Source organism: Rana temporaria, chromosome 1 (assembly GCF_905171775.1).
Source record: "Rana temporaria chromosome 1, aRanTem1.1, whole genome shotgun sequence".
NCBI classification, from domain to species: Eukaryota; Metazoa; Chordata; class Amphibia; order Anura; family Ranidae; genus Rana; species Rana temporaria.
In genome coordinates this window covers 668,738,691-668,882,869 of record NC_053489.1, presented here as the reverse complement: position 1 = coordinate 668,882,869, position 144,179 = coordinate 668,738,691, and positions in this window count along the sequence as shown.

Here is a 144,179-nt window from a genome sequence, read left to right as displayed (position 1 = left end):
GCACAGATCGCATCGCGAACGGCCACTCTGATTGGCCGTTCGCGGCGATCTGTAATTGGCTGTGTCCGAGGGACACGGCCAACACAGATTTTCCCCGCAGCGCGCTCTGGAGCGCGCGCGGGGACCGCCCTAAGGGGCGGACGTCAATTGACGGCAGTTTGGAGATTGGGATCCGCACTGTAGCCGTCAATTGACGGCAGGCGGATCCCAAGTGGTTAAAAGCACTGGAAAAACGCATAAGGGTAAATGTATAAGCATCAAAATCGCATCTCCATCCCTATTGGTAAACATGGAACTGGGTTTGGGACTTTGAATGAGGCATGTGAATAACACATGCCTCCATCCCTAAAAGTTGAAAGAAAGAAAGGGTTGGGACTTTAAATGAGATGCGTGTTGATGCAAACAGTATGTATAAGTAAATAAGTAAAATTGTATAGCGTAATAACCAGGCTCAAACTTACCAACCAAATTGCAAGCCGAATTCAGCTGTCTAACTTCGTATGTTAAAAGGAGAGGATTGGTTGCACACATTTGCAAATATATGGATCCATATATTTGCAAATGTGTGCAACCAATCCTCTGCTTTTAACATACGAAGTTAGACAGCCCTTTCTTTCTTTCAACTTTTAGGGATGGAGGCATGTGTTATTCACATGCCTCATTCAAAGTCCCAAACCCAGTTCCATGTTCTCTGAGGGTGGACCCCGAAGGGCTGTGGCGACGCGTAGGATTGAAAAAGCTCTGCATGTCCTCCATCAACAACACGTCTGTAAAGCGTCCTGTCCTTGCCGGCGTGGTCATGGTAGGAGGAGGAATACTTTCACCTCTTTCACTGTTAGATTCCCGTTGTGCTGTGACATCACCCTTGTATGCTGTGTAAAGCATACTTTTTAATTTATTTTGGAACTGCTGCATCCTTTCCGACTTCCGGTAATTTGGTAACATTTCAGACACTTTCTGCTTATACCGGGGGTCTAGTAGAGTGGCCACCCAGTACAGGTCGTTCTCCTTCAGCCATTTTATACGAGGGTCCCTCAACAGGCACGACAGCATGAAAGACCCCATTTGCACAAGGTTGGATGCCGAGCTACTCATGTCCCGTTCCTCGTCCTCACTGATCTCACTGAAGGTCTGTTCTTCCTCCCAGCCACTTCCTACTCCACGGGTACCAGATGGGTGACAACGAGCACCCTGGGATGCCTGCTGTGGTTGGTCTTCCTCCTCTTCAAAGCCACATTCCTCCTCTGACTCCTCTTCCTCACACAACTCTTCCAGTGTTTCTCCAGCAAGGTCCAGCAAGTGATGCTGATAAGGCTGTTTCTGGTAGTGATTGCGACCACAACTCTTCCTCTTCACGCTCATCTACAGCCTGATCCAGCACTCTTCGCAGGGCACGTTCCAGGAAGAAAACAAATGGAATGATGTCGCTGATGCTGCCTTCAGTGCGACTGACTAGGTTTGTCACCTCCTCAAAAGGACGCACGAGCCTACAGGCATTGCGCATGAGCGTCCAGTAACATGGCAGAAAAATTCCCAGCTGCGCAGAGGCTGTCCTAGCACCCCGGTCATACAAATACTCGTTGACGACTTTTTCTTGTTTGAGCAGGAGGTCGAACATTAGGAGTGTTGAATTCCAATGTGTCGGGCTGTCGCAAATCAAGCGCCTCACTGGCATGTTGTTTTGCCGCTGGATATCTGAAAAGTGCGCCATGGCCATGTAGGAACGCCTGAAATGGCCACACACCTTCCTGGCCTGCTTGAGGACGTCCTGTAAGTCTGGGTACTTATGCACAACGTGTTGTACAATCAGATTCATCACATGTGCCATGCATGTGTCAACTTGCCCAAATTCAATGCCGCCAACAAATTGCTTCCGTTGTCACACACCACTTTGCCGATCTCCAGTTGGTGCGGAGTCAGCCACTGATCCACCTGTGTGTTCAGGGTGGACAGGAGTGCTGGTCCGGTGTGACTCTCTGCTTTTAGGCAAGTCAACCCCAAGACGGCGTGACACTGTCGTATTCGGGATGTGGAATAGCCCCTGGGGAGCTGGGGGGGTGCAGCTGATGTGGAGCAAGACGCAGCAGCAGAAGAGGACTCAGCCAAGGAGGTTATCGAAGAGGATGGAGTAGGAGGAGTAGAGGAGGTAGCAGCAGATCTGCCTGCAAGTCGTGGCGGTGTCACCAACTCCTCTGCAGAGCCACGCATTACATGCTTGGCAGCCGTCAGCAGGTTTACCCAATGCGCAGTGTAGGTGATATACCTGCCCTGATCGTGCTTTGCAGACCAGGTATAAGTGGTCAGATGGACCCTTGCCCCAACACTGTGTGCCAGGGATGCCATGACTTCCTTTTGCACAATAGAGTACAGGTTGGGGATTGCCTTTTGTGAAAAGAAATTTCGGCCGGGTACCTTCCACTGCGGTGTCCCAATAGCTACAAATTTTTTGAAGACCTCAGACTCCACCAGCTTGTATGGTAAAAGCTGGCGGGCTAAGAGTTCAGACAAGCCAGCTGTCAGACACCGGGCAAGGGGGTGACTCTGTGACATTGGCTTCTTATGCTCAAACATGTCCTTGACAGATACTTGACTGTGGGCAGATGAGCAGGAACTACTCAAGGTGAGAGACGGAGTGGCGGATGGTTGAGAGGGGGCAAGGAGGACAGCAGTGGTTGACGTGACTGAAGATGCTGCACCAGGAGGAGGATGGTGGCTTTGAGCTTGTGTGCTGCTTGTACTCGTCATCATGTGTTGATCCCATAGGCGTTTGTGATGTGCAATCATGTGCCTTTGCAAAGCAGTTGTACCTAGGTGGGTGTTGGATTTCCCACGACTCAGTTTCTTTTGGCACAGGTTGCAAATGGCATCACTGTTATCAGAGGCAGACACACAAAAAAATGCCACACTGCTGAGATTTGCAATGCCGGCATTCTGGTGGTGGCAACAGCATGCGTTGATTGGCGTGCTGTCTGGCTGACCCCGGGTGCCGATACATGCTTTCTTACTGTGCCACTAGCTCCTTGCGACGACCTCCCCCTGCTTCCAACTCGTCTCCTCATCCTCTCTGTCTCCCCATCTGAACTTTCCCCTTCTTCTTCTCTTTGAGCGGGCACTCACGTGACATCCCCGCACACATCGTCATCATCAACCGCTTCACTTGTATCTGACAACTCAGCAAAGGAAGCAGCAGCGGGTACATCATCATCACACCATACGTCTATGTGTGTAATGCTGCCTGACTGAGTCATATCCCTTTTATCTACAACCTCTGGCAATAATGGTTGCGCATCACTCATTTCTTCCAACTGATGTGTAAATAACTCCTCTGACAGATCAAGTGAAGCAGCTGTGATGCTAGTGTTGGTGGTGGCGGCATGCGGGCGAGTGGTAACTTGAGAGGTGCCCGAAGCTGAGCTGGAGGAGGATGGTGTGTCAAGGTTATGAGCGGTAGCTTTAGAAGATTGGGTGTCCTATGTTAGCCTATGTCCTCAGAACTTTTGGAGTTCGGGGTACGTGGCGTCTGAACACTGGGCATTATTCTAGGGCCAAAGGGAATCACAGCACCACGACCAGACAGCCCCTGCGGGGTGGCCTGCCTCTGCCAGTCATTTTTTTTTGTTTCAAGTGGGCACAGTTTACACTATGAGTCTGACACACACTGGCAACTGACTACTATTCTATTTTAGTAAATTTTTGGGGGGTTTTAAATGTTATGTACTGTGCCACCAAGATAGATGAGTGGTGGGTGGCACTGGGCACAGTGTATGCTGTACCCCTGACACACGCTGGCAGCCAGGCAACTGACTACAATTATATTGCAGTAATATTTTTTTTTTTTTTTAAATGTTATGTACTGTGCCACCAAGATAGAAGAGTGGTGGGTAGCACTGGGCACAGTGTACGCTGTACCCTGACACACGCTGGCAGCCAGGCAACTGACTACAATTATATTGCAGTAATAATTTTTTTTTTTTAAATGTTATCTACTGTGCCACCAAGATAGATGAGTGGTGGGTGGCACTGGGCACAGTGTACGCTGTGATCCTGACACACATACGCTGCCTTCCTAGCAGGCAACTGCAATTAGATTACAGAGAAGAAAAAAAGCTGACTGATATACTAGCCCTAAAAAGGGCTTTTTGGGGTTACTAGCCCTAAAAAGGGCTTTTTGGGGTGCTGTCCTTACAGCAGAAATCAGATGAGTCTTTCAGGACTGGAGTGGACACTGAAAACAGTAGTCTAGCTATAGCTTTCCCTATCAATTCAGCAGCAGCAACACTATCCCTCCTCTCACTAAGAATGCAGGTTCCGGATGAATCTAAAATGGATGCTGCCCAAGAGGTGGGAGGGTCAGTGAGGGAGGGTATGCTGCTGATTGGCTGGAATGTGTCTGCTGACTGTGAGATAGAGGGTCAAAGTTTGCTCAATGATAATTAATAGTAGGCGGATCGAACAGTGCATATGTTCGCGCACATCGGCGAACGCGCAAACATCGCTGCAAATTATTCGCCGGCGAACAGTTCTGTACATCTGTACATCTCTGTACATCTCTATTTATCAGTCCACGGTAAGACAAATTGTCTATTAATGGAGAAAGTTCAGCACTGCTGCTACTCTCCCTAGGAGTGGCCGTCCTGTAAAGATGTAAAGAGTACTTTGCACCTAAACCCACCTCGTGTATAGTGCAAGTGTGCTTATTACTCTGCACCTAAACCCACTTGGTTTATAGTGCAAGTGTGCTAATTACTTTGCACCTAAACCCACCTCGTGTATAGTGCACGTGTGCTAATTACTTTGCACCTAAACCCACTTGGTGTGTACTGCACGTGTCCTCTACAGTTTGCACCTAAAGCTACAAGGTGTGTGTACTGACTTTGTCCTCTGCAGGCCATTATAATGTCAGAAAAAAATAAAGAAAAAGTTGCGCTAATTATGTAAAAAATAAGTATAAATTGTAGCAGCCAGCACCAACAATGGAACAATGTTGTATGCAAAAAGAAAAAGAAAAAGATGCAGCGCTAAAGGATATCTGATGTGAAACCATATATATACAGCATTTATACTATAGCAAGATACTCCCAATCAGGTGAAGACGAATGGGTCTGCTAAAGCAAACTAGTGTAAATAGCCAAAGGTATGTGACAAAAGTAATACAATGGCCCAGATTCAAAGAGATCCGCGCAATATTTGCGGAGGCGCAGGGCAACGATTTTGCCCTGCGCCCCCGCAAATATTTTGCGCTGCCCTCGATTCACGGAGCAGTAGCTCCGTAAATTGCGAGGGCGCGCCGGCAAAATTGCCCGGCGTAAGTGCGCGCAATGTAAATGATCCCGCCGGGGGCGGGAATCATTTAAATTAGGCGCGCTCCCGCGCCGAGCGTACAGCGCATGCTCCGTCGGGAAACTTTCCCAACGTGCATTGCGGCAAATGACGTCGCAAGGACGTCATTTGCTTCAAAGTGAACGTGAATGGCGTCCAGCGCCATTCACGAATCACTTACGCAAACGACGTGAAATTCAAATTTCACGTCGCGGGAAGGGCGGCTATACTTTAGCATTGGCTGCGCCTGCTATTAGCAGGAGCAGCCTTACGCTAAAGTTGCCGTACGGAAACTCCGTACCTTGCTTGCGCAGGGCCCGCGCAAGTTTGTGAATCGGTGGTAGTATGCAATTTGCATACTATACGCTGATCACAATGGGAGCGCCCCCTAGCGGCCCACGCAAGAATGCAGCCTAAAATCTGCGTGGCATAAGAGCCTTATGCCGCGCAGATTTTAGGCTGCAGTCGGTGTAACGAGGTTCCTGAATCAGGAGCATTCGTTACACCGGCGCAAGTAAGCAATTGCGCCGTGTAACCTATGGTTACACGAGCGCAATTGCTTCTTGAATCTGGCCCAATGTGTGTAATACCAAAAAATACCGCCAGGGTGCTCACAATCAAGTGAGAATGGATAAACCCACAAGTGAGTGAATCCCAATGCCTGGAAGGTATGTGACAAAATTATTAATAAAAACAGTGTCAATGAATGTTCATAAAGGAAATACAAATAAAAAAAGTCCAGAGATAATGCAAAAAGAAACGAATCTCGTTGCAAAAAAATCCCAATACAGAACAAAAGGACCAGCATTGAGGTAGACTAAGTTGCAAAAACGTGTGAGGAGAGTTGTGAAGCATATGCTTCAGTGTAATTCTCCCTGCTTGTTTAATGCTGTGTGTGTGTGTGTTAGAGGTAACAGGTGATTTCAGGTGGGACTCACTCCTCTGCTAACAGGCTGATTGAAATGTTAATGACCCTTCCTCAGCCAGTCCTATTTCAAAGGATAATTGATCTATTGTGTGTGTGAAGGAGACCTGCGTTTACTGTTTACTGTGATTAGAAGTGGCTCATGTTAATTATTCTGATTGCTTCATTGTGGTAATTACCTCTTCTATGCGGGGCCAGGCTGTCTAGATAACGTATTCTGTACAACTAGTAATTACCTCCACTGATGTCATTATCTAAAGAAATGTGTCTGTCAGGGTCGACTCCGAAGTGTCTGCCTATAATCTGTATGGAAGCCCCAGTGTGAGGGGGGGGCGGGGATTGTCATTGTAACAGTTTTGTAAATTAGATATAAGCTGTGTGTTGTACCATTAAAGTCTGTCTTGTTCCAGCAGTAAGCGCTGACTCATGTGTGGCTTATTGGGCGACCCCAGGAATATTCCTCCTCATGGAATATTGGGTGATTTTCTTTATGGGAAGAAGGGAATCTTTGACGGGGATATCATTCTAATACCGTCACAGGAGTCTTCTCAAGGCAGGAATCAACTGTATAATCCGTAGTGTACTCCAAAATTCAGGTAGATGATAAAAACCACATCTAGAGATCAATCTCACTGACTCAGCCAAAACATCCAAATGGCAAATGTAGAAGGTGGATACTCTTACCGGATAAGGTGGACACACTCGTCAGCGACAGTGTGTCGATCAGGCATGTACTAGCTCCTTGAAACGATAATGGCAGTGGAACAGCCGTTGGAACAGCAGGCAATCAACCGTCAGAAGCCGAATGTATCCAGTATGGGATAAATCACTCCCCGGCTCCGCCGCTCTCCTCTTCTTCCCTGTCAGGCGGGAGCTTCCTATAATGTCAGGAAGGACAACAAAGAGAGGCAGAGAGTCATGAGGGCAAGCAGGCTCTGCATCTAGAGGCAACAGTGCTGGTGGTGGACACGGTGCATCCTCTTCAGCACGTGGCCGTTGGACACGCTCGTCCTTCTTTTCGGGAGCTGGCCATGTTGAGCCTCAACATGCAGACAAATTGGTAGAGTGGATGACCAAGCCGTCCTCATCCTCCTCTTCCTCTCTCACCCAGGCTGAGCTTACTTTGTCTGGCAAAGCAGCTGCCAAGGCGTCCTCTTCCCTCTGCACAATGGCATCACTCACTCCTTCCCTAGTCCCACCATGTCCTCCTGAGGAGTCGCCCGAACTGTTTCAACACAGTGTTGGGTCCATGCTGCATGAAGAAGCGCAGCGTTTTGAAAGCTCCGATGATTTAACACAGATAGAGGAAGGCAGCAATGTGAGCCCAGAGAGAGGGGGTGCACGAGAGGGACAGCAATCTGACAGCAATCTGGCAGTCATGTTCCCCCAGCTTCAGCATACTGCCAGGTTTTTGACAGTGATGAGGAGGGAGGGGATGATGAGGTCACTGACTCTACGTGGGTGCCTGATAGGAGAGAGGAGGAGGCACAGGTACATCTTCAAAGAGGCAGGATGCCCTCCAGGGGACAGCTTAAGGACAGCACACCAACTGCATTACATTGCAGAGCTACACCTGTGCAGGGCGCTGCTGTGTCTCAGCGTTACTGCAAAAGTTCTTTGGTGTGGGCCTTTTTTGAGACATGTGCATCAGATCGCACCGTTGCTATTTGCAACATATGTCTCAAGCGTATCTCGCATGGCCAAAACATCACACGCTTGGGCACCACATGCTTGACCAGACATATGTCGACCTGCCATGCAGTTCGTTTGCAAGCATACCTGAAAGACCCACACCAAAGAACAAATCGGACCTCCCCTTGCCCCTCATCAGCTGGGATCTCCAACCCAACTATACCCTCAGTCCTCTCTGAAGCCTGCACTGATAGGACTGAAGGTGTAGAATTTGGTGTGTCACAACCTAGTAGTACATGCGGGAAATCTACTATCGGTACACCGATGGCAGATTGTACCACACAAATTTCCCTGCCCTAGCTGCTGCAGTGCCGAAAGAAGTACTCTCCCAGCCATCCACATGCCCAGCGGTTGAATGCTAGCTTTGCGAAATTGCTAGCACTTCAACTGCTACCTTTTCAGTTGGTAGATTCTGCCCCCTTCCGTGAGTTTGTGGAATGTGCGATTCTGGCTCTCTACCGCCATGTGGAAGGCAATGTCCATGCCTCGCTGGACAGGGCGGTCAGTGGTAAGGTGCATATTACCGCTGACTCATGGTCCAGCAGGCATGGACAGGGACGTTACCTCTCTTTCACGGTGCATTGGGTGACTCTGCTGACAGCTGGGAAGGACGCAGGGCAAGGTACAGTAGTGTTGGAGGTTGTTCCGCCACCATGCCTCCAAAACACTACTACTGGTTGTGACACACCTCTCTCCTCCACCCCCTCCTCTTCTTCTTCCTCTGTGGCCTCTTCCTGTGCTGATGTGTCCTCGAAACCAGCTGTGCGCCATAGGCATACGAGGGGCTACGCAGGAATGCAGGCAAAGAGATGCCATGCGGTGCTAGAGCTGGTGTGCTTGGGAGACAGGAGCCACACTGGGGCAGAAGTTCTGTCAACTCTGCAGGGGCAGGCTCAGAGGTGGTTGATGCCACACCAGCTTAAGCCAGGAATGGTGGTTAGCGACAATGGCACCAACCTCCTCTCTGCCCTGCGACAGGGACAACTGACCCATGTGCCCTGTTTTGCTCATGTTCTGAATTTGGTCGTGCAGCGGTTCTTGGGCAGGTACCCGGGCTTACAGGATGTCCTGAAGCAGGCCAGGAAAGTCTGTGTGCATTTCCAAAGGTCATATAATGCCACTGCTCGGCTGACAGACCTCCAAAGGGAATACAACCTGCCCAAGAACCGCCTAATCTGTGACATGCCCACCAGATGGAACTCTACATTGGCCATGCTGCAGCGGCTGCACACGCAGCAGAGGGCCATCAATGAGTACCTGTGCCAATATGGCAGCAGAACTGGGTCAGGGAAGCTTAGTTTTTTTTCCCCACGCCAGTGGGCCTTGATTAGGGATGCATGCACTGTCCTGTCACCATTTGAGGAGGCCACGAGGATGGTGAGCAGTGACAGTGCATGCATCAGTGAGACTGGCCCAATTTTTCTGGCCCTGTTTAACAGGGGCTTGTAATAAAAAAATTTGATACAATACTTTGCAGCAGGGCTTATTATTGCACTCCAACTGGAGTATCTGTAAGGGGTTGCAGTGTTGTGGCACCGCCACCAGTGCCTAAGGCACAATTTTTCTTCCCCTGTTCTAGTATTTTTCTTTGTTTGATTATTTTCTAATTTGGGTTTATTGTAGCTTTCTCCTAGGTTATCATAGTGTCATGTTTATTTTCTTTTTTTATTATCAAGAAATATATTTTTGGCTAGAAATATATTTGTCAACATCAATTTTTTCTTTTTTCTTTTTTTATTATCAAGAAATATATTTTTGGATAGAAATATATTTGTCAACATCAATTTTTTTTTTTTTTATAATTTTTTTGTTGTTATTTTTTTTAGAGATATCTTTTTATTTTCTTAGATATCTTTTTTTGTGTGTATTTTCTCTGAGTCGATCGACTGACCTTCATAAAAATGAATCAGGCTTGGATCAACACCAGCTACCAACCACCTGATGCTGATGTAACTGAATAATTTTTTTTAAATGTCAGATCCCTTGGAGACTGCCTATGCTGATGCTGAGTGACTGTCCTGTTATGCTGCTGACTGAATATCCTTTTCCTCCTCAATGATCTTGCTGATAGCTAGTAAGAAAATTGTTGGTTCTGGGCACTGCCACCAGTGCCTAAGGCCCAATTTAAACAGGGGCGTATAATAACAATTTTTGATGCAATACTTTGCATGTGGCTCTTTGCTGCGCTCCAATTACAGTATCTGTGAGGGGTTGCAGTGTTGTGGCACCGCCACCAGTGCCTAAGGCCCAATTTTCTGCCCTGTTTAACAGGGGCGTGTAATAACAATTTTTGGTGCAATAGTTTGCATGTGGCTCTTTGTTGCGCTCCAATTACATTATCTGTGAGGGGTTGCAGTGTTGTGCCTAAGGCCCAATTTTTCTGGCCCTGTTTAACAGGGGCTTGTAATAAAAAATTTTGATACAATACTTTGCAGCAGGGCTTATTATTGCACTCCAACTGGAGTATCTGTAAGGGGTTGCAGTGTTGTGGCACCGCCACCAGTGCCTAAGGCACAATTTTTCTTCCCCTGTTCTAGTATTTTTCTTTGTTTGATTATTTTCTAATTTGGGTTTATTGTAGCTTTCTCCTAGGTTATCATAGTGTCATGTTTATTTTCTTTTTTTATTATCAAGAAATATATTTTTGGCTAGAAATATATTTGTCAACATCAATTTTTTCTTTTTTCTTTTTTTATTATCAAGAAATATATTTTTGGATAGAAATATATTTGTCAACATCAATTTTTTTTTTTTTTATAATTTTTTTGTTGTTATTTTTTTTAGAGATATCTTTTTATTTTCTTAGATATCTTTTTTTGTGTGTATTTTCTCTGAGAATAACAAAATTAAAAAATATCTGGTTAAAACGCATGAACAATGACCAACTTTTTAGCAGTTGACATTGTTCATGCGTTTTAGCCAGAAAAGAGATTCCACTTTAAAAAAATAAAACAAAACATACATAGAAAAACAAGAAAAACTTTAAAACTTTTTTTTTTTAAACCCTCCCCAGAACATCCATTAAATTCTTTCGTTTTCGCTCCACCGTTTGTGTCTTCTTTCTCATCTGCCCTAAGCAGATGTGGATGTCCTCAATTTCAGCCCTGCAGGACAACACCTCTCCAATTAAGACCTGGGCGCTGTAGGTGTCCAATCCACCCTCAACAGCACGAATACCTCCTGAAATTTGGAAACAAACCATGTATTACAATTACGCAGGCCTACATCTATTACCTGAAGCTGTGCTGTATGACACTGACCTGATGTGGTGGCATTTTCCACTTCCTGCACATCCCGCAGGGGCGGGGCTTGTGTGGGGTTTGTCTGCTCCAGTCTTGAAGCTTGGGTTGCGCCCTATGAGATTGTAAAAAAGGGATACATGATTCAAAAAGATTAGAGGCCTGAAAGAGGAATATCAATCATTCTTTTTATAAAGTGTGGTACAATTGTCTGTTTTTACAATCCTTCTAAGCTTAACACAGGATTGTATCCATTACCAAAGCTGCTACATTTCTCTATCTTTGGCCAAGTTTCCTACATGGAAACACACCAAGTATCCACTGGATCACCTCTGTGTGACACCCTAACTAGGTTGTTCTTGTGGCCAACAATCAGTGCCAATCCTGACCTCCCTGGGGCCCTAAGCAAAATGACATGGCACATTAAAATGAGAAGCGGGGGGGGCTGACAACAGTGACATGTCACATTAAAGAAAGTTGAGAAGCGGGGGTAGGGGGTGTTCTGCTGTCGGAAATGACATCTTACATTAAATTGAGAAGCAGGGGGTGCTGACTTCTTACCTCTTCTCCCATGCAGCCAGCGAGTTGAGAAGCGGGGTGAGGGGGCGAAAATGACTTCTCACCAGGCGGGGCCTCTAGTAATTTGGGGGACCACACATGAAAATGACTTTCTTCTGATGACTTTTTTAATCCTCTCCATCTGCTCCGGCTCTCTTAATTTAAGGTCAGTCCACCGTTTACGCAACTGTTCCCTTGACCTGTGCACCCCGAATTTATGACGGATACTCCTCTGCACATTGTCCATGATCTGGGCCTTTAGTTTGTTTGGGTTCTTGTAAGGGCCATGTTTTGCATCATAGTCCTCCCTCCTTAGGATTGCCACCATTTCTACCATCTCCTCAAACGCCATATTTGTGGCCTTGTACCTCCTATGTCTGGTGTGTGCTACCGCCTGGCCTCGCTCCTGGCTTGAGGTTGCAGCTTTCTGTGTGTCCTCCATGGTGTCTTCACTGTTTTGCATTGACCGACCGAAAAGGGGCGTGGAAAGTACTAGAATGATCGTCAGGGGCGGGGAAACGTGCGGAGCTTCTCGCATGCGCATTGTATAAAGGGATATTGCGTGAGTGAAAACGTCGTTCACAGTCTGTAGAAAAAGGCGGAAGAAACGATTGTGTAGTACGACGGTACGTAACTTGATTTTGGACTTTATGATCAGTGGATGAGTTTGTGGGTTAGATATGGGGAGAAAGCTTAGTAGTAAAAGGCTTGACTGACATTAGCTTTTTTTGCTTAATTTTGACTTGCAAAAATAATGGAGGCCTTCAGAGAACAGGAGTTCTTCACAGAATTTGTTCAAAGGGGGCCCCGGATGGCAACCCCCCTTTTTTCTAGAATTTTTCTTTCCCAAAAAAATAATTTATTCAGCCAAGATCTGGCATTGGAATGCCCCCCACCCCTAGAATAATCGACATATTGTTGCCGCACAGCACGTGCGCTTTGGGGGGCCAAGCCTGTATGGCCAGGCTCATGGGCCGCCACTGGAACATCAATGGCCTCATCAGGCACAAGTGTCATGTAGTTTGTTGAGGGTCTCTTTAGGAAATTGTGCAATATGCAGCAGCAAAGTATGACATGGTTCAGATTCTACTTAAAGCGTGAGTTCACCCATTTATTTATTTTTTGACTTTTTCCCCTTAGATTCCTGCTCGTTTTGTCTAGGGGAATCGGCTAGTTGTTTTAAAATATGATCCGTACTTACCGTTTACGAGATGCATCTTCTCCGTCGCTTCCGGGTATGGGTCTTCGGGAGCAGGGGGTTCCTTCTTGATTGACAGTCTTCCGAGAGGCTTCCGACGGTCGCATCCATCGCGTCACTATTAGCCGAAAGAAGCCGAACGTCGGTGCGGCTCTATACTGCGCCTGCGCACCGACGTTCGGCTTCTTTCGGAAAATCGTGACGCGATGGATGCGACCGTCGGAAGCCTCTCGGAAGACTGTCAATCAACATAGGAACGCCCAGTCGCGCAGCCCATACCCGGAAGCGACGGAGAAGATGCATCTCGTAAACGGTAAGTACGGATCATATTTTAAAACAACTAGCCGATTCCCCTAGACAAAACGAGCAGGGATCTAAGGGGAAAAAGTCATATATACGGGTGAACCTCCGCTTTAACAACAAACCTACTGTACAGTCCTTGTCTTGTTTGCACCGCCTGTATACTGCTGTTCAAAGTATATAGGGCCAAAGGATCTTGTAATGACTTGGGGGGAGTGGGGGCGGGGAAACCCATGCAATTTTTTTTAGTGATTTTTATCCATATTGCAGGGACCAAACATTACATTAAAGCCGCAAGCAGTATTAACCTCTTTACCACCAAGGACGTCCCTGGGACGTCCTCCACTTTGAGCGGTGATATCTCAATGATGCCTGCAGCTACAGGCATCATTCAGATATCCCTGTCTTCAGCCGCCGATTCTCTGCACCATAAGAATGATCAAAGCGGCGCTTGATCGTTCTTACAGGCGGCGGGAGGGGACGCCCCCCCCGCCGCCATCCGGTGCTTCGGCGTCCGCTGCAGAACCATAGAGATGACTGGTGACTAGATGGTCACAGTCATCTCTATTACCGTCGGAGGACCGGGCGCGACGTTATGACGTCACGCCCGGTACCCGGAAGTAAACAAAGCCGCAATCGCGGCTGTCGGCATGTGATCAGTGATTCTTTTTTCACCAATTTCATGCTTGTAAGCCTGGAGGAGAGATGTGGCGTCTTATTGACCCCAAATCTCTCCATAAAGAGGACCTGTCACACTGATTCCTATTACAAGGGATGTTTACATTCCTTGTAATAGGAATAAAAGTGATACATTTTTTTTTTTTTAAGTGTAAAAATAAAAATAATTAAGTAAAATAAAAATATTTTTTTTTTTCAAAACGCCCCTGTCCTCAATATCTTGCGCGCAGAAGCGAACACGCATGCAGGTCCCGCCCACATATGTAAACACTGTTCAAACCCCACATGTGAGGTATCGTTGCGTGCGTTAGAGCGTGTGCAACAATTCTAGCACTAGACCTACTCTGAAACTCGAAAATAGTAACCTGTAAAAAATGTTAAAGTGTCACCTATGGAGATTTTTAAGTACCGAAGTTTGGCGCCATTCCATGAATGTGCGCAATTTTAAAGCGTGACATGTTAGGTATCTATTTACTCGGCCTAACATAATCTTTCACATTATACAAAAAAATTGGGCTAACTTTACTGTTTTGTTATTTTTTAATTCATGAAACAGTTTTTTTCCCAAAAAAAGGCATTTGAAAAATTATTGCGCAAATACCGTGCGAGAAAAAAAGTTGCAATGACCGCCATTTTATTCCCTAGGGTGTCTGCTTAAAAAAATATATAATGTTTGGGGGTTCTGATTAATTTTCTAGCAAAAAAATTGTGATGTTTACATGAAGGAGAGAAGTGCCAAAATTAACCCGGTGGGCAAGTGCTTAAATTACTTTTTTCTTATAATAATCTCATTTTGTGCAGGGACAGTTCTAAACACGTGCCACCCCACAGGCATACTATAGACACCCATGGCATTTTTTTTTTCACTTTAAGCATCATTAAAATAGCTGCTCCAGAAAAAACGACCATTTTTAAAACTTTTTTTCCATTGATACATGTTCCCTGGTGCAAGACCCGGGTTCTCAAAGACGTTTTCCGATAATAACTTGCATATTGGGCTTTAAAATGAGCACTTTTGAATTCGAACGTTCGAGTCCCATAGACGTTCGGTCCGTTCGAAGGTTCTGGTGCGAACCGAACGCGGGGGTGTTCGGCTCATCCCTACTTGTGAATTATTTTTGTTACAAACTTGTCAATTCTGAGGAAAATGAGGGTGGCATGGTGCTCAGTATTACTCCGCCATTTTTCCAAACTTTGGGGCTCATCAGACCTCATTATTGTCACAGATGACTTCAGCTTTAACTTTCTTGAGGTTTTCTTTTTTTTGTCCTTCAGTTGTATAAATGTATGAAACAAATAAAAAATCCATTTAAGACAACGGATAGAGAGAACTTTTTTGATGAAATGGGTGAATTTCCCTTCTACTACAAAATCAAAAATTTGCTGAAGACCAGTCTTTTTAAAATAAGTGTTACTGATGTTGGTTTGTACACACCATGGGCTAAAGAGGAAGAGCAACTTCATATTAACTCTACAAAAATAAAATGGGATGAAGACAATAATACGGTGAGGAGAACCACATGTGGCATCCACTTTTGATGACATTGACTATCCTTTTATCAATTTTCAGAACAGATGTATAAAAGTCATAGCCAATCAATGACATTTTATAATGTTACCTATAAGGCTGCTTTCACACTATGCCGCCCGAGTGTCTGGCGGTAAAACGTCACTATTTTATCGTCCGATTTGCGGCGCATTTCGGCCGCTAGCGGAGTGCTTTTAACCCCCGCTAGAGGCAGAGAAATGGTTAATACCACCCACAGTGGCGCTACAGTGGCGTATTGCAGGTGGTACGGCGGCGCTGCCCATTGATTTCAATGGGCAGGAGCGCATTAGAAGCGGTGAGTTTACTGCTCCTAATGCGCTCCAAAGAAGCTGCTGGTAGGACCTTATCTGACGCCCGGCCAGCGCACCGCTCCAGTGTGAAAGCCCGACTTTCACACTGCAGTGAATAGAGCAGCTGTTTAAGGGCGGATTGCAGACGCTATTTTTAATACTATAGCGCCTGCAAAACACAATCAGTGTGAAAGGGGTCTAAAGTGCACTATACTACCAAAAGTATTGGGACGCCTGCCTTTACACAAACATGAACTTTAAGGCTACTTTTACACTGGGGTGGCTGTGGGGAGTCAGCGGTAAAGTGCTGCTAGTTTTAGCGGCGCTTTACCTCTGTTATAGCGGCGCTATTCGGCCGCTAGCGGGGAGCTTTTAACCCCACTAGCGGCCGAATAGCACCCAAAAAGCGTCGCTTCGGCAGCGGTGCCCATTCATTTTAATGGGCAGGGGCGGTGGAGGTGTGGTGTATACACCGCTCCCCCACCATCACAAAGATATTGCTTGCAGGACTTTTTTTCCCGGTCCTGCAAGCGCACTGCCCCAGTGTGGAAGCATTCAGGCCTTCACCAGTGGCGGTGCATCCATTAAGGGCGAACGGGTGCCATCCCCTCTCTCCAGCCACCCCCCTCTATGACTAATGGGTAGATTCATGTATTGCATAAATCTATCCATGACCGCCGTCGCCACCCCTTATTCAGGCTTCCAAACCCTTATTGGACACCTATGAGGAGGGGAGGAGACGCATGGAGGACACAGGAGCCGCTGTCTGACCCACTGCAAGGTCCCACCGCTCGCCGCCGTCACCTGCGTTCCTGACCCGCCACTAAGACAGGGTAAGTGCCAGGCATGAATCTATCTATCACACTATTTACCTAGACGATGTCTCCGCTCAGCCGACAAAGCCCTAATCATGGGCAACACCGACAGGCTAATTTCTATAGGAGGTAAACGGATTGGCTCCGCGGGGGGCTACTCTCTGGAACCAAACCCCTCTTAACATTTGTATCTCCCCAAGCCTTTTTATGTTTAGGAAGAAGCTGAAGACTTGGTTATTCTGCCAAGCATTTCAATCATAGGCTTATTTTTCTACGCTCATCCACTCACTGATCTCTGTCTCTTTCTCACTCCTCTTTTTTTCTTTTTGCCTCCTCTCTTTTCTCCTTTATCTCACCTCCTGCTCCGCCACAGTTTCTTTTATTTGTACTACCCTCGCCAGAACATCCAGGCTATCTGTCACAAAGCGCTTTGGCACCACCGAATGGTGGTATATGTGCGCTTCACAAACAAATAGTAATAAATAAATAAATATGGTGATAGACAGGTGGCAGGAGAGAGAAGGAGGCTTTTATGCACGCACCGCCACTGTCAGATTGGTTAGGAAGACCAATCTTTTTGAGTGACTTCCAAATCAATTGTGCTCTCAAGCAGTGGATGGGGAAATGCAGTAAGACCCCTTTCACATTGAGGTGATTTTCAGGCGCTATAACGCTAAAAATAGTGCCCTGAAAGAGCCGCTGCCGTCTCTCCATTGTGAAAGCCCCGAGGGCTTTCACACTGGAGCGGTGCGCTAGCAGAACGGTAAAAAATCCTGCTAGCAGCATCTTTGGAGCGGTGAAGGAGTGGTGTGTATACCGCTCCTCCACCGCTCGTGCCCACTGAAATGAATGCAAATCACGGGTTTTAACCCTTTCTCGGGCGCTAGCAACGGGTAGCCCACTAGCGGCCGAATAGCACCATGAAATTTACGGTAAAGCGCTGCTAAAAATAGTGGCACTTTACCGCCGACGCACTCACCGCCCCAGTGTGAAAGGGGCCTAACAACTTACAACACACTCCTACTGTATTTCTAATATTATTTTACACAAGTACAATTTGTTTTTAAAATTCATTTTTTTGCTTTACTTCCTTTTAGAAGGTCGAATCTCGGTGCTCGGATGTTTGTTTGCCCGGAAACAGAAAGAAGTCAGGATCTTCAATTCACTCTTGCTGCTATGAGTGCATCCCATGTTCAGAAGGGGAGATATCCAATCAGACTGGTATACCTCATTCTTTTATACATAGTTGCATTCAATGAAAGTTTTAATTTTTGCACTGATGTAGCATAAGGTGACCAGATTGTGATGTCCCCTCAAAATAACTCAACACACAGCCATTAATGTCTAAACCACTGGCACCAAAAGTGAGTACACCCCTATGTACACCCAATAGAATATCATTACTGCTCACTGACTGGCTGCTAGAGGTTACAGCACACATTATGGCTCACTGATTATTAGCTAGAGATTATAGCACAGAACTTTGGCTTGTTTATTAATTGCTAGAGATTACTGTACATCAATACTGCTCACTGATTGGTTGCTAGAGGTTACTACACATCCATACCACTCACTAATTGGTTGCTAGAGGTTACTGCACATTATTACTGCTTACTGATTGGTTGCTTGATGTTGCTGCATATCCCTACTGCTCACTGATTGGTCGCAAGAGGCTAGTGCACATCATTACTGCTCACTGATTGGTTGCTAAAGGTTACAGCACATCATCTCCTCACTGCCTGCACACCATGGACTGGAGACTCGAGGGGACCCATCAATAGACAGAAAACTCCAAGGGATTCTTGGACTTCTAATATCAGTGGCAATGCTGGGGGAGGGGGCGTGTGATCAGTGGCAACTCTGGGGGGTTGTTGGGATCAGTGTCAGTGGTGGGGGGTGGAATTAGTTAGGATGCAGTAAACTGTTGCAGATTATGAATCATGTAGAGCAAAGCTGGAAATCTTTGGCGAGTATATAGTGGGGGATTATACACTGACCACCAATGTAATGGGGAATTTACACTGACCACCAATGTAATGGGGAAGTTACACTGACCACCAATGGGAGGGGGGGATTTACACTGACCACCAATGTAATAGGGGATTTACAATGACCACCAATGTGAGGGGGGTTTACACCAACCACCAATGTGAGGGGGAATTTGCACTGACCACCATGTAATGGGAATTTTACACTACCCACCAATATAAAGACAGAACCCTCATTACTGCCGCCTCTGGGTGTTCAGCATTTGGTAGTCTTTTTTTGTAATTGTTTTTTATTTGATTTTTGATTAACTTACAGTAGCAAACAATCGACTGAACAGGTGACCTAGTTGCAACGTACAGACAAGAAAAGAAACAGCAAAACATTCAATCAATTCTAAATGTATTCCTAGTTTGCATACCCTCAGATACCTACTGTCTGCTAGGTCTCCTAACCAATAGTCTTGCCTCTCCTTCCCCCCCCCATCCCCCCTCCCAACCCCTGCCTTGAGAAGCATACTACCCTATTTGTTGATCAACTAATCGAGAAGAGAGGAGGCCATTTAGCTTTTCATTTATCTCTTTGTATTGATGTCGAGGGCCAAAGTTCCCGGGGAGTGTTGTCCCCTTAAAGGAGCTCCCGGCAATCTCACCCCCACCGCGACGGATAGCAACCGTTTTAAGCGGGGGGTGTGTTACCCCGGAGGATCTGTCATTGGGTTCCCCTATAAGGTGTTCCCAGCAGCCCTCTGCCACGGCCCCCATATTCTAGCAAATTTCCCGTAGTTCCCCTGTCTAGTGAAGTACACTCTTTCGCTTGAAATTGTTAATTTCATAGTCGCTATCTAGTTTTCTGCGGACGGAGGAGTCTGTGCCTGCCATTTTTGAGCTATCAACTTCCGTGCCTGAAAGAGGCATCTCAATACTGCTTCCAGGTTGCCTTGGGCTACTCTTGTGTCATCCATGCACCCCAAGAGGCAAGTCCTAGCCACTGGGTCGAGGGAAGTTCCAAATATCTCATTTATCCTCTCTATTATTTCAACCCAGAAACCATAGAGCTTGGGGCACTTCCAAACCATGTGTATGAGATCCCCTTTATCTTTACATCTTGGGCATTCATTATTTTGTCTCCACCCAAATTTAAACATTTTATGCGGGGTATGGTATACCCTGTGTAGTAAAAACAGGTGGGACAATCTTTGAGCAGGAGCGATTGAGACCAAGGCACCTTGTTGAAGGATCCTATCCCACTGTTCAGAAGATATTGTTCCCACGTCTCTTTCCCACGCTGCTTTACTCTTGGACGGACCCACTCTACTTATCGCACTGACACCCAAACTATCATACATTGCTGATATTAGGCCTTTAGCTGTCCTTGCCTTAATTAGTTTGAGAAGGACGGGGATCTGGGCCCATGTAACTGTTTGGGAGCTGAATTGTGCTTGGATGGCGTGACGAACCTGTAGGTACTTAAAAAATGTTTTGTTTGGAATATTAAATTCCCTTGCTAATTCTAGGAATGTTTTCAAGGTATTACCCTCAAACAGGTGCTTTAGGCAGTCTATACCTTGTCTCCTCCACTCTCCCGATTCTTCTATACTTATTACTTCCTGTAGGTTATTATTTTTCCATAAGGGGGAAAATTCTGTTGGGCCAACATACCCCAGTAATGCCTTTGTTATATGCCATACTTTAAGAGCTAGTTTTGTGGTCAGATATTTATGGGGGAAGAAATCTGCTTCTAGAGCTTCCACCAACAGTTTATGGGGATTTCCTGTTAACATCAGCTGGCTGATGGAACCATCTCCCTCAGCGGTTCCTCACCCAGCCAGGTGTTGCAGTTGTGACGCTATAAAATATAGCCTTGGGTGTGAAACTGCCATACCCCCTTCTTTTGGGGGTATGGCGGTATGGTAGTCTGATCCAGCCTTCTGTGAGTATAGGGCCATCCTTTTTGGACTCTCTTGACTAATTGTCACAATATCATCTCTCTGTTGATACTTATTTGGTTCATTATAACTGAAATAAACCGCTTGACATGGTGTATATTTAAATAGCACAGCTTCTGCTATTAAATGGCTATAATTAGCGATAATGAATCGTGAGACAGATTCGTGAATAAAAAAACGTGTGTTTTAATATACACACTTGAAATGATCACAAGTACAGTTACAATGTATTCATAGCTTCAAATAAAAGAACAGTCCTTAGAGCACATGTCCTTTAACCCCCTTGGCGGTATCCCCCGAGCGTGACTCGGGGTTGGTTTTCCATGTTAGGAACGGTATCCCCGAGTCACGCTCGGGGTGGACAGGCAGAGTGTGCAGCGGCGCGGCTTACCTTCTTGCTGGATCCACAGGCAAGTTACTTACCTTGTCCCTGGATCCAGCGATGCCACCCCACTGTGTGAGCGAGCGGGTCCTCCTCGCTCGATTCACAGTCTCCCCGTGTGCCGCCGATCTCCGTTCCCTGCGACGTTACGACGCACGGGAGCGGAGAACGGCGCCAAATTCAAAAAAGTAAACAAAGACATTACATACAGTATACTGTAATCCTTTAGATTACAGTACTGTATGTAAAAAATACACACCCCCCTTGTCCCTAGTGGTCTGCCCAGTGCCCTGCATGTACTTTTATATAATAAAAAGTGTTCTTTCTCCCTGCAAACTGTAGATTGTCCAAAAGTGTCCCTTTATGTCAAAAATGGTTTTAGATCAGCTAGAAAACAGCGATAATAAATTATAATCACTTGCAGAAATGTGCGATAGCGATTTGTGGGGAAATTCGTCATAAAAAAAAAATGACAGCGACAATTCTGCAACTGAGAAAATTTCAGTGATTTTGAGTTGATTACATTATTGAATAATTTTTATTATAATTATATTATTATTTGTTATAATTATTTATAATTATTTATTATATTATAATTTATAATTTTGTTTTAAAAAAAAAATCATACCCGGGATGCCTACAAGACTCTGGTTTGGTCAGATTTAAGTTATTTCAAAAAATTACAGGCCTACAGTATAAAACGCCAAATTTCCTTGCAAAATAATTGTACGGCTTTTGGTACGTAATTCCAGACAGAATCATACCGCCAGGGAGGTTAACATGGCTCCTCTGTATGCTTGAGAATAATGTCTGTAAGTGTTGCTTGAAGATGTCTGAAGGAGAAAGACATCGGAGAGCCTTTCCTCTCCTCCCAAAACTTAAATCTCCTTCAAACCTTTGTCTCTTTTGGCGCGAAGAATAGACCCTCCACAAGGAGTGGTTATTTATGAAACATGAATACAACATCTGGTTTCAATATATATACCAACTTTTACATAGGAAGTGAGTCCTGAACAGTAAACTAATCAATCACTGACATTCTCCAGTCTCTCTAGAGGAAGTGTGTGATGGACTGTTTAAGTTACACACAGGAAAAGGGGGATGGTATGCAGAGGAGGAACCCATCAAAAGAAAACCTCACAAAGTACAAAACCCTCACCAAAAATTACCACAAAGCAATCTTTAAAGCCAAAAAAGACCATTTCGCAAACACCATCTCCAAAGCCATAAACCATCCACGGGAACTTTTTAAACTAGTCTCTAAGGCTATGAACCCCTCCTGTTTGGAGCCCCCTGCAAGTGAGACACAAGAATTCTGCAACGAACTATCTGACTTTTTTATCGACAAAATTGAAAAGATTCGGGCAACAGTTCAACAGAAAAAAAACACAAACCCCACTCAGATACAGCAAGAAGAAGAAATCAACAAAACTTCGATGAATTTCGAGCTGATCCCAATTACTATCGACACCACAAAAAACATCATCGGAAGCCTCCGAGACAACACATCCCCAAACGACATCATCCCGACAAAACTCTTGAAAGAATGCACGGACATCTTGGCACCCACCATAACGCACATCATAAACCAATCATTCAGGGAAGGGATGGTTCCGAACAACCTCAAACAAGGCATAATAAAACCTCTCTTAAAGAAGCCCAACCTCGATCCGAAAGACCCTAACCAGCACAGACCGGTAAAAAGCCTGAACACGATCTCCAAGATCATGGAGAAAGCAGTAGTGCAACAGCTCCAGCCCCACCTGGACGACCACAAACTCCTAGATCCTCTACAATCAGGTTTTCGCCCAGGCCACGGCACAGAAACGGCTCTTCTCAAGATATGGGATGACGCCCTTGAAGCAGCAGATGACGGAGAATCCTGTCTCCTAGTGCTGCTGGACCTTAGTGCAGCCTTCGACACAGTAGATCACAACATATTGCTCACGCGACTCAAAGAAGTAGCAGGAGTCTCTGACGCAGCCCTACCGTGGTTCGCATCTTTCCTGGAAAATCGCACTCAGACCGTGAAACTTGGAGATTTCACATCAGAAACACGGACCATCACATGCGGAGTCCCGCAAGGATCACCCCTCTCACCTCTACTCTTCAACATCTACATCCGCCCGCTCCTCAAAATCATCAGCAAACAGGACCTGCGCTACCACTCCTATGCGGACGACACGCAGCTTTACCTTCGAATCACCAACAAAAAAGACCAATTTCATGAACTTGGAAAGTGCCTCACACTGATCGACAATTGGATGACCGAAAGCTCCCTCAAACTTAACGGATCGAAAACAGAACTACTCATCCTTCACGCAAATAAGAAATCCATTGCTAGGACCACATGGACATCACCCACCATCCTCGGACAAACCATCGCACCAAGCAAAAAAATTAAAAGTCTCGGAGTCATCTTCGACTCAGACATGACGATGGATGCACAAATAGGATCAGTCGTCAGCAGCTCTCATCATCTGCTCCGCATGCTACGTAGACTCATCCCCTTTATCCCGAAAGAAGACACGGCAGTAGTGGTTGGAACAATCATCAACTCACGACTCGACTACGCAAACTCCCTCTACTTAGGACTACCAAAATACCAGATGGCACGTCTACAAGTCGTCCAGAACACGGCAGCCAGACTGGTAACAGGAAAAAAGCCGTGGGAATCAGTCTCCCCAGTCTTGAGGTCCCTCCACTGGCTGTCTGTACAGGACCGGGTGACATTCAAGACGCTCTGCCTCACCCACAAATGTACACAGGGAAAAGCTCCTCAATACTTAAGCGAGAAAATAAAACCGTACGTCACCAAGCGCATGCTCCGGTCAACCAACCAAAACCTTCTCCAAATTCCTAAATCCCGCTACAAATCGAAAGGAGAATGAAGATTCTCGGTCCAAGGACCACGGCTCTGGAATGCTCTACCCACGACCATCCGCTTGGAAGAAAACCATCGGGCATTCAGGAAAAAGCTAAAGACCCACCTCTTCTGAAAGATCTGTACTACTCTGGATGCCAAGCGCCTTGAGGCGATTAAGTTCGCATTTGCTGCGCTATACAAGTTACTCACTCACTCAAAGCACAATCCTCTTCTTACATAAAAAGCTTCAAATGAACATATTTTTCATATTTACAAGATTCGTCAAACCTGTCAACTTCTGGAGTTTCTAAGCTCGAGTTCAAGGGGTCAAATTAGGAGATCATTAGCTCAAAAAATCTTACATTCATATCATATTAATCAGGTATATATATTCTTAAAAATTCATCCGGATTGGATTTTAGATTTTAGAATATAACATTCCCCTCTGAAATATCAATAATGATCATATTTCCTAATCATTTATACTCCATACATGTCACACGCACTCTGACTTTGATCCAATAACTCCAAATGTATTGTCACTTGTAATTGAGTTTGCAACTCCAAAACCCATTCTTCTTTTACGCTTATTTTGCAACATATCATCACCTTTCTTGATTTCATTTCTGATTTGCTTATACAGTTTTTTCATTCTAAACATTAAAAATAATTGATATATAATGCATAACATAATAATAATAAAAATAATAACTATAGGATGCGATAAAATATTTCCTGCTGCGGAAGTAATTGAAGTTTTTTCCCCAAATAGATATACTATTTTTGAATTGACGCCACCAGCTAGAACCTGCTAAAGTAGACCATTGATGGACAATTTCTTGCAGATTTCCTTGCTCATGCTTAAACAATATCTCTGCATTCTTATGTTCTTTAGCTAAAGCCATTAATAAACCTTGATCCTTTTGAATTACATTAACCCATTCCCTCCAAGGAAAATCATCTATCTGAGATAAATTATATAGTGCCGGACTAACACTTACATTTCTCAATGACAGATGAGATAAATTAGATCTCATACCATTAACATTTATGGCCAATAAATCTCCTTCTACACAATACAAACCCCGATTTAGGTTCTCTGTGTTTGTGCAAGAGGAAAAGAAAGTCTGAACCCTTTCTGTATCTGTCATGATCTGAAAACAAACCTTCCTTTTATCTACAAGAGTAGTTAATTCAGAAGAAGTTTCAACTTTTTCTATTCTTGCTGAACATAATGTATGATTATGATAACAAGAATGAAATATACTTTTATCTTGATTAGGTAAACAAATAACTTTAGATTGAAATTGTAAACATGATGACAGATTTAATTGTTCTAATTCAAAATTATCCTTGTTAAGCGCAAAATCTGTATACTGCAATTTATAATATAATAATTGAGTATCGCTAATTGGTAATCCCAAAACAGTAATTGGAACCAAAGTTTGTTCTCTCCCTGCTATTGGAATCATAGAAGAACTATAACATACATTCTGATTACATCCTATCCATTTATTTACCCATAAATCAGTATGATTTCTTGCATATGCATATTCTCTGGGTAAATTCTGCAAAATGCCAAGAGGAGTTATTCCACCCTGAAAGGCTTGCGCAATTATTTTAAAATTAATTGTGGGAATTAGTAGTGGAATATTCTGTTTGAATTTCTATACATAATCTGGCAATATGAGAATGTTCTTCACTTGTCATTAAATTGAGAGTAATATTCTGAAGATTTAATATGGATGGACCCATTACATTAGCTGTTTTAATAACCATATCTTCTAATATCTGATTTAAATTTCTTTGGATCTTAAAACCTTTACTTCCTACTAAACCTGCTGACTCAAGATCAGACTTTAACGTGTTAATATCCATACTATTTCTGTTATGATTCCTACTATTAATTCCAAACCATCTTTCAATACCCAATTCCATATTAACCAAATGTCTTTGACATTGTGGAAACCTTGTAGAAATTTTCCATTCTGAAGTATTAAAACTCCACAATATAATGACAAATGTTCCTTCTCTCAATAGAGCTCTGGATTGTAAATGGTTAATCTGGAAGGGATTGGCAAGAACACTGTTTTTACCAACACATGGAGTTTTCCTTGGAGACATGACAATAATACTTGCATTAGCACATTTCAACGGATAGCCTTCTATTAATATGCAGCACTCATATATACCAGTATCATTTAAAGATACACCTGATTAATGATAAATAAATTTATCATTGATCCAATTCATATTACCAAAAATTCCTTTATGAATTATATTAGTGGTACTGTGGAGAAAACTACCCAAAAATTCACCATTCCTTTTCCAAGTTAACAATGAATTTTGAGGTAAATATATTTGAGTACTACACATCAAATTCAATCCATCTTCATCTTCAATGACTTTTAAAGACTGTGGAGACACTTTTATCTCTGGAACAATAATATCTACCACAGTAATGCTAATTTTGACTCGTAATTGAGTAGATTTTCTTATTACTCTAAAATCCCATTTTCTTACGATGTCTCCTTTTTCATCTCCAATTATATTTAGATGTTCTGGGTCTAATATTTTTACAAAACATTGAAAAATGTAATAATACTGGTCTACTGGATAAAATATTTTCCAGACCTTGACATATCATTATTAACGTCTCCTGACCAAATTGTTGAATCATTACCTTTTATAAATACTGACCAAAAAGCTCTTTCCAGTATATTACATTCAAAAGTCTTGGTTATATTATTAGACCTATAAGATCCTTGCATTTTAACAAAACTAGTTTTCGACTCTATTTTAACTTTGATTTCCACCTCATTACTATGAATGAAATATAATTCCATACAATGGGCCAGATCCACAAAAGGGATACGACGGCGTATCTGCTTATACGCCGTCGTATCCCTGTTTCTATCTATGCGACTGATCCACAGAAACAGTTACGCATAGATAGGCAGAAGATCCGACAGGTGTAATAGTTTTACACTGTCGGATCTTAGGATGCATTACCTCGGCCGCCGCTGGGGGCATTTCTCGTCGAAATTCCGCGTCGGGTATGCAAATTAGCACTTACGGAGATCCACAAAGCTTTTCCCCTTCGTTTTTTTTCCGTAAGTGTTAGTTTGCCGTCGCAAAATTAGGGCTGCTTTTACAAAGTGTAAACTTGGTACACCATGTAAAAGTAGACCCTTCTTTCCCGCGTCGCTGTCAATTTTTTATTTTTATTTTTTTCCCGCCGCAACTCTTTTTTTTTCTTTTACACCCGTCGCGATTCTCAAAACTCGGCGCAACGTAAATCCGCGCAAAGCACGTCGGGAAAAAAGCGTTGGGAGCATGCGCAGTACGTCCGGCGCGGGAGCGCGCCTAATTTAAATGGGACTCGCCCCATTAGATTGGGCACGCCTTGCGCTGGCCGGATTTAAGTTACACCGCAGAAAATTTATAGGTAAGTGCTTTGTGGATCGGGCACTTAGGTAGAAATTTTCTGGCGGTGTAACTTAAATCCGAATATTTAAGTTACACCCGCTGGCTGTGGATCTGGCCCCATGTTCATATCCCTGTCCCACAGCTATATACCCAAACAAATCTTCAGCTGTATTGACATTGATATATCTGAACTTATCCAATTTGTTATCTACATTAATATCATTGTCCACATTTCTTTTGTTTCTTAAAACTGTAATGTCTTTGTTGAGAAAATTGTCAATCCTGTTAACCTCTGCATGGCTGGAACAGTTTGTGATATATTTTACCACTGTCAAAAATGTCACTAGGGAAAAAATGCATCCTGTGATGATGATAATCAACTTTCTTTCTTTAAGATTTTTCATCTCTTTTGTAGTCATCTTTCCTTCTTTGATCAATTTTTTTAAAAATCATTCCTAGAAAAAAGAAAAGCAGTATCATTTATCTCAAAACATACATTTTGTATCTCATAAAACAACATTATCATCTCATAATATACCATTTCCACTTATCAATGTGTACCCATATTTTTGTTGTCTACATGCATTTTCCACTGAATTGAGAGGTCTTTGAACTTTCACCATTAATCATTATGTTTTCTCTATTGCCCCTCTGTGCATCGTAGACAAAAAAAATTCATTGGAGCACACCAACGACATATTCCTACCTGTAATTAAATTCACAGTGTTGCAGAAGATGCTGAACTTCTGACACTTATCAAAACAGACAAGATTAAATTGTCTGCTGTCTATTCCATTTTGTCCCAATAGAACTTTTCTTTAAAACTATCAAACAGTTTTTCTTTACCGATGTGACCTAAACTCTCATGATTGAATTTAGTGAATTCCACCTGAAAGCGTTGAGGTATAACATGACACAAAAACCCATTGAAAGTCATGAAGTAATATCTACGTTTTCATAAACCATAGAAGATATCGCATCAACCTGTAGAAGAACAAAAACATGATTTACCCCTTCTCTGTTCTTCAGCAAATGAGGGTATCTGTGTGTTTGCTTCCCTGACAACAAGTAATTGATACCAATTCAGGTTGAATCACCATTTCACCATGTAAAACTGCTTCCTTTGCTAAAGTCTCTTAAATAGAAACTTCAAAATACTAATAAAGATAGTATAAATATATATTTTTGTGCGTATGTGTATGTGTGTTAAACTGAATCAACTTCCTTCCGTGTGTGTGTGTGTGTGATTCATATCCTATCAGCATGTCAGCAAGTCTGCATGTCTCCCTTTTCCAAAGAAACAAGCTCCTCTAACTTGCCCCCACCTTTTCTTACAAAGGAAAGCTTTAAAAGCAAAACCCTGTGAAATTTAAATCACAAGGATGGATGTCACTTACTCCAAAATTACTAAGGATGGACTGTGAATAGCTGGCATAAGAAGAATATATCTTGTACTCAATGTTTGAAACAAATAACACTACATACATACATATATATATACATTTCTTCCTTATTAAGTAGTTTCTTTTATCATTAAAATCAATTCCCTTCATGTCTTAAAAAAACTTCAATATGATCTGTTACATTTACTGCATAATGCACATCCACTATTTTGAATGCTTCTGATACAGGTAAAGAAACAATAAAGTCTGTCTCTTTGCTAGACCAATTAATATTCCTTAAAATTTCACTTCATTTTTCATGAGCTAAACATTACGTATATTCCACTTAAAATCTCTTCTTTCAGAATAGTCTGCAATTCTGCCAGAAAAATAAAATATTCAACTTTCTGATTCCCAACATGAAATCTGTCGAACTTACGTCAAAACCTTATTCAATAAACCTTATTCAATACCAAAAATCATAGCCAAAAAGTCATAACCAAAAATCATAAATTCCATGCCGCTCACTAAGAAATATATCTATTGTTTCCTCCCAGCGTGACATTAGAAGGAACAAATGACTTATTGTACTTTAAATAATATTGTTCTTCTTGTCTTAAAGAGGAGTTCCACCCAAATTTGGAACTTCCTCTTAACCCACTCCTCTCCCCCTTACATGCCACATTTGGCATGTAATTTTTTTTGGGGGGGAGTGGGGGCTTCAGAAGGAGTGGGACTTCCTGTCCCACTTCCTCCTTCCGGGTAGACGATTAAGCCTAATCGCCTAGGCGATTAAGCTTAATCACCTACAGGAAGGGGCTGCTGTAGGCGATCGCCCAGGACACGTGACAGGTCCTCGGCGATCGCCTGTCCAATCAGACGGCGCCACGCCGCTCGCGCATGCGCAGTGCCGCCCGCGCATGCGCAGTGGGTGCCCGGCCGTGAAGCCGAAAGCTGTCACGGCCGGGTGCCCACACTGAGCATGAAGACGCCGGACGGCGAGGGGGGGCGAGGAGCGGAGCCCCGTCCGGCGCGTCGCTGGAGCCGTGGAGCAGGTAAGTGTCGGTTTATTAAAAGCCAGCAGCTACACTTTTTGTAGCTGCTGACTTTTAATAAACTTACAAAATGGGTGGAAAACCCCTTTAATTGAATACTATACCTTCTATGCCTTGACATATTACTCCATCTTACAGAGTAAACTTCATAACACCTTGGGGACGTTTTGAAATTATGTGACTTTCTGTCACTCACTGCCCAACAAAATTTTGCCATATGACCCTTCCTGTGACATAATGAACATTTGAAAACTTGCTTTCTATGAGCATATGACGATGGATAAACACAATGGGGCTGATTTACTATTGTCAGTGCGCTGCGCTGGTTCATGCCTTAATTAGTGCGCTGGGTGAAGCCTTAATTAGGCGCATGAACCAGCGTAGCAGCCGGCGCGTTGCAAGTAATATGTAAAGCCGCGCCGAACTCCCTATAGAAGTCTATGGGAGAAATCAAAAGTGTTCATTTTAAAGGCTAATCTGCAAGTTTTGTCCTAAAAAGTGTTTGGGGACCTCAGTCCTGCCCCAGGGGACATGTATCAATGCTTTTTTTATTTTTTAAAACGGCCGTTTTTTCGGGAGCAGTGAAATTAATAATGCTTAAAGTGAAACAAAAAAAGTGAAATATTCCTTTAAATTTCGTACCTAGGGGGGGGGTGTAATGTCAGCATGTGAAATAGCGCATTTTTCCCGCACTTAGAACTGCTCCTGCACAAAATGACATTTTGAAGGAAAAAAGTAATTTAAAATTCACACGCGGCTATAATGAATTGTCGGCTCTGACAATTCTGACAGGATTCATTCATAAAACAAAAACAAAAAATGTGTAGGGGTTCCCCCAAATTAAATTACCAGGCCCTTCAGGTCTGGAATGGATATTAAGGGGAACCCTGCCGTAAAAAAAAAAAAAAAAATGGCGTGGGTTCCCCGCAAATATCCATACCAGGCCCTTCAGGTCTGGTGTGGATTTTAAGGGGAACTCCACCCCAAATTTAAAAAAGAATGGCGTGGAGTCCCCCTAAAAATCCACCCCAGACCCTTATCCAAGCATGTTGACCTGGCCGGCCGCAGAAAAGAGGGGGGGACAGAGTGCGGCCCCCCCTCTCCTGAACCGCACCAGGCCACATGCCCTCAACATGGGGAGGATGTCCCCATGTTGATGGGGACAAGGGCCTCATCCCCACAACCCTTGCCCGGTGGTTGTGGGGGTCTGCGGGCGGGGGGCTTATCAGAATCTGGAAGACCCCTTTAACAAAGGGGACCCCCAGATCCTGGCCCCCCCTATGTGAAATGGTAATGGGGTACATTGTACCTCTACCATTTCACCCCCAAAAAAATGTCAAAGTGTTAAAAATGAAAGTAGCCGGTTTTTGACAAATCTTTTAATAAAATCTTCTTTTCTTCTTTCATTCGGGTTTCTTCCTCTGCTTCTTTCTTGGGTCTTCTCGTCCACATCTTGCCCGGTGTCTTCTCCTGTCTTCTCCGTCCGTCCTTCAGCCTTCTCGTCCGCATCTTGCCCAGTGTCTTCTCCTGTCTTCTTCTCGGTCCGCCAGCCTTCTCGTCCACCTCTTTTTCTTCCCCCGGACGCAGCGCTTGAAATTGAATTAGCCGCTCCTGGGAAACTCCTTAGAAGGTCATGTGCGTCAGAGGGGGGCGGGGTCACAGAGCGTCACACGGCGGGGGAATTCAATTTCAAGCGCGCCGTCCGGAGAAGAAGAAGCCGCCGCACTATGCGGACGAGCTTCCAATTGAAGTTCCCGCCGTGTGACACTCTGTGACCCCGCCCCCCTCTGACGCACATATGCCACACGCGGACTTTCATATGAGTTAACCTGTGGTGTCAGAGGGGGGCAGGTCCCAGGAGCGGGCTCTTCAATTTCAAGCTCAGCGCCCAGAAGATCAAGAAGATGCGGGACGAGAAGGTCGACGGACAGAGAAGAAGATGGGAGACGTCGGGCAAGATGTGGACGAGAAGACCCAAGAAAGAAGCAGAGGAAGAAACCCGAATGAAAGAAGAAGAAAAAACGCGGAAAGAAGATTTTATTAAAAGATTTGTCAAAAACCGGCTACTGTCATTTTTAACACTTTTGTCACTTTTTTTGGGGTGAAATGGTAGAGGTACAATGTACCCCATTACCATTTCACAGAGGGGGGGGCGGGATCTGGGGGTCCCCTTTGTTAAAGGGGTCTTCCAGATTCTGATAAGCCCCCCGCCCGCAGACCCCCACAACCACCGGGCAAGGGTTAACGTGCTCGGATAAGGGTCTGGTGTGGATTTTTAAGGGGACTCCACGCCATTTTTTTTTTAATTTGGGGTGGAGTTCCCCTTAAAATCCACATCAGACCTGAAGGGCCTGGTATGGATATTTGGGGGGACCCCACGCCATTTTGTTTTTGTTTTTACGGCGGGGTTCCCCTTAATATCCATTCCAGACCTGAAGGGCCTGGTAATTTAATTTGGGGGGGACCCCCATACATTTTTTTTTTTTTTTTAGTTTTAATGAGCAATGAATGTATTCTTTATAGCCATGAGTACTTTAAAATTACTTTTTTTTCCACTTCAGAAATGACATCTTGTACAGGGACAGTTCTAAGGATGGGAAACATGCGTGTAAACCCCCCCTCCCCCCCTGTATGAAATTTAAAGGAATATTTCACTTTTATTATTTCACTTTAACCACTTCCATACCGCGCCTATTCTGGCACTTCTCTCCTTCATGTAAAAATTATATTTTGTTCCTGGGAAATTACTCAGGACCCCCAAACATTATCTATAATTTTTTAGCAGACACCCTAGGGAATAAAGTGGCGGTCATTTTTTATTTGATTTCCAACGGTATTTGCGCAATAATTTTTCTAACGCCTTTTTTTTTGGCCCAAAAAAAAAACACGGTTCTCATGAAATTAAAAAATAACAAAACAGTAAAGTTAGCCCAATTTTTATGGATAATGTGAAAGATGATGTTACACCGAGTAAATAGATACCTAACTTGTCACGCTTTAATATTGTACACACTCAGGGAATGGCGCCAAACTTCGGGACATAAAAATATCCATAGGCGATGCTTGATTTTTTACAGAGGAGGTCTAGGGCTAGAATTATTGCTCTCGCTCTAACGCACGCTCCAATACCTCACATGTGTGGTTTGAATGGTGTTTACATATGTGGGCAGGACTTACATGCATATTCGCTTCTGAGTGCGAGCTTCTAGGGACAGGGGCGTTTTATTTATTTTTTTATTATTTTTTACCTCATATTTTTCTTCTTGCACTTTTTTGTCACTTTTTTTTATTTTGGATCACTTTTCTTCCTATTACAAGGAATGTAAACATCCCTTGTAATAGGACTAGTGTGTGACAGGTCCTCTTTATGGAGAGAGGCGGGGTCAATAAGGCTGGAAAGCTTGGTATTGAAAAAAAAAAAAAAGATCTCATGCTTTCAGCTGCAATCATGTTCGTTCAGCACAGTGGTGTAGTGTATAGCACTTTGACCTAGCAGCAAAAGGGTCGCTGGTTCGAATCCCGCCCGTGACTTCATCTGCCTGGAGTTTGCATGTTCTCCCTGTGCCTGCGTGGGTTTCCTCCCACAATATAAAAACACGCTGTAAATCGGATCCGGTCTAAATAAGCCCTAATATGCAGTAGTATATTTAGGTTTTGTGCTGCCCTAGGCCTCACTACATTTCTGCACCTCCTAATAGAAAAATGACCCACCCCTTCCTGTCAAGGCCACACCCTGTTTTTGTATGACCCGCCCAGGAATTTTCAGGGGACTCACATACTAGTTCTGGGGGGGAGGGGGGTTACTGGATTCCCTTAATTTGCATAGGTTTTTCTCTCACTTCCTGTTTGGCTATGGGGCAGGAAGTGAAGGCAAATCTCCCCAATTGGACACAGATAATACAAAATAAACTGACAGGGCCTATAACCCTCCCTCACTCTATCCAAATGTAAAGAAAATAAAAAGTGTTGATTATAGTTCTAGTTTAAGCACAAATTTCAGAGAGTTTTATTGAGAGGCCTAAGAAAATATAACCATGCCAATAGGCCAGGATACAGCGTTGCTAATATGTATGAATGTGTGTGTTAGGGCCCCCCACAAACACCACCCAATGTTAATACTTATTTGCAAATTAATATTTTTGTATTTATCTGCACCCCTGATAGTGACAACATTTGCGAGGTGTCTTCACCCTTTCTAATTCAAATTCATTCACTTCCTGTCACATAGCCAAACAGGAAGTGAGGGTAAAACCTTAATAATATCTAAATAGTTGCCCATTATGTAAATTGCACTCTAGCATTTTGCTGTGTACACCCCAAATTATTAGGGATCTTGGACTTTGGGGTCCATTTACTAAAGGCAAATCCACTTTGCACTACAAGTGGACAAGCAAGGAAGAAAACAAAACAACTTTGCTTCTACAGGATTGGATGTTAAAACCATCAGTGCTTCCTCTCTGATTTTCAGCCACTATGCTTGTACTGCTTTGCCTTTACTAAACCCCAAACGAAATAATCATTTGGGGCAGGGATCCTCAAACTACGGCCCTCCAGCTGTTGTAGAACTACACATCCCATGAGGCCTTGTAATGCACTGACATTCACAGACATGACTAGGCATGATGGGAATTGTAGTTCCTGAACAACTGGAGGGCCGTAGTTTGAAGACCCATGATTTGGGGTGTACACAGCAGTGCTGGAGTGTAATTTGCTTAATGGGGACACTAGTTAGATTGACCTGTGTCCCCAAGAAAAGACACTGGTAGGGTTTTAACCTCACTTCCTGTTCAGCTGTGTGACAGGAAGTGAAGCCAATTTTAAGAAAAGGGACACAAAGCTCAACCCAAAAAAAAACACAAGCAGGGGTTCTAACACTCACTTGGCTTCCCTCAAACACCCACAATTAGAATAGGATTGCCTTGCGCTAGATTTAAGCACAGTGCTGTAAATCAGCACTTCAAGCCTGTCCACCAATAGCCCCCCCCCCCCCCCCACAGGCCATGTTTGCAGGTTTTCCTTCATCTTGCACATGTGCTTTAAAAGACAGTCTGGACAGCAATTCTTGATAAGAGAAATCCACAAAACATGTCCTGTCGGGGGTACTTGAGGGCTGAAGACCACTGCATTAAAAAGAAAATACTTACCACTTTGTCTTTAAATTCATGGAGAATAAACATGGCAAACATTTCATGGGACTTGCGTAAGTCCCGCCCACATATGTAAACATCGTTCAGACCACACATGTGAGGTATTGACGCGTGCGTTAGAGCGAGAGCAATACTTTTAGCACTAGACCTTCTTTGTAGCTATAAACTGGTAACCTAAAAAAAAAAAAAGTCGCCTATGGGGATTTTTAAGTACTGAAGTTTGGCGCCATTCCATGAGTGTTTGCAATATTAAAGCGTGACATGTTAGGTATCTATTTACTCGGTGTAACATCATATTTCACATTATCACCAAAAATTGGGCTAACTTTAGTGTTTTGTTAATTTTTAACCACTTGAGCCCCAGACCATATTACTGGTCAATGACCGGGCCAGTTTTTGTGATTCGGCACTGCGTCGTTTTAACTGACAATTGCGTGGTCGTGCAACGTGGTTCCCAATCAAAATTGTCGTCCTTTTTTTCCCCACAAATAGATAATTTTTTTTGGTGGTATTTGATCACCTCTGCCTTTTTAAAAAATTGTTTGCTATAAACCAAAATAGAGCGACATTTTTTTTAACCAAAAAAAATCATTTTTACTGTTTGCTATAATAAATATCCCCAAAATTATCTAAAAATAAACGTTTTTTTCCCTCAGTTTAGGCCGATACGTATTCTTCGACATATTTTTGGTTCCAAAAAATCACAATAAGCGTTTGATTGGTTTGCGCAAAAGTTATAGCGTCTACAAAATAGTGTTTAGTTTTATGGCTTTTTTATTATATATTTTTTTACTAGTAATGGCGGCGATCAGCGATTTTTATCGGTACTGCGACATTATGGCGGACACATTTTTGGGACCATTGGCATTTTTCTAGCGACCAATGTTCTAAAAATGCATTTCTTACTATGAAAATGTCACTGGCAAGGAAAGGGGTTAACACTAGGGGCGAGGGAGGGGTTAATTATGTTCCCTGGGTGTGTTCTAACTGTAAGGGGGGGTGGGACTGACTAGGGGAAATGACTGATCGCTGTTCATACATTGTATGAACAGACGATCAGGCATTTCCCCCCCTGACAGGACCGGGATAAAGGGGAACTTCGCGCCAAATTTCAAACAAGAAACCGGCGTGGGTCCCCCTCCAGGGGTACATTAGGCTCTTCGGCTTGGTCCGGAACGTGAGGGGTTAAACCCACGCCGAAAACCAGCGTGAGGTCCCCCCCAGATCCAGACCAAGCCCTTAACCCAGGCAAGCAGTCTGGCCCAGACAGGAATGGGGGTGGGGACGAGCGAGCGCCCCCCTCCTGAGCCGTACCAGACCGCATGGCCTCAACATGGGGGAGTGTGTGCTGTGGGGGAGGGGGGCACTGCCCCCCCACCCCACAGCACTCTTGTCCCCATGTCGATAGGGACAAGAGCCTCTTCCCGACAACCCTGGCCGTTGGTTGTCGGGGTATGCGGGCGGGGGGCTTATCAGAATCTGAGAGCCCCCTTTAAAAAGGGGGCCCCCAGATTCCGGTCCCCCACCCTATGTGAATGAGTATGGGGTACATTGTACCCCTACCCATTCACCTGGGGAAAAAAATTTAAAAAAATAATACACCACACACATTTTAAAATGTATTTATTAGTCAGCTGGGGGTCTTCTGCCGGGGCCCCCCACCACCACCCCATTAGGCCCCGGGCTTCGCCGTCTTCCGCCGGGACCCCCTTCACCATGAAGCTCCTTGCTTATGGGGGAGGGTCCCGGGCTTCGTCGCTTTCTGCGGGGGGGTGCACCTACCCCCGTTTTCCGCCGGGACCCCTTCACCATGAAGCTCCTTGCTTATGGGGGAGGGTCCCGGGCTTCGTCGGTTTCTGCGGGGGGGTGCACCTACCCCCCCGTCTTCGATGCCGTTTTCTGCCGGGGGGGTGCTGCTGTAGCCCCCCCGGGCTGTTTTCTGCCCCCTTCGCCATGAGGCTCCTTGCCCAACTAGCATTTCCCGATGTGTTCTCTGAATGTGTTTCTGTTACATCAGAAATCATTGAATTAAAATCTGTAACTAGTTTCATTACATTAATTAATTTCCTCTTAGTTTTAGCTAACGAGAATCTCTCTGTATCGATAGCCAGATTAGATTCTAAACATTGCAAATATAACGACTTCCATAAAACAGAATAACAGATCTGTTTCGATAAACCTTTACATTCATTAGCTGAACAATTAATACATTCCATGATTTTACTCACCGAATAAGAAGTCCTCCTTTTATGCGATTTCGTACGAATCTTCGGGTCATTCACGATACATCGATACTTCTAGGTTCTTTCACACTCTTTCCGAAGTTTCTCTCAGTACTAACATGTCCCCTCTTTCGATATAAGAACAGTTGTAAAAAAACTGTGACAATGTGCGACTGGCTGAGCTGAGCCAATGAAATAAACCGCTTGACTTGGTTTATATTTAAATAGCACAGCTTCTGCTATTAAATGGCTATAATTAGCGATAATGAATCGTGAGACAGATTTGTGAATAAAAAAAAGTTTGTTTTAATATACACACTTGAAATGAGCACAAGTACAGTTACAATGTATTCATAGCTTCAAATAAAAGAACAGTCCTTAGAGCACATGTCCTTTAACATGGCTCCTCTGTATGCTTGAGAATAATGTCTGTAAGTGTTGCTTGAAGATGTCTGAAGGAGAGAAGCATCGGAGAGCCTTTCCTCTCCTCCCCAAACTTAAATCTCCTTCAAACCTTTGTCTCTTTTGGCGCGAAGAATAGACCCTCCCACAAGGAGTGGTTATTTATGAAACATGAATACAACATCTGGTTTCAATATATATATATACCAACTTTTACATAGGAAGTGAGTCCTGAACAGTAAACTAATCAATCACTGACATTCTCCAGTCTCTCTAGAGGAAGTGTGTGATGGGCTGTTTAAGTTACACACAGGAAAAGGGGGATGGTATGCAGACACATTTCAAAGCATAATCCTCTTCTTACATAAAAAGCTTCAAATGAACATATATTTCATATTTACAAGATTCGTCAAACCTGTCAACTTCTGGAGTTTCAAAGCTCGAGTTCAAGGGGTCACATCAGGAGATCATTAGCTCAAAAAATCTTACATTCATATCATATTAATCAGGTATATATATTCTTAAAAATTCATCCGGATTGAATTTTAGATTTTAGAATATAACAATAACCCCTACAGATGTACTACACACGCATCTACCCCGATGAAGCTAGCATGGTCTTGCGAAACGCACTGGGATACTTTTCATGCCTGTGTACTTTGTAATTTACATTTTATACCGTAATACGTGTAATTAAATTTTTTACTGTATGTATCATTTCTGTGGCCTAGCTATGATTCATGTTTATGTTTGCATGACAATTTTTATAAATTTTGAGACTACATTTACTCTGTCAATTGTTGTCTAACCGCATTCACCTCAGTTAAAGTCCCGGGGCGATTTCCTGTTTTTTTGTAGTATGAGAGAGTGAGAGCGATAACACCAAATTTAACACACCTGAGAACTTGTAACACTAACGAGTCACATGACTACAGGGAGGGAAAATAGCTAAATGGGCCCAATATGAAGTTATGAGTTATTTTGAGGGGACAGAAAATTTACACTGTTATACAAGCTGTACACTCACTACTTTGCATTGTAGCAAAGTGTCATTTCTTCAGTATTGTCACATGAAAAGATAGAATAAAATATTTACAAGAATCTGAGGGGTGTACTCACTTTTGTGAGATACTGATCAATGACATTTTTTCACATAAGTCTATTCCAGCTTTCTACATTCATGTGGAAGGTAATGTTTTGGCCTCATGGGACAGGGTGGTCAGCAGCAAGGTTCATGTTACTGCTGACTCATGGTCAAGCAGGCATGGGCAGGGATGTTACCTGTCCTTCATGGTGCACTGGGTAACTCTGCTGGCAGCTGGGAAGGATGCAGGACAGGGTTCAGTGTTGGAGCTTGTTCTGCCACCACGCCTCCAAATCTGGTGGTGATTCTGCCACAACATCTGTATGCTCCCTTCCCTCCTCCTCTTCTTCTTCTTTTGGCTCTTCTTCTGCAGAATTGTTCTCTGAACCAGCAGTGCTCCCTAAGTGCTCAAGGGGCTACGCAAGCAGTCAGGCTAAAAGATGCCATGCGGTGCTTCAGTTGGTCTGCCTAGAGGACAGGAGCCACACTGGGACAGAGATTCTGTCAGCTCTGCAGGGGCAGGCTCAGAAGTGGTTGATGCCACGGCAGCTTGAGCCAGGAATGGTTGTATGCGACAATGGTACCAACCTTCTCTCCACCCTCCAACAGAGACACTTGACCCATGTTCCATTTGCTATGGATCTGGGATCCCTTGAAGACTGCCTATGCTGCCTATCCTATGCCTGAATCTTGATGATGCTAGCTTCCAACAATATTTTTGGTTTATGGCACCACCAACACCCAAGGCCCAGCAGTGCCAGTTCCTGCACCCAGCAAGAGTAACTGTGAGAGAATAACAGTGTTCTGGCACCAGAAACACCTAAGGCCAAAGTATCTGCACCTGTTTGACTGGGGCATATAATTAAAAATGTTGAAATCATATTTAACAGCAGGGCCTTTTCCTGCGCCCAACAAGAGTAACTGTGAGGGGTTACAGTGTTCTTTGACCACCAACACCTAAGGCCCAATTTTTCTGCAGATTATATAGTGCAGACCGTATAGTATATATACTGCAGTTCAGAGTATATAGTGCAGTCAGTGTAGTATATATAATACAGAGCACGGTATATAGTGCAGTGTACAGTATATAATAAATTGTATTGAAGTGATTAACCACTTCAGACCCGCGCTATAGGCAAAAGACGTCAACAACGCGGTTCTGAGGTGCCAACAGGACATCTTTGGACGTCATTTCTTTGGCGGCTCCCTGCACGTCCCCGCGAGCGCGCATCGGCGAAAAACTGTGTTGGCCGTGTCCCTCGGACACAGACAATCACAGATCGTGCTGAATGGCCAATCGCAGAGGCCATTCAGCACTCGATCTCGCCGTCCAATGAGAGATGATCTCAAATGTAAACAAATGAGATCATCTCTCATCGCCGGCTTTCTCTCCTCACACACAGACAGCGTGTGAGGAGAGATAAGTGTTACGGTTACAGTGAGTGTTAAAAAATGAAAACACAGTGCCCACAGTCCCTGCCAGTCCAACCTTGCCAGTGCAATCACCCAGTGCCACCTGCCAGTGTATTCACATCAGTGCCCCTGCCATCAGTGCCACCTGCCCCTGCCATCAGTGCCATCTGCCCCTGCCATAAGTGCCACCTGCCCCTGCCATCACTGCCACCTGCCCCTGCCATCAGTGCCACCTGCCATCTGCCCGTGCCACCTGCCCCTGCCATCTGCCATCAGTGCAATCTGCCACCAGTGCTACCTGCCAGTGCAATCTGCCATCAGTGCCATCTGCCAGTGCCATCTGCCATCAGTGCCATCAGTGCCATCTTCCATCAGTGCCATCTGCTATCAGTGCCATCTGCCCGTGCCATCTACCTGTGCCATCTGCCATCAGTGCTACCTGCCATTAGCTACCTGCCATTAGTGCTACCTGCCATCAGTGCCATCTGCCCGTGCCATCTGCCCGTGCCATCTGACCGTGCCATCTGCCAGTCCCATTTGCCATCTGTCAGTGTCATCAGTGCCAACAATGGCTAAAAGATCATTTTCAGCCGAGGAGGCGTATGAAATTCTTGCGGCCGACGGGAGCAACGGGGAGCTCTGCAATTCGGATTCCCCTGCAAATTCAGACAACGAATCTGACGTTAACTACAAGCCGGTAGTTAGCAGTGGAGCAGAGACATCCCCGGAGGAGGAGGAGGAGGAAGAGGAAGAAGAGGAAGAAGAAGAGGAGGAGAAGGAGGGTCCCCCGCCAGACGAAGGCGTATTGCTAAGGAGGCAGTGCCATCCACCAGCACCGCTGTGCCATCCACCAGAACCGCAATACCTCGGCAAGCAAGGTTACGTACCAGTGGGGTGTCACCTCAGTCCCAAAGGGTTAGGTCCCATGCCAGCCTTCCCTATTCCCTTCAGTACCCCTTGTGGCTTCCTCCTAATTCAGGAGAAGCCAACATTCCCCCTTTCACTGCCCAGCCAGGAGTCCAGGTGGACACGGAATATTTTGCCCCGATTGATTTTTTCAATTTAGTTTTTACTGAGGACATGCTTGCCTCAATTGTTTCCCAGTCCAATCTTTATGCGGATCAATTCATATCAAGTAACTCCACGTCCTATTATGCCCGTCCCTTCCAGTGGAGACCCGTAACAGTGGAGGAGTTCAAAACATTTTTGGGCCTTGTATTTTGTATGGGACTAAACCATAAAAGCCAAGTACGTTCGTATTGGTCAAACCGCCCCATCTACCACATGCCCATCTTTTCCTCAAAAATGCCCAGGTCCAGATATCAAAGTATCATGAGATTCCTACACTACAATGACAATACCCAGTGCCCTCCCCGAGATGACCCAAATTTTGACAAACTTTATAAAATTCGGCCACTACTTGATTATTTTTCCCAAATTTTCCCCCAGTTGTTTACCCCGGACCAAAACATATGCGTTGACGAGTCACTTGTAAAATTTTCTGGCAGGCTCGGCATAAAACAATTTATTCCCTCCAAAAGGGCCCGCTATGGGGTGAAGCTGTATAAATTGTGCGACCGAGCCACAGGATATACGTATGCCTTCAATGTATATGAAGGAAAGGACAGCCAGCTACACCCTCCTAATTGTCCAGACTACATTGGGACCAGCGGGAAAATTGTTTGGGAACTCCTAAACCCACTCATGGAGAAAGGATACCACTTGTATGTGGACAATTTCTATACAAGTTTGCCCCTGTTCCGAAACCTTTATAGAAAAAAGACACCACTAAAAAATATTGTTCATAGGATGACGTGGTGCACGTGAGGCACGCACGCCAAGGGAGGAGTCGCCCACGCCACGAACCTAGCTCGATCGCGAGGGATGGACGGAGGAGGAGGTTTCGCTGATGCTCCGGCGGCAGCAGGCTACGACGCAGAATTGGAGTTTGCTGAGCCGCTAGTCCGACCGAGCGTCTGACACGCTCTCTTCCACCGTCCCGAGGGAACCCCCCACGATTCACCCCCCGCCATCCACCCGAAGGATGCAGCAGACGCAGTCACGGCGGGAGAAAGGTACCGGAGCAGCAATCTTAGGAGCTGCGTGGTGAGTGCTCCTAGCTCAAGCCCTCCTGTGGATCCTGACGCCTCTCCCGGCCACCCCGGTCCCTGAAAACGGCTCTCAGGTAACACCCAGGTTTTTCTTTTTTCTTCTGAAGCAGTTTGTAAAAACGACCTAGCAATCGTTGTGATCTTGGATGCGACCTGGGACCCAGAGGGCTAGGTAAGAGCCTATGCACATCAGTGTTCAAATTAGCCTCACTACCTCCCATGCCTGTAATGTCAAAGGGGGGAATATGAAGACTGAATAACTTTCCAATAACACATACAATCAGTTGATAAGTTGGCAGGCAGAGGCTCAACTGGTTATCTGTATGCCGTTTCTTTTCCTGCTTCTGCCCTGTGCCTGCTCTTTTGATGGCGCTTATTGCTCACGGTCGATAAGTTATTTTGTGATAACGGCTGTTGGTATCGGTCAGACGGCAAGGTGGCTTCGCTAGGGGATATACATTCTCAGATTTGAGACCTTGCACCCCTCAGTATATGCAAGCGCTGATATATACATATGAAGCATTTGTACCACTATAGAGATGATTTCTGCCTCCGCGAAATCATAACATGACAGGTTTGATTACTGGCGGGAGCACCTGACTTTATCAGAGACCATCTATTCACCCTGATCCACTACATTTGCATTTGTTTGGCTCGGATTACACGAATAGGGTATAGTACACGATTGGAATGCCTATGGTGCTCAGAGGTCTGTGCAGCTGAATGCAGCAAGGGAGGAGAGTGCATGACGCGGAGGTGGTATCTACTTGAGCATAACCTTTAGAGACTAGGCATGTACATGCTTTCACTAAAAAACTACTAAAAGTATTTGATACGCTATAATCACCATAGGAGGTAGTTCAAAGCATCCTCCAGTGTTTCCAATATGGCTGGACATTAAAGGTCAAAAGAAAACTGACTCCCCCCAGGGCTGAGGTCGGCGTCTAACAAGAATAAGCCAGCTAGGTTGCCCGCAGCAAAGAGTCCCACTCTGTGGGGACAAAAACTCAACGAGAGCGAGGATTGCACTAAGTCTGGAGGGAGCTTGGCATTCTACCTTGAGTGCATCCCAGAGGCCGGGGGCAACTCTCGTTACCCCAGTGGTTATATTCAGAAAGTTCCCAATAGAGCAGATAGCCTCCAACGGATAATAAATCGTTTAAAAAAAAAAAAAGGGGGGGGGATCTCCCGTATTTTCAAACTGGGGAAACGTATCAGAGGGACTAAAAAACATAATATGAACAGGTCAACAAGGGGCTCCGCCCCAAAAATCTCCAAGGATAACCCCCCTACAAGCACTATAAGACACTATATGACCCCAGACGGGAGCACTAAAAGTCCAGGTTTAACAAAAAAAAACGAAAAGGTTGGGGCATCTAAAAAGGTAGCCGGGGGGGTGGTCACCCCAACAGCCGACACGTCAACTGAAGGCGAACACGAAGTCAGCCAAATTGACGAATCAAGAATAGACACACATCTACCCACAAAGGTAGAATTGGAGGGGATGTTAAATAGGCTGGAAAAGGCGATAAGAGAAGAAATTGGTACGTTAAGATCAGACATAACCCATATTTTGGAACGGGTAGAGAAAGCAGAGACAATAATGGTACAACAGGAACTGGAATTAAATCAACTAAAGGACCAATTCCACACAATGAAACAAAATCAGAGACTATTACAATACCGGTTAGAAGACCAAGAGAATCGTAATAGAAGGCAAAATTTAAGAATACGATCCATCAAGGAGGAGAAAGGCGAAGATTTGAGAAAAATTCTTAATAATCTGTTTCTCCCCCTCCTGGACAATGGCTCAGAGGAACCCCTTAAAATAGAACGGGTTCACCGCATAGGAAGAACTAGGGAGGGTGAGGGCAAATGGCCTAGGGACATAATAGTAAGGTTCAGATATTTTGAAGACAAAGCTGAGATCTGGTCAAAATTGAGAAGGAAATCTCCCCTGTGTTACGATGGGGTGGAGATTCAGATCTTCACTGACCTAGCATGGGAAACCCTGGCCAGAAGAAGGCACCTCAAACCTCTACTAGAACAGATGCGCCTACTTAATATCAAATACCAATGGGGGTTCCCCGGCGTGCTTGATCGGACATAAAGATGGGGTATCAGGAAAATTGGTATTCCCAGAGGATGTACCTGGCTTTTGTCGTAAATTGGATATGCACATCTTGGAACTGCCCGGATGGGTGGAGTAGTCTTTTTGGGTGGTATAGAGAGGTGGGATCGGTAGTGGATGAGGGGGGCTGGGGGGGGGAGGTGGGGTGATCAGGGGGGGGGCTGTGAGGGCGGGTCCGCAACCTCACTCATATAAGATCAACCCCCAAGGTCCTTTCCTTGGTGGGATATGAGAGGGGGGGCATTGGGAAGCTTCACCTCATTACATGAGAACCGACGGGAAGTGGGGCGTGAGGATCCCAGCGGTTCAGAGGCGATGTTTAGGCCTTGTCAGGGGAAGGGGTTGGGGGTAGGGAGGGTGTGGGAGGGGAGGTTCAGAGAGAGAGAGGGAACTCTCCTCTTCCAAAAAGGGGCTGGGATAGAGAACATGGCTCCCAGTGGATCTTTTAGAAAGTTCAGGGTAATGACGTAATGATTTGAAATGGCAGAAGTAAAATATTTATCTTATAACGTAAAGGGCTTGAACTCGATAACCAAAAGACTGAAGGTTTTGGAAGAGATTGAACAATACAGAGCTGATGTAGTCTTCATACAGGAATCCCATTTGACTCTAGATTAGCTGAGCTGTACTCACCCATGTATCCTACCTGGTTCTACGGGGACTCCATTTCCAAACGCGCTAGGGGTGTAGCTATCGGTTTCGCGAGAGGGATCGGGTTCATTCTTGAGGCAAGGCTGACAGATCCGGAAGGCAGATTTTTATTTTTAAAAGGAAAACTGGGAAACACTGTCTATACCCTTGCAAACATTTACGCCCCGAATGTACATCCAACCCAATATTTAAGCAGAATCCTGGGCAAATTGAAAAATTTTGCCGAGGGGTATATAATTCTGATGGGGGATCTCAATTCCGTCATGAATCCGAGAGAAGACAGCACGTCCCGGGTGAAGGAGACAACGAACGTGCAATTACAAAAAATAAAACACAAGATCCACGACAGTCAATTAGTGGACGCTTGGAGGGTACTCCACCCAAACACACATGATTACACGTTTTTCTCTCCTCCACACGGAACGTATACCAGAATAGATCATATACTGGTAGATCATAGGTTATTGGACTCGATCACTGAGACGGACATCGGAATTATGACTATCTCAGATCATGCTCCAATTACTATGAAGATTAAATCATCTTTACAAAAGAGTGAATTTTATTATAAATGATACAGAGGGGATATCAAGCGCAACTCTTTGGGAGACACATAAAGCGTACATTAGAGGGATATTAATTGCTGAGAGTGCCAGGGAAAAAAAAGAGAGAAAAAGGAAGGCTGAGACCCTGACCAAAGATATAGCAATCTTAGAACGTAAACATAAAGAACAGGGACTAAAAGAGACTTATCACAATTTAATCTTAAAAAGAGATGCGCTCAAGGAGATTATGGATCTAGAAGCGAGGAAAAAACTTAACTGCATAGCCAGAGAGAGGTATCTATGGGGTAATAAACCCAGTAAGCATTTGGCCAAAATGGCCCAAAAAAAGAAAACCAGAAATTATATCGGAAAAATTAAAAGGAAAGATGGGAACCTGGTCTATACGACTAGAGAAATCGCAGATACCTTTAAAAATTATTATGAGGAATTATACACAATAAAGCAGTCAGGGTGGCAAACAGGGGAACAGGGGGCTAAAATACGCGATTTCCTTGCACAAGCAGGACTTCCCAGATTAGAGGAGTTAGATAGAGTTAATATGGACCGTCCTATAACTGAAGAAGAAATTAAAAATGTTTTGAAAAATACTACAGTTGGAAAAAGCCCCGGCCTTGACGGGTTTTCTGTCTTGTATTATAAGAGATTCAGTAACATCTTAATACCGAGGATATGTAAATATTTCAACGGCCTAGGATTAGAATATGAAACCAGCAGGGAAGCGTTAGCGGCATCGGTTGCATTAATCTTGAAAGAAGGGAAAGATTGCTCACTCTGTTCGGGATACAGACCAATATCTTTGCTAAATACAGACATCAAGCTCTTTGCTAAAGTTTTGGCGGAGCGTCTGAAAGGGGTTATGCACTATTTGGTGCACCCTGACCAGGTCGGATTTGTCCCCAATAGAGAGGGCAAAGACAATAGTATAAGAGCAATTCTCCTGCTTCAGAACATAAGGCTGAACGCACCCCCAGGTCTATTCCTGTCGGTGGATGCCGAAAAAGCTTTTGACAGGGTAGACTGGGGGCTTATGATGGAGACACTTACAGCCATGGGTATAGGGAACAGGTTATCCCGATGGATTAACACACTCTACCATCACCCCACTGCAAAAATCAAAATTAACAGAAAGAAGACACCAGCATGTGGCACCGTACGGTCGAACCGGAAGGGCTTTCCTCAAAGCCTTGTCACCAAAAGAGATGGCGAGTTTACGCAATGAGGAAGTTCTGGCCGTGAAATGGAGGGACAAAAGGGATGTGTACGTGCTTTCTACCATCCACAACAACACATTCGTTGAGACCAGAACGAGGAGGAATGGGCGAATCCAGAAACCAAAATGTATCCACGAATACAATAAGTTCATGGGGGGGGGTCGATTTGAACGACCAAATGCTGGAACCCTACCTTTCCACAAGAAAATCATACCAGTGGTACAAGAAAGTTTCCATTTACTTGTTCAATTTGGCCATGTACAATACCTATGTATTATATCGGAAATCCACTCCAAGACCCAAATCCTACCTTTACTTCCAGGAGGAAATCACCACTGCCATTTTATTCCCCAGCAACCCACCAACAAACATTCGATCCGATGTGGTTAGCCGACTTTACGAGCGCCACTTTCCAGATAAAATCCCTCCCAGACCAACAGGCCAAAAATCCCAAAAAATATGCCGGGTGTGCTCCAAAGAAGGAGTGAGAAGAGACACCAATTTTTATTGTCCCCAATGCCCTTCCAAACCAGGCCTCTGCGTAGTTGGCTGTTTCAGCCGTTACCATACCCGTCTAAATTATTAGTCCCTTCCTGCCATTTACCTTCACACCCCTTATACCTCTGCTTATGACCCTGGCTTGTTATTTGACCACGATTCTGCCTACCGATTTTGTTTATACCTCTGCCTGATCTGGAACTGACCCTGGACTGTTATTTGACCATGCTTATGCCTACCGATTCTGTTTATACCTCTGTCTGATAAGGAACTGACCCTGGACTGTTATTTGACCACGCTTATGCCTACCGATTCTGTTTATACCTCTGCCTGATCTGGAACTGACCTTGGACTGTTTGACCATTCTTTTTGCCTGCCTCTTGAACTGATCTTTTACCCTGCCAGTGGACTAGTGGGATTCATAGCACAGGGGTCTCACATATGTGAGGGGCTCCAGAATTGTTTTTCTGGATGAAGAAAACTATTGTTTGTTTTCTCATTCTAGATTAGGGTCTGGTTGCCCGGAGGCTTCAAAGAGATTTGGGTGGGAGAAGCCTCTACCCCTGTCCCCATTATGTCCTGAACGAGGCCCTACTTCTGCCTGCTGCCTGTAGGACCTATGCCATCATGCCTGTACTGACTATGGACAATATCCCTGCCTGTTGCCTGGACAATTGCATTTGCTTTTGCTGACCAAGTCCCTGCCTGCTGCCTGGACCAGTGCTATCATCCTGTGGACAACTGCACTACTAAAACCACAGGTACATTTTTTTGTTTACCCTTTGCTTAGCATAATGTATTTTGGGGTGTAATTCTTGCCATGTGCATGCTATGTGTCCCTAGAACACCTGTTGTGCATTTCCATTGTCCAGGTGCTCCAGGGCCTTCAAAAGTGTAATAGGTAATCAACAAGTTAGATGTGTAATGTATGCTCCTAGAACACCTGATGGTGCTCCCTGCATATTGGGCATCTGTATGTGGCCAGGTTGTGAAAAAGTCCCACATATGTGGTATCACCATACTCAGGAGGAGTAGCAGAATGTATTTTGGGGTGTCATTTTTGCTATGTACAGGCTATGTGTTGGCAATATCTTATAAATGGACAACTTTGCGTAAAAAAATTGTGTTTTCATTTTTTTTCCACATTTTCCAAAAACGTTTGGAAAAAAATGAATCGTTCAAAAGACTCATTATGCCTCATAGATTATACGTTGGGGTGTTAGCTTTCCAAAATGGGGTCACTTTGTGGGTATTTCTATTGTCCTGGTGCTCCAGGGCCTTCAAAAGTGTAATAGGTAGTCAACAAGTTAGATGTGTAATTTATACTAGAACACCGAGTAGCAGAATGTATTTTCGGGTGTCATTTGTGGTATACACATGCCATGTGAGAGAAATAACCTATTACCATGACAATTTAGTGAGGGGGAAAAAAAATATATATTAATTTTGCAAAGAATTGTGGGAAAAAATTACAACATCAAAAACCTCATCATGCATCTTACTAAATACCTTGGAATGTCTACTTTCTAAAAAGGGGTCATTTGGGGGGTATTTGTACTTTCCTGGTGTGTTCAGGGCCCCAAGAAATGAGATAGGCACGGGTACAACAGGTGTGATAATTTTTTTTATGATTTGCACCATAGCTTGTAGACTCTCTAACTTTCACAAAGAGCAAATAATATCCACTAATTTGGGTTATTTTTACCAAAGATATGTAGCAGTATAAATTGTGGCCAAAATTTATGAAGAAAAATTAATATTTTGCTAAATTTTATCGCATAAACTAAGAAAAATTCATTTTTTTTAAAAAAATTCCGTCTTTTTTCATTTATAGCGCAAAAAATAAAAAGTCCAGAGGTGATCAAATACCACCAAAAGAAAGCTCTGTTTGTATGAAAAAAAGGACCAAAAATTAATTTGGATACAATGTTGTATGACTGAGTAATTAACATTCAAAGTGTAAGGCCCCATACACACGATAGAATTTATCCGCGAATACGGTTCAGCGGACCGTATCCGCGGATAAATCCTCTCTAAGATTTCAGAGGATTTCTATGCGATGGCGTGTACACACTATCGCATTGAAATCCGCGCTGAAATCCTCTGCCGATGACGTGTCGCGCCGTCGCCGCTATTATGACGCGGCGACGGGCGCGACGCTGTCATATAAGGAATTCCACGCATGCGTCTATTCATTACGGCGCGTGCGGGGAATCCCTTTGGACGGATGGATCCGGTAAGTCTGTACAGACGAGCGGATCCATCCGTTGGAATGGATTCCAGCAGATAGATATTCTGTGCATGTCGACAAATATTTATCTGCTGGAAATCCATTCCAGGGGAGATTTATCTGCGGATAAATATCCGTTGGCGTGTACACACCATAGGATCTATCCGCAGAAACCCATTTGATGGGATTTATCTGCGGATAGATTCTATGGTGTGTATGGGGCCTGAGAGCGCTGAAAGCTGAAAATTGGTCCGGGAACGAAGGGGGTTTAAGTGCCCAGTAAGCAAGTGGTTAAGGGGAACCCTATGACAGAATTAACAACAAAAAACCCTTTGGGTCTGGTATAGATTTTAACCACTTCCTTACTGGGCACTTAAACCCCTTCCTGACCAGAGGACTTTTTGCGATTCGGCACTGCGTCGCTTTAACTGACAATTGCGCGGTCGTGCGACGTGGCTCCCAAACAAAATTAACGTCCTTTTTTCCCCACAAATAGAGCTTTCTTTTGGTGGTATTTGATCACCTCTGCGGTTTTTATTTTTTTGCGCTATAAACAAAAATAGAGCGACAATTTTGAAAAAAAAAAAAAATTTTTTACTTGTTGCTATAATAAATAGCTCAATTTTTTTTTTACGTTTTTTTTTTATCCTCAGTCTAGGCCGATACGTATTCTACATATTTTTAGTAAAAAAAAAAAAAAATCGCAATAAGCGACTGGTTTGCGCAAAAGTTATAGCGCCTACAAAATAAGGGACAGAATTATTATTATTTTTTTTTTTTTTACTAGTAATGGCGGCGATCTGCAATTTTTATTGGGACTGCGACGTTATGGCGGACACATCGGACACTTTTGACACATTTTTGGCGCCATTCACATTTATACTGCAATCAGTGCTATAAAATGCACTAATTACTGTATAAATGTGACTGGCAGGGAAGGGGTTAACACTAGGGGGTGAGGAAGGGGTTAAATGTGTACCCTAATTAGTGTTATAACTGTGGGGGAAGGGGGGTGACTGGGGGAGGTGACCGATCTGTGTCTCTATGTACAAGAGACACAGATCCGTCTCCTCTCTCCCCTGACAGCACCGCTGTCTGCGAGAGCCGGGAATGAGAGATGATCTCATATGTAAACATATCAGATCATCTCTCATTGGCCGCACAGATCGCCTAGGAAACGGCCGCTCCGATTGGCCGTTCACGGCGATCTGTGACTGGCTGTGTCCAAGGGACACGGCCAGCACAGCAGTTCCCCGCTGCGCGCTCGGGAGCGCGCGCGGGGAACGTGCAAAGGGGCGGCCGTAAAAAGACGGCCTGTTAGAGATTGGGAGCCGCGCTGAGGCCGTACAAAGTCGTACGGCCGTCAGCAAGTGGTTAAGGGGAACTCCACGCCAACATTTTAAAAAAATTGGCATGGGGTCCCCTCCCCAAAATCCATACCAGACCCTTATCTGAGCAAGCAACCTGGCGGCCACGAGCGAGCCCCCCCCTCCTTAACCATACCAGGCCGCTTGCACTCAACATGGGGAAGGTGCTTTGTGGTCCCCTCAAAGCACCTTGTCCCCATGGTGATGGGGTAAAGGGCCTCATCTCCACAACCCTAGCCCAGTGGTTGTGGGAGTCTGTAGGCGGGAGGCTTTTAACAAGGGGGCCCCCAGATCCCGCCCCCCCATTCACCCCAAAAAATATATTTTTTTTTTTTCAAATTTAAAACCGCAATACACCATTTTTGACAAATCTTTTATTAAAAAAAAAAAAATATGTCCATCCATCCTCAATCACGGCAGCGTCGGATCCGAAAAACCCCAAAATACTCCAGCGTCCCACCGACTGCTGTCTTTTCGCTGTGACAGCTGTTATATAGGCAAGGGCGGGGCCTCCTGGTGATGTCATGTGCCGTCAGAGGGGGGGCGGAGTCATCTGGTTATGTCAGTGGGTGGCCCTGCCCTTGCCTATATAACAGCTGTCACAGTGAAAAGTCAGCAGTCGGCGGGATGCCTCCCATAGAGGCTGAGTATTTTCGTTTTTTTGGGGTTCGTTGGCGCCGTGATTGAAGATGGATGGACATCGCTGGACACTTTTTGCTTGCTCAGATAAGGATCTGGTATGAATTTTGGGGGGACCCCACGGCATTTTAAAAAAAAATCGCTTTTTTTTTTTTTGGTGTGGAGTTTAAAGGTGTTTGCACAAATTTTTTGTCTATTCGCATGTTCTGGTGCGAACCGAACCAGGGGTGTTCGGCTCATCTCTACTCACCACTAGAGATGTGCTTCATATTCAAGTCAAACTCATGTTCAACTCGAACATCGTATGTTCGATCGTTCGTAGAAATACGAACAAAACGGGTCGTTCGCGCCAAATTCGAGTTACGTTTCACAGACCATAATTCACTGCTGCATCGCTGGCTGATGATTGGCCAAGCATGCACTATGACCCGCATGCTTGGCCAATCACAGCTTGCAGAGCCATAATTGGCCAAAGCCAGGGTGGCTTTGGCCAATTATGGCTCAGGGGGTTTAGTACACGCCCCACACTATAAAAGGCCACCTGCAGGTTGGCCTTGTGTGTGTGTTGCGGTGGTTAAGAGAGGACAGAGAGTGTCATTTTTTGCAGGTAGATAGAGCAGGCAGGCAGGCTAGTCAGTTAATGTTACAGTGTGTAGAGGATATATATACATCCCAGGTGTTGTACATATATTTATACACTGTATAGTTTAGCCAGATCAGTTCTTCCTAATTTACTGGCAGGCAGGTGATTGTGCTAGCTGCAATATTCTTATGTGGTTTATTGCCTGTGTCCTCTGTAGTTTGCACCTAAAGCTACTTGGTGTGTGCTGCCCGTGTGCTCTGTAGTTTGCACCTAAAGCTACTTGGTGTGTACTGGCCGTGTGCTCTGTAGTTTGCACCTAAAGATTCAGGAGCAGTGATTTTAATGATGCTTAAATAAAAAAAAATAATGAAAAATTCCTTTAAATATTGTACCTGCTGGGTGTCTATAGTATGCCTGTGAAAACGTCTTTGAGAACCCGGGTCTTGCCTGAGGGAACATGTATCAATGGAAAAAAAGTTTTAAAATTTTTTTTTTTTTCAGGAGTCCTGAAAAAAATGACCGTTTTTAAAACTGTCGCTCTATTGTTGCTCTAAAATTGTCGCTCTATTTTTGTTTATAGAGCAAAAAATAAAAAACGCAGAGGTGATCAAATACCACCAAAAGAAAGCTCTATTTGTGGGAAAAAAAGGACGCCATATTTGTTTGGGAGTCACATTGCACGACCGCGCAATTGTCAGTTAAATTGACTCAGTGTCGAATCGCAAAAAGGGGCATGGTCCTTAACCTGCATAATGGTCCGGGTCTTAAGTGGTTAAGGGGAACTCCACCCCAAATTTAAAAAAATGGCGTGGAGTTCCCCCAAAAATCCACACCAGACCCCTTATCCGAGCACGCAACCTGGCCGGCCGCAGGAAAAGGGTTTGGACAAGAGAGCGCCCCCCCTGAACTGTACCAGGCCACATGTCCTTAACATTGAAAATATGCTTTGGGGGTCTGTGACCCCTCAAAGCACCATGTCCCCATGTTGATGGGAACAAGGGCCTCATCCCCACAACCCTTGCCCGGTGATTGTGGGGGTCTGCGTGCGGGGGGCTTATTGGAATCTGGAAGACCCCTTTAACAAAGGGGACCCCCAGATCCCGGCCCCCCCTATGTGAATTGGTTATGGGGTACATTGTACCTCTACCATTTCACTAAGAATGTGTAAAGAATTGTAAAAATAAAACACACACCGTGGAAAAAGTCCTTTTTAAAAAAATTAATTAAAAATCCAGCGGTGGTAATCCACTCTCGGTCCCCGCTCCAAAGTTGTCGGTATCCTGGGATGGGTGATCTCCTCTCCGCCGGGGTCCAGCGATGAGAAGATCTCTTCATCCAGGTCTGGGATCCAGAGTGCACGCATCGCCGACCGCCTGTCTCCACCGGACTGCTCAATATGTATTGTCTTTAAGTTCAGTTCTTCTGTCAGCTCATCAAGTGTTGATACCGCAATGTTTCTTTTATGTGTTGTTTCTAATTTATGGATCTGGTCTACTAGGGATTTAATTTTCAATTGGTGTTCTCATTTGATTCTGGCTAGCTTCTTAATGAATTCACCCCTGATAACACATTTGTGTGCCTCCCATTGAGTTAATGATGACGTTTCATCTTTTTCGTTTCATGAGAAGTAATCTATCAGTTTGTCCTTTAGCTCAAGTACATCTATGAGGTCTTTAAGTACCGCGGAATTGAGTCTCCACATTTTGGTCACAGTTTTTTTATCAGGGAAAGTCAACGTCACGGTTATAGGGTGATGATCTGATATCGTCATGGGTTCGATTGTTGCGTCTTTCAAAACGGTTAAGTCAGGTTGTGATATAAACAAGTAGTCAATTATTATAGTATTTTTGATGGATGGTAGAGAAGTAAGTGAAATCTTTGGTTTGAGGAAACAGAGTTCTCCAGGTTTCATGTAGCGTTAAATCCTTTAACTGAATCTTAATTTGTCTCAGTGCTCTGTAAGGAAGGCTCGACGCTCCATTTGTGGTGTCAATGACAGGGTTTAAGGGATATTGAAATCTCCCTCCAAGATTAGAACCCCCGTGGCAAAGGTCGTCAGTAGTTCTTTAATCTTGCGGAAAAAAAGCTACTTGTCCTGAATTTGGGGCATAAACGTTGGCAATTGTTATTGGGTGGTTTTCCTTTAATGAAAATATATCTACCGCTGGGGTCTAGCATGGTGTCATGTATCTGGATTGGAGTCTGGTTAGAGTTTAGTATAGAGACCCCTTTTGTTTTTCCTTCTGAGTTTGAGGCGTGCAAGGCTATTGGATACCTCCTGTCCTGGAATTTTGGGATTTTATCGGATTTGAAGTGGGTCTCTTGTATACATATGATGTTTGCTTTATGTTTGTGGAACTCATTAAGGAATTTGGTCCTTTTTTCAGGTATATTGAGACCTTTGGCATTTACAGAATGTAGTTTAATAGATAATGGTACGGTCTGTTGGGTGTTGGAAGACATTTTTCTAGAATAAGTATTCTTTTATCCTGTTTTTTTTATCCTGTTTTCTTGTCTGTAGTATAATGATAGCAGGCTCACAAAAATGAAGAAATATGATTTCTTACTGTTTTGTCAATGAGCTGTGATGTGAGGATATCAATGGTTAAGTGGAGGGAGAGTGCAAGATAAAAAAAAAGAGCAAAGGAGGGAGAGGGAGGGGAGTGTGAGGGGGAGAGTTCCGGGAGTAGGCTTAGAACTGCTGGCCTACCCTAATTTATAAAATACCGGATGGTTCAAAGGGCAAATGGGGTTTTGCCCCCTGTTTGGGTTTGTGGCTATAATCGGTCCCGATATGTGTATGTAATTCTAATTTAAAATATTTGCTATTTAGTCAGAAGAGAGGAATGTGTTCTATGTGTAAACCTGTTTTTCTTTTTCTCTTTTTTTAATCAAAAAGGTTTTTATTGCTCACACAACAAATTGACATTATAAGAATGACATTTTACACACAGTGTAAAATTACAAGTCAAACAACAGATGCACTTCATCCCACCAATGTATACAGACATTGTACCCTCTCAAGCAAACAGGCCCCCAGCCCTGGACTCCTATCTCCTCCCGCGATCCCATCCCTACTCCCTCCTTACGGTCTCCAAAGGTACTAGGCTGTGAACCCTGCGTGTTTTTCCCTATCCCTCTAGCCCCCCAAGTAACCTTGCTTGGACTAACTCCAAGGGGCTTAAGCCGGGTGTTGCGAGCCATGGATCCCATAGTTTAAAAAATTTCCCTGCGTTCCCTCTGTGCTGGTAAATATACTTTTCCATCAACTGTTCTACCCACATGCTGTACCCAGGTCCTAACCGAAGAAGGCTCCCTCGACTTCCAGTGTATGAGAATGAGTTTCCTCGCCTGGAACAATGCCCTGGCGAACGCCGCCCTGGTGGCTTCCTCCTCTATCACCCCCTCCAGAACACCCAGCAGGCAGCAAAGCGGGTCCAGTGAGACATTGGTCTGAAACACCGAGTTTAGGGTCGCCAGGACCTCCGCCCAGTATCTATGCAGCTTGGGACAACGCCAAAGCAGGTGGATCAGATCACCCTGGGCCGCCCTGCATCGTCCACACAGCGGGTCCGGGGCCCGGCCCATTCTGAAGAGTCTAGCCAGAGTGTAGTGCACCCTAAGTAAGATGTAGAGTTGGGATACCCTTTGTGACACATTCAGCGAGCACATATTCACCGCCTAAAAGGCCTCCTCCCACATTTCCCCCTCAACAGGCCCCAGGTCTGCCTCCCACTGTTCATCCACCCTCATAGGATGCCCTTCCAGGAATGTTGACAGGAACATGTTGTAGCAATGTGAGATCATACCCTTGGTGTCTTGCACTTGACATAGCGCCCGGAAAACCGGTGTGGGGGACTGAACCCACTCAACCGCCAGCCCCTGAGCCCTCACTGCGTGTTGTAACTGTATATAATAAAACTGCATGTTGTGCGGTAGGTTGAATCTGGTTTGTAATTCACTGAAAGGGAGCAGGGTCCCCCCCTAAAGACATGTTTAAGATGCGTGACCCCAAAAGGACTCCACCTGTGACCCTGCTCAATTTTGGCCAGCTCCTCATAGGAATCGTTCCCCCATATAGGGCTAAACTCGGTAAACCCCACAACATCCTGCAGCTGTTTAGCCTTATTCCACACCTTCTGAACAAGAGCATAAGTGGGCATACGCTTATTGGGTTTTTGGAACTTGCGGGCCTCCAGCCCCTCAGGTATCGTGGCTGCCCCGATCCCTGCAACATTAGTCTAGCCGCCGAGGCCCTGGGTTGCGGCCCTGTGGCCCCTATCAAGTGTTGGAGTTGAGCCGCCAGGTAGTATATCCAGGGATTGGGTAATGCCAGTCCTCCCCCCTCCTTTGGGCGCTGCAGCTGTTCAAATTTAATCCTGGGGGTTTTGGTATGCCACAACAACTGTCTGAAAAGAGAATTGACCACTCGGAATATTTTAAGGGTAATTACCATGGGTGTATTATGCAGGAAATAGCAATTGAGGCATCAGTATCATCTTGATAAGGTTAGTTTTACCTGCCAGAGACATTCTCAGTTTATTCCAGATTTGTATTTTATCTCTGAATTTGGACAGCAGGGGTGCACATTCAATTTACAGTAGTCAGTTATCACGGGGGATATCCAAACCCTCAGATATTTAAAAGATGGCATTACAGGCACAGGACACGCAAGGCCCCTCCCAATCTCGGGCTCCCCGTCCAGAAACATCAGGGCCGATTTAGACCAATTAATTGTGAGCCCCGAAAAGCGGCCAAAGTCTGTAATAATGGCCATGATCTGCCTTAGGGAACCCTCCGCATCCTCCAGGAAGAGAAGCATGTCGTCAGCGTACAACATGATTTTCTCGTGAACTTCGCCATATCTGAACCCCCGAATCGCCTCGCACCCCCTCATCAGGACCGCGAGGGGCTCTATAGCCAGGGCAAAGAGCAGGGGGGACAGGGGACATCCCTGCCTGGTCCCCCCGCCCAGAGCAAAAGCATGGGACATCCTATCCGCCATACGTATGGCCGCCTTTGGTGTAGCATACAGGAGCCGGACCCACCCCAGGAACCTAGGGCCGAAGCCGAATTTAGTCAGCACCGCCCATAGGTACTGCCAGCCGACACTGTCGAAGGCCTTGTTGGCATCAAGCGACAACAGTGCCCTATTGCCAGCGGAGTCCGATGGGGTCTGCATATTCAAGTATAGCCGCCGGAGGTTCGTCGCTGTGGATTTACACGGCATAAATCCCGCCTGGTCGGAATGTATAATAGACAGAATCATTTTGTTCACGCGCAGGGCCAGTACCTTTGCCAGTATTTTAACGTCGCTCTGCAAGAGAGAAATAGGTCTATACGACCCAGGATCCAGAGGATCCTTGCCCGCTTTTAGCAGCAAGATGATGTTTGCCCTTGTCATAGACGGGGGCAAGGCCCCCGATTCCAGCGAGGCATTGAACACCTCGAGTAACTTGGGCAACATCACCCCCCCATATTGAGTGTAAACCTCCATGGGCAATCCGTTGTCTCCCGGGGCCTTACATGTGGGGAAAGAGGCAACCGCCTCTCCCAACTCCTCCAGGGTCAGCGGCTTCTCCATCTCACTCCTCGCCCTATCGTTCAAGGTCGGGAGAGCCACCGCATCCACATAACGCTGCAGCTCCCCGTCCGTGAAATCATCCCTAGATTTGTACAGCTCGGAGTAGAAAGCAGACAGTTCCTTCAAAATCAGCTCAGGTTCATTCACCAGCCACCCCTGCACATCCCGGATAGCTCCTATGGCTGGGGACGCCTGTTGCGACCGGGCAATTCTGGCTAGCAAGCGACCCGTCTTCTCCCCCTCCTCGTAATATGCCTGCTGGGAAAAGAATCGATTTTTCTCCGCGGCGGAGGCTCTCAGCCGGTCCAGGGAATCCTGGCCCGACATCCATGCCTCCCTCGCGGACTCCGAGGGGGTCAACAACATAGGTCAGTTCCAACTGCTTCACCTGATCCTCCACCCGCTCTAAAAGAACTGACGAGTTGTGTTTGATGGACGCAATCTCCTCGATAAATGTTCCCCTTAAACAGGCCTTGAAGGCATCCCAACCCCGGGTCTGCTCCTTCCCCTTCCAATTTTCTGCAAAGTACTGTTCTATACGGCGTGCAACCTGGTCATGGGAAGTGAACAATTTCAGCCAGAAGGCGTTTAATTTCCAAGGGGCTCTGGGCAAAGAGGACACCGGGCGGGTGGCCAGGTGTGCCACCAGCGGAGAGTGATCAGAGACCCCCCTCGGAAAGTATTCTATTCTGGGAACCATATGGAGAACCTGAGGGGACCCAATACACAGATCTATACGGGACAATGAGCTGTGCGTCTTAGAGAAGCACGAAAACTGTTTGGTCGTAGGGAATCTAGCCCTCCAGACATCAAGCCACCCCACCTCCTTCAGCAATCTGCTCAGAGCCGTCCCCCTACTCCCCTGGGGTATCATAGCTGGTGGATGTCTATCCTCTCTCGGATCAAGGCAGGCGTTAAAGTCCCCCATAATCATTACAGGGACATCCAGCTTATTCCCCAGATAGGTCAAAAGTAGCTGCAGCACCTCCCTCGAGAAAGGGGGGGGAATATATACAAAAGCTAAAACCATAGACACCGTATATAATTTGCAATATAAAAAAACGTATCTACCAAGCGTGTCAACCGCTGCATCAATTTCCTGGTAGGCCAAGGAGCTATGTACCAATACACTCACCCCCCTTGAGTATGAGGTGTGAGTGGAATGATAGGCCTTGCCCACCCAGGAAAATCCGAGGCATCCAACCGTGTCTCTAGTAAGGTGAGTTTCTTGTAAACCCACAATGGCAGGGAGAAATTTTTTCAAACCAGACCGTATCATAGTTCGCTTCAGCGGGTCATGGACACCTCGTACATTCCAAGTTACTATTGGGGTGGTGGCCATGGTTGAATCAAACAATAATTACCGTCCGAGGCTCGAGGCCTCAGGGTCACTACCAGGAAGCTGGGCCCCAGCCGGGGCCGATTCAGTTCCAGCAAGCAGCCGTGCATCAAGTGGTGTAGTCCTGTGAGCAGTGCAACAAAAACTGTTAACAAAAAATAACTGAACATACGTGTCCTTCCCCTGGCCCCGTCCGGGGCAGAGGTCGGTCTCCTCCACGATCTCCCGCTGCGTGGGCTCAGCAATCCTCGTGTGCCAACAGAGCACCAAAAAACAAGAATGGACTCCCCCAGCCGGGGGTCATCCTTGGCATCAAATAGCACATATGTGCAGGCCCCTCTCCGTAGCATAGAATCCAGAGGGGGTGTAATTCAGCTTCTGAAGCTCTTGGGTAACGCTAACAAAGCATAAACATAAATGGTTCCGGCTTGCAGGTAACACTTCAACTGGCCCGCGGCGAACATGATAACTAAGTAGGAGCACATTCAGTACCTCAATCACCCCGGTCTTCCTCTCGGCGCCTCCTCAAGTCCTGTTCATTGTGATCCAGCCACTGTGCGGCCTCCGCCACCGATTCGAAAAATGTAGCCTGGCCCCTCACCGTGACTCGCAGCTTGGCTGGAAATAGCATGGCATAGTTGACTTGGATCCTCTGTAGGCGCTTTTTAACTTCCATAAACTTGGCTCTCTTACGCTGCACCTCTGCCGAAAAATCCGGATAGAACGACACTCTGGCTCCATTGTAGTGTATCGTTCCCCTTTCCCTGGCCAGCCTCAGGATGGTTTCCCTGTCCCGATAATTCAGGAGTCTGGCAAGCATGGATCTAGGGGGGCTGCCAGGGGGAAGGGGTCTGGGAGGCGTGCGGTGCGCCCGCTCTACTGCAAATAGCGTGGAAAATGCGTCTTTGCCAAACACATCTTGGAGCCAGGTCTCAATAAATGTGGTGGGGTCCCTACCTTCCACCTTCTCCGGGAGGCCCACCACGCGGACATTATTCCGTCTCAGGCGGTTCTCAATATCGTCCGTTTTTGCGTTGGCCTACGCGGACTGCTGCAGTGCGGACCTGGCGTCTCTGGTAAGGGGTGGAAGCGCGTCTTCTATCTCACTGATGCGGCCCTCCACGGCCGTGGTCCTCTCCCGGATCTTCTGGAGGTCATGGCGCATGAGGGACACCGTCTCAGTGAGCTCCCCAAACTGCACCTTCAGGCCATCCACCGAGGCAGTGACCGAGGTCGTGCACTTCTGCACCGCCCGGAGGATCTCACTAAGTGTGGGCTGTGGGGCATCCTCCTGCAGCTCCCCAAACATGTCCTGCATAGTGTCCGAGGAGCTCTCGAGCGGCAGCGTGTCATCCATGGTTGGATCGCCATTTTGGCCCTGCACTCTCTGTGCCCATGTCAGCTGCGTAGGAGCCGGGGAGCTAGTAGGGCCCTGCAGCTTTTGAGTATAATATAACATGTCCTTGGGGGGATCTTTCCCCTGTTGTTTAGCCGCCTTAGTCTTACCGCCAGCCTCCGGGTTCTTTTCCGATCCGCGCGCTGCTTTCTGCTGCTGAGAGACCCCAGCGCCATCTTGGACCCCATAGCCGAGGAGGCCGCAGCTCCCTTCTCTGGTTTACGGGTCATTCGGACCCTCGCCGATCGTCTAGTTACCCCCCGCTAAGGTCTGCGGAGCGTGCTGACTCAGGTGAACCGGTCGCCTACGTCGGTATTATCCGGGAACAGGATCACTGTAGGATCGTTAGCAGGAGCTCCGTGAACTGCGACTGTTCACATGCCCGTCCAGGCCACGCCCCCGTTTTTCTTTTTCTCACTCTCTCTATTACCTTCTCTTTCCTATCTGTCTATGAGTCTAGCACTTCGGGGCAGTTGGCCAAGAAAATAAAAACCGAATTTCACAGGGGTGCTTATGAATTGGTGAGCATAGGGAATTGTTTATTAACTCGGACGTGAGCGGGAATAAAATAGAAGCCTTGGGTCCTACATTTTAAATTTATGGATGTCAGAATTATGAGTATTATTATATGCTTAGAAACATAGGGGAGATACTAGTAACTTAAAGGGGTTGTAAAGGTAAATGTTTTTTCACCTTAATGCATCCTATGCCGTACAGGTTTAGGAGATATTCTTTATACCTACAGGTAAGCCTTATTATAGGCTTACCTGTAGGTAAAAATGATAAATTGGGGTATACAACCACTTTAAGTCCTGCAGGGTAGCATAAATGAGAAGTGAGAGAATTCACTGGAGCAATTTTAACTTTTAACCACTAGAGTGGAGTGTTGCCTTATTATTCTATAGGGAGATTGTCATATAGTGATATTTAGAGCATTTTCTATGTAAATTATTAAATTAGTATAACACACTGATGTGTGTAATATGTGTAACGCTACCCCCGCAGGAGCCGCTGATTTGTTATTGGGATCGGCATATTGAGTTACTTTAATGTGGCATATGGGTGCAGTTGGAGAACAAAGCAGTGAGAGAAGGTCCAGACAGTGAATAAAGGTTTTCCAATTCTTTATTTCCAGGCCAAACATGGCCAACATCAAATGGGAAGAGCAGGTTGATGAAGAAAAGGGAGAACCTTGCAGTGTCAGGCCCAGGTATTAATTGAGCAGTCTTTGCTCAATGAAGTACCAAATTATTACTCTAGTTGGAGTGGATAAAGTGCCCCCGGACAGACCCCTCTCACAAGCCTGGCAGCCGAAGCGTCACTTAGGATTTGCTGGGAGGAACAGATCTCTCTCACAGACCCAGCTCTAGGGCCTCTGCCACAGGCCAATTATTTTAGGTGAGCTAGATGGATAAATGGAGCGAATCCTCCCAGTAAGTTTTAGCATAGGTCACCAGATGACAGCAAAACGTACCTGTCAACATTCCGGTCACTAGATCCCCGATTGGTTCGTTCAAGCCCTATTGGACAACCTGCCTCCGGGTTCCCCTCAAGCCGACCCCCCAATCGAACGGCACCCAGCCTGGGATCCTCTCAATAGAACTGGGGACCCAGTATGTCACTGGAGTCCCCTTTTACCTCCGGATGAGGGTTTGTGTAGCCTGCAATTCTGGCCTGGTGGGCCGCGCTGGCGGGGTCCATGGATGCGCGCACCCTGAAGGTGGATGCCGCACCTGGAACCGAAACTTGCCTAGCACATGACACCTGTGCCAGATATACCCTCCCCCAGCATGCCCCGCGAGGGAGAAGCTCCTCTAATTGGCTGCTGGGGAAAGTTGCTCTGCCTGAACCCCTCTGGTGCCAACTACTGGCCAGGGATGGTATTGCATCCCTGGAGCACAGACTGACCCAGTGGACGTTTCTGGAGTGACAAATAGCAAATTGTGAATGGGAGCAAAATAACTCTCCCATTCCCCACTAACTTTAGCGTAGTGCCCATACTGAAAGTAAGGGGGCGCTACATATGAATGATAAACAAAAAAAACATTTAACTTGTTAAACTTGTTAGAATATAACATTTTTTCCCCCCTTCTGAAAACTCTACTAGATCTTTTAGCATGTGTATAAGGCATCACAGTGATCGAGGGGGTGTACAATTTATTCAATGAGTGCTCAATGCACTTTAAGTGGGGGAGAAAGTTTCAGCCATTAGGCTTGCATTTTTCTCACCAGAGTTGACTGAGTATGTGAAAGTAGGGGTCACACATTTGTCCTAAATGGAAATTGATTACCGCCATGTCCCATCTAATCATGTAGCAAGATCATTTCTGAACAGACACATATAAAATACACAAGAAAAAAAAACAATGTATAATGTATAACTTTTTCATTTAACGACACAGCCGAGTATTCAATCAGGAATCCATGTATGTCTGGGTTCTGATTAAAAGGTCCAATTAACTATAAAAACTAATATTACATAGTACAATAATATTTTTTGTAACACGTTTCTCTCCTTATGTGCATCAAGGATTCTTCGATACAGTCCACAGGAGTTGTGGGCCACCCTTGGAGAGTGACTGTGAGACAGATAGCCACCCAATAGTTATGCAAGCCCATTATGTAAGCCATCAGCCCCAAAATGGGAATCTGACCGGGAAGAGGTATGGGCATAGTAGCAAATAATTGAATATATGGTACTACAGCGCTACTAATACTAATTAATCAAAGAAAAAGTATAGAAATAAAAAACTAAATAATACCGCTGCAGACACAAAAAGAGTGTACAAAACCAATAATAGTGATAAATTAGGTGTGTTGCGCTGATAATAACTTATTTCTACGTACAAAATTACATAAGAAGAGAGACCCCCTTGTAAACCTTAATACAAAAGGGATCACAAGTGCAAAAAATAGACAATATAATAAATCATCCAGTGAAGTGCCAGTGAAGTGCTAGGAATAAATCCCTATTAAGACCAGCATGCAATCTTCATGGGCAACTGCAGCAAGTCAGTACAACCTCTGTCACATGGAAAAAATAGACACACCACAGTCCAATATTCATGGGATAGTTCCAAGTTTACAGACTTTTCTCCTATGTAACTTTTCACTTCAGGACAGTGCCGCTCATGCAAAAAAGAGAAAAACACAGATATGGTGCAAATAACGTATGGATAAGGAAGAAAACCAATGCAATACAGCGATTGCACTCACGGAAGCCTCGATCACATTAGGCTCTGCTGTAAAGTAGTACGAACGCCGCTCAGTGCTTAGACGATCTCCTCAGGTGGATGGTCGCGTCACTCGGCTCCTCCCCCACGCGTATCGTCACTAGACACGCGACTTATTCATGGGTTGCCATGTGACCATGTCAGCTGCCTTTTTATGCAGACTGACCATGGAGGCAAGAGCGGAGGATAATCTTTCACATCATTGTCGGCTTACTTGTACAGCTTTGACAAAATAATAATGTGAATATCACAAGCTTTTAATATAGACATACAGCATTTAAAACTATTAAAATACTTGAAAGACAATTAATCGATCGCTGATATGAATATCACAACAATCATTATTGTCTCTAGTGTTTTGCCTCCAGTGGCCAAAACACCAAAAGACAGGCAGATACCCATTTTACTTATAACAATAAAAAACAACTAGGGAAGGAATAGTAATATAGACAAAACCATCACCCCCCCTAGTGGGCAATAGTAAATTTACATAAAATTACATAAAATTACATAATAACAATACATATACTTAAAATATATAAAAATATTTAAAAGGATTAAAATGTATATATTGTATATAATCCGCTACATACCACCAGTAACGATCATTCTAATCTTAATCAATCCCCATATATATATTTGAATAAATTACATTTCATAAACAGACAATAAATTAGTTAATCAGCCCAAAAATTAAAAATCTGCAATAAAACAATTGAGGTCAAACTCAATGTTAAGGCCATTAGGGGCCAAAGTGACCATCTCGTGTATCCACCGAGATTCACACTTACTAAGCTCCCTAACTTTATGGCTTCCCCTCCAGTGAGGTATGTACTTTTGAATGGCCCAGAATTTTAACCCTCTTGGGTCTTTATTATGACACTGCTCAAAATGTCTCGAAACATTATGTTCCACACAGCCCTTTTCAATATTCTGTACGTGCTCCCTGATTCGCTTCCACATTGGCCTTTTAGTCCGACCAACGTATTGTAATAAACAGGGGCACTGAAGTACATAGACAACTCCCTCAGTTCTGCATGTTATAAGATCTTTAATTTTATGTTCTTTTTTGGTTACATTCGATGAGAAACTTGAACATTTCTGGCCATTTTGCCCAGTCTTCCTACACGCGAAGCAGCGTTTGCAAGGGAAAAATCCTTTTCCTTGCCAAAAAGTTAGCTTGTCGGCCTTATCTGGTGGGTCTGGGACACTTTTAGCCACCAGGTCTCGTAATGTGGGGGCTCTTCGATATACCACTTTAGGTGCAACAGGTAGTACACTTTGGAGTTGCCTATCGGATTTTAAAATCGGCCAATATTTTTTAAAAATGGATTCAAGTTGTCTGTGTTGCACATTAAAATTCAAGATAATTGGTACTTCTGATTCTGCATTCACAGGCTTCTTTTTGTCTAAGATGAGGTTCTCCCTTGGAATATTTTGGACTTCCTTGATTTTTTCTTGAATAAATTCATCACTATAACCCTTTTGTATGAACTTGGTCCCTATAAGGTTTGCCTGATCCAAAAATGTGCTATTACTGGTACAATTTCTCCTAATCCGAGTCATCTGTCCTTTTGGTATGTTGATCAACCATGGATCGTAATGACAGCTATCTGTTGGGATGTAGCCATTACGATCCACTGGTTTAAAGAACGTTTTCGTACTAAATCTCTGATTTTCCAAAGAGATTTCCAAATCTAGAAACTGGATAGTCTTGTCACTGATCGTGTAAGTGAGTTTTATATTTTTCTCATTCTCATTCAACTTATCAAAAAATTGTTTTAATGAGACTTCATCACCTTTCCATACCACTATACAGTCATCTATAAACCTCTTATATACTACCAAGGATTCCGGTACATCAGCATATATTGCTGTCTCCTCCCATTCCGACATATAGATGTTGGCGACACTCGGTGCATACTTTGCGCCCATAGCTATTCCGTTTAGCTGTCTAAAATAATCCGATTTGTGCCAAAAATAATTGTGCTGCAAACCATAAGCTAGGCTTCTTAAAATAAACCGCTTTTGCTTTGACACCAAATCACTAAAATTATTTAGAGCCCATTTGGACGCATCAATGGCCTCTTTATGATTGATCACTGTGTAGAGTGAGGCCACATCTGCTGTAGCCAGCAGGTAGGTACCACGAGTATCCATCTTTACACTTTCCAAAATCTGTATGAGATGTTTTGTATCTCTCAGATATGCCCGGGTTTTGGGCACCAATGGTTGCATGAACCGATCCACGTATTCACCCAACCTGGAATTGATGGATTGGATTCCATTTATAATGGGTCGCCCAGGAGGTTTTTGGGCATCTTTGTGGATCTTTGGTATTGTATATATAATAGGTACCCTACAGGTATCTGGTACCAAGTACTTGTATTCTTTCTTATTCAGGATACCTTTTTGTCTTCCTCTGTATACCAGATCACATAATTCTTCTTTATACTCTCCTGTAGGGTTACCCCTAAGTTTAATGTACGTGTTGGTATCATTTAGTTGGTTGTCCAGTTCTTCATAGTAGTACGTTCTTGATAGGACCACAATAGCACCCCCCTTATCTGCGGGTCTTATAATGATTTCCTTATTCTTCTCCAGTTCCTTTATCCCTTTATGTATGTTAATAGGATCAGGTATTCGTTTGACCTTTAAATTGTCCAAGTCTTTCAAAACCATTTTACTGAAAACCTCTATATGGTGATTATCAGGCACCTGAGGGTTAAATAGGGATTTGTTCCTAAGGTTACTGTGTTGAACTATAACTTCATCTGTATTTCTAGTCACTTTATTAGCTTGATTCCTTATAGGCTGATTCAACATATATTTCTTGATGTTGAGCTTATGGACAAATTTCCGAACATCAACAAATACATCAAATTTATTTAAATTTCTTTTTGGGGCAAATTTCAAACCCTTATCCAGTGTTATTATTTCTGCCGGGGTAAGGTCAATTCCACTTAAATTATATATGCCATCTCCTAATGTACTTTTCGCCTTTTTGACCTTGTGTCCCCCTCTGCATCCCCTCGTTCGTTGGGGCTTCGGGTATGCTCCGTCTGTTCGTACCGGGGTGGAGTCTTGTCGCTCCGGTGATAATCTAAAAAAGAACGTGAATCTTCTTCATTTCTATAAGAACTGAGTGGTTCATACCTATTTTGCGTATGCACCGGACTTCTCCTATTATCATGATAATTAGAAGGTGCACCATTCTGCTGGTATTGCTGGGATGACCCTCCTTGTTGTTGATAATAAGGCATTGGTTGTTTATAGTAAACTCTTGGGTCTCTATATTCCTGACTATACTGTCTAGAATCCTGGTGGTAGTTTTGTTCATTACTCTGTTGATTATGGGTTTGCCCTTGGTTTTTGTTCTTGTTTTTCCAATGGGTTTTTCTTGGGGATTTTGATTTTGGCTTTTGATTTCCCTTATTTTTCCACCAGGGTTTTGGGGTCCTAGGCCCATTATGATCATTTCTAGGGGCTCTATCATCAGGATGATCTCTCGAAGGCCCACCATAGTAAACCTCTGGCTGCCTCGTGGGTTCTGTATGTCTAGGATTGGGACCCCTTTCGGGGGACATAATCCGTACCCCCCTGTCAGGGGAAGAGGCTACTGAGCCTCCATGATGTTCTCGTAGGTTCAGTTGCCATTTGAATACCTGATGTATCTTATAATCATGTGTATCCCTCAAATATTTTCTTTTTTTCCTTTGCTTGATTTCCATATCCTTCTGTTCTAGAACTTTATTCAGTTGGTTAGTGAGTATAACAAACGAGGGTGAATCTTTATGGCCCTCCAGTAGAGTTTTACACTCCGCAATTTGTTTGTTAATATTGGACATCTTCCTCTGTTTACGTTTTGAAAGGAATTGCTGCACTTCCACACCTTTATTATTAAAGAATTGATACCATTCCTCAATAGAATCTTTGTCTATTAGGCCATCCATAATGGGAATATCCCATCTAAGTCTCCTAGGGACTATGTTTTCTTTGATGTACTGGTCATGGGTAGTGAGATCCCACCACACACTCATCTTTTTTTCCATCAGGTGTCCAAATCTCCTGAAATTGGTATCTAGATCACCTGATTCGACTATAGGTTTAGTAGTAAAGACTTCCTTAAGATCTATTGTACGGTTTTCCATAAACTGAAAAATCTCCATAGTTGCTGCTGGTAGTGATAAAGTAAAGTGCAAATAATTGAATATATGGTACTACAGCGCTACTAATACTAATTAATCAAAGAAAAAGTATAGAAATAAAAAACTAAATAATACCGCTGCAGACACAAAAAGAGTGTACAAAACCAATAATAGTGATAAATTAGGTGTGTTGCGCTGATAATAACTTATTTCTACGTACAAAATTACATAAGAAGAGAGACCCCCTTGTAAACCTTAATACAAAAGGGATCACAAGTGCAAAAAATAGACAATATAATAAATCATCCAGTGAAGTGCCAGTGAAGTGCTAGGAATAAATCCCTATTAAGACCAGCATGCAATCTTCATGGGCAACTGCAGCAAGTCAGTACAACCTCTGTCACATGGAAAAAATAGACACACCACAGTCCAATATTCATGGGATAGTTCCAAGTTTACAGACTTTTCTCCTATGTAACTTTTCACTTCAGGACAGTGCCGCTCATGCAAAAAAGAGAAAAACACAGATATATTTCTATACTTTTTCTTTGATTAATTAGTATTAGTAGCGCTGTAGTACCATATATTCAATTATTTGCACTTTACTTTATCACTACCAGCAGCAACTATGGAGATTTTTCAGTTTATGGAAAACCGTACAATAGATCTTAAGGAAGTCTTTACTACTAAACCTATAGTCGAATCAGGTGATCTAGATACCAATTTCAGGAGATTTGGACACCTGATGGAAAACAAGATGAGTGTGTGGTGGGATCTCACTACCCATGACCAGTACATCAAAGAAAACATAGTCCCTAGGAGACTTAGATGGGATATTCCCATTATGGATGGCCTAATAGACAAAGATTCTATTGAGGAATGGTATCAATTCTTTAATAATAAAGGTGTGGAAGTGCAGCAATTCCTTTCAAAACGTAAACAGAGGAAGATGTCCAATATTAACAAACAAATTGCGGAGTGTAAAACTCTACTGGAGGGCCATAAAGATTCACCCTCGTTTGTTATACTCACTAACCAACTGAATAAAGTTCTAGAACAGAAGGATATGGAAATCAAGCAAAGGAAAAAAAGAAAATATTTGAGGGATACACATGATTATAAGATACATCAGGTATTCAAATGGCAACTGAACCTACGAGAACATCATGGAGGCTCAGTAGCCTCTTCCCCTGACAGGGGGGTACGGATTATGTCCCCCGAAAGGGGTCCCAATCCTAGACATACAGAACCCACGAGGCAGCCAGAGGTTTACTATGGTGGGCCTTCGAGAGATCATCCTGATGATAGAGCCCCTAGAAATGATCATAATGGGCCTAGGACCCCAAAACCCTGGTGGAAAAATAAGGGAAATCAAAAGCCAAAATCAAAATCCCCAAGAAAAACCCATTGGAAAAACAAGAACAAAAACCAAGGGCAAACCCATAATCAACAGAGTAATGAACAAAACTACCACCAGGATTCTAGACAGTATAGTCAGGAATATAGAGACCCAAGAGTTTACTATAAACAACCAATGCCTTATTATCAACAACAAGGAGGGTCATCCCAGCAATACCAGCAGAATGGTGCACCTTCTAATTATCATGATAATAGGAGAAGTCCGGTGCATACGCAAAATAGGTATGAACCACTCAGTTCTTATAGAAATGAAGAAGATTCACGTTCTTTTTTAGATTATCACCGGAGCGACAAGACTCCACCCCGGTACGAACAGACGGAGCATACCCGAAGCCCCAACGAACGAGGGGATGCAGAGGGGGACACAAGGTCAAAAAGGCGAAAAGTACATTAGGAGATGGCATATATAATTTAAGTGGAATTGACCTTACCCCGGCAGAAATAATAACACTGGATAAGGGTTTGAAATTTGCCCCAAAAAGAAATTTAAATAAATTTGATGTATTTGTTGATGTTCGGAAATTTGTCCGTAAGCTCAACATCAAGAAATATATGTTGAATCAGCCTATAAGGAATCAAGCTAATAAAGTGACTAGAAATACAGATGAAGTTATAGTTCAACACAGTAACCTTAGGAACAAATCCCTATTTAACCCTCAGGTGCCTGATAATCACCATATAGAGGTTTTCAGTAAAATGGTTTTGAAAGACTTGGACAATTTAAAGGTCAAACGAATACCTGATCCTATTAACATACATAAAGGGATAAAGGAACTGGAGAAGAATAAGGAAATCATTATAAGACCCGCAGATAAGGGGGGTGCTATTGTGGTCCTATCAAGAACGTACTACTATGAAGAACTGGACAACCAACTAAATGATACCAACACGTACATTAAACTTAGGGGTAACCCTACAGGAGAGTATAAAGAAGAATTATGTGATCTGGTATACAGAGGAAGACAAAAAGGTATCCTGAATAAGAAAGAATACAAGTACTTGGTACCAGATACCTGTAGGGTACCTATTATATATACAATACCAAAGATCCACAAAGATGCCCAAAAACCTCCTGGGCGACCCATTATAAATGGAATCCAATCCATCAATTCCAGGTTGGGTGAATACGTGGATCGGTTCATGCAACCATTGGTGCCCAAAACCCGGGCATATCTGAGAGATACAAAACATCTCATACAGATTTTGGAAAGTGTAAAGATGGATACTCGTGGTACCTACCTGCTGGCTACAGCAGATGTGGCCTCACTCTACACAGTGATCAATCATAAAGAGGCCATTGATGCGTCCAAATGGGCTCTAAATAATTTTAGTGATTTGGTGTCAAAGCAAAAGCGGTTTATTTTAAGAAGCCTAGCTTATGGTTTGCAGCACAATTATTTTTGGCACAAATCGGATTATTTTAGACAGCTAAACGGAATAGCTATGGGCGCAAAGTATGCACCGAGTGTCGCCAACATCTATATGTCGGAATGGGAGGAGACAGCAATATATGCTGATGTACCGGAATCCTTGGTAGTATATAAGAGGTTTATAGATGACTGTATAGTGGTATGGAAAGGTGATGAAGTCTCATTAAAACAATTTTTTGATAAGTTGAATGAGAATGAGAAAAATATAAAACTCACTTACACGATCAGTGACAAGACTATCCAGTTTCTAGATTTGGAAATCTCTTTGGAAAATCAGAGATTTAGTACGAAAACGTTCTTTAAACCAGTGGATCGTAATGGCTACATCCCAACAGATAGCTGTCATTACGATCCATGGTTGATCAACATACCAAAAGGACAGATGACTCGGATTAGGAGAAATTGTACCAGTAATAGCACATTTTTGGATCAGGCAAACCTTATAGGGACCAAGTTCATACAAAAGGGTTATAGTGATGAATTTATTCAAGAAAAAATCAAGGAAGTCCAAAATATTCCAAGGGAGAACCTCATCTTAGACAAAAAGAAGCCTGTGAATGCAGAATCAGAAGTACCAATTATCTTGAATTTTAATGTGCAACACAGACAACTTGAATCCATTTTTAAAAAATATTGGCCGATTTTAAAATCCGATAGGCAACTCCAAAGTGTACTACCTGTTGCACCTAAAGTGGTATATCGAAGAGCCCCCACATTACGAGACCTGGTGGCTAAAAGTGTCCCAGACCCACCAGATAAGGCCGACAAGCTAACTTTTTGGCAAGGAAAAGGATTTTTCCCTTGCAAACGCTGCTTCGCGTGTAGGAAGACTGGGCAAAATGGCCAGAAATGTTCAAGTTTCTCATCGAATGTAACCAAAAAAGAACATAAAATTAAAGATCTTATAACATGCAGAACTGAGGGAGTTGTCTATGTACTTCAGTGCCCCTGTTTATTACAATACGTTGGTCGGACTAAAAGGCCAATGTGGAAGCGAATCAGGGAGCACGTACAGAATATTGAAAAGGGCTGTGTGGAACATAATGTTTCGAGACATTTTGAGCAGTGTCATAATAAAGACCCAAGAGGGTTAAAATTCTGGGCCATTCAAAAGTACATACCTCACTGGAGGGGAAGCCATAAAGTTAGGGAGCTTAGTAAGTGTGAATCTCGGTGGATACACGAGATGGTCACTTTGGCCCCTAATGGCCTTAACATTGAGTTTGACCTCAATTGTTTTATTGCAGATTTTTAATTTTTGGGCTGATTAACTAATTTATTGTCTGTTTATGAAATGTAATTTATTCAAATATATATATGGGGATTGATTAAGATTAGAATGATCGTTACTGGTGGTATGTAGCGGATTATATACAATATATACATTTTAATCCTTTTAAATATTTTTATATATTTTAAGTATATGTATTGTTATTATGTAATTTTATGTAATTTTATGTAAATTTACTATTGCCCACTAGGGGGGGTGATGGTTTTGTCTATATTACTATTCCTTCCCTAGTTGTTTTTTATTGTTATAAGTAAAATGGGTATCTGCCTGTCTTTTGGTGTTTTGGCCACTGGAGGCAAAACACTAGAGACAATAATGATTGTTGTGATATTCATATCAGCGATCGATTAATTGTCTTTCAAGTATTTTAATAGTTTTAAATGCTGTATGTCTATATTAAAAGCTTGTGATATTCACATTATTATTTTGTCAAAGCTGTACAAGTAAGCCGACAATGATGTGAAAGATTATCCTCCGCTCTTGCCTCCATGGTCAGTCTGCATAAAAAGGCAGCTGACATGGTCACATGGCAACCCATGAATAAGTCGCGTGTCTAGTGACGATACGCGTGGGGGAGGAGCCGAGTGACGCGACCATCCACCTGAGGAGATCGTCTAAGCACTGAGCGGCGTTCGTACTACTTTACAGCAGAGCCTAATGTGATCGAGGCTTCCGTGAGTGCAATCGCTGTATTGCATTGGTTTTCTTCCTTATCCATACGTTATTTGCACCATATCTGTGTTTTTCTCTTTTTTGCATGAGCGGCACTGTCCTGAAGTGAAAAGTTACATAGGAGAAAAGTCTGTAAACTTGGAACTATCCCATGAATATTGGACTGTGGTGTGTCTATTTTTTCCATGTGACAGAGGTTGTACTGACTTGCTGCAGTTGCCCATGAAGATTGCATGCTGGTCTTAATAGGGATTTATTCCTAGCACTTCACTGGCACTTCACTGGATGATTTATTATATTGTCTATTTTTTGCACTTGTGATCCCTTTTGTATTAAGGTTTACAAGGGGGTCTCTCTTCTAACGGCATAGTAGCAAATCTTTTACTGGTTGTCTTTCTAAACTTTGAACATTAGGAGAATGGGAGTGGTACTTACAGGCGTCGAGTTCATGACGGTTTAAGTAGTCAAACCTTTATGTTGGAAGTTTGCCCGGTTGTTCGACGGCTGATCAGATAACCTTGAGGATGGGTACCATGGCACATCCTGACGGGAGTGCAAGACAACGCTGTATAGGATAACATGGAAAAAAACAAGGGAAGGGGTGCACAAACAAGCAAAGAGAAAAAAATAAGAATAAAATCGAGTAGGTTTGTTGGGCTAGTATAGGACCTATTCTCGACAGTGTCCATTTTTTGGAGTGATAAAATGAGATCTAAGTGGAGCAGTTGTATAGATGAAATGTCTGGTTCCGAATGATCAAAAAAACAAAAAATAAAAAGTAAAAATTTTAAAATTTGTTCTTGCTGGCCTTAGGCAGTCAATCAGTAAAATGTAGAAACAGATTCAAGTGTCCATGTGATCCTGGTAGTCCAGGCGATCTCTACGCCTGGGTGGGGAGATTCCTGGATTTCCTTGTGCCTCATCTCTCCTGTTGTAGTGAGGTGACAGTGATCTGTGACGTCGATCCCTCTGTCTTTGCGCTCTGGGAGTGAGATTATTGGGAACAGAAATCCACGGCTCATTAAGCATAAATGAGTTGTACCATTCTGGGACCTCCGTACCTTCGCAGAATGTACGGAGATCTTCGGGTGTAAGGAGCAATGCTGTGTGGCACCGAAATGTGGTCGAGAGGCAGAACGGGAATTTCCACCTGTATGGTATTCCCCTCGATCTCAGCTGTTCTGTGATCAGGCGCAGAGCTCTGCATTGCTGTAAAGTAATGTTTGAGAGATCTTGATAAAGCTTTATTTCAGTGCCGTTGAAGATGACCCTATTTTTCTCTCTCGCTTTCCTCAAAATGGCTTCTTTCAGTGGGAAGTTTACTAGGCAGCAAATTATGTCTCTGGGGAGGGTCATTTTCTCTCCCTCTGGGCCTGAGGGCTCTATGGACTCTCTCAAATTCAATCGGGGTATCAGCGGGTCTTTCCAGGATGTCGTTGAATATGGCTTCCGCAGTACGTTCTACAGGGATTTGGTCAGGCATTTCAGGGACCCCCTAATTCTGCTTTATAGCATCCGCATGGCGTGCTGAGGCCTGCTCAATTATCCCAGTCCTAGCTGCAATACCCTGTATGTCTGCTCGGATGTCATTAATGACTGCAGACAGGGATGCCTTTATATCCAGGGCTACAGTTTGCAGGTTGGCTTGTAGGTGCCTGGGTGGTATAGTGGGGGTGCCAGGGTAATTTGTGGGGGTGCCAGGGTGATTTGTGCGCCGATCGCGCTATTCGCGATAGGGCTGGAACCGCCGAGTGGGATGAGGGGCTTAGGTGAGGCCGCGAGGAACAACTCCGTAATGTGGGGAGGTGCTGTCTGACCTGGCTCCATTGTCTCCCGGGGTGTAGAGGAGGCACGTTCGCCCTTTCCCATGCCGTTATAGGCGCTTCTTTATCCTGTGGCTCAATTTTTCTGCTCCCTTGTGCCAGAGATGAGGAATCAAGCAGCCATCTCGGTCCGGTGCTAGGTCACGCCCCAGCTTTTTTCTGGTTGCATTGTCTCCAGCTTTCCGGTGCCCTCACTTTGTGTGTCTGTCTGAGGTAATAATTAGGAATCCTGTGTTAACTTTGTGCTGCCTTTGGAGAGGAGACTTAGCTCATTGGCTACCAGTGACCACTTTATATCAGAGTCCACTGCATTCCCCTTTACATCAGAGTTCCCACTTACATCAGGGTCTGCATCATTGCCCTTGCACTGTAAGGGGTAATCCTGCAGACTCTGATGTAAAGGGAAATGCCAGGAACTCTGATGTTGGGGGCACTCTGGTGACCAGAGACCACCTTCCGCAGATGGAATACACTAAAGGGGTGGGGTTACTAATATAGGGGGGAACCTTTATTTCAGTGCCCCCTTACATTATTAGAAGGCCCGCAGTACCACTGCTCCTCACTCATAGCCTGCGCCTGTCAATGCTCGCAATTGGGGGGGGGGGGGGCTGGGGATTACATAGCCAGCTGTACACGGCTACACTTACATGAATTATTATGGGTTAGTATTTAGGTATAAGGCTTTCCTTCCAATTTAATGTGTGTTATATCTATTACTCTTGGCAGACGGTGAGAACTGTATGAATTGCAGAGAAGATGAATGGCCTAATGAGAAGAAGGATCAGTGTATTCCAAAACTGGTGGAATTTCTCTCCTACATTGATGGCATATCTAAAGCACTCCTAACACTTTCTACTTTACTCTGTATTGTGACTGTATTAGTAATGTGGATTTTCATATTATATTTGAACACCCCCATTGTCAAAGCTAATAATAGAAATCTGAGTTTTGTTCTCCTGGTCTCCATCTTGTTGAGCTTCCTCTGTGTGTTCTTGTTTATTGGTCAGCCTCTGGATATAACCTGTGTACTCCGTGTCATGACATTTGGAGTCCTCTTCTCCATAGCAGTCTCCTCTCTTCTCGCTAAAACAATCATGGTTTACATTGCTTTCAAAGCCACCAAACCTGGCAGCTACTGGAAGAAATGGATTGGAAGCAAACTGGCCAATTCCATAGTATCAACGTGTTCATCTGTCCAGGTGATAATATGTCTTATTTGGTTGTCCTCTTCTCGCCCCTTTAAGGAAATGGACATTCACTCTTATCAGGACAAGATCATCATTCAGTGTAATGAAGGATCAGTTATTGGGTTCTACTCTGTGTTGGGTTATATGGCGTTTCTGGCAGCTATAAGCTTTGTCCTGGCTTTCCTGGTGAGGACATTACCGGACAGTTTTAATGAGGCCAAGTACATCACCTTCAGCATGCTGGTGTTCTGCAGTGTCTGGATTGCCATGATCCCGGCCTATCTGAGCTCCAAAGGGAAATACATGGTGGCTGTGGAGGTCTTCGCCATATTGGCCTCAAGTGCTGGACTTCTCAACTGTATATTTTTGCCAAAATGTTTGATTATACTATTTAATCCCAAATTGAATGCACAATCACGTTTGCTTGTTAGCAAAAATAGAGTTTTATGAGTATCCCTTTTTATATTTAAACCATTATATCATTTTAGATTTCCTTTAATCCTTTCGCTGTCAGAGCTGTTTTTAGATTTTTTGCACACAAAAAAGCCTGAAGATTAGCTAAAAACCCCCAAACATTATATATTTTTGAAAGCAGAGACCCTAAAGAATTAAATGGTGGTAGTTACACATTTGTATTTGCCACATGATGGCACAATGGGCAATCATATTAGATAAAAGAGATATTGACAGCAGGGATGAGCTTCATTGGTTGTTTGTCCATTCACCAAATAGCAAACACCCTTTAAAAGTCTATGGGAGAAATCAAAAGTGCTCATTTAAAAGGTTAATATGCAAGTTATTGTCATAAAAAGTGTTTGGGGACCCGGGTCTTGCCCCAGGGGACATGTATCAATGCAAAACAAGTTTTAACAACAGACGTTTTTCAGGAGCAGTGATTTTAATAATGCTTAAAGTTAAGCAATAAAAATGAAATAATCCTTTAAATTTCGAACCTAGGGGTGTCTATAGTATGCCTGTAAAGTAGCGCAGTTTCCTGTGTTTATAACTTTTTTCTAAAGAAAAAAAAGTAATTCAAAACTACTTTCGGCTATAACGAATTGTCGGGTCCCAGTAATACAGGTAAAAGTGATTGAAAAAAACCTGGCATGGGTTCCCCCCAGTGCATTACCAGGCCCAAACCAAAATAAAAAAAAATGGCGTAGGGGTCCCCCTCAATATCCATACCAGACCCTTAGCTGAGCATGCAACCTGGCAGGCCGCAGGAAAAGAGGAGGGATGAGAGAGCGCCCCCCCTTCTAAACCGTACCAGGCCACATGCCCTCAACATGGGGAGGATGTCCCCATGTTGATGGGGACAAGGGCCTCATCCCCACAACCCTTGCCCGGTGTTTGTGGGGGTCTGTGGGCGGGGGGCTTATTGGAATCTGGAAGCCCACTTTAACAAAGGGGACCCCAAGATCCTGGCCCCCCTTTGTGAATTGGTAAGGGGTACATTGTACCACTAACATTTCACAAAAAAAGTGTCAACAATTTTAAAAACCACAGTACACATGCTTTGGACAGTCCTTTATTAAAAAGAAAAAAAAGAAAAAAAATTCCAGCGATGTAATCCAGTCTCGATCTCCAGCGATGTAAATCCATTCTCGATCTCCAGTGAGGATACGACGCTGACACGATTCTGCCTCTACGGGAGGCACCTGACGAATGACGCGCTCCAGCCTGACAGCTCTTATATAGCTGAGGGCGGGGCCGCCAGTCAGTGTGTGGGTGACCCCGCCCCCCTCTGAAGGGTCTGGTATCGATATTGAGGGGGACCCCTACGCCAATTTTTTTTAGTTTGTCGCAGGGTTCCCCTTAATATCCATACCAGACCTGAAGGGCCTGGTAATGGACTGGGTGGAAAACCCATGTCGTTTTTTTCAATTACTTTTATCTGTATTGCCGGGACCCGACAATTCATTATAGCCGCGAGTAGTTTTAAATTACTTTTTTTCCTTTAGAAATGTCATTTTGTGCAGGAACTGTTCTAAACATGGGAAACATGTGCTACTTTACAGGCATATTTTAGACACCCCCTCAGGTACGAAATTTAAAGGAAATTTCACTTTTATTGTTTCACTTTAAGCATTATTAAAATTAGGGATGCACTGATATATCGGTGGCCGATACATATCGGTCGAAAACAGCTGTTTTGGGGACATGACGAAACAGCTTAAAAATTGCCGATATGAGGTGTCGGCGGGTCTCTGTTGCTGGCTGGACAGCTGGGACAGTGGAAATCCTGGACTGCAGGCCAGCGTGTAGAGGAGGAGAGAAGCAGAGCACAGCCGGGCATCCAGGAGCAGTCCATCCACCTATCAGGATCTCATCCCCGGCTCGGCACCGTGCACCGGGCTCCCCTGATCACAGTCTCCCTCCTTTTGCTTTCTCCCCCACGGGGTGCCTGCCGTCCAACCCCCCCGCCCGCCACTGCCAGTCAATCTGCTTGCGAATCCTGTTAGTACTGAAGCCTGTGCCGTCCTGGACATCACCCATCCCCCGCCAAAACCACTGCAAGCAAGTTTCAGCAGCGTGGAGGACAGCCTGGGCGAGGAAGTAGCAGTGACATTCAGCCTGCCAGAGCTCCATCACCTACATCGGAGCTGTACAGGGATTTCTTCCTCCTCTGCTACTGTGAGTCACCCCCTGCCCCTCTGCACTGTGACCCGAGCTGCTGTGTACGGGTCTCTGGATGTTTTCACATCACTAAACACCATTCACCTAAGAGAGGGAGGAGGGGGAAGCTGTCTGCAGTCTTCCTGCCCAGTGGTCTCTTTCTACTAGATGGGGGCTAGCAAGGTCCCCTCTTATCACCCATCTGCAGTCGTCCCAGCTGGTGTTTTTTTTTACTGGAGGAGGATGAAGGGGAGTCTCTATAGGTCTTCTTTATTTGGAGGGGGGAGGAGAATTCCTGGATGAGGGTCCTATTTGATCACCCCCCTGCATTACTCCTAGCTGCGAGTCTTCCTTATCTAGAGGGGGGAGTTCCTGTATTACTGGGTGGAGGATACCATCTGATCACCCCCCTGCAGTCATATTATCCAAGGGTCCCTTTAACTGGAGGGAGGGGGGGTTCCTGTATACCTGGATGGGGGACCCATGTCATCACCACCCTGGGTGACTGACCTGGGGGGATTACACTGGGGGACAGACTGACCTGAGGGATTACACTGGGGGATGGACTGACCTGAGGGATTACACTGGGGGATCGACTTGGGGGCACAGTGAGTGTATGTTTTAACATACAATTATTTTTGGTTTCGGCCTGACAATTTTTTTTATTTCGGTTTCGTATCGGTTATGAAATTTCCATTTCGGTGCACCTCTAATTAAAATCACTGCTCCCAAAAATCGTCAGATTTTAAAACTTTTTTTTGCATTGATACATGTCCCCTGGGGCAGGACCCAGGTCCCCAAACACTTTTATGACAATAACTTGCGTATTAACCTTTAAAATTAGCACTTTTGATTTTTCATGTTCGAACACATTTTTTACCTGTTCGCATGTCCTGCTGCGAACCAAATCAGGGGGTGTTCGGCTCATCCCTAATTGACAGTTAGATTATGTTCAATGGTGCTGTCATCCTCTAGTTTCAGATATTGCAACATTTTATTTATATAGGACTTTTTATTTATATACAGCATCTTGGATCATTTTAACAAATCAGGCTAGTTTATTCGTTTTTACTATACATTATATAAAACTTATTATTGTAACAAATTCCACAAAAGGATATTTAAAATGACGCTGGTTTACAATGCAATATATATTGGTGTCTTTTAAAAAAAATCCTTTGGCGAAATATTGGGACCAGGCCCGATGCACACCAGGCCCTGGGACACGCTTGTGGGTTTACCGAACGTCAAGCGGCCTTGTCCTCAGTACCCTTTGTTTGCTGGCATATCCTAACCGGCTATTCCCAGCCACATATGCAGCCTTTACCCGAATCGCCGTTGATTATCTGATAGGTCCCAGGGCCCCTTACTTTTTAATACCTCTATATAGCCAACACAGGTTCCCCTCTGCGCTGGGGCAAAAACTATCCATCTGGTCTTCGTGTGAGAATCCCTCTCCACGTTGGACCCCTGCTCCCCCAACGAGTGGTCATTCTGTGCACAGAATAAATCTCCTGACGAAGCTACTACAGTAGCGAAACTAGTAGAGTTGAGATCTTGACTTATATGACCCCCTTCGCTCAACCGCCTCCCTCTGACCAGGGTCTTCTACCATCTCGGTGATGAGTTGGCTGGTCGTATAATACGTCCATTTTATATCGCTGTTGATGTATTTTTTTAAATTGTGTATTTCCATTTTTTTTATGTTATTTTCAATAAATTGATTCATTTTTTACCTTCAGTACACCTCTCTTCTATATTCTTCTACCTAGTACCGCTATAGTCCCCCTGCCCCTACCTACCCTTTTGGCTTTTTTGGGTCTCTGGGGTCCCAATAAACCCTACTTCTATTCAAACTTATGCTTAGGATGATGGTACTATAAATTTTTGTTTATTTAATTTTTTACACTGAGAGGCTTTCATACAATCTTTTGTGGAATATGTTACAATAATAAATCCTATATATCGTAAAAATAAAAAGTCTGGTTTGTTACATATCTCAATAGTGCAGGTAAATATGCAGCATCAGATGGTGCAGGTCAAAAGGGTAGGTTTTAATTAATAAAAACCGACATACAGAATAAAAGTGATCACAGTTCAATAAAAAAAAGGGGGGCAATATGGGGAGCGGTGTACCTGGTCCAACACGTTTCGTTCCAAATAGGACTTCTACTGGGGCATCTGTACATGTACATCCACTTATGATGGACACTTTTATTATATTTGATTTTTTGTGTGACTTGATTATCAATTCACGTGTGGACTGATTATAATTTGTTTCACTATCACACCCAGTTGGGTGTATACTGTTTAGTGTTTTTTCCACATTTCACTTTACTACATGTAGCGCTTCATATTTACCTGCACTCTTGTCAAATTTTTGTCACATTCCTATGCAGCTGCTCCCCTTTTTCCTCTTTCTGGTTTGCTTGTGTTATCTTGGGAAAGTGCAATTATTAAACACATTTACGTTCTATGAAATATATTAAAGCGGATGCTTCATTCTCTTCAACTGGTAGATGTTTGGCGTGCTCTACACCTTCAGGATACAGATTATACGTGCTATTCTGCTACCCATAACACGTATAGTAGGATAGATTATTTTTTTGTTTCCCATCGCTTCCTGGATTGGGAACCCTGGTCCGAGATAGACATACAAAAGTGGTCCGATCATTTTCCTTTATATTTCGTGGTGAAGGTCCCCAATTGAAGAATAGTAAAATTAATATCTAATATTCTTGTATCTCAAGGGCGTTTCTGAATGAACAGCATTCATAGTCAGGTTGATTTGAAAATAACGTGTGAGTTTATTATCACACAGTTGGCATCATAAACACAATGAAAAATAGTATAAAGTTCAATTTAGCGAAGATGAAAAGTATATGGAATTGAATCGATAGTGCTGTAGCAAGCTTATGAAAACATGTGTGCTGTTTCAGTCTCCATTTTGACTTCTGAGACTTTCCAAAGTCAAGAAGAAACAGGAAATTACGTTCTTCTGTACATCTGTTCTCCTCGTCTGTCTGAGTAAATATATCAGTGTTGTCTTTCGAAGTGGGCGTGAGTGAGTGTGTCTTAATGTGTGTGAGTGTCAGTGCATCGTGTAAGTGTGTGGTGCAAATGTGTGAACAGCCTTCTTAAAGCAAAGCTTATATATATGTAGCGCTACCCCTGGAGGAGCCGCTGGTTAGATTTGGGATCGGCGTATTTAAGTTACCTCTATACTGTGTCTAGGGGTGATGGTGGTGTTGAGAGCAGTAACAGAATGTCCATACCATTGGCTGCGGTTTTCAATGCTTTATTTTCTGGTCAAACATGACCAACATGTCAACTTGAGGTAGACAGGACAGGTTGGTGAAGGAAGAGCAACTTCACAGAATCAGGCTATGGATAGTAAAGACAGTCCTGCCCTTTAGCAATTGTATTAGTCTCGTCGCCACTCCAGCCGGAGTGGGTGAAGTGTCCCTGGACAGACCTCTCTCACAGGCCTGGCAGCCAGAGCGCCACTTAGAACTTCTGGGAGGAACAAGTCTCTGCCACCGACTTGGCTCTAATTGAATAGAGATGTTAAGGTGGGACCTCTGCCAAAGGCCTAGTACTTGAGAGTTAGAACGTGTTATGACCCTGATTCTGAGAACACTCTGTCTCAAGTTTAGACTCCAGCTGTAGAGGCCTATCAGAATTAACCACCAGCTCACTCTCACTGAACTATAAGAGTATGGGGTCTATATCATCATATCCTCTGATTGGAGCAAAACATGTAGTAATAGTTTAATACTTGTTAAACTATGTTGTATCTTTTATCTAGAAAATAATAAGGATAAGTCTTTAGTAGGTACTTTCTGCATATATAGGTAGTGAACTTGAGTCATGTAGAAAATTAGCACTCTTGATATAACACATAGAAATAACCCCAATATAATTAGAGCAAGTATCTCAATAGTTAATATGCGTTCAGAGAGAGAGAGAAGGAGACAGTCCTGAGTATGGATAGCAACACTATCTATGTGGCAAAATAGTCTATATACACATGCAGTTTAAGGGGTAGTGTGGACCAGGTCTCTTTGCACAGGAGTAGATGGTATTTCCTAATATGCAGTGATATGGTCTATATACTCATGCAGTTTAAGAGGTAGTGTGGACCAGGTCTGTTTGCACAGGAGCAGATGGTATTTCCAAATATGCAGTAATATGGTCTATATACTCATGCAGTTTAAGAGGTAGTGTGGACCAGGTCTGTTTGCACAGGAGCAGATGGTATTTCCAAATATGCAGTAATATGGTCTATATACTCATGCAGTTTAAGAGGTAGTGTGGACCAGGTCTGTTTGCACAGGAGCAGATGGTATTTCCAAATATGCAGTAATATGGTCTATATACTCATGCAGTTTAAGAGGTAGTGTGGACCAGGTCTGTTTGCACAGGAGCAGATGGTAATCCCAATATGCAGTAATATGATCAGAATATACTTGCGGTTAGGAGGTAGTCCAGACTGGGAAAGTTAGCACAGGTGCTGATGGTATCTCCTTAGCAGTATGCTGCGGTGGTGGTCCTTCTATCCAGTATAGCAATGAGATTTGGATCCAAGTGTCCCACAAAGGGGAACTTCAAGGTTGCTGTGGGTTGGTGGAGGGTCTCCAGGTGGCGGCAGGGTCCAACAGGAATATTCCAACAACCTGCCGCCAGTGCTGGAGGTTTAAATAGCCCGGTCTCCCATCCACGCCGAGCGCCACACACTGGAACGCACTTCCGCGTTCCAGCGTGGAGCGCAGACGTCCGCGTACCGGAAGTGACGCGGATGTCTTCTTGAATGGAGCGCAGCTGTCATTGCAGGTAAAGCTGCGCTCCTTGTACACAAATTAACGCTAATAGCGTTACATACTCCCCTCCTCAAGGGGGCCCATCCGGGGCGCCTAATAGGAGATGGTTTATCAGGATATTTGTGATGGAACTGCTTAATGAGTCTAGGGGCATGAATATTTGATGAACATTCCCAGGAATCATCTGTGGGAGAATAGCCTTTCCAACGAATCAAGTATTGAATGGAAGAACCTCTCCTCCTAGAATCCAAAATCTTCTCTACTTGATATTCAGTCTCACCAAAAACTTGAACTGGTGGAGGAGGTTGTGGATCTCTGTTTGGAAAAGGGTTTGGTTTGTAAGGTTTAATTAATGAAACATGGAAGGATGGATGAATCTTCCAATCGGAGGGTAAAATTAATCTGACAGCATTATTATTGATGATGTGGGAAATTGGAAAAGGTCCCGTGTACTGACGGCCAAGTTTCTTTGAAGGAATCTTGAGTCGTAAATTCTTAGTAGATAACCATACCAAATCTCCAATCTTATATGAAGGGGTTTTTGTTCTATGAGAATCATAATACTTCTTTTGTCTAATCTGTGCATCTTCAAGATTAGACCGGAGAGTATCTAGAGTATCCTTTATGGTTGATAAAAGATTCTGAACAGCAGGGACATTAGTTGAAGGAAAAGTAGACGGTAAATTATTAGGATGAAAACCATAATTTGCGTAAAAAGGTGAAAACTGGGAGGATGAACTGGAGGCGTTGTTGTAAGCAAATTCTGCATGTGGAAGTAAATGAAACCAGTCGTCTTGAAGATGAGTGCAGTAACAGCGCAGATATTGTTCCAGTGTTTGATTTACCCGTTCTGTTTGCCCATTAGTTTGGGGGTGATAGGCGGTAGACATGCGATGATCTATTTGTAGAGTTTGACAGAGAGCTTTCCAGAATCTGGAAATAAATTGTGAGCCTCTATCTGAAATGATCTGAGATGGTAAGCCATGAAGTTTAAGAATATTGGATATGAAAGCTTTTGCAGTCTCTTGAGAGGTTGGTAACCTCTTCAAAGGTACAAAATGGGCCATCTTTGTTAGAACATCAACTGTGACCATGATGGTGTTTGTTCCATTTGACCTTGGGAGGTCAACTATGAAATCCATAGAAATAACGTCCCAAGGTCTATTTGGTATTGGGATAGAAGTTAATAGGCCATAGGGAGGTTTTCTAGAATGTTTGTTGGTGGCACAGGTCTGACAAGAATTAACATAGTCCTGAACTGTCTTTGTGAGATTTGGCCACCAGTAATTTCTCTTGACTAAATGAAGGGTCTTAGTAATTCCAGGATGTCCTGCAAGTGGAGCATCATGAAGTTGTTTTAGTAACATAAGTTGCAATTTTGGTGGAACATATATCTTGTTGTTAAAAGTTAATAGTCCGTTAGACTCTTGTTGTAAACCCATAGGTAAATGAGATCTCTCTTTAGTAAGGGTTTGAATAAGCAACTTATTAAAGGTCATAGTAGTACCCAGAATCCTATTGGATGGAATAATTGAAAGTGGTGGAATCTCCAATGTTTGTTCTTCATGCATACGTGATAAAGAGTCTGCTTTAGTATTTTGAGTACCAGGAAGGTAGGAAATAACGAAATTGAATCTATCGAAAAATAGACTCCATCTGACTTGACGGGCAGAGAGAGTTTTATAAGATTTTAAGTGTTGTAAATTTCGATGATCAGTGAGGATGGTGATAGTATGTGTTGAACCCTCCAGCAAATGTCTCCAGTTAGAGAGAGCATCTCTTATTGCTAGTAATTCTTTCTCACCAATAGGATAATTTTTTTCCGCTGAGGAGAGTGTCCTGGAAAAAAAAGCAACTGGATGTAGTGGTTCTGATAATGTTGGTTGTTGGGAGAGTACAGCGCCGAGAGCAAAATGCGAAGCATCTACTTCTAATGTGAAATGGTATGATGGATTTGGCAATTGAAGAATAGGAGCTGAAGTGTAACTATTCTTGAGTGTGTCAAAGGATTTCTGTGCATCCTCAGTCCAAACAAAAGGTATCTTTGAACTGGTTAAGCTGGTTAGTGGTCTCACAATAGCTGAAAAGTTTTTTATGAACTTTCTGTAGTAATTTGAAAAGCCGAGAAATCTCTGAAGAGCTTTCCTAGTTTGTGGTGAAGGCCAGGACAGAATGCAATCTACCTTAGATCGATCCATCTGAACTCCACTAGGAGTAATCTGGTATCCCAGGAAGGAAATAGTAGTTTGATTGAATACACACTTTTCAAGTTTTGCATACAAAGAGTGTGTCCTAAGCCTAGCCAGAACCCAGCGCACATGTTTGTGATGTTCATCCTGATTCTCAGAATAAATTAAGATGTCGTCCAAATAAATTACAACGCAAATATCAAGTAGATCATGAAAAATATCATTAATGAACCACTGAAAAGTTGCTGGAGCGTTACATAAACCGAAAGGCATTACACAATACTCAAAGAGTCCATATCGGGTTTTGAAGGCAGTTTTCCATTCGTCACCCGAACGGATTCTGATCAGATTATATGCACCTCTGAGGTCCAGTTTTGTATAGATCTTGGCGTTCTGTAAACGCTCAATGAGTTCTGGAATGAGTGGTAATGGGTATCTATTTTTTATAGTGATATTATTGAGAGAACGATAATCAATGATTGGTCGGAGTGAACCATCTTTATTCTTTACGAAAAAGAGAGCTGCACTTGCTGAAGAGGTGGAGTTCCTAATAAACCCCTTTTTGAGATTCTCATTGAGGTACTCCTTTAAATGTACAAGCTCTGGTTGTGAGAGGGGGTAGATTCGAGCAGTAGGGATAGGACTGTCGGGGATGAGGTCTATGGGACAGTCGTAAATTCTATGTGGAGGAAGTTTATCTGCATTAGTCTTACTGAATACATCAATGAAGTCATGTAAATATTCAGGTAGGTCATGTGGAATGACGTCAGAGAAAGAGATGATACATGGCGAATAACAGAACTCTTTACAATAATTAGACTGCAAAGAAATTGATTTGGTGGACCATAAAAAAATAGGCTGATGGAGAAGCAACCATGGAAGGCCTAGAACAATGGGAAAGACAGGAGATGAAATAATATCAAATTTAAGGGTCTCAGAATGACCAGTGGCACATGTAACCTTTAGGGGAGATGTCTGAGATATAACAGGACCATGAGTTGAACTGGACCCATCAATAAAAGTGAGCGACACTGGATTTTGCTTAAACACACAGGGGATTTTATTTGATTCTACAATACTTGAATCTATAAAGTTGCCGCAGGCTCCGCTGTCGACCATTGCTTCAATGGAAATCTCTTCTTGATCCCACTGTAGAGTAAGAAGGATAAAGATATATCGATTAGATGTGGAAAGGGATGAGTCTAATTTATTAATGTGGGAAAATTTACCTTCAGAGTTTTTCTTAAGTAGAGGACAGGTAGAGACAATGTGGTCTGGAGCTGAACAATAAAGACATAGATTATTGGCTCTACGGCGTTGCTTTTCTGCTGGAGTCAAAGGTCCTCTTATAGTTCCAAGTTCCATTGGAGACTCTTTTGAAGGCGATCTGAATCTCCTGAAGGAAGTGACTGGGTATGTATTTGCACGTTCCGCCTTTCTCTCACGCAGGCGACGATCGATAGTCACTGATAGGTGCATGAGATCTTCTAGAGTATCAGGGAGCACAACGCGAGCAAGCTCATCCTTCATGGCCTCTGATAATCCCAAACGAAATTGATTTCTAAGAGCAATCTCATTGGGTCTCCCTGCTCCAGCATTTAAATTCTGAAATAAAGTCCTCCACAGGCCTCTTTCCCTGTTTGAGGGTTCTGATTGAATTTTCAGCTGTTAGCTGTTTGTTAGGATCTTCATATAAGAGAGACATCTCATTAATAAAAGTATCAAAAGCTCCCAAAAGATCTCCATGTTCTTCTATGTATGTATCAGCCCACACTCTGGGTTCACCTCTGAGATAGGTAATTAAAGTGAGAATCTTTATTCTATCAGAGTAATAAGTGCGCGGACGTAATTCATACATCAAACGGCATGAACTAATGAATTGTCTATAATTCTTCCTTTCACCAGAAAAAAGTTCTGGTGGGCAGACCTTAGCTTCAGGTCTGTCTCTAGCTTGTGCATGATTCAGATTGCGTAAGGTATAATTCTGAACACGCAATTCATTCATGTTAGCAGTAAGGTTATCCACTCTTTGAGAGAGTGTAACTAAATGATTTGCAAGTTCAGCTGGATCCATCTTGAATGTTCCCTTTTTTTTTTTTTTTTTTAAACTGGTTGGAATATTATGTTATGACCCTGATTCTGAGAACACTCTGTCTCAAGTTTAGACTCCAGCTGTAGAGGCCTATCAGAATTAACCACCAGCTCACTCTCACTGAACTATAAGAGTATGGGGTCTATATCATCATATCCTCTGATTGGAGCAAAACATGTAGTAATAGTTTAATACTTGTTAAACTATGTTGTATCTTTTATCTAGAAAATAATAAGGATAAGTCTTTAGTAGGTACTTTCTGCATATATAGGTAGTGAACTTGAGTCATGTAGAAAATTAGCACTCTTGATATAACACATAGAAATAACCCCAATATAATTAGAGCAAGTATCTCAATAGTTAATATGCGTTCAGAGAGAGAGAGAAGGAGACAGTCCTGAGTATGGATAGCAACACTATCTATGTGGCAAAATAGTCTATATACACATGCAGTTTAAGGGGTAGTGTGGACCAGGTCTCTTTGCACAGGAGTAGATGGTATTTCCTAATATGCAGTGATATGGTCTATATACTCATGCAGTTTAAGAGGTAGTGTGGACCAGGTCTGTTTGCACAGGAGCAGATGGTATTTCCAAATTTGCAGTAATATGGTCTATATACTCATGCAGTTTAAGAGGTAGTGTGGACCAGGTCTGTTTGCACAGGAGCAGATGGTATTTCCAAATATGCAGTAATATGGTCTATATACTCATGCAGTTTAAGAGGTAGTGTGGACCAGGTCTGTTTGCACAGGAGCAGATGGTATTTCCAAATATGCAGTAATATGGTCTATATACTCATGCAGTTTAAGAGGTAGTGTGGACCAGGTCTGTTTGCACAGGAGCAGATGGTAATCCCAATATGCAGTAATATGATCAGAATATACTTGCGGTTAGGAGGTAGTCCAGACTGGGAAAGTTAGCACAGGTGCTGATGGTATCTCCTTAGCAGTATGCTGCGGTGGTGGTCCTTCTATCCAGTATAGCAATGAGATTTGGATCCAAGTGTCCCACAAAGGGGAACTTCAAGGTTGCTGTGGGTTGGTGGAGGGTCTCCAGGTGGCGGCAGGGTCCAACAGGAATATTCCAACAACCTGCCGCCAGTGCTGGAGGTTTAAATAGCCCGGTCTCCCATCCACGGCGAGCGCCACACACTGGAACGCACTTCCGCGTTCCAGCGTGGAGCGCAGACGTCCGCGTACCGGAAGTGACGCGGATGTCTTCTTGAATGGAGCGCAGCTGTCATTGCAGGTAAAGCTGCGCTCCTTGTACACAAATTAACGCTAATAGCGTTACAGAACGATAGAGCGAATCCTCCCAGTATGTCTTTCGGGGTCACCGACTGACAGTTTGAATTGTGACCTGTCAGTGTCTGGTCACCCAGATCCCCGATGGTTCGTTCACGTCCTGTTGGATCACCTGCCTCCGGGTTCTCCTCAGACCGATCCCCCACCGAACAGCACCCAGCTTGGGATCTTCTCAATAGGTATGGGAACCCAGTAAATCACTGGGGTCCCCTGGCAGCATCAGTTGCTCCAGGCTATGAGAGCCCAGAGTCAGGAACTCCAGGTAGCATGCGACCCCGTCCTGGTAGGCCATAGTGGTGGGGCCGGTGATGTGCGCACACCCTAAAGGTGGGTGCCGCACCTGGAACCAGGAACCCGCGAAGAACTCTGAACAACGGCCTCTGCCACAGAAATACCCCCTCCCAGCATTCCCCGCGAGGGAAAACAGCTCCAATTGGCTGCTGGGAAGAAGCGGCTCCGCCTGGACCCCTCTGGTGCGACCTGCCACCCAGAGATGAGACTGCATCTCTGGAGCACAAACTGACCCACAGGACAATCCAGATTTGGCGACAGCCAAATTTAACAAATTAAAGAATGAGAGCAACATAACTCTCTCATTCCCCCACTAAATTTAAATATAGCACCTGTACGAAAGTACACAGCCGCTACATACTCCCCCCACTTGAAATTACACTGTCCCCAGTGTCCTAAGGCATTCAAGCCTGAATGCCAGCCTGATGTCTGCTAAAACAGTAAAAAGTAGGAAAGAAAGAAGAGAGAAAACATAATTGTAAACTCTTAAATTACAAATATTAGAGTCCTTGAACACTACAGAAACAACTATGGTATTACACGACATTACAATCACATACACAGCCCTATCTATCTATGTCCATTTTCTGACAGTGTTGATAGTAGGTGGGTCCAATAACCTGCAGAGGAAATATATAAAAAAAAAACATACATACATAATATATATACTCTCATATATTAATAATGTTACTATTTACAATCTCCAAGATTGAAACTGAAACTGCATGCTTGGGACCAATCGCGAAATTCCCCTTCCTCCCAGGGAGTTTAACCATAGGTGCTGAGCAGTACCTTTTTTTTCGGATTGCAAGAAATAAAACACAACATGTACTATTTCAGTCCTGCAAGAAGAACGTTGCAGAACACTGCCCCTAGTGGTCAGTGCGCTGGTATCACTGGCAGTTCAAGTTCAATTCAAAAGATGTAGCAGCAAGAGGGAAATAAAAAATAAAGCATTTCCTTTGCTGAGTCTTCTTTCGATGCTGTGAAGAAGTTGGCAAGGCCCCACTCTAACTGACTGAACCCACCACCCGAAGTTCTTCACATAAAACTTAATGTGGATCCGGAAAGGCAGGAAAACAAAAAACAAAAGAACAAATGTGAGTGGGGGCGAGAACCCTTGTCCATGTACTTCTTAAAAAGAGTAGGCCAGGTAGTACAGGCATACGACCTACTTATAAAAACGCGGGTCTGGCAAGATAACAATGTCACCCCTGCAGTGGTAGAGGTGAACGAAAAGACCTGGTCTTCTCTCCCAGGAGACTTTAACACAACGCGGTCGCTGTAAATGTGTCGACCCCAGCTCCACTCTCGGAGGCAACGCTCAAACCAAGGGTTTAAATGGGCCAAACATAAGTCAGTGTTCTTCACGACCCGGGGTACCTTTAAATGAGCCCAAATAGCTTCATGGCTTCATGCCTCCCACTCTTGGTCAACTTGATGCAGGAGAGGGGATGGCACGTAGGGGTACTCATACCCGTATCTGGTGGCAACCTTCTGGATTACCAGGCGCTGTAGCCTGGCCAAATTGGGCAGCGTGCGTGGGTCTCCGCGTCCAGGCAGCACTATAGCGTCCGGTGCCTTTCTAAGAGCTGGCACGGCAAGGGGCATCGGAGCGGTGAGGGAAAGAACTGGAACTGACTTACCGTCTCCCCAGGTCAGCTGCGGGACGTCCTGAGACGATACTTGGGACCCACATGATACGCTCCGGCCGAAGCGTTTCTTCCTCCGCGTAGTGTAGGGGGCACGGAATTTCCCAAACCCCTGAGACTCCGGAAACATAGGCTCAAATAGACTCTCCAGAGTATCTTCATCATCCGACAAAGAGTCAAAATCAGAGGAGTTTAACTCCTCTGCAGGCAGGTAGCCGCAGGCCTTTGCTGTAGGGTCTATTGGCCAGTCTGGTAAGGAGCGACGGGCAGGTAGGCCTCGACCACGGCTGTGGGAGGCCTGAGCAGGGCCTTCTCCTATAGAGGCACGCCACACGGAGACCACTGTAGAGGTGGTGGTCTCAGATGTGGCTTTGGCCTATGTACTGGTCGGATGGTCATCTTCATCTATGGGGCTTACCTCCGGTGAGTGAGATGGCAGGGTCAGGGTAGATGAGATGGAGATGACCTCAGGATTTGGAGCCTCCGGCTCTACGATCTCCACCGACGGGGAGGGTTCCGGCCATGTGGCTCCCTCCTCCACGATAACGACCCCAGTGATATAGTTCACCCGGTACTCCCGAGGAGCTTTAGCGGGTGGTTTCACGGCAAACAAGTAGGCCCGGAATTTCTGGCACCGAGAAAACGGCAGGATGCATACCGACAACTCCTCGCAGGGCAGGACAGGGCCAAAGTCTCAGATCCTCCGCTCGACAAAAGAACAAACGGTCCCTCAGTGGACATCCGGATGCCCGTGTCAGTCACTGGTACTCCAGGTGAAGTAAACATACTGGAGACTCCCGGTGAGGTCGCTGGGGGTCTCAATCGCTGAGAAACAGTGCACGATAACGAGGAAACAGACATCACGCACATGGTCTCCCTCTTTCTCGCAGGTGGGCATTGGTCTGCTGAATTGGCGTGAAGACTTTGCTATACGTCTCACGAAGGGGTGGGTAACTCCTCCCACTTGAGAACTTGTCTGGACACGTTGCAGGCACGTGCTTAGCTGCACGTACGCCCAGGCCTTGGCTGTTTGAGGTTAACTTCCTTGCTGCCAGACAGTTTAACACACGACACTCTTCACTCTCAATAAATCTTTTACTCACGATTTCCGCTGTGTCTAGGGGTGATGGTGGTGTTGAGAGCAGTAACAGAATGTGCATACCATTGGCTGCGGTTTTCAATGCTTTATTTTCTGGTCAAACATGACCAACATGTCAACTTGAGGTAGACAGGACAGGTTGGTAAAGGAAGAGCAACTTCACAGAATCAGGCTATGGATAGTAAAGACAGTCCTGCCCTTTAGCAATTGTATTAGTCTCGTCGCCACTCCAGCCGGAGTGGGTGAAGTGTCCCTGGACAGACCTCTCTCACAGGGCTGGCAGCCAGAGCGCCACTTAGAACTTCTGGGAGGAACAAGTCTCTGCCACCGACTTGGCTCTAATTGAATTGAGATGTTAAGGTGGGACCTCTGCCACAGGCCTAGTACTTCAGAGTTAGAACGATAGAGCGAATCCTCCCAGTATGTCATTCGGGGTCACCGACTGACAGTTTGAATTGTGACCTGTCAGTGTCCGGTCACCCAGATCCCCGATGGTTCGTTCAAGTCGTGTTGGATCACCTGCCTCCGGGTTCTCCTCAGACCGATCCCCCACCAAACAGCACCCAGTTTGGGATCTTCTCAATAGGTATGGGAACCCAGTAAATCACTGGGGTCCCCTGGCAGCATCAGTTGCTCCAGGCTATGAGAGCCCAGAGTCAGGAACTCCGCGTAGCACGCGACCCCGGCCTGGGAGGCCATAGTGGTGGGCAGGGCCGCTGTTAGAAATCATGGGGCCCCGTACAGCTTACCCGACAGGGCCCCCTTTAACCCCGCCCTCAACCCCACCCCAGGCTCCTCCCCTGACCAACCTCTGCAGATTTGTCACTGTTTACATATGCACGCATACTGTGTCCCAGGAACTAGATGCTGCTGCTTACATCTTTAATGGGACCCCTGATTGCATGGGACAGCTCAGTAAAGGTGACGGAGGAACGGTGGTGGAACCCCCTTCCACTGCCTGTAAAAGTAATGCAGGGACCTCTTAGCCACTAGGATTACTTTTACTCTGTGCAGACTAATTGGGGCTAAAAAATTATATTTTGATCATTGCTGCGGCGATGACCAAGATATCACCCTTCTAATCCAGCAATGTACCAGTATGTTGCTGGACAGGAAGCTGTTAAAGGGGGTGGTTGGGGGGGGGGGGGCGACATGTTTACTGCCCCCCCTCCCAAACACAAGTGTAGAGTAGCATCTCACTGCATCTTACAATTATTAGCATTATGAAAATTGCACAGGCAGCACAGTCAGCATGTGCTCTGTCACGGATCTCACAGTGTCACTTGGCTTTTGGGTGCTGACTTTGTTAACTTATGGCTGTATTGTGTGTTACAAACTATAACCCAGTACAGCCATAACAAATCAGCACCAAACAGCAATAGGACACACTAACAGATCATGACAGAACATATGCCGACTGTGCTGCCTGCGTGAGTATTACAATGCTGATAATTCTGACCTGCTATGCTGTGTGTAGCTTAAGTGAGACACAGTGAAGGATTCTATCTATTGTGCAACACTCACTGTGTGCAGTGCATGTGCAGCCACGCGTCGCTGTTCTCCATGTTCTTGCTATCTCTCATCCACTGAGCCGCCTGTCGCCTCGCCTGAGTCTCGGCATTCGGCACCTGAAAACGGGAGGCGGAGCTAAGCGAGGCTCGTATTATCACTCCGCCTGGGAAGGCAGTAGGCAGCGGCAGCCGGGACTAATTAGCTAGCAGAGCAAAGTGTGGCGCGGCTTTGTGTAAATGTGCCCGAAAAAGGAGAAATAGTCCAAACACTGCGCTCATCTCCTGGGCCCCTCTGTAGACCAGATGGGGCCCAGGAAAATGTTATTGCAACCCACCCTTCACTAAGCAAGTAGTAGCGGGGTATGGTTTAGAAATTTTTATATATGCATAAATTAACTGTTGCCCGGGCCCCCCTGTGGAGCTGATGGGGGCCGGGCCCGGTACAACAGGGCTGGCTGTACTGCCCTATCAGCGGCCCTGGTGGTGGGGCCCGTGATGTGCGCACACCCTAAAGGTGGGTGCCGCACCTGGAACCAGGTACCCACGAAGAACCCCGAAAAACGGCCTCTGCCACAGAAATACCCCCTCCCAGCATGCCCCGCGAGGGAAAACACATCCAATTGGCTGCTGGGAAGAAGCGGCTCCGCCTGGACCCCTGTGGTGCCACCTGCCGCCCAGAGATGAGACTGCATCTCTGGAGCACAGACTGACCCACAGGACAATCCAGATTTGGCGACAGCCAAATTTAACAAATTAAAGAATGAGAGCAACATAACTCTCTCATTCCCCCACTAAATTTAAATATAGCACCTGTATGAAAGTACACAGGCGCTACATATATGTTACAAATGAACGTTGTGACCTCATACTGTCCAAATTAGACCCTTGTATGGCATACAATAATTTCTGCTAGGTTCAGCAATATGTCATATCAAGAAAAGCTTTTAGCACATACGAGAGTCGTATGGAGTTTGATTGACAGGCACACATGTGACACTCTATACTTAGAATGTACTTAGAGTGGTGTGCAGATGATGTAACGTCATAAAACATATAATCTATATGAACATATATTACCAGCTTTACCTTCATTAAGTAACTATATACTAATACATATTAGTATGACTAAGGCCCCGTACACACCATAGAATCCATCCGCAGATAAATCCCAGCAAATGGGTTTCAGCGGATAGATCCTATGGTGTGTACACGTGTTGAAGTTCTTATTCTAGTGCCAGAGTGTTCTGCAAGTACTTCAATGTCTTTTTCAGCTCTTACGCTGGAAACCTGAGATAAAGACTTCTCAGCTACAGCTGTATAAACATGTGTTGGTGTACATTCCTGAAGATGTCTTCCGTTCCCATCTATCTGAATGTGTATGGGTAAAAAAGCTCTGAACCAAAGAGGATATTTTTTCCTAATTTCACTAAAACTACCTTCTTCAAAAATACCTTTTAGTGAGTAGTCAGGTGTCTGTACAATGATTTTGTTTGATTTCACTATGCTCTCTGTAGCTTTAATTGCATAGTAAACACTTAGGGGCAGATCCACATACATCTGCGTGGGCGCAGCGTATGTGAGATACGCTACGCCGCTGTAACTTCCTTTGCTATTCTTTGAATCCTGAAAGAATTTGCGCCATAAGTTACGGCGGCGTAGGGTTTCTCTGGAGGCGTAAGGGCACGGAATTCAAATTCGGCGAGTAGGGGGCGTGTTTAATTTAAATGAAGCGTGTCCCCGCGCTGAACGAACTGCGCATGCCCCGTCCGTCAAAACTCCCAGAGTGCATTGCTCCAAATGACGTCGCAAGGACGTCATTTGTTTTTTTTTAGACGTGAACATAAATGGCGTCCAGCCCCATTCACGGACGACTTACACAAACGACGTAACATTTTCAAAATTATACGCGGGAACGACGGCCATACTTAACATTGAGTACGCCACCAGATAGCAGCTTTAACTATACGCCGTAAAAAGCCGTAAAATAATGCGACGGCCGCTCGTACATTCGTGGATCGTCGGAAATGGCTAATTTGCATACTCGACGCGGATTACGACGGGAACGCCACCTAGCGGACGTCGAAAAATTACATCCAAGATCCGAAGGCGTACGAAGACGTACGCCTGTTGGATCAACCCAGATGCCGTCGTATCTTGTTTTGAGGATTCAAAACAAAGATACGACGCGGGAATTTTTAAATTACGCCGGCGTATCAATAGATACGCCGGCGTACTTTCTTTGTGGATCTACCCCTATGAAGTTGCTTCACACCTGGCTCAAAAGTTTTTTCCAAAAATGACAAAACTCTGGAGAAATAGGCAATTATTTTCTCCTTACCTTCTTCTAACTGAGACAATGTTACTGAGATGGCATTCTCAGATACATAAGTTTTCAAAACAAACGATGCTTCAGAACAAACCTCTATTGTACTTAATGCTGGAGCATTCTGCAAATCTTTTTTTAACACTTCAAAAGCATTTTTCTCATTTGGACCCCATTGATCAACTACTGTATATTACCTTTATTCCTCAAAAGATTATATAGTGGATTAACTTTTTCTGCAAAACAGTGTACAAACTCTTTGCAATGATTTATTTTATGCAAAAATGTATGCAATGCCTTGTATGTTGTTGGAGTTGGGATTACAGTAATATCTCTGTTTCTTGGAACAATTGTCTCTTTCCTTAACTAATTTGCATGTGAAGGAATTTCACTTGACTTTTCATCAGCTGAACTTTTGTTGTGTTTAATTTTAAACCTTCAGCTTGTAACATCATAAACAATTCAGACAAAAGAGCCATATGTTCATCGATATTCTGAGTACTCAGCAAAATCGTATCCACGTGCTGACAAATGTAATCTGGCCTAGAAAATTTTGAAAGTATTGTTGCTATAGTTTCATGAACTACACCACCACCAATACCTAGACCAGGTATTAATCGAGTGAACGTATAAGTCTTTTTTCTGAATGTGAACGCAAGTTTGTATTGACAACTTTTAGTTAAAGGGATGGAAAAATGGCTATTAGCGATTTCTAGTACAGAAAACATTTTGTCCTGAGCATTCAAATTTAACTTTATGTTAGATTTATCAGGAAGAACTGGGCTATTTGTGATGTGCTTATTTAATGTTCTTACGTCAACTGATAAAGAATATGAATTATCAATATTTTTGATAGGCAAAATACAGTTATTTACCACTGATTTAGCTTTCTTTACAATTCCAAGTTGTACAAATTCTTGAATAATGTCAGAAAGTGGACCAATTGATTCTGGTGGTAACTCACTTTGATCAAGAGGTTCTGGATCCTTTCCTTCAATATTTAATTCAGTACTTTTCAAAGTTCCAATGTCATTTTTGAACTTTAACCACAAACTTGGAAAACATTGTACCACTTCCTTTAAAGCACAATTACCATCAACATCAGGCCACATTTGTTCTGTAGACATATTGGTAACGGAACCAACATTACTGTATACAGAGGGATCAATCAGCACTGATTTGGGCCTAGATGGATCTTTCCAAATACCTTTATTAGCCAAATCAATCACCCATTTTTGTTTATTGATTACATCAATGCCAAGTATATTCTCTGCTTCGTGACAGACCCAAATGTTAATATTAGTTTTCACTAATCCAGGTACTTCAAATGTTACATTGGATACCTGTCTAGCAGTAAAATTACCTATATTATTAAAACCCACTATATTACACATAGGAGAATTGGGTTACACAGATATGTTTTCTTTGGTAAGGCTAATCTCAGATCCACTGTCAATGAGACAATTAATATGTTTACCATTTATCAAACATTGTATATATGGCCTCCCATTCTCGCCCCAAAATAATTGGTGCTACATATTGTAATGGCAGAGAAATTGAATCCGGGTGAGATTTTATTTTTGGCAATGGCAATAAACCTTCTCTTTCGGTGACAGCTCCTTTTGACATATTGTCTGAACTACTGTGAACAGTCAAATTACTGACCTGTTTGACTTCAGTGGCAAAAGGCAATTCAGTCAAAATGTTATCTTGACATGAAAAAACAGGTTGTACAAAAGCTGATTTTTCATACTCCATATCTTTAGTTTTTATTTGTAAGTCACTCCTAAACTTCAAGCAAAGTTTTTTCATATGGCCAGATCCATGACAGTAAAAACACATCATGGGGTGGTCTCCTTGTCTCACTTGACTGCACCTGTCCTTTTCATTCCTGCTGAGACCTGTCGTTTCTAACACGTCTGTAGCCTGACTATTTTTGTCACATTGAATAATAGTAACTTTGGCCCAGATTCTCAACCGAGATACGACGGCGTATCTCTGCGTTGAGCCGTCGTATCTATGCGACTGATTCTTAGAATCAGTTACGCATAGATATCCATTAGAACCGACAGGCGTAAGTCTCTTACACCGTCGGATATAAACTGCATTTTTTTTTGACCGCTAGGTGTCGCTTCCGTCGAATTCCGCCGTATGCAAATTAGCTAGATATGCGAATTCCCGAACGTACGCGTGGCCGTGGCAATAAAGTTACGACGTTTACGTTAGGCTTTTCCCGGCGTATAGTTGCCCCTGCTATATGAGGCGCAGCCAATGTTAAGTATGGCCGTCATTCCCGCGTCGAAATTTGAAAAAGTTAAGTCGTTTGCGTAACTCGTCCGTGAATGGGGCTGGACGTAATTTACGTCCACGTCAAAACCAATACGTCCTTGCGGCGTATTAGGAGCAATGCACACTGGGAGATTTCCACGGACGGCGCATGCGCCGTTCGTGAAAAACGTCAATCACGTCGGGTCACAGTAGATTAACATAAAACATGCCCCCCCCCTTCCACATTTGAATTAGGCGGGCTTACGCCGGCTGATTTACGCTATGCCACCGCAACTTACGGAGCAAGTGCTTTGAGAATACAGCACTTGCCCGTGTAAGTTGCAGCGGCGTAACGTAAATCACATATGTTACGCCGCCGCTAAGATACGCCAGTCTACGAGAATCTGGCCCTCTGTGTGTGAGATTGCTTTGATTCAATTGTCTCCTAATTTTGTCAATGAAGCTTACTATAGCATTTACATTTTGATGTTCCTGTGCTATAGCTACTGAAGTTGGGTCAAGGTATTTAAATTTTTTTATGAAAGCTATTTTTAAACCTAGGTCGGTTTCATCATCTACTCCAAATATAATTTCATAAACCTTGCAAAATCTTGTTTTAAACCAAAATGGATCTTCTTTTGCAGTAGTCTGTAATAGGTCTAGCATTTCTATGGTCGGTTTTTGCTCACCGGTCATACATAGCAATAATAGTTGCAATCTATCTGTCATGTCATTTTGTCTTTCCTGACCTTCATCATCACTAACAAGTGAATGGATTAGTTTAGCAAAATTAACAGGAATCCACAACTGAAATATGTAATTGCGTTGATCGTTTGAAAGATTAAAACGATCTGCAAACATTTCAAATAAATCCCAATTAGAAAATACAGTAGCCTCAACATCATAAATAGGAAAGTCTTTTAAAACTTTCATAAGTTGATCATGTATTTGCAACTTTAGTTTTACAGTTCTACATAATAAGTTTTTATGTTTCATTTCCATTCCATCAGTAGCATCAACATTCTCTATTTCAAAACTTTCTGGAAAATAAGATTGTAGCTTTGACTTGGTTTCAGTCTTCTTGCCATCTGTATTTATTACAGCAATCTGTCTACTGTCATTTTGTAACTCTGAAAAAATTGTTCCTCAAGATTCTCTATGTAATTACACAAAATCTCACAGTTAGGACAACAAAGAGAATCTTGGGACACATTTTCATGTATTCCTGTGTTCTTTACATTATTAGTCTCTGTCTGATTTAGTGTACACACATTTTTTGCAGGTAAAATATTAATAACCATCTTATTAAATATTCTCACCAATTTCAATCCATTACTTATTTTCTTACGTAATTTATGCACAGTAAACCTGGATTTGTCGATCTGTGTATTCGAATTTAAGAATTCTTGGTACATATACAACCACAAGTGACTGTCATTTGGACAAAAAGACACATCTTTAAATTCTAGCTTACTATCTCTAGCTATTTCATCTATAAAAATCCATAATTTTTACTCACCAAAATTAGAAGAATTTCTCGTCTTCAACCGTCTGTTACTGGACTGTTGTCCACATCTGACGCAGCACAAACACCTCTTGCTTGATAGGTTCTGAACCGTCTTTTTTCTCGAAACTTGAATATTCGCAAAAACTGCACCAATCTCTCCCCCCTCATCAAGGTTTGAGATTTCCGTAAAAATAGAGATACGATGGTATATTCGATCTGGCTCGCCACTGAAGAATAGTAAAATTAATATCTAATATTCTTGTATCTCAAGGGCGTTTCTGAATGAACAGCATTCATAGTCAGGTTGATTTGAAAATAATGTGTGAGTTTATTATCACACAGGTGGCATCATAAACACAATGAAAAATAGTATAAAGTTCAGTTTAGCGTAGATGAAAAGTATATGAAATTGAATCGATAGTGCTGTAGCAAGCTTATGAAAGCATATGTGCTGCTTCAGTCTCCATTTTGACTTCTGAGACTTTCCAAAGTCAAGAAGAAACAGGAAATGACGTTCTTATGTACATCTGTTCTCCTTGTCCGTCTGAGTAAATATGTCAGTGTTGTCTTTCTAAGTGGGCGTAAGTGAGTGTGTCTTAATGTGTGTGAGTGTCAGTGCATCGTGTAAGTGTGTGGTGCAAATGTGTGAACGGCCTTCTTAAAGCAAAGCTTATATACAGTACAGACCAAAAGTTTGGACACACCTTCTCATTCATTCAGTTTTCTTTATTTTCATGACTATGAAAATTGTAGATTCACACTGAAGGCATCAAAACTATGAATTAACACATGTGGAATTATACATAATAAAAAAGTGTGAAACAACTGAAAATATATTTCATATTCTAGGTTCTTCAAAGTAGCCACCTTTTGCAGCAGACACATCTCTAGAACTGTTAAGAGGAGACTGTGTGAATCGGGCCTTCATGGTAGAATATCTGCTAGGAAACCACTGCTAAAGAAAGGCAACAAGCAGAAGAGACTTGTTTGGGCTAAAGAACACAAGGAGTGGACATTAGACCAGTGGAAATCTGTACTTTGGTCTGATGAGTCCAAACTTGAGATCTTTGGTTCCAACCCCCATGTCTTTGTGCGATGCAGAATAAAGGTGAAAGGATGGACTCTACATGCCTGGTTCCCACCGTGAAGCATGGAGGAGGAGGTGTATTGGTGTGGGGGTGCTTTGCTGGTGACACTGTTGGAGATTTAATCAAAATTGAAGGCATACTGAACCAGCACCCTCTCTGAAATCCCTTGAATTAAAACTTATTAATGACGCTATCCCACTGTATAAACTTACTTTTGAACTCCAGAAACGGAACAAAACCTTCCACAAAATTTAGGGTAGATGGTTGGCTAGTCCGCTAACCCTCTCCCAGCACTGATTGTACTACTCTTGCTTGACCATTGATGGGCCATGCCTCACGGATCTCTAATGTCTGGACCTCCGCTTTTGCTATATCCAAGTATTATACCTGAGGCTTTTACCACTGTGCCTACTTTATATTTTGCACTGATGTCAGTTTATTTTTCTATGTTTGAGTGTATTGCCTCACGTCGGGTCACAGTAGATTGACGTAAAACACGCCCCCCTTCCACATTTTAATTAGGCGGGCTTACGCCGGCCGATTTACGCTATGCCTCCGCAACTTACGGAGCAAGTGCTTTGAGAATACAGCACTTGCCCGTGTAAGTTGCGGCGGCGTAACGTAAATCAGGTACGTTACGCCGCCGCTAAGATACGCCAGTCTACGAGAATCTGGCCCTCTGTGTGTGAGATTGCTTTGATTCAATTGTCTATTTGAATATTTCATATTCTAGGTTCTTCAAAGTAGCCACCTTTTGCAGCAGACACATCTCTAGAACTGTTAAGAGGAGACTGTGTGAATCGGGCCTTCATGGTAGAATATCTGCTAGGAAACCACTGCTAAAGAAAGGCAACAAGCAGAAGAGACTTGTTTGGGCTAAAGAACACAAGGAGTGGACATTAGACCAGTGGAAATCTGTACTTTGGTCTGATGAGTCCAAACTTGAGATCTTTGGTTCCAACCCCCATGTCTTTGTGCGATGCAGAAAAGGTGAACGGATGGACTCTACATACCTGGTTCCCACCGTGAAGCATGGAGGAGGAGGTGTGTTGGTGTGGGGTGCTTTGCTGGTAACACTGTTGGGGATTTAATCAAAATTGAAGGCATACTGAACCAGCATGGCTACCACAGCATCTTGCAGTGGCATGCTATTCCATCCGGTTTGCGTTTAGTTGGACCATCATTTATTTTTCAACAGGACAATGACCCCAAACACACCTCCAGGCTGTGTAAGGGCTATTTAACCAAGAAGGAGAGTGATGGGGTGCTGCGCCAGGTGACTACCTCTTGAATCTCATCAAGAGAATGCCAAGAGTGTGCAAAGCAGTAATCAAAGCAAAAGGTGGCTACTTTGAAGAACCTAGAATATGAAATATATTTTCAGTTGTTTCACACTTTTTTGTTATGTATAATTTCCACATGTGTTAATTCATAGTTTTGATGCCTTCAGTGTAAATCTACAATTTTCATAGTCATGGAAATAAAGAAAACTCTTTGAATGAGAAGGTGTGTCCAAACTTTTGGTCTGTACTGTATATGTTACAAATGAACGTTGTGACCTCATACTGTCCAAATTAGACCCTTGTATGGCATACATTAATTTCTGCTATGTTCAGCAATATGTCATACCAAGAAAAGATCTTAGCACATACGAGAGTCGTATGGAGTTTGATTGACAGGCACACATGTGACACTCTATACTTAGAATGTAATTAGAGTGGTGTGCAGATGATGTAACGTCATAAAACATATAATCTATATGAACATATATTACCAGCTATACCTTCATTAAGTAACTATATACTAATACATATTAGTATGACTAATGCCACGTACACACGGTCGTTTTTCGGCATGAAAAAAAAAGACATTTTTCAGCATGTCCAAAAAACGACGTTTTTCCAACTTCATCATTAAAAACGATGTTGCCCACACACCATAGTTTTTGAAAAATGATGAACAAAGTGCGGTGACGTACAACACGTACGACGGCACTCTGAAGGGGAAGTTCTATTCGCCTTTGGGCTGCTTTAGCTGATTCTGTGTTAGTAAAAGGCGATTTGCGCTTTTTTGTCTGTTACAGTGTGATGAATGTGCTTAAAAAACTAACTGTTTACTAGTCACTGCAGAGAGACTACAAACTGGCCATGTACCTGGAGGTGCTACAAGACTCCAAAGACAGACAGACAATGAGCCTGTACAGACTGAGCGCCCACAGAGCGCCCACAGACTGGAAATCAAATTAGGACGGCACAGACGGACCTACAAGACAAGGGAGAGTAGACTGTGACCAGGGGGTACTGGAGGATGAGGACCATTTCCTGCTACATTGCCCAAAGTACTCATCAGTGAGGGACACTCACTTCCAGAGACTCTCCGCTCTCGTCCCGAACTTCAACTCTACAGAAGAGAAGAGGAAACTCCAATTTCTACTGGGAGAAGAGGAGCCAATGGTGAAGATAGCTGCCCAATATGTGACAGCGTGTCACAGACTGAGAGGGACATGAGAAACTGAGGACTTAAAAATTCCCCTTCAAAATATCCCCCCCTTACTTTTTTCCTCAACAAACTCAACTGCTTTGGCAATACTAACATGTATTTGGTCCTGCCAATAAAGCTTATTTGAATTTGAATTTGAGAGAGAGAAAGAAAGAGGGGGAGAAAGAAAGAGAGGTGAAAATACATTGCATATGGTGTTTTCCAATATTAAGCAGGCCTACAGAGCCATTCCACTATCCCATCTAGGTCATTCAGACCACCTTTCTTTATTCATTATTCCAGCATATATTCCTATCCGGCAGATAATAGCTCCAGAGTAGAAAAAAAGCAGAATTTGATCAGGGGGCTCTCTCTAACGGCTACAGGATTGTTTAGAAAGAACAAATTGGGAGATATTTCAGCAACAGGATTTAGATCTGTATACAGAAACAGTTCTGGATTGTATAAAAACTTGTGTGGACAATGTTACTGAGGATAAACACATTTGGGTCTTTTCAAATCAGAAACCCTGGATGACTAAGGAAATAAAGAGTCTTTTAATGCCCTGTACACACGATCGGTTCATCCGATGAAAACGGTCTGATGGATTTTTTTATCAGATATCCGATGAAACTGACTTTCATCAGTCTTGCCTACACACCATCAGTTAAAAAAACGATCGTGTCAGAACGCGGTGACGTAAAACACAACGACGTGCTGAGAAAAATGAAGTTCAATGCTTCCGAGCATGCGTCGACTTGATTCTGGGCATGCGTTGATTTTTAACTGACGGATTTCCCCACAGACGATCGTTTTTTTCTATCGTTTTTTTAACCATCAGATCATTTTAAAACAGGTTCTACGTTTTTTCACCGATGGGGAAAAAACGATGGGGCCCACACACGATCGGTTCGTCTGATGAAAACGGTCCATCAGACCGTTTTCATCAGACGAAACGATCGTGTGTACGCGGCATTAGAGAACGGAATAGAGCATTCAGGGTCGGAGATAAAGCAATGTAGAGTATTGGGAGAGCTAATCTGAAAAGAGGCATAAAAGAAGCCAAATTAGCCTATAAAAAGAAAATTGAGGATTATTTTAATGGAAACGATGGGAGGGAGGGCTGGAGGGGTTATACAATATTTGACACAACATAGAGGAACTAAAAAAAGGAAGGACATTTTACTGCTTTACTGGTTGAAGAATTAAATAGGGTCTTCACATGGTTTGAGGTTGTGTTACCAAACCAGGATATAGAGTGTCCTTTAGGTCGAGGAAACTGTACATTCACTATACAGGAATATGAGGTGAGGCAGGCGTTTAAGGCTATAAATACGAAAAAATCATCAGGTCCAGACGGAATCCCAGGGAGAGTAGTTAAGGCCTGTGCTGATCAATTAGCTGGATTCTTTGCCAAGATCTTTAATCGATCACTATCATCTGCCGTTGTTGCGGCATGTTTAAAATCAGCCACTATTATTCAAATTCCCAAAAAGTCAACTGTGGGAATTTTAGACGAATATAGACCAATAGCACTGACCTCAGTACAGGGGCGGACTGACCATTTGGGCAATCAGACATTGCCCGAGGGCCCCATGCCACTAGGGGGCCCAATCAGGGTTGTCAGCCTCAGTAAAACCAGGGACAGTATGTAAAAATCTGTGTTTAAAAAAAAATCACAAGATTATAGCTGCCCCGCCTCTCCAGTACCTTTTCAGTGTGTGTATTCAGTGTGTATGTATATTGTGTGTCTGTGTTTGTATATACTGTGTATGAATACCCTATGTGTGTGTGTGTATACTGTGTGGCCCCATAATCTATTGCCTGGGGGCCCCATAATCATCCATTTCCCGGCGGCCCCATAATCTCCTATTGCCCAGGGGCCCCGTGAGTTGTCAGTCCGCCCCTGCCTCAGTACTAATGAAGTACTTTGAGAGGTTGGTCTTGAAATATATCAAAACTAGATTACTGGGTAGTTTAGATCCTTATCAGTTTGCGTATAAGGCAAATAGAAGCACAGAAGATGCAATAGCTTTAGCGCTGCATGGGGCACTTAGTCATCTGGAGCATTTGGGAAACTGCATAAGGATGTTTATAGATTACAGCTCTGCCTTTAAATTATATATATATATATATATATATATATATATATATATATATTTTTTTTTTTTGGGGGGGGGGGGGGTATAATTAAATCCTGTGTGATAAATGCATGGTTGAAAATTGTGATGTATGAATAATGTGTAGCGTAGAAATGTAATTTAATTGTGAATTTGTTTCTACAATGACAATAAGAAAATCGTATCTTATCTTAGGTGTTATGGGCCAGATTCACAAAGGAGATACGACGGAGTATCTCAGATACTCCGTCGTATCTCTCAGAGTATCTATGCGACTGATTCATAGAATCAGTTACGCATAGATAGCCCTAAGATCCGACAGGTGTAATTGTTTTACACTGTCAGATCTTAGGATGCAGTACCGCGGCCGCCGCTAGGGGGAGTTCGCGTTGTAAACCAGCGTCGGGTATGCAAATTAGGAGTTACGGCGATCCACAACGGTTTTTCGCGTTTGCTAGGTCGCTGCTAGTCTAGTTTCCCGTCGCAAATTTAGTCGTCGTTTTGGGTGCCCTAACTTTACACAGCACACGTATGTGCTGTATAAAGTATGGCCGTCGTTCCCGCGTCGAAATTTAAAAATTCACATCATTTGCGTAAGACGTCCGGGAATACGGAAGTACGCTATGCACGTCGCCGTTCAAAAAAATGACGTCACTTCGCGTAAAGCACGGCGGGAATTTCGAAACGGAGCATGGGCAGTAGGTCCGGCGCGGGAGCGCTCCTAATTTAAATGGCACACGCCCATTTAAATTACGCGGGCTTACGCCGGAGGCTGCCAGCGTAGGTTTTCATTGCAAGTGCTTTGTGAATCAGGCACTTGCGATGAAAACTTGCGGCGGTGTAACGTATCTACGATACGTTACGCCGCCGCACTTCTACGTGAATCTGGCCCTATGTGTCTTTCTCTAATTGTGTGCCTCCTATGTGTGCATTAACCTATTGTTTCTGTCTGTTTGCTCATCTTGGAGATGTGATGAATATTGTGACCACTTTACTTTGTTATGGAACCATTGTGGGATGTTATGTGTTTATGCTTATAATAAGGTGTAATCTACTTTGTATCCAGGGTCGTGGGCTGGGTGACGGACAGTCTGGTCACCTGGGCTGGTTTAACCACTTCAATACTGGACACTTTCGCCCCCTTCCTTCCCAGGCCAATTTTAAGTGCTCTCACACTTACAATGACAATTGCGCCGTCATGCTACGCTGTACCCAAATGAAATTTGTATAGTTTTGTTCACACAAATAGAGCTGTCTTTTGTCCGTTTTTTATTTTTTGCGATATAAGCGGAAGAAGAGCGAAAATTTTCGAAAATTTGGGGAAAAAACAATATTTTCTTCTTTCTATTTTAAAAGAAATCCAATAAAATCGAATTTTGTCATAAACTTAAGCCAAAATGTATTCTGCTACCGGAACATGTCTTTGGTAAAAAAAAATCCTGTTAAGTGTATAATAATTGTTTTGTGTGATCACGGACATTCCTGATCAAAAGTTTAAGACCACTTGAAAAATGGCAAAAAATCATATTTTACATTGTTGGATCTTAACAATGTTCCAAGTAGAGCTTCAATATGCAACAAGAAGAAATGAGAGTGAGACATTTTTTGAGCATTCAATTAATTGAAAACAACGAATAAACTGAAACAGGCTGTTTTTCAGCTGATCAAAAGTTTAGGACCCCATGCCTTTAAAAGGTCAAATCTGTGCAAAGATGTGGATTTATTGTCATTTTCTGTCAGGTAGTCACACGTTGTGATGGCAAAGGCAAAAAAACTCTCCCTTTTTTAACGTGGTCGGGTTGCTGAACTGCATAAGCAGGGTCTCTCATCAAGACACTGGATGATCCTCGACCCAAATCCTCGGCCCTTACTGGTGCTGACTGCAGCCCCATAACCATCAGACGGCATCTGAGACTGAAGGGTTTCAAAAACCAAAAACGTCTTCAAAAACCTTGTCTCCTTGAACACCACAGAACTGCTCATTTGGAGTTTGCAAGAGAGCAACAAACATGGGACATTCAATGGTGGAAGAAAGTTTTATTCTCTGATGAGAAAAAATGTAACCTTGATGGTCCTGATGGTTTCCAACGTTACTGGCATGACAAGCAGATCACACCTGAGATGTTTTCTACGCGCCACAGTGGAGGGGGCGCCATAATGGTCTGGGGTGCTTTTTCCTTCAGTGGAACAATGGAGCTTCAGGAAGTGCAGGGGCATCAAATGGCCGCTGGCTAGGTCCAGATGTTGCAGAGAGCATTCTTCATGACTGAGGGCCCTCGTCTGTGTATAACAACTGGGTTTTTCAACAGGACAACGCTACAGTACACAATGCCCGCAGGACAAGGGACTTCTTCCAGGAGAATAACATCACTCTTTTGGCCCATCCTGCGTGTTCTTCTGATCTAAATCCAATTGAGAACCTTTGGGGATGGATAGCAAGGAAAGTTTACAAAAATGGACAACAATTCCAGACAGTAGATGGCCTTCGTGCGGCTGTCTTCACCACTTGGAGAAATGTTCCCACTCACCTCATGGAAAAGCGAGGCATCAAGCATGCCGAAACACATTTTTGAAGTGATCAACAAAACCAGCGAAGCTACTCATTACTGAGTTCATGTTTGGAAGTTGGATTTCTGTTTTGGGGGGGGGTTCGTTTTTTTTGGAGGTGTGGTCCTAAACTTTTGATCAGCTGAAAAACAGCCTGTTTCAGTTTATTCGTTGTTCTCATTAAATTGAATGCTCAAAAAATGTTTTGTCTCACTCTCATTTATTCTTGTTGCATGTTGAAGCTCTCAGTATCATCAACCACTTCCATACAGGACATTTTCACCCCCTTCCTGCCCAGACCAATTTTTAGTTTTCAGCGCTGTCGCACTTTGAATGACAATTGCGCGGTCGTGCGACGTGGCTCCCAAACAAAATTGTCACCCTTTTTTTCCCACAAATAGAGCTTTCTTTTGGTGGTATTTGATCACCTCTGCGGTTTTTATTTTTTGCGCTATAAACAAAAGAAGAGCGACAATTTTGAAAAAAAAAACCACAATAATCTTTAACTTTTTGATTTAATAAATATCATAATTTTTTTTAAAAAAAGTTTTTTTTCCTCAGTTTAGACCGATACGTATTCTACATATTTTTGGCAAAAAATAAAAAAAAACGCAATAAGCGTATTTGATCGGTTTGCGCAAAAGTTCTAGCGTCTACAAAATATGAAATAGAATTATGGCATTTTTTTTTTTTTTTTTTACTAGTAATGGCGGCAATCTGCGATTTTTTATTGTGACCGTGACATTGCGGCGGACATATCGGACACTTTTGACACATTTTTGGGGCCATTCACATTTACACAGCGATTAGTGCTATAAAATGCACTGATTACTGTGTAAATATGACTGTCAGAGAAGGGGTTAACACTAGGGGGCGCTGAAGGGGTTAAATATGTTCCCTAAAGTGTGTTCTAACTGTTAGTGGGAGGGGACTCACAAGGGGAGGAGATCGATGTGTGTTCCTCTGTACTGGGAACACACATCGGTCTCCTCACCACTGACAGGACATGGATCTGTGTATTTACACACACAGATCCATGGTCCTGTGTGATTGCGGGTAATCGTGGGTGCCCGGCGGACATCGCGGCCGCCGGGCAAGCGCCACGGGACCCGAAGAATGCGGCGGGCGCATGCGCACGCCCCCTAGCGGCCGGAAAAGACAGGACGTCATATGACGTCCAGTCTGAAAGACGAAAGGTCCCCACCGACGTCATTTTACCATGGCTCGGTGGGGAAGTGGTTAATTCACTCAACTGATTGTTCAAACAGGTTGGAAAGTAGCCACCAATGCCACATTTTTAGGAATTTTTTAAAACTCCTCCTATTTTTATATGCCAATTCCTCTTGTCTTAGATTATGATTGATCGCCCTAATCCATTGATCTATCGTTGGTGGGTATTTTGATATCCATTTTTGTAATAAATAATAAATCAATTTACGAGCCATATACCGTGTTTCCCCCGAGAATAAGACCTACCCCGAAAATAAGACCTAGCGCTATTTTCCAGGAGGGCTGCAATATAAGCCCGACCCCAAAAATAAGCCTTACTTTATAATTGAGGGGAAGAGAGCTCCGGCGGGTCACAGAAGCGCAGCGTGGCGCTATAATGAAGGTATTTGGCACAATTATACTGTATTACAGAAGCACACACATTGTACATTATATACTACTGTAATAGAGTGGATTATAGGATTTTACTCAGTTCACACTGGGGATTCCTGTCAGGCAGGGAGAGAGAGGGGGAGAGAAGACAGCGCATTACATGGTAAGACCTACCCCTAAATTAGCCCTACTGTGTCTTTTGTTGCAAAAATTAATATAAGACGCTGGCTTATTTTAGCTTTATTTGGGCTCTGTGGATGATAAATACCTAAGTTAAGCACAGTGAAGAGGTTAAGGATACTTCAAATAAATTCTTCAGAGATTGTTCCCACTCCTCATCACTAAGTGCCTCTAGACCAGGGCTCAAAATTTCAAGTCCTGAGCTACTAGCCTGGTCTCAAGGGTTACTCGCAACCAGTTTCCCCACCCAACCCTTACCCTGCCTCGCCCCTAATCACGCCATCATAAATTATCTCATGAAATGAAACTTAAATGTTTTATGCATATTTAAGTTACAAAAATAAATATTAACAACAACTTTATCAGTTCCCCTCAGCACAGCCTCACCAGTGCCCATCAATGCAGGCTCACCTGTGCCCAATAATGCAGCGTGACCTGTGCTCATCATTGCAGCCTCACCGTGCCCAACATTGCAGCCTCACCATGCCCCACATTGCAGCCTAACCCTGCCCCACATTGCAGCCTCACCGTGCCCCACATTGCAACCTCACAGTGCCCCACATTGTAGCCTCACCGGGCCCCACCATGCCCCACATTTCAGCCTCACCTTGCCCCATTGCAGCCTCACCTTGTCCCACATTACAGCCTCACTGTGCCCCACATTTCAGCCTCACTGTGCCCCACATTGCAGTCTCACTGTGCCCCCATTGCAGCCTCACTTTGTCCCACATTACAGCCTCACTGTGCCCCACATTTCAGCCTCACTGTGCCCCACATTGCAGTCTCACTGTGCCCCCATTGCAGCCTCACTGTGCCCCAAATTGCAGCCTTTCATTGCTCCCATTGCAGCCTTACATTGCTCACATTGCAGCCTTGCAGTGCCCCCATTGCAGCCTTACATTGCCCCCATTGCAGCCTTACATTGCCCCCATTGCAGCCTTACATTGCCCCCATTGCAGCCTTACATCACCCCACATTGCAGCCTTGCCAGGGTGGAGGAAGTGAGAGGGGTGGTCGGATCGTGACTGGAGTTAGAGGAGAACCGCAGGATCACAGAGAGGTAAAACACACTGTAACAGCTTACATTGAAACTGTCTCTGCTCTGCTCACTCTCACACAGCCCCAACTCCTCCTAACCCCGCGCCTGTAATAGACAGAACGCGGGTCCAATGCTGGGATGCATTGTGTCTATTACAGGCACAGGGTTAGGAGGAGGCGGGGCTGTGTGAGAGTGAGCAAAGCGGAGACAGTTTCAATGTAAGCTGTTGCAGCGTGTTTAACCGCTCAGTGATCCCGTGACTCTCCTCTAACTCCAAGCACTCCTCCACTGGGATAATGGCTCCCGATCAACCCCACCTGCCGGCAGTGCTTGCGCCCCCACTGCAGCCCAGCTCCTAACCAGCCCTCATTTTCAAAAAAAATTGAGGGCTGCTCTAGACCTCTAGATCACAGCATAAAGCTATTCACTTGTGGATTAATTCTAGCTGTCGTTTAAAAAGAAGAATATATACTCTCTATAAGTTCCTGTTTACAGTTACTACCAAAGTTAGAATTGATGAAGGATTATATTTTAATAAAAAAGTCCTTGCTTGACTCTGCAAAGTGTGCCATAGTTGTAGATATTAAAACATTGTTTTGTTGTCAAATTATATCTTTCTGACAGTTTATCAAATGGTTGCAAAACCTTATTATCAATAAGTTGACAAAGAAGCAGAATTCCAGCCTTTTTCCATAAATCTTAATTTTCAAGCTTCGCAACCTCAGGCAATTGCAAATTATTCTATATAGGCATATGTTGGGTATATCCCTCATATTAAGCATCTTGTTGAATAGTAGTCCAAATCGTATGTATTAAATTAAATGTAGGATAACTATGTTTACTATAGAAATAAAAAGCTACTATTAACTGTATCGGTGGATCTATCGGCAGCTGAGAGAATATCATTTGCAGTATGGGATCCTCATAATCTTCCACTTCTTAATAATAGACTTTACAGTGCATCTAGGCATTGATAAAGCCTTTGAAACTTTTTTGTATTCTATTCATTTCCTGACTTGTGCCTGTCTACAATTTTATCCTGGTGACAATGCCTTGCCACCGATAGTTGACTGTTTGCTTCAGTTGCACTACCAGGGACTGAAATGCTCCAGGAAAGCTCTTTTCATGCAGAGCTAATCAAAATGCCAATAGCTGAACATAGTTGAAAGTCAAAAGGCTTTGTGTGCCATTGAGAAGGTGATTATCTACACCTGATTGAGTTTACACTACATATTTATGAAGGGGGTGTGATCCTTTTTTCAACTTAGTAAATCTGTTTTCAGGGTTTTTTTTCTGACATATTGGTGTTCTAACTTTCACTTGGTTGTTATAGGTCGGAATGAGTAAAGACAGCTGGAGAAAAACAGAAACTGTGTCTGTCTTCAATTCAGGCATTGCACTGTATTTAGTCAGTGCAACCTCGAAATTATGTAATATAATATGTTGTTCTGCCCTAAAATTAACTTTCGTTTATTTTTTTCTGGAAAATTTGGACGTAATTAACCGTTATGCTAAAAATTTTACATTTTGATTATATAGGTCTTTAAAATACAGCACCTTGGAACATTTTAACAAACCAGACTTTTTATTTTTACAGTATATAGAATTTATTATTGTATTCCACAAAATGATTTAAAAAAAAGACACCCATATACATTGATTAGATAAGTATTGCATTGTAAACCAGGGTCTGTTTAAACATCCCTTTGTGAAATATGTTACAATAATAAATTCTATATATAGTAAAAAAGAATAAACTAGCCTGATTTGTTAAAATGATCCAAGATGCTGTATTTTAAAGTCCTATATAAATAAAATATTGCGATATCTGAAACTAGAGGATGAACATAATATAACTGTCAATACCTCTTTTATCTAATATTGTGCCATCATGTGGAAAATACAAATGTGTAACTACCACCATTTAATCCTTAAGGGTCTCTGCTTTCAAAAATATATAATGTTTGGGGGTTTTAGCTAATCTTCAAGCTTTTTAACCACTTCCCGCCAGCCAGACGACTTTCTACAGCCGCAATGTGGATGTTAATTGCCGGGAGGCCGTCTATATACGCCCTCCAGCCACTGGGGGGCGCACGAGTGCCGGCGGTGCGCGCGCACGCCCGCTGCATCACTCAGGTGCCGATGCGCATTGCCTGGGGCCGCGATGTCCGCCAGGCACCCGCGATCGGCAGTCACAGAGACAGGGACATGGATCTCTGTGTGTAAACACAGGGATCCATGTCCTGTCAGGGAGAGGAGACCGATAGTGTGTCCCTTGTACATAGGAACACAGATCGGTCACCTCCCCCAATCTCTCCTCTCCCCCCACAGTTTGAAACACTATGCAGGGCACACATTAACCCCTTCCTCGCCCCCTAGTGTTAACCCCTTCCCTGCCAGTCACATTTATACAGTAATCAGTGCATATTTATATTATTGTTCGCTGTATAAATGTGAATGGTCCCAAAAATGTGTCAAAAGTGTCCGATGTGTCCGCCGTAATATTACAGTCGTGACAAAGATCGCAGATCGCCGCCATTACTAGTAAAAAAAATAATAAAAAAAAATTGTCATAATTCTATCCCCTATTTTGTAGGCGCTATAACTTTTGCGCAAACCAATCACTATACGCTTATTGGGATTTTTTTTTTTTTTTTACCAAAAATATGTAGAAGAATACGTATCGGCCTAAACTGAGAAAATATATATATATTTTTTTAATTTGATATGTATTATAGCAAAAAAGTAAAAAAAAAGTTTTTTTTCAAAATTGTCGCTCTATTTTTGTTTATATCGCAAAAAATAAAAACCGCAGAGGTGATCAAATACAACCAAAATAAAGCTCTACATGTGGGGAAATAAGGACGTCAATTTTGTTTGGGAGGGAGCCACGACGCACGACCGCGCAATTGTTATTCAAAGCGTGACAGTGCTGAAAGCTGAAATTTCGCCTAGGCAGGAAGGGGGTATATGTGCCCAGTAAGCAAGGGGTTAAACTTGTGTACAAAAAATCTAAAAACAGCTCTAACAGCGAAAGAATTCAAGGAAATCTAAAATGATATAATGGTTTAAATATAAAAAAGGGATACTCATAAAACTCTATTTTTGTTATCAAGCAAACGTGATTGTGCATTCAATTTGGGATTAAATAGTATAATCAAACATTTTGGCAAAAATATACAGATGAGAAGTCCAGCACTTGAGGCCAATATGGCGAAGACCTCCACAGCCACCATGTATTTCCCTTTAGAGCTCAGATAGGCCGGGATCATGGCAATCCAGACACTGCAGAACACCAGCATGCTGAAGGTGATGTACTTGGCCTCATTAAAACTGTCCGGTAACGTCCTCACCAGGAAAGCCAGGACAAAGCTTATAGCTGCCAGAAACGCCATATAACCCAATACAGAGTAGAACCCAATCACTGATCCTTCATTACACTGAATGATGATCTTGCCCTGATAAGAGTGAATGTCCATTTCCTTAAAGGGGCGAGAAGAGGACAACCAAATGAGACATATTATCACCTGGACAGATGAACACGTTGATACTATGGAATTGGCCAGTTTGCTTCCAATCCATTTCCTCCAGTAGCTGCCAGGTTTGGTGGCTTTGAAAGCAATGTAAACCATGATTGTTTTAGCGAGAAGAGAGGAGACTGCTATGGAGAAGAGGACTCCAAATGTCATGACACGGAGTACACAGGTTATATCCAGAGGCTGACCAATAAACAAGAACACACAGAGGAAGCTCAACAAGATGGAGACCAGGAGAACAAAACTCAGATTTCTATTATTAGCTCTGACAATGGGGGTGTTCAAATATAATATGAAAATCCCCATTACTAATACAGTCACAATACAGAGTAAAGTAGAAAGTGTTAGGAGTGCTTTAGATATGCCATCAATGTAGGAGAGAAATTCCACCAGTTTTGGAATACACCGATCCTTCTTCTCATTAGGCCATTCATCTCCTCTGCACTTCATACAGTTCTCACTGTCTGCCAAGAGTAATAGATATAACACACATTAAATTGGAAGGAAAGCCTTATACCTAAATACTAACCCATAATAATTCATGTAAGTGTACAGCTGGCTATGTAATCCCCGGCTCCCCTCCCCCAATTGCGAGCATTGACAGGCGCAGGCTAAAGCCTCGTACGCACGACCAGTTTTCCCATCAGGAGAGCTTTTGGCCGGGAAAACCGTCAGTTTTCCCGACAGGAAAAATGCCCAAAAAAAAGAGAACCAGCTCTCTTTTTTCCCACCGGGATTCCTGGCAGTTTTCCTATGGGAAACACTGCGATGGAGCATACACACACGTCCGGCAATTCCCGACCAAAGCTCTCATGGCAGTTTTCCTGTTGGGAAACCCGGTCGTGTGTAGGGGGAAAAAGTTACCGAGCAGGTTCTCATTTTTTACCGCCGGGAATCCTGTATGTGTGTACGAGGCTTAAGAGTAAGGGTAAATTCCTTTGAATGTCAGCCAGCCGAGCACTGGGATTGTATGACCGCCTTAAATAACCACAGACTTTTAGATCTTGTAATCATGGGTACCTGGTCAAAAAACGCTGCACCACCAAATTCAGGACGTGTGCCAAGCATGGAACATGGGTCAAGTGTCTCTGTTGGAGGGCGGAGAGAGGAGGTTGGGGCCGTTGTCGCATAAAACCATTCCTGGCTCAATCTGCCGTGGACCACCTCTGAGCCTGCCCCTGCAGAGCTGACAGAATCTCTGCCCCAGTGTGGCTCCTGTCCCCTAGGCAGACCAACTGAAGTACTGCATGGCATCTTTTAGCCTGTCTGCTTGTGTAGCCCCTTGAGCACTTACGGAGCACTGATGGTTCAGAGGACAATTCTGCAGAAAAGTCCAAAGAAGAAGAAGAAGAGGAGGGAGGGGAGCATACAGATGTTGTGGCAGAATCACCACCAGATTTGGAGGCGTGGTGGCAGAACAAGCTCCAACACTGAACCCTGTCCTGCATCCTTCCCAGCTGTCAGCAGAGTTACCCAGTGCACCGTGAAGGAAAGGTAACATCCCTGCCCATGCCTGCTTGACCATGAGTCAGCAGTAATATGAACCTTGCTGCTGATCGCCCTGTCCAACGAGGCCAAAACATTACCTTCCACATGAATGTAGAAAGCTGGAATAGACTTATGTGAAAAAAATGTCATTAACCACTTCCTTACCGCGTCATTGTGAAATGACGGTGGCAGGAACCCCTCCTCGATCCAGGAGGACGTCATATGACGTCCTGGGCTTTCCGGGTGGATATCTGAATGATGCCTGCAGCGAGAGGCATCATTCAGATATCCTTCTCTCCTGCCGGCGATTCTGCACAACGTAAGAACGATCATAGCGGCGATTCCGCCGCTAGATCGTTCTTACAGGCGGTGGGAGGGGACATTCCCCCCCTCCCGCCGCCATCCGGTGCTTCTCCGGGCTCTCCCGTGCCATCGGGGGCCCGGAGAACGAATCGTCCGGCGCTGGCAGGAAGCATAGAGATGACTGGTGACCAGATGGTCACCAGTCATCTCTATGACCGTCGGAGGACCCGGCGCGATGTGATGACGTCACGCCCGGGTCCCCGTAAGTAAACAAAGCCGCAATTGCGGCTGCTAAGCAACCACAAGCATGAGATCGGTGAATTTTTTTTCACCGATTTCATGCTTTCCAGCCTGCAGGAGAGATGTTGGGTCTTATTGACCCTGCATCTCTCCATAAAGAGTACCTGTCACACACATTCCTATTACAAGGGATGTTAACATTCCTTGTAATAGGAATAAAAGTGATAATAAAAAAATAAAAAAAAGTGTAAAAAAAAAAAAAAATATGTAAAAAAAAAAAAGAAATAAAAAAAAAAATTTTTAACGCCCCTGTCCCCAGTAGCTCACGCGCAGAAGCGAACGCACACGCAAGTCCCGCCGACATATGTAAACGCCGTTAAAACCACATATGTGAGGTTTCGCCGCGTGCGTTAGAGTGCCAGCAACAATTCTAGTACTAGATCTCCTCTGTAAATCTAAACTGGTAACCTGTAAAAAATTTCAAAGCGTTGCCTATGGAGATTTTTAAGTACCGAAGTTTGGCGCCATTCCATGAGTGTGCGCAATTTTAAAGTGTGACATGTTAGGTATCTATTTACTCGGTGTAACATCATCTTTCATATTTTACAAAAAAATTGGGCTAACTTTACTGTTTTGTTATTTTTTTTAATTCATGAAACAATTTTTTTCCAAAAAAAAGGCGTTTGAAAAATGATTGCGCAAATGGCGTGCAAGATAAAACGTTTCAATGACCGTCGTTTTATTCCCTAGGGTGTCTGCTAAAAAAACATATATAATGTTTGGGGGTTCTGTGTAATTTTCTAGCAAAAAAAATATGATTTGTACATGTAGGAAAGAAGTGCCAGAATAGGCCTGGTATGGATGTGTGTATAACTGCCCTGTATGGAAGTGGTTAATCAGTATCTCACAAAAATGAGTACACCCCTCAGATTCTTGTAAATATTTTATTCTATATTTTCTATCTGAAGAAATGACACTTTGCTACAATGTAAAGTAGTGAGTGTACAGCTTGTATAACAGTGTAAATTTTCTGTCCCCTCAAAATAACTCATAGTTTCATATTGGGCCCATTTAGCCATTTTCCCTCCCTGTAGTCATGTGACTCGTTAGTGTTAAGTTCTCAGGTGTTTTAAATTTGGTGTTATCGCTCTCACTCTCTCATACTACAAAAAACAGGAAACCGCCCCGGGACTTAACTGAGGTGAATGCAGTTAGCCAACAATTGACAGAGTAAATGCAGTCTCAAAATGTATTAAATTTGTGATGCAAACATAAACATGAATCATAGCTAGGCCACAGAAATTATACATACAGTAAAACATTTCATTACACGTATCATGGTATAAAATGCAAATTAAAAAGTACACAGGCATGAAAAGTATCCCAGTGCGTTTCGCAAGACCCTGCTCACTTCATCAGGGGTAGTTGCGTGTGTAGTACATCTGTAGGGGGTATAATGAACCAAATAAGTATCAACATAGAGATGGTATTGTGACAATTAGTCAAGAGGGGCCAAAACGGATGACCCTATACTCACCAATGGCTCCCCTAGATTCTAATCCCATACCATTATTGAACAAGATTGGCTCATGCATATACATACTTATATACTATTTTACTTCTATGCTGTTATGACAGCATCTATTGATACATATGCATTTATGTTTTAGTTGACATTATTAATGGATACTGGGAGATCTTTGGTGACACACACCCCCATCCTGGCCATGTCTACCCCCAGTTTGTGCTTTGTTGGGTTGGCTTTTCCTCTGCCTCCTCAGCTCCCGAGCTGGATGCTCATTACTACCGCCTCTGGGTATTCAGCATTTGGTAGTCTGATCGGACTATAGGACTATGAATTTTGGACCCTCTATGTTGATACTTATTTGGTTCATTACACCCCCTACAGATGTACTACACACGCATCTACCCCTGATGAAGCGAGCATGGTTATACCTTGATACGTGTAATGACATTTTTTACTGTATGTATAATTTCAGTGGCTTGGCTATGATTCATGTTTATGTTTGCATGACAATTTTAATACATTTTGAGACTGCATTTACTCTGTCAATTGTTGGCTAACCGCATTCACCTCATTTAAAGGCTATTTCCTGTTTTTTGTTGAAAATGTAGCGCTACCCCCGCAGGAGCCGCTGTTTGATTCAGGATCGGCTTTCTAGGTTACTGTCATGATCTGTGTCATGGCTTTGGTCACCTGCTGGTGGCACTGTTTCTCCCAGTAACAGGGGTGCAGTTCCGGTGTCCTCCAGCGGGTGTCTTCCATGGGATGACTCCTCTCAATTAAGGTGAACTGCTACAGGTATATAATCCCGCCCTTCACTACAGGTCAGTGCTTCAGTATTTTGCTTGTCAGCCTGTTCCCTGCCTGATCTGATAGCTGTAGCCAACCTGTTCCTGATTTGCTCCCTGCCCTGGACTCTGGTTCTCCCCTTTGTCGCTTATTGACCCCGGCTTATACTTTTGGACTTTGCTGCTCTCTCCTATTCTGGACCCCCGGCTTGAACCTTGGACTTGCTTGTGTCTCATCCCTGCATTACCTGCTAGTTACGCTCTGATTTCTGGTATATATTCATTCACTAGTTCTGGTGGTTTATAGTTTGCTGTGTCATGCTTGCTTGTCTTGGGGGTTTTCTATGATTGTTTTGCACGTGTGCTTAACCTTTAATAAACATATATTTTTCACTATCTTGGTGCCTATTTCCGTTAGTGCAGCCCATTGACCTGTTACCCAGTACTCAGATGCCTGCGTAGGCATCCCCTGACATAATACTGAAGCCCTATAAACAGGTCGGCTGCGCTTGGGAAATTGCCTCTGGGCATTTGCTTTTATAAAATGCATCTGGAAGATATTTTGTACCTGTCACTCCTGGCAACAGATGACAGAGATTTCTGCTATCAGGAATTAAGTGAATACACTAGTGAGCAGTTGTTGGAATGTATCCGTATGGCTCATGTTTTTGTTGATCAGGGCAGTTTTTTGTTTGAGGATGTGCAGCCATTGATTCGGATCTGCACAGAGTTGGCTCAGTCTGATGTTGCTACTGGGCGTGACGATTACACACCTCCTTTTAGTGCAGCTCAGGTAGAATCTTTGGTGTGGCTGTTGGGGGATGATTCAGCCTTTTTTCATGAGCAGTACTCAGCTTGTCCTCAACAGGTGCTTGCAGCATGCATTGATTCTGTGCAGTCTCTGGTCAGACAAGCTGTGTGCAAACCTGATTTTGTGCAACCATTATTACAAGCTTGGTCTAGTTTGTTGTACTCAGCCCCTGTCAGCTTCCAACCATCCATTTCTAGTTACCAACCTGCTGGGATGTCTTTTTCTTTACCCCCAATTCCCACTTTTGCTGAACAATACACCCTGCTAACAGCAAAGTACCAGTCCTCTGTTTCCTCCTGCTGCACTTACCCTGCCTTTAACCCTTTTTGCTGCTTCTCAACTGCCTCCGTTTGTTCCACCAAAATCCTCTTCAAGGTTGGGACCCTCTGTTTCACCACCCCTCCGCTCTTCACCCCTACCAGCTGTATCCATTACCTCCAACCCTATACCCATATACAAATCCTCAGTGGTGAAACCAAAGAAGAAGAAAAAGTTTTTTCCAACCCACTCGATCCTGCCACTAACCCAATCTGCATCCACTTCAGCCAACCTGCTTCAGCCTGTTCCAGTGCCAGCCGCTCAGCTTGTTGCACCTGCTGTTCTGTTTGATGTGCCAGTGCCTGTACCCGTTGCCCAGTCTACAGTTCCAGTACCTGCTGCCCAGTTTAAAGTTCCAGTACCTGCTATCCAGTCCGATGCACCTGCTGTTCTTCCTGTTGTGCCAGCACCTGCTGTTCTGCCTGATGTACCAGTGCTTGTGCCCGTTGCCCAGTCTACAGTTCCAGTACCTTCTGTCCAGTTTAAAGTTCCAGTGCCTGCTATCCAGTCCGAAGCACCTGCTGTTCTGTCTGATGTGCCAGTGTCTGTGCCCGTTGCCCAGTCTACAGTTCCAGTACCTGCTGCCCAGTTTAAAGTTCCAGTACCTGCTATCCAGTCCGATGCACCTGCTGTTCTTCCTGTTGTGCCAGCACCTGCTGTTCTGTCTGATGTGCCAGTGTCTGTGCCCGTTGTCCAGTCCAGAGTTCCAGTACCTTCTGTCCAGTTTAAAGTTCCAGTGCCTGCTATCCAGTCCGAAGCACCTGCTGTTCTGTTTGATGTGCCAGTGCCTGTTGCCCAGTCTACAGTTCCAGTACCTGCTGCCCAGTTTAAAGTTCCAGTACCTGCTATCCAGTCCGATGCACCTGCTGTTCTTCCTGTTGTGCCAGCACCTGCTGTTCTGTCTGATGTGCCAGTGCTTGTGCCCGTTGCCCAGTCTACAGTTCCAGTACCTTCTGTCCAGTTTAAAGTTCCAGTGCCTGCTATCCAGTCCGGAGCACCTGCTGTTCTGTCTGATGTGCCAGTGTCTGTGCTCGTTGCCCAGTCCACAGTTCCAGTACCTGCTGCCCAGTTTAAAGTTCCAGTACCTGCTATCCAGTCCGATGCACCTGCTGTTCTTCCTGTTGTGCCAGCACCTGCTGTTCTGTCTGATGTGCCAGTGTCTGTGCTCGTTGTCCAGTCCAGAGTTCCAGTACCTTCTGTCCAGTTTAAAGTTCCAGTGCCTGCTATCCAGTCCGAAGCACCTGCTGTTCTGTTTGATGTGCCTGTTGCCCAGTCTACAGTTCCAGTACCTGCTGCCCAGTTTAAAGTTCCAGTACCTGCTATCCAGTCCGATGCACCTGCTGTTCTTCCTGTTGTGCCAGCACCTGCTGTTCTGTCTGATGTGCCAGTGTCTGTGCCTATTGCCCAGTCTACAGTTCCAGTACCTTCTGCCCAGTTTAAAGTTCCAGTACCTGCTATCCAGTCCGGTGCACCTGCTGTTCTGTTTGATGTGCCAGTGTCTGTGCCCGTTGCCCAGTCTAAAGTTCCAGTACCTGCTGCCCGGTTTGAAATTCCAGTACCTGTTATCCAGTCCAATACACCTGCTGTTCTTCCTGTTGAGCCACTGTCTGCTACCCAGCCTGATCTGCCACCGTCTGCTGCCCAGCCTGATCTGCCACCGTCTGCTGCCCAGCCTGATCTGCCACCGTCTGCTGCCCAGCCTGATCTGCCACCGTCTGCTGCCCAGCCTGATCTGCCACCGTCTGCTGCCCAGCCTGATGTCTTGGTACCTGTTAAACCAGTTCCGGATGCTCAGCTTGCCGCTGATTCTTCCCTGTCCTATCATCAGTCTGATTATGATGCTCTCCTGTTGTCGGCCCCTGAGAGGTTTATACATGTTGCCCTGCCTGTTTTCACCGCTAGATTCAAACTTCCAGACCCTGGTGGTGGTAGGATGCATGCTCTGTTTTCGGACTCGGGGGGCTTGTCTCCCAATGGGTTAAGAGACTTTGACCAGAAGACTTTTTGGGACCTTTCCGCATCTACATGCACTACCAGGGCAAGGGCAGAATGGAGTGTCCAGAGGCCACTCCTTGGGGGGGGGGGGGAACTGTCATGATCTGTGTCATGGCTTTGGTCACCTGCTGGTGGCACTGTTTCTCCCAGTAACAGGGGTGCAGTTCCGGTGTCCTCCAGCGGGTGTCTTCCATGGGATGACTCCTCTCAATTAAGGTGAACTGCTACAGGTATATAATCCCGCCCTTCACTACAGGTCAGTGCTTCAGTATTTTGCTTGTCAGCCTGTTCCCTGCCTGATCTGATAGCTGTAGCCAACCTGTTCCTGATTTGCTCCCTGCCCTGGACTCTGGTTCTCCCCTTTGTCGCTTATTGACCCCGGCTTATACTTTTGGACTTTGCTGCTCTCTCCTATTCTGGACCCCCGGCTTAAACCTTGGACTTGCTTGTGTCTCATCCCTGCATTACCTGCTAGTTACGCTCTGATTTCTGGTATATATTCATTCACTAGTTCTGGTGGTTTATAGTTTGCTGTGTCATGCTTGCTTGTCTTGGGGGTTTTCTATGATTGTTTTGCACGTGTGCTTAACCTTTAATAAACATATATTTTTCACTATCTTGGTGCCTATTTCCGTTAGTGCAGCCCATTGACCTGTTACCCCGTACTCAGATGCCTGCGTAGGCATCCCCTGACAGTTACCTTCTTGACTTGGTCTAGGGGTGACTTTTGTGAGTGTGAATAAAGAGCAAGTGTCCAGACACAAATTCAGTTTCAAAACTTTATTCCAAGGCCCAAACTGGCCAACATCAGCAGGGCACACGACAGGAGAAAGGCTGATGAGCGTAGAGGAACTTTAGTATCAGGCCTTTAGATGTTAGGAGAGAGCAAGCCTGCTCTCAGCAATGATGCAGATCAATTCATCACCACCCAATCAGGGTGGGTAAAGTGCCCCCGGACAGGCGGTTATCTCAGGCCTGGCAACCGGAGCGCCACTTGCAAAAAATCACTGGGAGGATACAGGCCTGCCTCAGGGCCTCTGCCACAGGCTGGACAATTTAGGATTTAGAAAAGTCAGTTTGAGTAGATCCTCCCAGTTAGTTCAATCAATGTCACCCACTGACAGCTTAAGCATACCTGTCATACGGTGCAGCGACTGGATCCCCGGTGGTTCGTCTAGGCCTTCCGGACAACCTCTGGTTCTAGATTCTCCCGAGCCAATTCCCACCGCACAGCTCCTAGCTTGGGATCCTCTCAGCAACAGTTTGGGACCCAGCAAGCCGCTGGGGTCCCTCTCTTATTAAGGTGCATAATGCATGACTTCGGCATGGCAGGACGCGGTGGCGGGGCCCATGGATGCGCGTACCCTGAAGGTGGATACCGCACCTAGAACTCGTGCCACGCAAGAACAACCCGCCAAAAGCGGCCGCCACAGATATATCCCCCCTCCCAGCATGCCCAACAAGGGAAAACCCCCCTGATTGGCTGCGGAAAGGAGGTGGATCCCCCAGAACCCCTCTAGCGCCAACTGCCACCCAGGGGTCTCAACGCACCCCTGGCGCGCAGACTGACCTACATGACAGATTCTGGAATTGGCAGCAGCCTAAATTTTCATAATTCGTGAATGGGAGTGATTAAGCCTCTCATTCCCCACTAATTTTAGTGTACTGAAAGTAGGGGGGCGCTACACAAACATTGGGATGAAGGTGGTTTGCGGGAGACACAAGACCTTTTCCTTTTTGTCTCACTCTCACTTTGTCTCACTCTCTCATACTGGTCACTGGAAGTTCAATATGGCTTCTCATGGCAAAGCACTTTTTGGATCTGAAAAAAATAATTGTTGCTGTACGTAAAGATGGCCTAGGCTATAAGAAGATTGCCAAGACCCTGAAACTGAGCTGCAGCACGGTGGCCAAGACTATACAGTGGTTTAACAGGACATGTTCCACTTAGAACAGGCCTCGCCATTGTCGACCAAAGAAGTTGATTTCACGTTATATCCAGAGGTTGCCTTTGGGAAATAATAATAATAAGTGCTGCCAGCATTGCTGCAGCGGTTGAAAGAGTTGGGGGTCGAGTCAGCCTATCAGTGCTCAGACCATACGCCACACACTGCATCAAATTGATCTGCATGGCTGTGTCCCAGAAGGAAGCCTCTTCTAAAGATGATGCACAAGAAAGCCCGCAAATAATTTGCTAAAGACAAGTAGACTAAGGACATGGATTAGTGGAACCATGTCCTGTGGTCTGATGAGACCAAGATAAACGTATTTGGTGTCAGATGGTGTCAAGCGTGTGTGGCAGCAACCAGGTGAGGAGTACAAAGACAAGTGTGTCTTGCCTACAGTAAAGCATGGTGGTGGGAGTGTCATGGTCTGGGGCTGCATGAGTGCTGCCGGCACTGGGGAGCTACAGATCATTGAGGGAACCATGAATGCCAACATGTACTGTGACATACTGAAGCAGAGCATGATCCCCTCCCTTCAGAGACTGGGCTGCAGGGCAGTATTCCAACATGATAATGACCCCAAACACACCTCCAAGATGACCACTGGCTTGCTAAATAAGCTGAGGGTAAAGGTGATGGACTGGCCAAACATGTCTCCAGACCTAAACCCTATTGAGCATCTGTGGGGCATCCTCAAACAGAAGGTGGAGGAGCGCAAGGTCTCTAACATCCACCAGCTCTGTGATATTGTCATGGAGGAGGGGAAGAGACTCCAGTGGCAACCTGTGAAGCTCTGGTGAACTCCATGCCCAAGAGGATTAAGGCAGTGCAGGAAAATAATGGTGGTCACATAAAATATTGACACTTTGAGCCCAATTTGGACATTTTCACAGTGTACTCACTTTTGTTGCCAGGGGTTTAAACATTAATGGCTGCGTGTTGAGTTATTTTGAGGGGGACAGCAAAATTATACAAGCTGTACACTCACTACTTTACATTTTAGTAAAGTGTAATTTCTTTAGTATTGTCACATGAAAAGATATAATATTTTTAATAGTTACATTGGTGTACATTTCCCTATACATTGGTGGTAAGTGCAGAATTGCCCTTACACTGGTGGTCAGTGTAAATCCCCCTTTACATTGGTGGTCAGTGTAAATTTCCCCAAACATTGGTGGTTGGTATAAAGGTGTCACCTTAAATTGGTGGTCAGTACAAATCTCCTAAATTCCCTATTACATGGGGGTCATTGTATACACTGGTAGTTAGTGTAAATGCTCCTATTACATTGGCGTCAGTGTAGAAATCTTTCTTTATATTGGTGGGTGGTGTAAAATTCCCATTACGTGGTGGTCAGTGCAAATTCCCCCTCACATTGGTTGTCAATGTAAATCCCCCCCCCCCCTCACATTAGTGGTCATTGTAAATCCCCTATTACATTGGTGGTCGGTGCAAATTCCCCCACACATTGGTGGTCAGTGTACATCCCCCCCACATTGGTGGTCATTGTAAATCCCCTATTACATTGGTGGTCAGTGTAAATCCCCCCCCCCCACATTGGTGGTCATTGTAAATCCCATATTACATTGGTGGCCAGTGTAATTTCCCCATTAAATTGGTGGTCAGTGTAGAATCCCCCATTGTATACTTGCCAAAGATTTCCAGCTTTGCTCTACATCAGGGGTCTCAAACTGGCGGCCCTCCAGCTGTTGCAAAACTACAAGTCCCATGAGGGATTGCAAGGCTGACAGTTACAAGCATGACTCCCACAAGCAGAGGCATGATGGGACTTGTAGTTTCACAACAGCTGGAGGGCCGCCAGTTTGAGACCCATGCTCTACATGATTCATAATTTGCCTCAGTTTACTGTATACAGCTAATCCCATCCCCCACCACTGACACTGATCCCATCAACCCCCCAGCATTGCCACTGATATCTGGAGTTTTAGAATTTTCTGTCTATTGATGGGTCCCCTCAACTCCCCAGTCCATGGTGTGCAGGCAGTGAGGAGATGATGTGCTGTAACCTTTAGCAATCAATCAGTGAGCAGTAAGGATATGCAGCAACCTCAAGCAACCAATCAGTAAGCAGTAATAATGTGCAGTCACCTCTAGCAACCAATTAGTGAGTGGTATGGATGTCCAGTAACCTCTAGCAACCAATCAGTGAGCAGTGTTGATGTACAGTAATCTCTAGCAATTAATAGACAAGCAGAGGTTGGGTGCTATAATCTATGGCAAATCAATGAGCCATAATGTGTGCTGTAACCTCTAGCCAGGGCCGGCGCAACCACCAGGCGGACCAAGCGGCCGCTTGGGGCGGGCAGGTCCGCAGCCTGGGATGGGGCGGAAAGATGATTTTTCTGCACACAGCCGCAGAGTCCGGTCCGCGGCGGCGGCGATCTATAGTGGTGGTAGGCACGGCTCAGGCTGCCTGCGTCCAATAGCAGGCTCCACCGCTGCGGCGCCGTCCTCCTAGCCTTTCCCCTAAAGAAGGCGACGGCAGCCCCAGAGCATGGCGGGAGTTGTAGTTCTCCAACAGAGCACAGGCACACAGACTTCACTTGGCCCTCTGGTGCCTGTGCTCTGCAGTGACTACAACTCCCAGATTGCACTGCAGGGCACTCAGAGAGAGGGAGAACGTCACATGTTGCTTCTCTCGGTTCACGATTGTCCCGCCTCCTGCTCTCCGCTCTGTGAAAGGTAGGAGTGGAGAGGGAAGGGAGGAAAATATATGGAAATGGGGTGTGGGGGGCAGTGCTGTGTGTGTGGGGGGGGCAGTGCTGTGGGGGGACAGTGCTGTGTGTGTGTGGGGGGGACAGTGCTGTGTGTGTGTGGGGGGGTCAGTGCTGTGGGGGGACAGTGCTGTGTGTGTGTGGGGGGGCAGTGCTGTGTGTGTGGGGGGGGCAGTGCTGTGTGTGTGGGGGGGGGGGCAGTGCTGTGGGGGGACAGTGCTGTGTGTGTGAGGGCAGTGCTGTGTGGGGGGGGGGGGCAGTGCTGTGGGGGGACAGTGCTGTGTGTGTGGGGGGCAGTGCTGTGTGTGGGGGTGGGGGGTTAGCGCTGTGGGGGGGGCAGTGCTGTGTGTGTGTGGGGGGGTAGTGCTGTGTGTGTGTGTGTGTGGGGGGGGGGTAGCGCTGTGGGGGACAGTGCTGTGTGTGTGTGTGGGGGACAGTGCTGTGTGTGTGTGGGGGACAGTGCTGTGTGTGGGGGACAGTGCTGTGTGTGGGGGGGGCAGTGCTGTGTGTGTGGGGGGGCAGCGCTGTGGGGGGGGGGGGGTAGCGCTGTGGGGGGACAGTGCTGTGTGTGTGGGGGGCAGTGCTGTGTGTGTGTGGAGGGCAGTGCTGTGTGTGGGGGGGGGTAGCGATGTGGGGGGACAGTGCTGTGTGTGGGGGGGCAGTGCTGTGTGTGTGGGGGGGGCAGTGCTGTGTGTGTGTGGAGGGCAGTGCTGTGTGTGTGTGGAGGGCAGTGCTGTGTGTGGGGGGGGTAGCGATGTGGGGGGACAGTGCTGTGTGTGGGGGGACAGTGCTGTGTGTGGGGGGCAGTGCTGTGTGTGGGGGGCAGTGCTGTGTGTGTGTGTGTGGGGGGGGGTAGTGCTGTGTGTGTGTGTGGGGGGGGGGTAGTGCTGTGTGTGTGTGGGGGGGGGAGATGTGTGATGGGGAAATACTGTGTGGGGGGGGGGTATGTGATGGGGGGCAATAATGTGTGGGGGGATATGTGAAGGGGGGTGCATTACTTTGTGGGGGGATATGTGAAGGGGGGCATTACTGTGTGGGGGATGTGTGAAGGGGGGGGCATTACTGTGTGGGGGGATATGTGAAGGGGGGTAATACTGTGTGGGGGGATATGTGAAGGGGGGCAATACTGTGTGGGGGGGGTATGTGAAGGGGGGGGCAATACTGTGTGGGGGGATATGTGAAGGGGGGCATTACTGTGTGGGGGGATATGTGAAGGGGGGGGGCATTACTGTGTGGGGGGATATGTGAAGGGGGGCATTACTGTGTGGGGGGATATGTGAAGGGGGGTAATTATTGAAAGAAATATTTTTGCAAGGGAGGTGGGTGGCCGTTGGGGGGGGGGGGGCGCCAAAATGGAGCTTCGCTTGTGTAGGCAGAAATCCTTGCACCGGCCCTGCCTCTAGCAGCCAGTCAGTGAGCAGTAATGATATTCTATTGGGTGTACTTAAGGGTGTACTCACTTTTAGTACCAGTGGTTTAGACATTAATGGTTGTGTGTTGAGATATTTTGAGGGGACAACCCAATCTGGTCACCTTATGCTACTCCAGTGAAAAAATTAAAACTTTAATTGAATACAACTATGTATAAAATAATGAGGTATACCAGTCTGATTGGATACCTCCCCTTCTGAACATGGGATGCACTCATAGCAGCAAGAGTGAATTGAAGATCCTGACTTCTTTCTGTTTCCGGGCAAACAAACATCCGAGCATCGAGATTCCACCTTCTAATAAAGATGTAAAGAAAAAAAATTGAAATATCAAAAACTAAATACCGTATTTTCCGGCGTATAAGAGGACCTTTTGGATGCAAAAAAATGCCTCAAAAGTCGGGAGTAGTCTTATAAGCCGGTACCTGTCTCAGTCAGGCTGCGGGCATCCCTGATCCATGTTCAGTGTCCCGCCTATCACGAATGCCTTCTCATCCTCAGACAAGAGAACATCCGTGATAGACGGAACACTGAACAGAGGCTATGCTGGGAAAATTAGTGTTCCACCTATCACGGAACAGTCTTAGAAGGAAGCGCGGCTTTTGAATCATGGATGCCCGCAGCCTGAAACCCAAAATCTCAAAACAAAATAAGGTAGGGAGATCGTCTTGGCCGGCACAGTGGAGGCATGTAATGGCACAGTGGAGTCATGTAATGACACAGTGGAGGCATGCAATGTAATGGCACAGTGGAGGCATGTAATGTAATGGCACAGTGTAGGCATGTAATGTAATGGCACAGTGGAGGCATGTAATGTAATGGCACAGTGGAGGCATGTAATGTAATGGCACAGTGGAGGCATGTAATGTAATGGCACAGCGAGATTTGAAAAAAGCTGAAAAAAGCCTGTTCCTGTCAGCGGTTGTTCTGGTTACCCCTCAGCTTCCAGACAGACTAGTTGGAAGGGGGTCGTCTTATTTGGCGAGTATATCCCAAAACCAAAATTTTTCCTGGAAAAATAGGGGGTCGTCTTATACGCCCAGTCGTCTTATACCCCGGCAAATACGGTATACTTGTGTAAAATAATATTAGAAATACAGTAGGTGTGTGTTGTAATATGTTACTGCATTTCCCCAGCCACTGCTTAAAGGGATTGTAATGGTAAGTGTTTTTTTACCTTAATGCATCCTATGCATTCAGGTGAAAAAACATCTGACGGTACCGCCCCCCCCCCCCGAACCCCTGTTTTACTTACCTCACCCCTCGAAAAGTCCTGCGCATGTCCTCATGATCCTCTTCGGTTCCCAGCCTGGCCATTGATTGGCTAGGCTGGACGGATTGATAGCAGCGCAGCCTTTGTCTGGCGCTGCTGTCAATCACACCCAATGACGTGGCACGTCGGGGGCGGGGACGAGTGATACAGTCCGCGGCTATCACAGGAGCGCTCCCGCAAAAGCTTTCCACCATGCGAGCTCGCTCGCATGAAGGTGGAAAGCTTTTGCGAGGAGGAGCCGAGACCGCCGTCGAGGGACCCCAGAAGACAGGATTCGGGGCCACTCTGTGCAAAACAAGCTGCACAGTGGAGGTAAGTATAACATGTTTGTTATTCTTTTTAAAAAACATTTTTGCCTTTAGTGTTCCTTTAAGAGCACAATTGATGTGGAAGTCCCTCAAAAAGATTGGTCTTCTTAACCAATCTAATACTACTAAAAATCCCCAAACAACAGGATGATTGAAATCTAATCGAAAATGAGGATGGTGTACTTAGAGGTGTACTTACTTTTGTTGTGCGTGGTTTAGACATTAATGGCTGTGGTGTTGAGTTATTTTGAGGGGACAACAAATATACACTGTTATACAAGCACACACTTTAAATGTGTAGCAAATTACTATTGCACAACATACCTGAACCAGAACTTGCAGCAGACTTGCAAAATGTTTGCAAAGAAAGTTGATCTGGAGTCAGACCTGGTTCACACCTATGCATTAGACATCCTCACTGCTGAAAATTGTGTTTGTTTTCGTTTTTTGCTTCTTTCGGAAATTTGTAAAATTCAGAATTCGGAATTTTGGAAATTTGAAATTTGGAGATTTGGAAATTTGGAAATTCGGAAATTTGAAAATCCAAATTTGCAGGATGAATGTACTTAGGGGTGTAATTACTTTTGCTGTCAGCGGTTTAGACATGGCTGTGGTGTTGAGTTATTTTGAGTAGGGTTGAGTGAACCCGAACTGTAAAGTTCGGGTTCGGTACGGACTTTGGTTTTTTTTGGACCCGGACCCGAACCCGAACGATTTGCTGAAAGTTTGGGTTTGGGTCCGGTGTTCGGCGATGTAATGGCGGGCTGCAGGGCAGCCAATCACCGTTTGTTTTGCTACTGTGACTAAGAAGCCATCACAGCCATGCCTACTAATGGCATGGCTGTGATTGGCCAGTGCAGCATGTGACCCAGCATGTGACCCAGACTCTATATAAGCTAGAGGGACATAGCACAGCTCGTCACTCTGCTTTAGATAGGGTAGGGAAAGGCTGCTGCTGATCTGATCTGAGGGAGAGATTTAGATAAGAGTCAGACTGTCCTGCTACAGAAATCATATTACACCAGCGCTGCATATGTTCCTGTGAGATACTCTGCATTAGATACTTTAGGGAAAGGCTCCAGATTGTTGTTATAGGGACAGAAATATATAGGAGTCAGTCCTGCTTTAGAAATCAAATTACACCAGCGCTGCATATGTTCCTGTGAGATACTCTGCATTAGATACTTTAGGGAAAGGTTCCAGATTGTTTTTATAGGGAGAGAAATATATAGGAGTCAGTCCTGCTTCACAAATCAAATTGCAGCAGCATTGCATATTTTCCTGTGAGATACTCTGCATATTACACCAGCACTGCATAGGTTCCTGTGAGATACTCTGCATATTACACCAGCACTGCCTAGGTTCCTGTGAGATACTCTGCATATTACACCAGCACTGCCTAGGTTCCTGTGAGATACTCTGCATATTATACCAGCACTGCCTAGGTTCCTGTGAGATACTCTGCATTTTACACCAGCACTGCATATGTTCCTGTGACATACTCTGCATTAGATCGTTTAGGGAAAGGTTCCAGATTGTTCTTATAGGGAGAGAAATATACAGGAGTCAGTCCTGCTTCACAAATCAAATTGCAGCAGCATTGCATATTACACCAGCACTGCATATGTTACTGTGAGATACACCCTTTATATACTTTTCTTCTATTGTGCTATTCAAAAAACATCCATTTAGGGAAAAAAAACTTTTTTTGCAGTGTTTCTTCCAGTGTTTGCAGTGTTTCCTCCATATCTGTACTGTGAGATAAACACTTTAGCCAGTGTTCTTCTATTGTTCTATTCAAAAATCACCCATTTAGGGAAAAAATATATATTTTGCCGTGTATCCTCCAGTTTTTGCAGTGTTTCCTCTATATCTGTACATGTGAGATAAACCCTAACCCTAACCCTGACCTCGTCCTCCTAGGTCAAGATTTTATTTTTTTATGTTATTTCAAGTTATTTCCCTATCCAAATTTATTTGCAGAGTACTTGCCATGCTCTTACCAACATTTTGCTGCCATTTGCAGCCCTCTAGCCCTTTCCACATTTATTAGAGACATTTTAGTAGTCAAAAGTCTGGGTCCCCATTGACTTCAATGGGGTTCAGGTTCGGGGTCAAGTTCGAGTCAAGTTTGGGTCCCGAACCCGGACTTTTTTCCGAAGTTCGGCCGAACCTGTCGAACCCGAACATCCAGGTGTCCGCTCAACTCTAATTTTGAGGGGACAGCAAATTGACACTATTATACAAGCTGTACACTTGACACATTTAAAATTCATAGAAAATTTGCATGGAATGACTATTGCACAACATAACTGAACAAGAACTTGCAGCAGACTTGTAGAATGTTTGCAAAGAAAGTTGATCTGGAGTCAAACCTATGCATTTCTTAGTGCATTTTCAGATTTGCAGAAACACACTACAGTACATTTAACATGGTTTCCTATGGATGTAGATCACACCCAGGGCCGAAATTGCTCTCCCTGCCGCCCCAAGGCCAGGTTCCGCAATGCACCCCCTCCCTGCCAACCAAACCCCCCCCCCCAAATCAACGGAGAATAAGCGGCACGGTTAGTTAAAATATGTTTTGTTTTGTTTTTTTACTTTTTTTTATTATTAGTAGCTTGTCGCTTACTTTTTTTGATTTTTGTATAATTTTCTAATTATTTTCCTTATTATTTTTCTTATTCTTTACTTTTTTATTTTATTAATTTAATTATTATTTATTATTATTTATTTATTTTTTATCAATTTTGTTCACTTAACTTTTTTGCTATCACACAGGAGAAAACAATTCCCTGTGTGATAGCAATTGGAGGTGACATGTTCTCTTTATTGACCCTGTCACCTCCAAAACTGTGCTAGAACTCCTGTCACAGCTGAGATGGGAAGAGCACAGCTCTCCCCTCTCTCTGTGTACATCTGCAGCAGGGACAGGAGACAGACTCGGTGGAGGACGGAGTTCCGAAGACAGAGCCAGCAGAGAGAGGTATGTGGGGTGGGGGGAGAGGGGAGGATGGATGAGAGCACACATTTTACAAGTGATTTCGGCTAAATCGCCGCAATCACTTGTTAAGGAGCGAGCGGATTCCCCCATAACTTACCGCCCTTAACTGTATGTTCCGGGCGTTGGGGGACTCCATGCCCAAGTCCTGGCCTCAGTGGCCTTGTGGGAAATCCGGGCCTGATCACACCTGTGAATTTTAAGGAAAGGGTCGGGGATTGTTTTCTGGTTTTTGGTTTCATAGAATTGAATGGATCAAAAATGCAAAATGCACCTGGAATATGCAAACTCCAACCTGCATAGGTGTAAATCGGCCCTCATGCAATGTGGATATGCTGCAATTGTGCAAAAAAAACTTCTGAAGCCTGGCAAGTCTAGCAATAGCTTAGCAAGTCATTTTCAAACTTGCGGCGCAATTGTTTGCTATCTAGGATAATAATAATCTTTGAAGCAATATACACAATATTACCAAACGTATTGGAACTCCTGCCTTTACACGCACATGAACTTTAATGGCATCCCAGTCTTAGTCCGTAGGGTTCAATATTGAGTTGGCAGTGGTCAGGCAGCGGCTTGGGTCCCCCCCCGTGGGGGCTGTATGGGCGTCGGTTGCTACTACGGTGATGCCCGTGGTCCCGCCGGTGGGAGCCAATGCTGCTCCGCCGGAGCCGGTTCCTACGGTCATGCCCGTGGCGGAACAGCCGGTGGCTGTGGGGGCCGCGGCTCCGGTTACGCCAGGGGAGAGTAAGGCGGCTGGAGAAAGTGAGGTGGTGGGTAAGCAGGAGGTAATTCGTTTGACGTGGCAAAATGTGAAGTTTACATATGTTTTGAGGGGCCGTTAGGCGCCCACTTGAAAATGGAGGTCAGAGAGAGGATCTGGAAGGGTGAGTATGTGGAGATTTTCTCGCTTCTCCCCTTGGAGATTTTAACTTGGACAGGGACGAATCCAAGAAGGAGGAGAAGCGTAGGTATCGTCTGATTCCGCGGACGTTCGCTAACTGGTTGCAGGCATTTGGTATTCTGGCATGTGTGGTAGGGGAAAAGAAGCCGGAGTACTGCTCGGCGCTCTTCATCTACCAGACTGCGATCGGGGAGGCCTATAGGGTTTGTTGGGGTTCCGCGTAGCTGCGGTACGATGAACAGTTTCGGCAGCGGATGGCGGTGCGCCCGGATCTGCGCTGGAACCACAAGGATATGAACCAGTGGTTGTGTTTGATGATGGCGGCGAGGGCACCGGGCCAGTTTTTCAGGGGGGGCCAGTAGACCATCTTCCCAGGGACAACCGGCCGGTAGAGCAAAAGGGGTCTGTTGGCAGTTTAACTCCGGTACCTGCAGGTTTGGAGGCACCTGTCGCTACAAGCACGAGTGTTCCGAGTGCGGGGGCTCCCACTCTTTGTCCAGGTGTTTTAAGCAAGGCAAGGGTCATTCCGGCGAGTCTGCTAACAAGAGGGAAGACGCCGGTGATGGTGGAAAGGATGCGGCCTTTTCTCGGTAGGTATCCGGACAAGGGGGAGGCGCACATTTTGGAGAGGGGTTTTCGGTGGGTTTTCACATTCCATGCGCTTTGAAGAAGGTTCCCCCGGTGTCTCTTAATTTGCAGTCTGCGCTAATGCATCCAGAGGTGGTTTCGGAGAAACTGCGGAAGGATGTGGTGCTGGGTCGCATGAGTGGTCCTTTTCCGGCAGCACCCTGGGGGGATTTGGTTGTTTCTCCGCTGGGGGTGGTCCCAAAAAAGGAGCCCAATAAGTTTTGGTTAATTCACCACCTCTCCTTTCCAAAGGGGGGGTCGGTTAATGACGCCATCGATCCGGAGGCCTGCACAGTGAGCTATACCTCATTTAATGCGGCGGTGTACTGGGTACGGCACTATGGGCGCGGGGCTCTGATGGCGAAGTCAGACATCGAATCGGCTTTCTGCTTATTGCCGGTGCACCCTGATAGTTTCCGTTTATTGGGGTGTCATTGGAAGGGGGAGTTTTACGTGGACCAGTGTTTACCCATGGGGTGCTCCATTTCTTGTGCGCTGTTAGAGCTATTCAGCTCGTTCCTGGAGTGGGTGGTACGGGACGTGTCGGGTGTGAACTCGATCATCCACTACCTCGACGATTTTCTGTGCGTGGGCCCGGCGTCGTCTAGGATCTGCGCGGTGCTTCTGGCTACGCTGGAACACATCGCGGAGCGCTTCAGTGTGCCTTTGGCCATGACGTTTTTGGGCATCAAGCTAGATTCCGAAGCGATAGAATGCTGCTTGCCGGAGGACAAGCTGGAGGCGCTGAAGGCAGAGATCAGGGGTATGCTGGGGGTCCGCAAGGTGCAACTTCAATCCTTACTGGGCAAGCTAAATTTTGCGTCCCGCATTTTGCCCATGGGGCAGGTGTTTAACCGGCGGCTGTCGGCTAGTACTGCGGGGGTGAAGCCTAAACACTTTGTCAGCCTGGGCAGGGTTCACAGGGAAGATCTGCGGGTGTGGCACTCCTTTCTGGAATCGTTCAATGGCAGGGCGTTGTGGATGGCGGGCCCGGTCAGTAATTTCGATTTGGAGCTGTATACAGGCGCGGCGGGCTCCACGGGTTTTGGGGCTTTTTTCCAGGGCAAGTGGAGTGCGGGCCCGTGGCCACAGTGCTGGGTGGAGGCAGGATTCACGAGGAACCTGGTTCTGCTGGAATTGTTCCCAGTAGTGCTGGCGGTGAAGCTGTGGGGGACTGCTTTCAGGGATCGGAAGGTGCGATTTCATGGGGATAACCTTGGGGTGGTGCAGGTCATCAATCGGGTGTCGGCTTCGTCGCCTTCAGTGGTTCTGTTGCTGCAGCATTTAGTCTTGAGATGCTTGCAATTGAATGTTTTTATTCATGCAGTGCACCTTCCGGGGGTGGAGAACGTCATTGCTGACGTGGGACAGGTTCCGAGAGTTGGCGCCGGCGGTGGAGCAGCACGGAGTGCCTTGTCTGGATTGGCTGTGTAGGATTGCGTTGGCGTGATCTCTGTCTGGATCAGGAGGTCGTGAATGAGGTCACATGGGGGGCGTACAGCAAAGTGTGGCAGGAATGGGAGTCTTTGGCAAGGATGGTAGCGGTGGATCCGTCCGGTCCAGAGGTACGGTGGCTGGTTCTCTATTTTGTTTCCAGAAATATGGAGGAAGGGGCGTCAGTAGCTGCGTTAAACAAGATTATGGCGGTTCAAGTTGCAAGGTTGCCAAGATTTCACAAAATACTTTTGGGTGCGGCAGGCGCTCAAGGGTTATAAGAAGGCTAGACTGACTAGGGACGCCAGGCGTCCAGTGTCGTTCTCAGTCCTTGAGGGGATCCTGGGTAAGTTACCAGAGATTTGTTCTTCGGAATACAAGGTTTCTTTGTTCAGGGTGGCTTTGCGTTGGCATTTTTTGGGGCCTTTAGGATCAGCGAGCTGGTCAGCCCTTTCGAAAAAGGTGCAAGGGGGTCTGGGGTTCCATGAGGTGATTTGTGGGGAGGACAGGGTGTCGGTGTGGTTGCGTAGGTCGAAGACGGACCAGATAGGTAAGGGCAAGGAGATTCAGGTTTTTGCCTTACCTGGATCGGCGCTGTGTCCAGTAGGGGCGGTGAGGGTTTTCTTGGATAATCGCCCTAGGGTGGTGGGGTCCTTTCTGATGCACGGCGATGGATCGCTGTTGTCGAAATTTCAGTTTGTTTCGGTTTTCAAAAAAGGTTTGCGTTCTTTGGGGTTGGACGAAAAGGTCTTTTCTTCCCACTCTTTCAGGATAGGGGCGGCGACGGAGGCGGCTCGTAGTGGGTTGGGCACAGAAGCGGTGAAACGTATTGGTAGGTGGGAATCCTGGAGGTTTCAAAGCTACGTTCGCCCGCATCTGTTGGGGACTATGTAATGGAGATTTTAGGGGTGTGATAAAAGGTTTGATGGTTGTTGTTTGGGTGGTTTACAGTGGTTACGTGGTGTACTTATCTTTCTCTTTCAGGTGCGGCGCAGGCCTTGGTGTGGATATTGAGCCACTCGTATGTCTTATGGGGGGCAAAGCGGGCGGAGGTTAGGCCGGAAGGGCGGCAACTAGGTTTTCCTAGAGAGGAGGCTTGTGTACGCTGGTTGGGTGTGCCGGGAATGCTCTGGAGTAAGATGGTCCCGGAGGTGCATCGTTTTGCACGTCTGGACCGTCCGCACGACGTTTTACTACTGCACGTGGGTGGCAACGATCTGGGGGTTACATCGGTGCTGGATATCACAAAGGACATCAAGTTTGATGTCCTGCGTCTCAGGATGGCATTCCCGGACATGGTCATCGTGTGGTCCGACATTGTGGCTCGGACCACATGGCGACTGGCTAGGAAGGGATTAACAGGGCACGGGGGAAGATCAATCCTGATGTGGCCAGGTTCATGGTGAAGAATGGGGGGTTGGTGGTGGGCCACTTGGAATTGGAGGACACTTGGCGGTACTTGCGGGAGGACGTGGTTCACCTCAATGCAGTGGGGATTGATATGTGGGCTTTGGGGCTGCAGGATGGCATCCAGCGGGCTCTTAGGGTGTGGAGGGGCACCCATGGGTAAGGTTTTGCCCTTGGGCGCTGTGGCGTTTGTTTTGGTCTCTGCGGGTGAAGGAGGATACTTTGAAAAGCCGAATTAAGGACCTGTCGGTGACATGGGTCAGGTAATGGTGATTTCAGATAACGGAGGTTAGCTGGAGGGACTGATTATGGAGTACTGTGGTCGTGAGTTGTCTCTGAGCAAGCCAGTCGGCTTGAGACCTGTCAGCAGAATACGAGAGACCGCAGTGCAATATATGGTGATATATATATATATATATATATATATATATATATATATATATATATATATATATATATATATATGGGATATGGATGGATAGAGGTTTTTCCTGCAGAGACCAACCTTAAGGAGTGTTAGGTTATAACAGATATTTGTTATTATGTTAATGTTAATTTATAATGGTTTAATAAATAAGGCTGCTACGGCCTATATTTTCCCAAACTACTGGTGTGGTCTCAATTTAATGAAGAAAAGGTTGGGGGGTGTGGGTAATATAAAAAAAAGGTGGTTGTTTTAAGGAAGTACATCTGTTATACATGACTTTCTAGTCATGACTTTTACACATCTGTTCTAAAAATTGTTAAGGATAGTCAATGTCATCAAAAGTGGATGCCACATGTGGTTCTCCTCACCGTATTATTGTCTTCGTCCCATTTTATTTTCGTAGAGTTAACATGAAGTTGGTCTTCCTCTTTAGCCCATGGTGTGTACAAACCAACATCAGTAATACGCATTTTAAAACGCCTAGTCTTCAGCAAATTTATGATTTTGTAGTAGAAGGGAAATTCACCCTTTTCATCAAAAAAGTTCTCTCTATCCGTCGTCCTAAATGGATTTTTTATTTGTTTCATACATTTATACAACTGAAGGACAAAAAAGAAAACTTCAAGAAAGTCAAAGCTGAAGTCATGTGTGACAATAATGAGGTCTGATGAACCCAAAACTTTGGAAAAATGGCGGTGTATTACTGAGCACCATGCCACCCTAATTTTCCTCAAAATTTACAAGTCCGTAACAAAAAGAATTTGCAAATGAGCAATATAAATGTCCAGATTTAAATCTCATGTTCATAAGGGGTCCTTATAGGCTCGATTCACATCTTTGCATGTTGCTTTTGATCGTTTCTGCAGTGCTTTTTGCCTTTTAATTTTTTCTTTACACTGTCTCTAGCTTGTTGCTAAGGAGGGAGCCGAGAAGACACCAAATAAAAAAAAATGGTGTGACGATCCCCCCAAAATTAATACCAAACCCTTATCTGAGCATGCAGCCCAGCAGGTCAGGAAAGGGAGGGGACAAGCGAGCGCCCCCCTCCTGAACAATACCAGGCCACATGCCCTAAACATGGGGGGATAGGTGCTTTGGGGCAGGGGGGCTCTGTGCCCCCCACCCCAAAGCACCTTGCACCCATGTTGATGGGGACAAGGGCCTCTTCCCAACAACCCTTGCACGCTGGTTGTCGGGGTCTGTGGGCAGGGGGCTTATCAGAATCTGGAACCCCCTTTAACAAGGGGGCCCCTAGATCCCGGCCCCCTCTATGTGAATGAGTATGGGGTACTTTGTACCCCTACCCATTCACAAAAAAAAGCAGTGTAATTTTAAAAACAACAGTAGACTGTTTTTGACAAGTCTTTTATTAATATCTTCTTCTTCTTCTGTCTTCCTCCATCTTCTCCCGCATCTTTTTCTTCTGTTCTTCTCCTTTCTTCGGTGTCCTTCTTCCTTTTCCTCCGCTACCTCCGACGCATACGGAGCCCAGCCGGTCAGGAAAGAGGGTGTAGACAAGCGAGCGCCCCTCTCCTGAACTGTACCAAGCCTCATGCCTTCAACATGGGGGGGTGGGTGCTTTGGGGAAGGGGGGCGACCTGTGGACCCCACCCCAAAGCACCTTGCACCCATGTTGATGGGGACAAGGGCCTCTTCCCAACAACCCTTGTGATAGATTTCTGTAATAATGCCTATTTGATAAGATGAGCTTATTCTTTTTGATATCAGAACCACTAATAATGTTTGATATTTTCTTTATTGTTTATATTGTTGTTTTTGAATTGGGTTTTTTCTATATATATGCATGAATGAAATCATATTAGTACCTATTTTCCTTGATAAAGATTTTGTCAGATATCAGGAATGAAATGAAGAGATAGGTGTTTTAAAGTTATAAGTACATCTTGGAACTTAAGGTTGACCATACAAGGACATGTTATTAAGAACAGATGTAATCCTCCCTTCTACTGCCATTTCCTCTTTGCTACACATTCCAAGCCTTTCCTGGATGCTTCATTTTGGATAAGCAATTGTGGATTTTCTATAGGAAGTTACCCTTCCCCCATGCTCCTGTCTTCAGCCCACCAAAAAGGAATTTGTGACGTCGGAAGGAACTTAAACTTTGTAACAAGAACTGATTTGAGCTATATGGAGAGGCCCTTATATGAACTGGCCAATAACAGCCTCGCAAGGGGGTGGGTGAAATGGGTTGACGAATGAGAATGCATTTTTGTAATGTTGTATTTTTAATAAACAGGAGCTGTGTGGGCTTGCTCGCTCTCTTGGGCTGAGAAACAGAAAGGTGATCATGTGAAATTTTACTCTCTGGATGACATGCTTCCATTTATTTGGATCAGACGGCATGAAATGGTTAGCCCTGAGTTTATCAGGATATCAATTAAGTAATGAGTCTCTATCAATTGGCGCCCAACGTACCTTTGCTTTTATCTGACCAGTTGCAACGAAAGCTTGAATGGAGAGACCCTGTTCAAGTCTGCAGTGTAGCAGGCTCTCTGCCTTCATCTGCTTTTTGTTGCTTCTGGCCAGTCTAAGATGGGAGATCTTGAAGCAAAGTTTTTTAACCCTAATCGTTCCTTTCTGCCGGGTTGATATCTGTGTTTTTATGTTTAAGTGTTGTGTTAGTTTGAATGTGACTGTTTTGGGGGTCTATGTCTGTAGGCGGTGGGTGGACAGTATTTTTCTTTCAGGGGTCCTGAGCCGGTGGCGCACGATGGCGTGTCTTGGGGGGGAGATGTTTATGTGCGCATGCTGTCACTGGGCTCCTTCCTATATAAGCATCCGTGTTTTATTGGTGTTGGGTTAAGTGGGATTGGCAGTATGCGCATGTCAATATGTCTGGTCTGAAAGAAGAGGATTTGGGCTGGGGGATTAACTTGGGGGGTTGCTTTGGCCTAAGCGAGTAGCGCTGGCTTTTGGCTTGACTCGGTATAGTCAGGATTTGGCGTAGCCAGGAAGGCTGCGATGTGGACAGACTGAGTTGACTTGGAGGGGGATTTTCCTTGACTAAGGTAGTTGAAGGCGGAGTTTTTTTAAGGGGTTCTGGGGTACTGGGGGCCAGGAAGGCTGCGATGTGGACAGAAAGAAAATGGGGGGTTGCTAGTTTTTTTGGGGGGGATTCAAATTGGGGTGTATCAGTCACTAAGACGAGCGTTGACTGAGGGGGGGATTGAGCAGTCGCTAAGCGGAGTTGACTGGAATTTAGGGGTACAGGGTGTTGTAACGGTCGCTAAGGGAGTTGCCTTGGGGGGGCTACATAGTCTGGGTTGACATATTTTTGGGGTTAGGGGTTAAGAATTAGCATCCTGCAGACAGGGGGTCTGAAACAGTCGTATTCTGTGTATTTTGTGTATTGTTTTATTGTCATGAACTGCCATGCGTTTTTTTATATGCGGTTTTGTATTCCCCCCCCCCCCCTCTCCAGCATAAGCTGGCTGCGTGGAGTTTTATCAGCAGACTTTTTTTATCTTGGAGTATCAGATTTCTCTCAGTTAAAATGTGTCTAGTTTGCCTGCTCCGTAAAAAGTTTTTTTTTCTCTCAAAGAACGCTGGGCTGATGGGCCCCTCCTAGCACAGCATAGTTATCTTCCTATGTCTTATTGACCACATGCATTCTTGTTATGGGGGATGCAAGCAGCCCAGAAAATCTTGGGAGAGAAGCATGTACGCTGCAGACAGTTTTTTTCACTTTTTTTCACTCCCATCCACCCCCTCCCTTCAGGCTCAGGGGTTTTCCTCCCACCCTCCTCCCCCCCCTTAGCTCAGAGCAGATTTCTCTGCTGTCTGCCTTTACATTTGCAAATTTGTTTTCTGCTCTGTAAAGTTCATCTTAAGCATAGGACTAGTGTGTGCTTAGTATGTAATTTTGTTTGTTTTTGTTTTGTTTTTTTTGTTTGTTTTTTTTGTTGTCAAGACTGCATCTATTGTTTGTTTGTTTCTGTCATCAGCTAAAAGTTCTTTATAGTTGAAACAAAGGAATTTCCCCCCCCTCATGCTTCCCTCCCCCCCCCCAAGGAAAAAGAAAAAAAAAGAAACCTAGAAGACAGTTTTTTTAAAAAAGGTTGAATTGGGATATTGCAACTGTTTCAGTATTGATGTATGCAATGCTCATTCATTGAGTACAATTGAAGTTGGTCTGTCTATGTCTGTTAGATTGTACGCTGATTTATCAGATCATTCGATTTCAGTTACTTTGTCGCAATTACAAAACAGTAATCAGAAAATAATAGGATATTTCTCCAGAGGTTTATAAATATGGAAAATACATTTGATGCACATAATAAGCAATTGTTAAGTCATTGTTTTGCAGTTAAAGTAACAGAAAAGATTGTGAGATCTAGAAACTTCTTCTACAGAGAATTAATTTAGGAGAATTATATGCCTCATGGTGCTGGGCTTAGTTTAGCGGTTACATGGTGACCAGCCCGTCCTGTTTTTTTTTTATCCTTTTAATCGGATAGATTAAATGCGTGTCCTGTGGGGACCTATCTCTCTGGGTTGCCTACTTACCCTGACGATGCTATGCATTGCTTAACCTGATACATAGAAGGCTTTTTGCCAGTTTGGTTGTTGTAATGTGATACCCAGGGCCTGTTATTGTCTTTTCATTTCCCTCATGTTCTGCCCACGATGCCCTGACTGGTGGAGACATGGGCCACGCCCGAATGCTGTTCCCTGCTGGAAGCATGGGCCCCGCCCGACTGCTTGAGGCCTTGCCCCTTCCTTCCCCTCACATTCTGCCCAACTGTATGCCCGGCTGGAGGAAGCATGGGCCTGCCCGGATGCTCTTCCCTGCTGGAGGCCTTGCCCCGTCCTGCCCTTATCCCATGTGCTCAGTATTGCCCCGTTCTGAACGCAGATGGTGTCACCTCCTGCCCGCTGCCCATACTGGATTCTGTGCCCTCCGGCCCACGGGCCTTCTTTTTCTTCATTCTCTCCTTAGTCTGTCCAGGGGGGGATAGTTGACTTGTCGCTTTGCTGGACAGACGCGTAAGGATGAGAATCATGCAGGGCCGCAGGCCTACCTGGAGGTGGAATCCACTCATGTACCCACTGTCCTGTGTGCCCCGACCTCAATGCCTTGACCCCATGGGGTGCCCAAAAGGTGGTTGAGAGTGTGTAAATCCCTGCGTTCCTGGCTACAGTCATTGTGTTCACAAGTCACAAATGAGGGATGAGGAGATTCTGGGTATCACATTGGAACATTAGAACATTTTACATAGTACATTTAAACGGTTTTATTTCACATGCTGTGCCATGCCACCCTCAGGGTTAGTGGGTAAGTGGCCCCAGGGGGGGAGCATTCATTATTCCTTTTTGAAATCTTGTTTGAGACAGTCTCTAGATTAGATTGTTATATGCTATGATTATGTGACCACTTTTGAAATATAGTTAACTAATATCTGTGTACGAGTTTTTTCTCGCATTTCTGATGTAGGTACCGATAATTATCAATATCCCCTGATTGATGATTAAGAGGTTCCTTCGAAAATATTCTCTGGAGATGAGATACAATGGACTGTGCCACCCAAATCTGAATGAAACTATATATCTTTTTTCAAATACATGGGATTGTGACCACTGGGGTTTGTGGGTTGGAATATTTCAAAGGGGGGTCCCGGTTACATGGGGTAATTAGTCAATTAATGTCAGAGTGTAAAGAAGTTCTCTAATGAGATAATTAAGTTTAATTGTGCCTGTAAATGTTTATGAATATGTTTACCCCAACAACTGAAAGTATATTATGACATGTCAAAGCATAAACATGGGATTAGAACAAAGGTTTAATGGGAAAATTGTTGATTGAGATTGTGTGAAGAATTGAATACAATTCAGTTAATGGTGAACAACATGGTATTTTGTATTTAACTGAAATCCTACAGATCTGGTTGTAAGAATTAATAAGTTGAGGTTTGAGCAATGTTTACAACAGATTCTAAACTTGGGTTTGGTTTATTATAAGGTTCCCCAGGAAAAATATTAAAATATGAAAGTTATGTTCAATCTAAAAACTTTATAAAAAAAATTGTAAAAATAAAATAAAAAAATAAACAAGTGTTAAAAGTTTTATAATGTGACATTTCTGATAAAATATAGATTATGAGTGACATTATCGGAAGAAAACAATGGTCGGTTCATGCGCAGGGACTGGTCAGTGGATTTCATGAGATTTGTCCTCTAAGCGATCTTTTGTCGCTATTGTAGTTGGGAAATGTTGTGTTATAATGTAATGTACATGATTTTTGGCAGATGTACAAACCAAATATGTTTAAAATTTTTAGAAAAAGAGTTAAAAATTAGAAAAACGATACAATTCGATTGTATTGTATATGGTATAAACTTGTACAATCTGTTCGAAGCAGTGTGGGGGAACAGATGTTTTCCCTTAGAGGTCATTAACAGCAGATCAGGTTACACGCTGTGGTGAATTACCCTTCTATCTGGAGTGCTAGCGTTGAAACCAGACACCCACACATTCTCACCAGATGTGCTTTAAAATGGCTCTTTGCGATGTTTGAATAAATAAATATCAGAGTTTATGTTAAGTAGACTATAAAGTTTTTTATAGGGTGAATCTTTCTTTAATAAGAGGTAATTTGTACACAATCATTTGAAGATCTGAAAGAAAACCCTTATTAATAAAATATTTTCTTTTTTTCTTTCTTTTTCTCTCTCTTTTTTCTCTCTCTCTTTCTCTCTCTCTCTCTTTCTCTCTCTCTCTCTCTTTCTCTCTCTCTTTCTCTCTCTCTCTCTTTCTCTCTCTCTTTCTCTTTTTCACACACACACACACACACACTCTCTCTCTCTCTCACACACACACACGCACGCACACACACACGCACAGACACGCACACTCACGCACACTCTCTCACTCTCTTTCTCTCGTGTTAATCTGCAAAGCTAAGGAAAAGGTCAGTTAAAATAGTTTAAAAATAAAGATACAACATGGATAGATGATGCGGTATGATACAGCCATATTTATGGATTAAAGGGTCATCTTCCAGGTTTTGGAGTGACGAAGGTGTTCAATTAGAAAGGGGAGTTGTGTTTTTGTAGAAGGATCCCTATGAGACACAATGAATCTTTAAGACTGAACCAAAGGCTGCTATTTTTGTTTAAACAACCATATTTACAAGAATATTCATGCTGTGTAATCAGTTCTGAAAACTAGTGTAATGTAATAAATAAAGTTCCTTTAGGAAATAAAATATTTAGGACAGAGCCCAATATAAAATAGGTTTGTTAACTGTAAACAAGGATGCATTCCAGTACATTACTGAACACCTAGAGGCCACTTCACAAATGTCTTTGTTAAAATCGCAGGACCCTAAAACATATGGCCTTATACATGATACTAGTAAACAAGGGTGGTGCATTTAGAATGTCACCTGCGGACAGTATTTTGGGTGGTAACACATTTGTGCTCAGGTATTGCAATTCTGTTTATATTGGTTATGATAATGTTTTGTTATATTGACCGTGTCCTCCATTACCGTCCTTGTCTGTTAAGAATAACAAAGAGAATGTAGGGACGTTACTTCTCAAATAGACA